General features: G+C 45.2%; 20 protein-coding genes and 2 non-coding genes across 25 annotated transcripts; 13 read left to right on the top strand and 9 right to left on the bottom strand.

Moving 5' to 3' along the window:
• Positions 1–873: 873 nt before the first annotated feature.
• On the top strand, positions 874–1,744 carry LOC100836522 (egg cell-secreted protein 1.1). Its single transcript, XM_003561678.4, has one exon. The coding sequence runs from the start codon at positions 1,046–1,048 to the stop codon at positions 1,565–1,567; it is 522 nt and encodes a 173-aa protein (XP_003561726.2). The 5' UTR covers positions 874–1,045; the 3' UTR covers positions 1,568–1,744.
• Positions 1,745–1,938: 194 nt separating this feature from the next.
• On the top strand, positions 1,939–8,037 carry LOC100823098. The gene is made up of 11 exons (XM_003558082.4): positions 1,939–2,336; positions 2,909–2,951; positions 3,159–3,212; positions 4,771–4,834; positions 5,161–5,217; positions 5,292–5,386; positions 5,492–5,530; positions 5,615–5,703; positions 5,851–5,929; positions 7,119–7,166; positions 7,631–8,037. Exons 1-11 carry the CDS (start codon positions 2,140–2,142, stop codon positions 7,712–7,714), a joined length of 849 nt encoding a protein of 282 aa, XP_003558130.1. The 5' UTR covers positions 1,939–2,139; the 3' UTR covers positions 7,715–8,037.
• A 1,879-nt stretch (positions 8,038–9,916) lies between these two features.
• On the top strand, positions 9,917–13,380 carry LOC100822786 (mitoferrin). 2 transcript variants are annotated; one of them, XM_024456981.1, is made up of 3 exons: positions 9,917–11,375; positions 11,514–11,605; positions 12,842–12,987. In XM_024456981.1, the coding sequence occupies exons 1-3, from the start codon at positions 10,404–10,406 to the stop codon at positions 12,879–12,881; spliced, it is 1,104 nt and encodes a 367-aa protein (XP_024312749.1). In that variant the 5' UTR covers positions 9,917–10,403; the 3' UTR covers positions 12,882–12,987. The 2 variants fall into 2 exon arrangements, with proteins under 2 accessions (XP_024312749.1, XP_003558129.1); XM_003558081.4 differs by lacking the exon at positions 11,514–11,605 and having other exon boundaries at positions 10,207–11,375; positions 12,842–13,380.
• Positions 13,381–13,518: 138 nt separating this feature from the next.
• Positions 13,519–13,589, top strand: TRNAG-GCC. Its single transcript has one exon. It is a non-coding gene; the product is annotated as a tRNA-Gly (tRNA).
• A 93-nt stretch (positions 13,590–13,682) lies between these two features.
• On the bottom strand, positions 13,683–14,887 carry LOC100822475 (uncharacterized protein At5g01610). Its single transcript, XM_003558080.4, has 2 exons — positions 14,505–14,887; positions 13,683–14,285 (listed from the first exon to the last, which is right to left on the bottom strand). The coding sequence occupies exons 1-2, from the start codon at positions 14,589–14,591 to the stop codon at positions 13,860–13,862; spliced, it is 513 nt and encodes a 170-aa protein (XP_003558128.1). The 5' UTR covers positions 14,592–14,887; the 3' UTR covers positions 13,683–13,859.
• A 1,716-nt stretch (positions 14,888–16,603) lies between these two features.
• LOC100822161 (40S ribosomal protein S7) lies at positions 16,604–18,690 on the top strand. 2 transcript variants are annotated; one of them, XM_003558079.3, is made up of 6 exons: positions 16,604–16,744; positions 16,843–16,939; positions 17,074–17,147; positions 17,276–17,399; positions 17,957–18,139; positions 18,347–18,690. In XM_003558079.3, the coding sequence occupies exons 2-6, from the start codon at positions 16,865–16,867 to the stop codon at positions 18,467–18,469; spliced, it is 579 nt and encodes a 192-aa protein (XP_003558127.1). In that variant the 5' UTR covers positions 16,604–16,744; positions 16,843–16,864; the 3' UTR covers positions 18,470–18,690. The 2 variants fall into 2 exon arrangements, with proteins under 2 accessions (XP_003558127.1, XP_010228731.1); XM_010230429.3 differs by having other exon boundaries at positions 16,609–16,744; positions 16,840–16,939.
• Positions 18,691–19,646: 956 nt separating this feature from the next.
• On the bottom strand, positions 19,647–23,751 carry LOC100821853 (malonyl CoA-acyl carrier protein transacylase). The gene is made up of 10 exons (XM_003558078.4): positions 23,376–23,751; positions 22,713–22,798; positions 22,527–22,593; positions 21,693–21,835; positions 21,411–21,459; positions 21,195–21,332; positions 21,039–21,119; positions 20,300–20,476; positions 20,130–20,216; positions 19,647–20,011 (listed from the first exon to the last, which is right to left on the bottom strand). Exons 1-10 carry the CDS (start codon positions 23,640–23,642, stop codon positions 19,949–19,951), a joined length of 1,158 nt encoding a protein of 385 aa, XP_003558126.1. The 5' UTR covers positions 23,643–23,751; the 3' UTR covers positions 19,647–19,948.
• Positions 23,752–33,083: 9,332 nt separating this feature from the next.
• On the bottom strand, positions 33,084–34,253 carry LOC100821542 (abscisic acid receptor PYL4). Its single transcript, XM_003558077.4, has one exon. The coding sequence runs from the start codon at positions 34,107–34,109 to the stop codon at positions 33,426–33,428; it is 684 nt and encodes a 227-aa protein (XP_003558125.1). The 5' UTR covers positions 34,110–34,253; the 3' UTR covers positions 33,084–33,425.
• A 3,404-nt stretch (positions 34,254–37,657) lies between these two features.
• On the top strand, positions 37,658–40,189 carry LOC100821240 (pentatricopeptide repeat-containing protein At1g62350). Its single transcript, XM_003558076.4, has 2 exons — positions 37,658–38,039; positions 39,711–40,189. The coding sequence occupies exons 1-2, from the start codon at positions 37,698–37,700 to the stop codon at positions 40,113–40,115; spliced, it is 747 nt and encodes a 248-aa protein (XP_003558124.1). The 5' UTR covers positions 37,658–37,697; the 3' UTR covers positions 40,116–40,189.
• A 1,363-nt stretch (positions 40,190–41,552) lies between these two features.
• Positions 41,553–44,752, top strand: LOC100836218 (probably inactive leucine-rich repeat receptor-like protein kinase IMK2). Its single transcript, XM_003561677.4, has 2 exons — positions 41,553–43,691; positions 43,795–44,752. Exons 1-2 carry the CDS (start codon positions 41,903–41,905, stop codon positions 44,466–44,468), a joined length of 2,463 nt encoding a protein of 820 aa, XP_003561725.1. The 5' UTR covers positions 41,553–41,902; the 3' UTR covers positions 44,469–44,752.
• A 2,699-nt stretch (positions 44,753–47,451) lies between these two features.
• On the top strand, positions 47,452–50,455 carry LOC100820945 (laccase-3). The gene is made up of 4 exons (XM_003558075.4): positions 47,452–47,779; positions 47,898–48,294; positions 48,402–48,530; positions 49,074–50,455. The coding sequence occupies exons 1-4, from the start codon at positions 47,669–47,671 to the stop codon at positions 50,234–50,236; spliced, it is 1,800 nt and encodes a 599-aa protein (XP_003558123.1). The 5' UTR covers positions 47,452–47,668; the 3' UTR covers positions 50,237–50,455.
• A 5,421-nt stretch (positions 50,456–55,876) lies between these two features.
• Positions 55,877–57,061, top strand: LOC100835910. The gene has a single exon (XM_003561676.3). The coding sequence runs from the start codon at positions 56,061–56,063 to the stop codon at positions 56,580–56,582; it is 522 nt and encodes a 173-aa protein (XP_003561724.1). The 5' UTR covers positions 55,877–56,060; the 3' UTR covers positions 56,583–57,061.
• Positions 57,062–60,009: 2,948 nt separating this feature from the next.
• On the top strand, positions 60,010–62,590 carry LOC100846445 (CASP-like protein 4B2). Its single transcript, XM_003558073.4, has 3 exons — positions 60,010–60,427; positions 60,533–60,668; positions 61,994–62,590. Exons 1-3 carry the CDS (start codon positions 60,111–60,113, stop codon positions 62,183–62,185), a joined length of 645 nt encoding a protein of 214 aa, XP_003558121.1. The 5' UTR covers positions 60,010–60,110; the 3' UTR covers positions 62,186–62,590.
• A 2,248-nt stretch (positions 62,591–64,838) lies between these two features.
• Positions 64,839–68,272, top strand: LOC100846138 (26S proteasome regulatory subunit 4 homolog). The gene is made up of 6 exons (XM_003558072.4): positions 64,839–65,455; positions 66,482–66,727; positions 66,933–67,102; positions 67,234–67,450; positions 67,541–67,681; positions 67,925–68,272. The coding sequence occupies exons 1-6, from the start codon at positions 64,961–64,963 to the stop codon at positions 68,006–68,008; spliced, it is 1,353 nt and encodes a 450-aa protein (XP_003558120.1). The 5' UTR covers positions 64,839–64,960; the 3' UTR covers positions 68,009–68,272.
• A 725-nt stretch (positions 68,273–68,997) lies between these two features.
• On the bottom strand, positions 68,998–69,078 carry TRNAL-AAG. The gene has a single exon. It is a non-coding gene; the product is annotated as a tRNA-Leu (tRNA).
• Positions 69,079–70,332: 1,254 nt separating this feature from the next.
• Positions 70,333–73,355, bottom strand: LOC100845835. Its single transcript, XM_003558071.4, has 4 exons — positions 72,929–73,355; positions 71,287–71,356; positions 71,109–71,194; positions 70,333–70,592 (listed from the first exon to the last, which is right to left on the bottom strand). The coding sequence occupies exons 1-3, from the start codon at positions 73,277–73,279 to the stop codon at positions 71,142–71,144; spliced, it is 474 nt and encodes a 157-aa protein (XP_003558119.1). The 5' UTR covers positions 73,280–73,355; the 3' UTR covers positions 70,333–70,592; positions 71,109–71,141.
• Positions 73,356–73,762: 407 nt separating this feature from the next.
• On the top strand, positions 73,763–74,269 carry LOC100835603. The gene has a single exon (XM_003561675.1). The coding sequence runs from the start codon at positions 73,763–73,765 to the stop codon at positions 74,267–74,269; it is 507 nt and encodes a 168-aa protein (XP_003561723.1).
• A 1,635-nt stretch (positions 74,270–75,904) lies between these two features.
• Positions 75,905–76,727, bottom strand: LOC112270208. Its single transcript, XM_024458082.1, has one exon. The coding sequence runs from the start codon at positions 76,724–76,726 to the stop codon at positions 76,106–76,108; it is 621 nt and encodes a 206-aa protein (XP_024313850.1). The 5' UTR covers position 76,727; the 3' UTR covers positions 75,905–76,105.
• A 5,959-nt stretch (positions 76,728–82,686) lies between these two features.
• LOC100845625 lies at positions 82,687–88,016 on the bottom strand. Its single transcript, XM_024458973.1, has 8 exons — positions 87,999–88,016; positions 87,671–87,944; positions 87,452–87,526; positions 86,508–86,553; positions 86,072–86,122; positions 84,848–84,989; positions 84,588–84,698; positions 82,687–82,990 (listed from the first exon to the last, which is right to left on the bottom strand). Exons 1-8 carry the CDS (start codon positions 88,014–88,016, stop codon positions 82,841–82,843), a joined length of 867 nt encoding a protein of 288 aa, XP_024314741.1. The 3' UTR covers positions 82,687–82,840.
• A 485-nt stretch (positions 88,017–88,501) lies between these two features.
• Positions 88,502–94,824, bottom strand: LOC100835294 (SCAR-like protein 1). Of its 2 annotated transcripts, none has more exons than XM_003561674.4 (8): positions 94,363–94,824; positions 93,279–93,439; positions 92,936–93,189; positions 92,591–92,658; positions 89,453–92,504; positions 89,274–89,357; positions 89,086–89,193; positions 88,502–88,984 (listed from the first exon to the last, which is right to left on the bottom strand). In XM_003561674.4, exons 1-8 carry the CDS (start codon positions 94,515–94,517, stop codon positions 88,943–88,945), a joined length of 3,924 nt encoding a protein of 1,307 aa, XP_003561722.1. In that variant the 5' UTR covers positions 94,518–94,824; the 3' UTR covers positions 88,502–88,942. The 2 variants fall into 2 exon arrangements, with proteins under 2 accessions (XP_003561722.1, XP_024313687.1); XM_024457919.1 differs by lacking the exon at positions 94,363–94,824 and adding an exon at positions 93,573–94,024.
• A 1,229-nt stretch (positions 94,825–96,053) lies between these two features.
• On the bottom strand, positions 96,054–101,264 carry LOC100845326 (U2 small nuclear ribonucleoprotein B''). Its single transcript, XM_003558070.3, has 5 exons — positions 101,101–101,264; positions 100,419–100,591; positions 99,626–99,719; positions 98,312–98,388; positions 96,054–96,532 (listed from the first exon to the last, which is right to left on the bottom strand). The coding sequence occupies exons 1-5, from the start codon at positions 101,171–101,173 to the stop codon at positions 96,248–96,250; spliced, it is 702 nt and encodes a 233-aa protein (XP_003558118.1). The 5' UTR covers positions 101,174–101,264; the 3' UTR covers positions 96,054–96,247.
• Positions 101,265–108,253: 6,989 nt separating this feature from the next.
• Positions 108,254–109,730, top strand: LOC100845016 (sex determination protein tasselseed-2). The gene is made up of 2 exons (XM_003558069.3): positions 108,254–108,530; positions 108,670–109,730. The coding sequence occupies exons 1-2, from the start codon at positions 108,370–108,372 to the stop codon at positions 109,526–109,528; spliced, it is 1,020 nt and encodes a 339-aa protein (XP_003558117.1). The 5' UTR covers positions 108,254–108,369; the 3' UTR covers positions 109,529–109,730.
• The last annotated feature ends 7,495 nt before the right edge of the window (positions 109,731–117,225 follow it).

Below are 117,225 nucleotides of genomic sequence, written 5' to 3'. Positions count from 1 at the left end.
CTTGCCCCAATTTTTTTGAAACTTTTCCTGTAGGTGGGAAACACCATCTTAAACAAATTCTCAAAATTTTCATCAAATTTTGAATTCGTTTGGACCATCATATAATTTTTACAACTATCAAAACGCGCTAGTGTCGTACTAGTTCGGCAGAGATCGGCAAGATTTTGAAATTGTTCGAATTTTTTTAAACTTTTTCAGTAGGTGGGAAACGCCATCTTAAACAAACCTTGAAATTTTTATCAAATTCTGAATTCATTTGGACTATCAAAACATGTTAGTGTAGTACTATACCAGACCAATCCCAACTAGCGACCATTCCTTAAAAAAAGCAACCATCTGGGCTCCATGTCCTGCCAAAGCGTGTGAGACTCTCCGTGACTTCACAGAACCCATAAAGAACTAGCACGACCCATATCAACCGGCGATTAAACTCCGGTAGGTACCGACTAGTGTAAAAAAATCGCTTTAACTCCTCAGATGACTACCCTGAATCAGATTTCAGAGCAAGTCCAAACCTTATTCGGTGGGTTGCAGGCAAGTCAGTGAGCACACGATGACCTAAGTAAAAAAAACTAAACGTTAGCATGTGTATAAGGATCACAGATTAATTGAACTACTAATATAGGTTCTCTTCTAAAATATTCAGATGGCATGATAATAAAGTAAGTTGGAACTTGGAATGGTATATCACGTATGAGTAAAAAGTTATGATATACGTAACCGACTGGTTTTTGGGGCTTTAAAAGCCTTAAAGGTAAAAAATGAGGACCAAAAATTATGATACGCACGGGTCCAACTTTGGGTCGTTCGGCCGTGGGTCGTATAGGATTTTCTTCCCTGCTCGCCTGCCTCGCTCGCTTGCGCAGCGCCGGTAACGCACGCCGTCTCCTCTCCTGTAATAGTGGCCGGCCAAATTTCCGGGGGAACGAAACGTCGTGCCGCTGCCTATAAAAGTCGCCCCGCCTCCTCCCTTCCTTCCATTCTGCCCCGTCGTCGCTCCCCGCTCCCCTCTGCCCTAGCAGGAATCGAGTTTCTCATCAGGAGCATGGCATCATCGCCGTCGTCCATGGCTTCTCCCCGCGCTTTCCTCGCAGTGGCGCTCATGGCGGTGCTTCTCGCCGTCTCCACCGCTTCGGCGGCAGGCGCACAGCCACCAACGGCTACGATGATGATGGCGGCGGCGGCGGCGGCGGAGGGACCGGGCCTGGCGGAGCGGCTGATCGGCGAGGGGCCGCAGCAGTGCTGGGAGTCGCTGATGGAGATCAAGTCGTGCACGGGGGAGATCATCCTCTTCTTCCTCAACGGCGAGGCGTACCTGGGGCCGGGATGCTGCCGCGCCATCCGCGTCATCGAGCAGCTTTGCTGGGCCGCCGACGCCATGCTGTCCGTCATCGGCTTCACCCCGGAGGAAGGGGACATGCTCAAGGGCTACTGCGACGACGGCGAGGCGCACCGCCAGCACCCGGCGCCGCCGCCTCACCCTGCTCTTGACGGCGTCCTCCCCACTGGCGCCGTGGCTGCTTCCGTGGCGGGAAGGAAGGGGCTCGGTGCGCCATTAGATGGTTAGACTTTACGTACGTTGTTGCAGTGTTTGTCGGCGTCTGTTCTGTGTCCACGTCCAGCTGAGGTGCTTAACTAGTGATTCCTGGTGTGGTTCTTATATGAGCCGCCGGGTTAGCAAATGGTCTTTTCTCGGTTTCGTGTAATCCGAGGTCCTAGAAATAAAATAAAAGGCATACTCTTATGAACGTTCTTTCCTGCACATCCAATTTTGATTTGAAAGCTGAAGCAGAGATCAGAAAGCAACGGGCAAAACAGGTAGAAAAATGAAAACGACAATGCCTGTCATTGTCTAATTAAACTATTAACCAGACCACGGGCACGGGAGAGCGGGCCAGTACTGTCAAAAACAGCCGCGGAACCGGGGCCAGCACGTGACGGTGCAGGCCGCGCGGCACAGAGGCGGAGGCCACAACGGCCGCGGCCAAGAGAGACAGAAGGAAGGCGACACGTGAGCTCTCTCTCACGACTCTGCGGAGTGGTCGAGCTAGTCCAACTTGGGGTTGCCTTGCCTGATTGCCTCGCCGGTCGCCGCTCGCCTAGCCCTGCCGCGCTCTGTTCTCGGCGCCACAGCGGCAAATGCTGGCTCCCAGACAGCACCTGTTGCTGCTGCTGCTCCTCGCGGCGGCCTGGAGCGCAGGTCTGATCTGCATCGCCGCGGGGGAAAGCGGAGGTGGCTCCTGCGAGCTCTCGGTCGCACGCGGTGGCGCGCTCTACAACTTCAGTCTCGCGGCGCCGACGCCGGCGCACCGCCACGGCGTGCTCAGCGAGGATGGGTAACTTCTAAATGTCCACTCCCCGCTGGAAACCACCTTGATGGCTTGATCCTATAGGTGGCTACTACTTTTGCCTCCATCGACGTAGGGCTGTAGCTTTTTATTTTCTTTTTTGAGCAAGCATAGTAGCTTGGTGCTGGAACGTGAGACAATAACAACATGCGGAATGAATCAAGGATATGAGTGCAATTAGTTTGGCTCCTCGTGGAGACGCACTCCTCGTGTTTGACGAAATGCTAGTCATGTGTTTAGTTAAATTGGCTCAGTTGTGAAATGGTGATTCCGTCTCCTGGACTAGGTAAAGTACTAATTGCCAAGTTTGTGCATTTGTGTGAAACTTGCCTTGGTAGCAACTAGCATAGCAAGATTTCTCAGCATGTTTGTGCATTTGTGCCCTGCTTGGTTTTATTCTTGAAAGTTAAAGCCATGATGAATATTCTTCTGCGGCTGGGATAGGACTTATTAATCTGTCGAAGTATGCAGCTACAGATTACTTGTGTAACACTGCCGTGTGTTCTGATAGCTATCCGTGCTCCACTTTGTCCCGTAATAATGGGCGTCTTGTTTTTCAGGTTTTACAGGGTGGCGATGAATGATTCAATAATCTGGTTCCAGGTTAGTTAGTTTTTAAGATAATGGTTCCAGGTTACTTTTGCCAGGATACTCTTTTTGTGTGATTGCTTTGCATCTGTAGTTCCTACATTTAGGAAAAATGTATTAGAATCAGGTAACAGTAGCTGCAAACTGGATTTTTTGAATTTTCTGTACACAAGTTGGAGCTTTTCTGTATCAACAGCTTCATCCATTCGTTGTTGTGTGCAGCTGTGTGACCAGATGATATTCAACTTTGACCCACCTGTGTGTCATCTCTGTGAGGTACTACTGAGTCCTGATCGATCATCCCATAATTCTTGAACTTCCTTTGCTGGGTTAGCTTGCGTGTTAGTGCTTCGTGTTTTCCTGCTGCAACAGCTTTTTCTGTTCTTTTTTTGACACAAGTGCATCTGTTTCTGCTCTATCTCGTACTCTACCTCTGTGTTGAGATTCCTCAGTTGCTCTGCATTTCTTACTATCTCACTTCTTTTACTAATTCAGGAAATGCTGCTTAAAAGCATAACCACAATTTCTATTCTATTGGCAAATCACATCTACTAATGCAGAGAATGATCTTATCATATCGATATTTTTGTCATCCTATCACAATGTTTAATTTTGTGTTTTGGACCAGGTTTTCTCATTTCCTATTACAAAACCCATAAACAAAGAATTACATAAGTAGCAGTTGATGCAGTAGAGATAATGGTTTGGAACCCCGATATGTGCCAGAGAAAACCTACTGTCAGTATTGAGCTGTATGGCAAAAGAATTGGTAGTCCTAAGCTGTATTACATAACAGAGGCAACCATGAACCATTATATTTGTATCAAGCAAAAGCCCAGCCACATCATAACACAGATAAGGCCCCTGGCACAGATGGTCCAAATGAACAGCAGCTTGACCTTCAATCCTTCCTTGGCGGTGGCAAAAAAAACCACCTACGGCAGTTGGTCTGAACCTACCAAAAAGGTCTCTTGAAGACACCCTCCTTATTTTTGGTGTTTGGAAGGAGAGAAACTGCCTCAGTTTCCAGGAAGAGATCTCACAGTGGAGGGTGACTTTTGCCAACAATCGGTTTAGTGCTGTATCTGGGGGTAGCCTAGATCCACCTAATGGTGTATTCACTATTGAGATACTATCACCATGAAGCAAAATTAGCCCTTAAATATTTGTGCTTATATGAATGAGCAGCGGCTCCACCTTTTCTCAACAGAAAAGAGATTTTTCATTGACCTGCCCAATGTCATAGGAAAGATAAAGCTATACAACTTCCACATACGAATGAATGATGCAATGATCAAAGTGATGCTCCCTTCCAACTTTTCAAGTGCACGTAAAATTGCTTAATTCCAATGGGCGTAAAGTGGTGAACCCAAACAAAATATCTCCACAAGGACATGATACGATCATGATTTGTGCATGGAAAAGTTGATCGATAAACTCTGTTTCAGTAAGGATTACATTCACATTCAACCATACAGTTGACTCCTAGAAGAACATTTCCTGTCAGAAATTCATACTTTACTGCTTGTTTGAATCAATTGAATACCCAGTCAGCATTAAGAAGTAGCTTGTTCTGTGTGGGATATAGATCTTTGAATGTGCGGGAGAATGCTCTTGTATCTGTTCACGAACTATGATAAACTCTATGCAAGGACTAACCAGATTAGTGGCGTTGGTAGTGTGCATAATTGTTACTGCTGGGACAATGCCATTTTGCGAATGCATTTAGGTTTGTCTAAGCCTGCATTTTTAGTGACAAATTTTGTTTGTTCCTTCTTTTTTTTTGCACTAATTGCTTCCTTTTCTCTCCTATCCGTTTTGTTTACCAAATTAGGACTGTGGTGGTCCATTGAGGTGCGGCACCCAATGCAGTGCACTTGTGTCAAATAATGTTGGAGGTAGCTTCTTTCTCCTGATTGGATATATTTTCACCAGTTTTTTTTTGCCTTCAGTCGTGCATCAGGAACAATACTAGTGGAGTGGTGGAACAATTAAGTACTTTCTTCTTACTAATGACAACGAAGTATTTTTCACTATGCATTTTCTAATAATATTATACTTCCTGTTAAAAAAAATTAAAGTTGCAATAATTGGTAAGTAGTGCCCAATTCCCACTATTCCAAAGTGATGCTATTTTTTTAATTTAAATTAAGTTGCAATATTTTCTTTCTGTCTGCCAATATTGGTGACTTAGTGCTTGGCATCTACACTTTGCTGTCTGCAGGGTATGATGTTTGCACAACCATTGGAAGGGCGTTTGGATCCCATATATCTCTAATAGGTAAGAAGCATGGTATACATCATCCTCAAATACTTGGTATGTAAAACTAACATAGTTTGCTGTGGGTGAAACAGACCAGGGTAATCCTCAAAAGGGTGTCGTTGTCAAGATGTTCTCATCAAAGTGCTCTATTTCTGTTCTCGTCTTTTGTGATTCAGCTGTAGCCGAAGTGAGTATATTCTTTCACGTCTCTTGAAATTAACTTCCGTTTCTTTTCTTTTCTGTACTGTTGCATTCTTATTTACTATGCTGCTTTCTTCCCTGTTTATTGCAGCTATCGGATAAATTTAGCCAATCTGGAAATTGTGATTACGTGGGTACATAACATTTCTGTTTCAACGGTGCAATTGATCTGGCAGATTTCCTCTTAAGCAATTAACAAAATTATATCTCACAGGTTACAATACTTAGGCACCCTTCTGGTTGTGCAAGATCAGTTTCTGCTTCTGGAAATGGCTGGGGATGGTTAGGCACTTCGTTCATAACGTATGTTATTTTGAGCTGCACATATTTACTAACCCTGAACTAGTTGTTACTAGTTAGACAATTGATCTATGATCCTCATGATTTCTCACTGCCAGCAAATCACTGCTTTTTGAGGTCTGGCTTGATTAATATTTAAATATTTTGCAGAATTTTGTGCCTTCTTGGAGGGTACATTTTGATCGGTGCAATTTATAGATATTATTTCCTTGGCATTCATTCTATAGAGGTAAAGTTATTCTTGCACAAACTCTTTGGTCTTAATTTTATAGAATAAATACCACATCTATTCCATATTGAACTATTTTGGAGTAGGCCCAGCTGTTCTCGTGTTATCTAAACTGTGAAACATTTGAGGGTATTTTTGGTCTGTCAGCTTTGTGGACAGGTTCAACAAATCTTCTGTTAAAAACTGTGAAGTTCTATTAGTCCTTGACCAAGAAGATTTAGTCTGACCCAGTACCAAATTTGAGACACCATAATAGATCTAAAATTGCACCCAAGCCCAATGTTGAGACTTGGAAGAGCAAAATAGTTAACTCAAATGGTTAATGTCCAAAGCATACCCAAATCTAAGTTGGGGACCAAAAGTTTTAATTCATTTTCAGGTGATTTCATGTTGGATACGTAGCTCGAAAGATACTTAGCATAGTGACAATATGGTTTCATCTGAAAAACTCACTTTCAGTCATTTTGTCTTCTGTTAGAGTAAAGAATATAAAACTACTTTTTTATTGAAGTTCAAAGAACTACCAATCTTTAAGGAATCAATTCACAAAGCCAGACATCTTTCATATCACACTGTTTCAAGGAACCATGTCACCCCGTCAGCCACGCAGCCGTGAACAGTGACCAGTGCAACTTCATAACGAGCACTTCAGGTATGATGCTGATGGATGGGCCACCTGTGACTTCTGTGGAAACCGACTTTTTTTTTGGAAAAGGTTGAAACCGACTTCAGGGTACCATAAAAGAGCTCTTTGTGAAACTACTCAAAAGTGTAGAATTCGTATGGTTTGTCTAGAAAAAGAGAAAAATGAAGTTCTAAATGTTAGTCATGTCCTTAATAGTCTCTTGAGCTTCGTTTCTTTTAATTACTGTAGAACTACATAAAAGTTACGGGGTAGTTGCCAGAGTATAACAGACTAATAAAACTTAAAGGCTACAAAACGTATAAGGTGCCTAAATTAATTTCACATCAAAAGATAACTAACTCATGGTGTGCCCTGTGAAATTGCACCATAAGTGGACCGTCACCTGGTGATATATGAACTGTTTATTTTATCTAAACAACAAATTTATAAATTGGTGTCATGCATTACAATTTGTTAACTATCTCAATACTTCATCACACATTATTCTAATCAATTTAATGCTTTCAAGCCACATTCTGGTCTTACTTTCATTCTGTATTCTAGGCCATTCCGAACCTGGAGTTTTGGATCAGTTTACCACAAAAAGTTAAGGTAAGTTTAAATAATTTCTATTCTAAACAGAAAATGCATCTGTATAAGTAATTCCACCGCACTTGGTTCCTTTCTTTAGTTTACATAGTACTCCCTCCGTCCCATATTAAGTGACTTAAATTTGCCCAAATATGAATGTATCTTTGCCCAAAAAACGTCTAGATACATGTCATATTTCGTCACTTAATATGGGACGTTGGGAGTATATATGTTCATTCTGTGTTTCTGCTTATCTCCAGTACAACCAGCATTGATGATACATTGTTAAAATCGTTTCAAGATGAGTAATTTGCAGTTACTGATGAATGTAAACAAGTTTCATTGCTAAACAAATATCTAAGATAGATCTTCATTATTTTAAACTAGTTATTTGTGATTCTCAATATGAACCACGATCTTGTTTTTTGCCAAAGGGAAGGTGTTTATAGTAGATATAAAATGTGACTGTCTTGTTATGTGTCCAGAGCATGTTTGTCTCTTCAACAAGAAATCCAAGAAGTCGCAGCAGAGATAGCAGAGGTCCATATGCCACCCCTGTAAACCATTGAAAAGTAGGAACCCAAGAACAGTATTGGCAGCCATACAGTTAACAAGTATGTGGTGGCTTAACCTTTTTATTTGTGCCATTATGTTAGGTACCATCGATGAATCATGTATCTTACTCCTTGTATATTGGTGATTGAATATCTTATTGTGCTATTCATGGGGAGAAGTGAGCCAGTGATTATAATTAAGTCCAGTAGGTCCTTACACTACCTGCCATGAGTTTCCTTTCGCTCATTTTCACTTTCATTTCTGGGGTAAGGCGTAATCTTCTCAAATGTATGATAGTTGATACTCCGCTATTTATTCACATGAACCTATTCAGTTTGGTTCAGTGGCAAGTTTTATTACTCCCTCCGATCCATATTACTTGTCCCAGATTTAGTATAATGTTGTACTAAATCAGTGACAAGTAATTCCGGTCGGAGGGAGTATCATTTTATGACCGCACTGGTCTCCCTCTTATTCCCTTTATGGAGGCCCTTAAAATCATAATTCGTTTCTCTAAGTCATTGTTTTGTCTCCAGTTACTCTTTCTGGCTTTAAGTTCACAGCAATTTTGTTATTCAGAATTGACACCTGGATGTGATTACTGCAAATACGTAATATCTCACCATGCAAGAAATACCTAAATCAAATATGTTGAGCTGTAATTCTTGTTTCCTTTTAGCACTATACTAACTCGTGAAACTATGTCTGTGCCAACTCATATGACATGCAACAACAATTCTGGCTAATGTTGGCTTATACACAGACCAAATAGTAGTGCAAATGATCGGGTGAATTTTAAAAACATGAAAAACAATGCTTAAATATGTTTTGTCATGAAATTTTCTCAGCTTGCTACATGAAACTCTTCTGTATGAGATTGACCTCAAAATCTGCATCATACGATTTACCTGTTCAAAGCATCTTTAGAGCACTGATACACCAGGATGCTTGTGTTCAATGTGCGACAAGAGAAAATATCAGACTGGGACCCCCATGGTGCTATTTACTTTGTTCTGTTATAACGTATGGAGGCCATGCCGTCATGGGACCTCGGGCACTGGCCACAACTTTTGGCAGATAAAAATTCTGAAGGATAGAAATCGGTGCAGAAGACGGGTGAATCACTCTAGTGTGATGTGAGGAGAGGAGATGGTGAAGTAATGTGGTGTGACTTTATTCTGAGTAGATAAAGATTCTTGTTCATACTCTAGTGTGATCTTTGTGCATTGGTCCTTGTCAGAATATGAGCCTGCCAGGGGTAGCTTCACTGGGCTGAACTGCCGATGTGCAACTGTGCCATTTTTTTTTTCAGACTCTGCTACAAATGCACCATTCTGATGTGATGCCTATTGTAAAATGATATTTTTCTTGGTTACAAACTTACAATTGAACAGATTCCCCTTCAATGGTTTCACAGAATTTCCATGATCACCTTTTCTTATCTGTTGTGCTGTGCTTTGTCCTTAGCAGATCAAATTCTGCGGACTTCTAAACCTTCTGGGTATCTGAGGGCTTCATTTACAAAGAACTGATCTTATATGATCTATGATGTTGTTGATCTACGCTAAAACTTATCTGTTGGCGCAAAGATTCTGGTTCCTGTTGAAGTGTTGATGTTTGATTCTGTTGAACCTAGAGGCTTTCGATGACAGTACACAGTAGTTGTGCTGCCGAAATTTCTGTTCATGATGCTGCAGGCTGGACAAGTATCAGCATGTATGAAGAGTTGCAGACTCGGAACTGGGAGTATCTGCTTCATGTGTTCTGTGAGTAGCATCTACATTATTTTCGGGAACTCTGGCTCCTAATAGATGATATCGCGAAAACCTTTCACTTTGCTATTTCTCTCTGGACCTTAGCTTACCGCTCTCTTTTCTTTCTTTCCTTCTTCTTTTTTTCTTTTTTTGCAGAATGACTATTGTGTGTGCTACCAGCAACTGTGGAGTATCACCCAAAAAAAACTGTGTGTGCTACAAACAACTGGATCTGGGTTGTGTGTGGTTATATGCAAGTTGCTACCCTGCTCACTCCGTCAGCCCCGGTTTGTGTTTTCTAACAGGTTTTATGACGAACTAATCCCTGGAAATCTTGCATCGGTATTGCTACCTGGTTAACTTTTCTCAAATCTAAATCAACTATATGCATATGATGGAAAAAAATATAAAGTTATGCGCAAGGAAGTTTCGGTTGCCTTGCACATAGATAACTCATTTCTTTTGTGTTTTTGACGTGCAGATCCTTCTGTTGGACTTGTCCTCCTATTTCCAAGCTTCGGAGTTCGGACAGGTATATACCACGGACGCGCTGTCATGCAGACAGCCAGGCAATTCAACTTCCACTAGAAAACGTGGATTACCAGGTCAAAGCTCCCTAAACAATTAGTCACCGTGCACAATCACGATTAGATCTCAGATTGATCTCCAGAATATCCCTTATTGGAAATAAAAGCCAAATTTTCTTGCTCCTACATATAATGGTCAAGTAATTAAGGAAGTTCAGAAAAATCAAGTAAGGTGCAAAAATCAAATACTAATTGCTACTGCTAGTAGCACGAAAACACAATAAAGAAAGAAGGAGAATGCAAAAAACAGGACAAGAATTGCTTCTTCAAAACTGAAAACAAAAGGTAGAGAAAAAGAAGAAGACGAGTAGAGGAGAACTTGGGGAAGAAACTGCTGCGACAGGACAGGAGCGAGGAGGAGGATGCCTCAAGATCGATTTGACCACCGGGGCACCAACTCCTCCTTCCCCTCCCCTCCTCCTAAATGGCGACATCTTCTCCAAATCTCGCATCCTCCTCTTCCGCTTCTTTATTCCACCCCCGAGTCCTCCTCCCCGTCCCCGACCCCGCTCAAAACCCTAACCCTACCGGGGCCACTAGCCATGGCCGCCGACTACCGCACCCCGGACAGGCTCCTGCCGGCCGCCGCCGAGGAGCCGTCCCAGGACCCACCCAAGCCCGTCCTTAGCGTTGCGGGCCCCGCCGCCGCCGCCACCCACGACGGCCTCCGGTTCTGGCAGTACATGCTCGCCGGCTCCGTCGCCGGTCTCGTCGAGCACACGGCGATGTTCCCGGTGGACACCCTCAAGACGCACATGCAGGCCGGTGCGCCGCCGTGCCGCCCGACCCTGTCGCTGGGGGCCGCGCTGCGCGCCGCGGTGTCCGGGGAGGGCGGCGCGCTCGCATTATACCGCGGCCTCCCCGCGATGGCGCTCGGCGCCGGACCCGCCCACGCCGTGTACTTCTCGGTCTACGAGTTCGCCAAGTCGCGGCTCTCGGACCGCCTCGGACCCAATAACCCCGTGGCTCACGCGTCCTCGGGGGTGCTCGCCACTGTCGCCAGCGACGCGGTGTTCACCCCGATGGACACCGTCAAGCAGCGGCTGCAGCTCACGAGCAGCCCCTACACAGGCGTCTCGCACTGCGTCCGCACAGTGTTCCGCGACGAGGGCCTCAGGGCGTTCTTCGTATCCTACCGGACTACAGTGTTGATGAACGCTCCATACACCGCTGTCCACTTCTCCACCTATGAGGCCGCGAAGCGGATGCTCGGGGACTTGGCCGCCGATGAGGAGTCGCTCGCTGTCCATGCCACTGCTGGTGCTGCAGCTGGTGCGCTCGCGGCCGCGATAACCACACCGCTCGACGTTGTCAAGACGCAGCTGCAGTGCCAGGTGAGGATCTTATGCATTTGGTTTGTGCATTGTCCAAAGGTGTGATCTTGAAAGACGTCTGATACATAAAATTGGAGCTGATTTTAGTGGATTGGTCTTGCTTGCTGATCATAAGAAATAATTTTTATGCCTATGCAGTTGTTTCAGCTCATCTCCAAGATTATTGGAGTCACTGTGTGCAGTAAACATTCTAGTTTCATGCGTTCCTTCGATCTGTTGGTCACACAGTGGTGATCACTCTTCTTATCGGATGCTCTTACCATTAATGTTGGAAGGTCTATCTATAGAAGGAAGTACCTTTTCTCTTGCTAATGGGCCACTTAGATTGTAGAGAACTCTGAGCTCAGGACATTGAGATCACTAGTGCACTCCTACTCCATCTTGGCTGCTAGATACATACTAGTATATGCTGAACTTAGCCACGTCTAAAGCTGCAGTCTTTTCACCAATAAACTTTCTCTTGTGAACTTTTGGATCTTAATTAATTGTTTTGTGGCATGTTTTGCTAGGTGAAATCAAAATAAATTAGTGTAAACTCAAGGTGTAATTTATTTTGCAACTTTCCCTAGTTGAAACAACATAGCAGTAGCCAATAGCTGATTTGCACAAGGTTTACGTGGGCAATTTAAGTATAAGTTCATAAAGCTGATAATATCTGAATATCCTCTTCATCACTATAATTTGCACGTTAGCACTATTTTTTTTATGGCAACCCATTTGTCTTCTGCATATTTATGGCTTGTATACTGTCTGTCATATCGATCCATCGATCCATCTTCAGGGATAGTTCAGATTATTATTTTTTTATCTTATTTATAATCATATGAGTTACGACTATCCACACTTTGATTAAATGGGAATGTGTGATGTGCTAATAGTCGGTACTCAATCCAACTGGAAACCCCCAGCAACTTAAGATGACCTTTCAACCCTTGGTCATTGGCTATGCTTCAAAGTTATGATTAGTAATCTCTTGATTTTCAAAGGGAAAGACTTGTATGTTTCCTCTAATTTCTATGTGCCTTTCTATGATCCCTTCTATATCAAATGCGAACCTCATTGATCTACACTGATTCCATGAGCCCACATGCTACAGAGAGAAACGCTGACAAATACGCGAGGGAGACCTTCAAAACTTACCTAAACCTAAAACCTACATTGCAGCCGAGCACTGTGAAAATCTGTTGTGTGCTGCATGTTTTCTGTTGACTTATGTACTATAGCCCATTTGATAAATCATACAATAGCAATTTACAGATCACATTGCATATACCTTTTAACTAAATCGCAAGTTGTAGTGCCCTTGAACCCTCTTCCGGTCTTCCCATTAGTGGTCCAGTTGGCAGTTGGTTCTTTCTGTACTACAGATATATATAGTATTATTCTATAAGCTTTGTTTGTTGCTATCCTTCTGTTTTCTCCACATACTGTGAAATTTAATGTGGATATTTTCTTTCCTTTATCAGGGTGTATGCGGTTGTGAACGCTTCTCTAGTAGCTCTATAGGAGATGTGTTTAGAACAATCATAAAACGTGATGGATACATTGGGCTCATGAGAGGATGGAAGCCAAGAATGCTATTCCATGCACCAGCAGCTGCCATCTGCTGGTCCACATATGAAGCCTCGAAGTCATTCTTCGAAAGATTCAACGAGAAGAGGAGAAAATAGTTTGAACGTTCCTTTGAAGTGCGTGTATTTTTCTTGAAGTCAAGAACTTCTATACTGCGCCTCGCAAACAGAAAGAGGCAGCACCTGGATGCAGTTGTTGTGCAGCAGAGGATCCATTTGAAATGATGCATTGTGCATCGAAATCTGTCTAACAGATGAGCTGTCTCTGTACCTTGTACCTTTTTTTCTCCCTAAGATGATGTATTATTTTTCCCAGCTCGGGTCGGGATAGCAAGTACCAGAATAATTTTGCACTAGTTTGCTCAGGAACACGCTGCATTTGTACGGCCTTCTGTGAGCCAGATTCTTGATAAAATGAAATGATTTTTGTCACAGATTCCATTTCCATAGTACATTTATATCTTGTATAAACTCTGATGCACGTTTCATTTGGCAGAGATGGGTTTTCATATAAGTAAAGTGAGCTGGTAATACTGGTCTAGAAGTAATTGCTCAGCCTCGTTTTCATATCAGCACCAGTGGTCTAGTGGTAGAATAGTACCCTGCCACGGTACAGACCCGGGTTCGATTCCCGGCTGGTGCATTTCTTTTCCTCCACGTCGATGTCATTCTTTTCCACTTGCACAGTTGTTCTTTTTTGTGCGTGAAACGAGTAACCGCATTGAGCGTAAACACAAAAGCATATGAATTTTGAATCCCCATTTGCAAGCACCTGGACATACAAAGTTGCTCATGGCAAATATAGAAGTACTGCGTAAGTGCGTAGTACATACAAGCATAGTGAGCCATGTAATTTTTTCCGGTGAGTAGTAAATTAATCGTCTCAACAAAGTTGCAAAAAGCCTGCGCGACTTTAGAACTCGTCGACGGTGATGGCGCCCCTGACGACCTCGTAGGCCTCGCGGCTGCGGGACTTCCTGATGCCGGCGGTGAAGTAGACCTTGGCGGCGTCGGCCTTGACGGCGGTGACCCTGGCCCATACGAGTACCTTGGCCTTGAGGCCCTCCACGGCCGCCAGGCTGCCCTTGTCCAGCGTGCCGGACACCGTGGTGTCGAAGCGCAGCTCGGAGCCGTCCCTGTAGCCGACCTCGCAGGCGGCCGGGATGTGCACCGTCAGCCGCCGCGTCTCCGGGTCGAACTCGTAGTTCGTCGCCTCCCGCGGGAACAGCCCCGCCGGCAGGTCGTGCTCCTTCAGCAGCTCCGGCAGCGGCTTCTGCATCTTGCCTTTGAGCTTGTTCACCAGCCATTTAGCTCCGTCCCCGACGCTGGTTGAGAGCGACTGAAGCAAAACGACCGATGGAAGTAATTAACGCGTTATCAGCACGAGGAATTAATCGAATAGCTCTAATTTAAATCTTGATTATCAGAGCTGAATTTTCAAAAAAAAACAGGGAATTAACCTGGACGGTGGACTAATTAAGAAGACACCGGATCGAAGTATCAGATGGTCCGCAAGAACAGAGCAGAGATGAGATGTTTGTATCGCGTACGTACGTACCTCGATGTCGTCGCCGGCGGAAGACATCTCCTTGTTGGCCCTCTGGCCGAGCCAGTAGGAGCCCATCTTGTTCATGATCTGATCCATGTCGCCTCTGGTCGCTCCTACGATCTTGTTTCCTCTGTTTCTTGGTTTCTTGGCTAAGATGCAGTGGCCGATGGAGGAGGGAGTTGTGAGGGCAGAGCCTCGTCGTTGGCTGCGACCAGGATCAAAGCAAGCGGAAGGGAAAGAAGTGGCGATCCATTACCTAGCGAAGGCGAAAGAGACGGGTCTCGTACGGTTGCGCGTGTTGAAAACCGCCGGCGGGTGATGGCATGACTTGGGAGGTTGGGTCACCTCGCCTCGCCTCGCCTTCCAGAAACCTCCCGGATGGTGCCAAGGAATACTCGGTGCCATGCTGCCAACGCGGTGTTTCTAAAATACTTCCTTCGTTCCGAACCGAAATAAGAGACAGAAATGGATTTCGCGTATAACAAATTGGTATGAATGTATCCATATACTTCTTCCTTTTCCAATTGATTGGCGTCAGAAATTTTGCAAAAATCCCTTGTTAATTTCCGAACTCAACTCGCGGTACACATTTTCAATAGAACATAGACTGCAGGTTGATTCCGAAAAACAACAAAGGCGTTTTCATAAAAGTTTCGATAAAACTTAAACTGCATGTTCATAGAAATAGCAAGTTTTTTTTTGCAAAAGTGAAGGTGCCAAACAAATAGGTAAAGGAGTACAATGTAGAAATGCATAATTTTGCACAACAGACTTACCAACAACGTTCACTTTGGTCCAAACAATGGATTTATGTGCATTGTTAAGGGTGAGGACTATTTGTCCATTTTCAGGTTGCCTGGACAAACGAAGGTTGACAAAATAACATGGTGTCCAATGAGAGTCCATATTTGTCCTCCTCATAGGTCTTTGACGTGCGGGCCAGGCGAACAATAGATAGCCCCTACCCTCTCTCCAAATTTGGGAAAAAATGGGGAGGTGAACACATCTTGAACAAATGGAGACCCCATTGTGTTGTCTTTTTGTGCATTAACCCACATATATATGGACAAGATTGGACAAATGTAGAAGATTTTGGTGTTCCTTTCAAGATGCCCTAACACTCGTCTGGCATGCGTGGCATGCCAGTGTGGCCTAGGAGGGAGACGAAGCGTATCAGCTCCCCTTTGCATACCTCCTCGTTTGCAGACCCTTCTCCCTCCCCCCACGTGGATATCCTGACTCGCCAAACAGTAGTACATGTATATGGTCCCGTCCCCCTCATCAACCGTGACGATGAGGCACTTTGATGGCGGCGGCATTGTGTATCAAAATGATCTGTTATATGTGCCATATCATTTCCTCGACAATGATCTGTTGTATTTAACAATAAAGATTATCGCCGTAGCCAAATCTACATCAGTTTTCTTCAAAGTCAAGTCAAAATTGTTAGAGGTACCAAAACTGCTAGATATTGCATAAGTTGATTTAACCTTGTATCATATAGAAAAGCCACATTAACCACCTATATCAGAAAAGTGAAAACACATAAGATCATCAAACCTGTTGTGGCTAGGCAGGAGTGTCTTGCAAGGTGGGATATTAAACTGCTCTTTCATGGTTGAACTGAAGAGAGACCAAAGTAAAAAAAAAAAGTTGAAAATCAGCGCGAATCACAAAATTCATGAAGTGGTAAACCACAACGACCACAAAAAAAAATGAACAGTAGAGATAGAAAGGTTCACACAATACCGTCTCTGCATAAAAAGTATGGTGTAACTTTTTTAAACTATGACCCGGACTTATTGATTTATAAAATAAAATACAATAAATTGATACAACTGAAACGACATAAAAACGGTGTAACTATTTCTGCAAAAAACAATTACATATGTAACGATTTCTATTTTTTTAGGGGATGCAACCATTACTATTGGAAAGCCCATGTATTAAATCTTTGCTTTTTTTTTTGAGGGGATGTATTAACTCTTTGCTTTGACGAAGCTGAACCCACTAGCCCTCGTACGTCCCCCTCAAAAAAAAAAAAACTAGCCCTCGTACGTCTGGGCCAAGGGCCATGCCGATAGACCCAGTGTATCTGCCGGCCCGGCCATTACACCACATCTCCTCGGCCCACTCTCCAGGACTAGGGTTTTATAAGAGCGCAGTCCGCTTCCGACCCTCGACTCCTCCTCCCAAACCCTAGCGCCGGCGCCTCCACTTCCTTTCTCCCTCGTCTCCTCGCGTTTCAGGTATATTTTCTCCCTCCCTTCCGCCGTCGCAAATCCTCCTCCGTGCGTGCTCGTTACTGATCTGTGTGTGTTCTACGGATCGAACCTTGTGGCAGCAGGGCCCGGCCAAAGGGAAGCAAGATGTATACCGCCAGGAAGAAGATCCAGAAGGACAAGGGTGTCGAGCCCTCCGAGTTTGAGGATTCCGTCGCACAGGTGAGTGCTTAGGCCGCATCCTTTTGTATCCCGTCGCCGCGTTGAGCTGCTCTTGTGTTTGTCTTTTAATTCAACTGCTTTGCGTTTGGATGTGTCGAGGACTTAAGGTCTGACATAATTGTGTCTTGTGATAGGCTTTCTTCGATCTGGAGAACAACAACCAGGACCTCAAGAGTGAACTCAAGGACCTCTACATCAATACTGCTATGTAAGTCTCCATTTGCTACAGCCAGTATCTCTTGATTTTCAGTTGAGGTGTGTGCGGTTTGCTATTTGTGCATCAGGCTATTGTCAGTGAAAACGCGTAATGACGTGGCTGTGTTCTTGTGTTTGCAGCCAGATGGATGTTGTCGGCAACAGGAAGGCCGTGGTGATCCATGTGCCGTACCGCCTGCGCAAGGCCTTCAGGAAGAGCCATGTCAAGCTCGTCAGGGAGCTGGAGAAGAAGTTCAGCGGCAAGGTGAACTGAACACACTTTCTTGATCTTTCCTGCTTAGTTCATGATTGCTAGAATCTATTAGTACTTTGCAGATGCAACTGCGAACAATTCATGGGTTGTTTTGAGATGCATGCAGTTGCTAGAATCTATTAATGCATCTTAGAAATCGTATTGCATAATTTCCCACCACATTACTGAGCTTCTTATCTAGCACTTGAATCAAGTCAGCATTGTTGTTCAACATGATAGTTCTGCTGTTTAGTATATGATGCTGTTTGAGTATATCAATACTTGTTGAATCATGTTTGTGCGGTTGGTCTACCTGCGAGACATCGTAATGTTTAACAGAACAATGAGGGTGAAAACAAAAGGATCTTTTTACTTGATTATGAGCTTTGTTCTTCTGAAACCTGTTGATATTCTGTAAAATTCGTGTCCTTGATTCGTTTGCTGCAGATACATTTGGACTGGTTATTATGTTTTTTTGTAGTGCAAACAGTGTCTCTAAATTGTGAAAAGAGTGTTTGATGCAGATCATAATAATCACTTGATTATGTGTTCTACTTCACTAAATACAGGATGTAGTTTTTATTGCAACAAGGAGGATTGTGAGGCCACCCAAGAAGGGTTCAGCTGTTCAGCGCCCTCGCACCAGAACTCTCACTGCTGTTCATGATGGTATCTTGGAGGATGTTGTATACCCAGCTGAGATCGTTGGGAAGCGTGTCAGATACCGTTTGGATGGTTCCAAGATCATCAAGGTAGATTTTTCAACTTTTCAGTGTTTGTATTTAATGTCTGACCATATCATGAGCATATATGCTGATATACACATCCATTACTGCATTGGTAGTTCTATACTTTCTATTGGTTTATATGATCTTAGCTGGCAAGTGCAAACATTGGTTAGATTATAGCTTTTTCCGTGGCACATGATCTCACTGACCCTTGTATATATTTTCTACCAGATCTTCCTGGACCCCAAGGAGCGCAACAACACTGAATACAAGCTGGAGACTTTCACCGCAGTCTACCGCAGGCTTTGTGGCAAGGAAGTCGTCTTTGAGTACCCTGTGACCGAAACTGCTTGAAGATGCATGCTTTGGATATCTCCATTTTCATTCCGTTCGTATCCAGACGTTTTGGTTGAGGTCTCAATTAGTTCTCCCCATGTATTCCAGAAACCATAGTTTTGGTGACAACTTGGCGTTTAGGTGTTTGCAACCTGGAGATGGCAATGGACGTGAACAATGTTAAGTTTTGAGCATTTAAATTATTCTCTTGCTCGGTTAACTCGTTGCAATTTATCTTCTATTGTGGTATGGTTAACGTTTATCCTAGTAAAAGTAGAAATCCTTTTTTTACCGTGTTGAACTTCTAGTTAGCGTTCTTACTGCTTGAACCATTTGCTTTTGTTAGTTTTTCTATTCTAGCTTAGTGTCTTGAAGGATTATCTCATGTTGGAAAACCTGTCATATTTGCTTTGGAGTCTATCGTTTTGAACTCTCTCTGGTCCATAAAACTTTGTACCACGTTGGTACAAATTTTGTAGTAAGTGGGCCACATTTTTTATGGGGAAGTAGTCAATATCTCTTGGAAAATCAAGTCATTGCTATCGTTTGGGAAACTCATTTTCCATTCCATTGTAGTCAATATCGCTTGGAAAATCACGCTAGTCATTCCTTCTTGGTCTTCGCTATTGTTTGGAAACCTCATTTTCTATTGTCGCTTACATGGTCTCAGAGTGTTAGGCATTTTAAATGGGAAGTATTGTGTACTGTCAGCGTTTTGGACGGATGTGCTCCACCAGTTTGATCGTTTGCCCATTGCGCAAACCCGAAGACCTCTAATTCTCTCCCGTTCTGCGGGCCCACGTCACTCCGAACCAAGGCGGCTGTCCCGCTCTCCTGCTTTTCCTAGAGACACTCCGAATCGCTGATGCAGTGAGCCCCGTCGCTTCCGCAAAGCCTGTACTGCTACTTGGCCAGATCGCCTCTCCATCGATCGTTCCTGTGCAGACGTGAAGCCCGCGAGCCAAGCCAGCAAGCTCCCCGCTCTCCTGCCCTTCACAGCGCCACCGCAAGCCTCGTTGCCTCGATCCAAGCCGTTCGTGCGTACGCCAACGAGCGACTCCCGTAGGGACCCGATGAGCGTGTTGCAGAGGTACAGCAACCGGAGCTGCAGCATGGCGCCAGCGTGTGTTGCAGTACGTCAATGAGGCAGCTCTGTCACGTTATGACGTGAACAGCGCCATCGAAACATGAATCATTGAGTAAACTGTAGGCACTGAAACTTCATTGTACAACATCCGGTATATGTTCCTCGCAAATTTGAGGGCAGACTGAACGACTCAACAGAAGTAAATATACGGATGAAAAAAAATCTAACTCTAGACACCGAAAAATACATTCTATAACATTCATACATGTTCCTCACAAATCGCAGGGAATCTCCCCAAAGGTGCAAACCTTTCATGCTCTAAAATTTGGTACCTCCACCAGGAGCATGCTCAGACCCAAGCAGCCCTCTAACCTTATTATCTGATCCTACAGTCTTGAAAACTCTAGGTCTCAAGCACCAATGTTCTCGATGCTGGCACCTTTGTTGATCCTTTTAATGATTCCTGCTATAACCTGGTTGTGCCAGAAGGACAAGACAATAGATGAACACCATTAATAATGTTTTCTGTGTCAAGAATAGTTACCGCTTCTAAAGATTAGCGGAGTCAGTAATTATCAATAAACATTTTACCTTTCCAGGTCCGAGTTCATAGCTTTTCTCAAGGCCTTTACCCAAGAGATTATTCACAGTAGTTTCCCATTGTACAGGAGAAGTTACCTGTTTCTCCAATAGGTCAGACACACAGTAATCTTCATAATAAAGCTGCGACACAGATTCAAAGTTTGGTGTAGAGCTAATACCTGTTGTGCTAAAATCTTCTTGATTGTGCCAGGATCTGAGTGGGGCTGTGCGTCGACATTGGAGATGACTGGGATCCTTGGTGATCTAATCTCTGTAGCTGCCAATGCAGATTCCAATCTTGAAACAGCAGGTTGCATGAAGCTTGTATGGAAAGCACCAGCAACAGCAAGGCGAACCTGGTAAGATAGTGCCATAGTGATCAACTTCATATGTAAAAACTATTATGACTAGGGCAGTCAAAGAAAATGCCTTTTCTAAGAAGCCTTTTAGGTAAAATAGCAACATGGCAATCAGTTTTCCACAGCTCCCGAGATAAAGGCACAGCATTAGAACCCATCAAATTACGTATTTGTATGGAAGTACACCCTCCGTTAAAAAAACATGTATTTTGCATGTACTTAAACTTCCTTACTAGCCTTCACCACTAATACAAACAGAAATTATTTATATCATCAAATGTACTAATATTATTTTCATGGTCTTTTGCTAATAGTATACCACAACGAAAAATTATGGTCAAAGTTGCATATCAGAGACCATGTAAAATTGTAAACGTACAAAATAGGATATGCTTTTGAACAAAGGGAACAAGTATTCAGTAGAATGACCTTGTGAAGTTTCATACATAACCATTTTAAATCATGATAATCAATACGGAGTATCACATTTCATCGTAGGCATCACAAATATTTACATACATAAGCCTGTGCTGAAAATTAGATACATGGGAATACTAACCGTCATTCTGGCCTTAAAAGACTTCGCTTTGGCTTCAACTGCTTCGATACCCTTCACACCACCAGAAACTGCATAGTTACCCTGCAAGAAAGTGTTATTATGGTGAAACCTAGCAAGCCCCACCATAGAACTAATAGCATCAGATGGAAGACTTACAGGACACAGAAAATTTGCTATTTGAACTTTTTCCTTTTCATCTACGTCCTCGTTAGCAGCATCGCATAATTGTTGCACCTTTTCTGAATCTAGACCAATCACACTAACCATTGCACTATTGGCAGCATCTGAAGCATCCTACACAGATAATGAACATTAACAATCAATTTTGGAAGTAAAAAGACTGAAAGTACACACATCTAATTGGACACTAACCTGCATGGCCTCTCCTCTAAGCTTAACGAGCTTCAGGCCATCCTCAAAGCTGCACATTAAAAGCTTTTAAGTATACAAATATGATGCGCTGATACAACACAAAGCGATAATGCTACAAATTTGATTATCTTGTTACAGGTATAGAAGATTTAAGATGATGTTCACCAGGATTGAGTTTCATGTGAACTGTGTTAGCTACTTAGCTTCATTATGATCATGAATTTGTGCCTCATGTGTAAAATAAGAACTGCATAATTTTATTTAACAGAACAGGGGGAATACCTAAAAGCACCAGCAAATGCAAGCGCGGTATATTCTCCCAAGCTGAGACCACATGTGACATCTACAGAGTTTATTACGGACTGGCCATCTTCACGTGCACGCAACACCTCTACAGCTGCAAGGCTGGTAACATATATAGCTGGCTGCAAAACGGTTTCATATGGGTAATGAGAATAACTCTTTTAGCTGACAAGAACTGGAACTGCATCTGAACATTTTCATCCTTGGTACTCAGATAGATATGTAGCATAGCTGAGAAAAACAAAATGCAAAACAGATTCGTGAACAGCATTTAGTGGCAAGTACTAGATCCGTCGAAACATATTTTTGTTTAATTTGACCACAGCTTTGACCAAGAATTACTTCATTAACATGTGATTTGTGTGATGCAATCATAACCATAAGCAAGTACTTTCGAAAAGGGATACAGTATCAATTTTATGTCACATAATTATATATTAATGAAGTATATCTTAGTCAAAGTCTTGGTCAAAGGAAACGAAATATGCCTTCTATTTTAGGACGGAGGTAGTAGTTGAAAAATTTACTTTCCTGCTTTGCTGGTCTTTCTAGCATCATAGCAAGCTACAAAACATCAACATTGGTCCAAACACAACTTAGCTAGCACTGGAATTGATTAGCTAGATTAAGGACTTAAATGTTTCATGGTTCATGACTTCATGTTACACCCTAAATCATATGACTAAGGAAACATGTTTCAACATCACAACATTAAGAAGCAGTGAAGGGCAGACAACTAAAATAGAATGCTTGCATGGATATGAAAACGAATAAATACAGTGAGGGATGAAGACTCTGAATAAATCCACAAACCTGACTGATTACTGTTGAGTTCAACTTTTCTTTTGGTCCATCGATGCAAAGATTCAACAAGTCATAGCTACATTCAAAACAAAATTAGCATGAGCAATCGCTTTTTCAAATACTCATGAGGTAATTTAAAGAACAAGTTTGCTAATGGGAGCAAACAGGTAAATAGTATCAGAGGTTTGTAGATACCCAAGTATATCATTTGCCTTATCAAATAGTTCCGCGGCTGCTTGAACATTAAGAGCATCTTTACCCATTCCAACAGCCTGAGCACCCTGAAAAATGCAGAAAGAATACACACATAAAATAATGCAGTAGACACGCTGCAAATGTATCTAGCCTCAGATTATGCATGCGGCGCGTGAAAATTTCACCACAAGGGACTAATTATAAATAAAATATCCTCCTAAGAGACCCTAAAAATATAATACCCCCTCCGATCCATATTACTTGTCTCAAATTTGCCCAAATATAAATGTATCTATGTTTAAAAAGCATCTAGATACATGTAATATTTCGACAAGTAATTCTGGTCGGAGGGAGTACTAATCTCTTGATCCACTTCAACTGATGCAGTGCAGAAAAAAAAAATCCATTTGTTCAGCCAACCCAGTTAAAACAGCACCAACCGAATAAACACTTTCCGTTGCCTGACATTCCTTTATTTTTGCCATCTTTGCTAGTACTACTCAGCTGGATACATAACGATCAACAATTCCAGAGCTTAGTTACAATTCTGGTCATGGTGCCATACGTGTATCAGATACGTCCTAGGACAATCCTCACGTGTCCAATTCAGACTGGTATAGTGCCGTACATGTATCACACAGCCAAGGTCGCCTTGACCCGTACCTGCCCGGGGAAGAGGAATGCGGTGGTGGGTTTGTAGTCAGCGAAGAGCGTGTCGGGGCCTGCCGCAACTTCCGATCCGAGGGACACCCTGAGAGAAACCCGAGATCTGGACGGCACCCTGACGGCGGCCGCCGAGCTCCGCGCGCTCGTGGCGGCGAGAGGGCTCGGCGCGGAGGGCCTGAGCAAGGCGAGAGTAGAGGCCATCGGGGAGACCGAGCGGAGGCAGCGAGGCGGGAGGCGTGGGAGGCGAGAAGGGCGAAGGAGCATGCGGGTGCGGCCGCGAACCTTGTAGTAGGCTAGCAGCTGAGGTGGATGGCTGGCTGGCGAGTAGCGAGGCGGAGGCGGAGCTCACGAGGAGGAAGGGGGAGAACGACACGCCAGTGCGCCGTTCGGGCTCTTAGAAAGGCCGAGCATGTGTTAGCTGGAATTAATGGGCTGTCAGATGATAGCAGTTTTCTTCACCGTTGGGCTGCCCCCGAGGTGGCAAGTAAATTTCTAACTGGGCGGCGACGCAGCCAGAGCCCAGAGACGCCACGGAGGACGGGAGGAGCCAACGTTGGGCGAGCGCCGCCACCCAAGTCCCAACTACCGGAAGAAAAAAAAAAGCAAGTAGAGGTTACATAACTTTTTTCTACGTGACTTTCTTGGATGACTCAAATGCGCAACTAAGGACAAGAATATATGGCACAACTATTTGTAAATGTCAAGAATATTTATTTTTTGAAGAAATACGTTGCAAAAAAAAAATTGCTAAGAAACGGTGAGAACTTTATGTTGGTTGATATAGTTATGAAGTATTAACAAATAATATTGATATTAAGTGGTGTGATAGAAATAGTTTGATTGACATGAAACTTTATTGATACGGGGATTTTTATGCTCCAGCACCTACCGATCCGGTCTGAAAAAAACTTATTTAGTATGTTGTTGGTCAGTGGTGTCGACTAACTTTTTTTTAGGATAGGCTATGTTGAGTAACGAGTATATTAGTAGTGCCAAGTTTGTTTTGGTTTATGGTTCCCTCCTCTAGTCATTTCAAGCTTTTTTTAATGGCAAGAGAAAAACGTGTTGTTTACAGGGGGTTGTCTCTTGCCAAGTTTGGCATTAAGTTACCATCTACTTCCTAAATACTCCCTCAGTCCCCTATTAAGTGACTCAAATTTGTTCAAATATGGATGTAGCCTGCACCCAAAAAACGTCTAGATACATGTATCGTTACTTAATACGGGACGGAGGGAGCATAAGAAGCCCTACTTTTGTATCAAATCTAACTTTTTAAAATTTGATCAAGTTTGCATAAAAATCTACCAACGTCTAGAACTTGAACTAAGTTTTGTTATATATGTCATTATACATATATTCATAGTATACTCACTTGATCAAACTTGAGTAAGTTTGACTTAGGACAAATCCGGGGGGGGGGGGGGGGGAGTATCCCCACCTGAATATATTACTTCAAGGGTTATGAATTACAAGAGTGAGAGGAGGTAGTCATGCCACAAGCCGACGGCTACCTTTAGATCAACGTTCTTCAATCTAAAAGTCCATAGAGAAATATCACCGGCAATGAGCCGGATAGAGCGCTCGATGGGCACATGTTCATTGTCAAATAACATCGAGTTCCTTGTCTTCCAAAGACGCCAGAGAATAGCAAGTAGCACCGAAGGCCAGGCGATCTGTGGCAGTGCCGCCGGTGTAGGCAACGTCCAAAGGCGAAAGAAGACTGGACCGTTGATGGTCAGGCCTAGTGAATGCCAAAGAAGCACCGAGCCCGGGCAGCGGAGGAACAGGTGGACTCTGTTTTCGACGGGGCCGTGACATCGCGAGCAAGACGCGGACTGCAGCAGGGTCTTGTGGAGGAGGTTTTGTGCAGTGTTGAGCTTGTTCTTGAAGAGCAGCCAGGCGAACACCTTCACGCGAGTGAGAACGAAAGTGTCCCAGATCCAGGGAGCGTTGGCATCCGGAGTATTGCGAACAGCAGCGAGGTAGGCGCCATGCACGATAAGCGGCCTGCCATACCGGCATGACGCGCAGGTCCGGGGCGTCCGAGAGGTGCACATCCTGCAACAAAACCAAGAGAAGGGGAAGCTCGGGAGCAGCCACCGAGGCTAGTCTATTCCGCAGATCAAGTTCCACTCCAGCATTAACAACATCGGCCATGAAGGCATTTGGTTTTTTGTGGTGTGAAAATAGAGCTGGAAAGGAGGAAGCAAGGGTTTGTGGGAGTAGCCAAATGTCTAGCCAAAAGAAGGTGGAAGTACCTGAGCCTACAGAGCAAGAAGTTAGTGATCTAAGCAGCTCAATATGAGAGACAATAATTTTAGCAAGGTGGGAGGAGGGTGCCGAACAGGAGAACAAGTCCGGCCATTGTTGTTGGACCCAAAATTTCCAAGGCAAGTTGTTTGAGTGCAAGAATATATACGCAAATTTTAAAAGCAAACTTACATTCTGCACTGCGATGTTTTTTATACCAAGACCACCAAATTCTTTAGGAAGGCAAACATTTTCCCAAGCAACTAGACAATTAGCCCCGGAGCAAGAATCTTTTGAGCCCAAAAAAACGACCGTCTGATTTTGTCTAGCTTTTCAATAATGGAAACCGGTAATTGAAAAGAAGACATGAAGTAATTAGGGAGAGCGTCTAGAACAGCGGAGACCAGGACGAGGCGGCCACCTTTGGATAGCAAGGAGGCTTTCCAACCTGCTAGGTACTTATCACAGTTGGAGATAATGGGCTGGAAGGAGGAGGCTGGGAGCTTGTAGGGAGAGAGGCAAGCCTAGGTAAGTTTGAGGGAAGGAGTGGATGTTCGTCCCCAAGGTGTCCGCGAGGGAGATAGCAAGGGAAGGGTCAATATGGAGAGGGGCAAAAGTAGTTTTTTGGAAGTTAATCGACATGCCTGAGAAGGAAGCAAAGTCATCTAGGATTTTTTTTTTTTGGGCAGCCGATAAAGAGGCATGTGCAAGGATGACAGTGTCGTCAGCATACTGTAGGATGGTGCAGGGATGGTTTGGGAGGTTGGGGTGAAGGACCGAGTTGTCTTCCGCGGCATGGAGCAGCATCCGTTGAAGGACATCCGCAATGATTAAGAAGAGGTACGGCGACAGTGGGTCCCCCTGTCTCAATCCTGATTGGCACTGAATCCAAATCCCGGGGACCCCATTTAGAAGGACGGCAGCTTTCCCCGTGGACAAGATGGATGTCAGCCAGTCGGACCAGATATCGGGAAAGCCGCATAGACGTAGGACCCACAGAAGGCCCCCCCCAGTCGACAGAGTCGAAAGCTTTTTGGAAATCAATTTTTATTACCATTGTGGGTAATTTTCCTGTATGACAAGCCGAAAGAAGGTCCGCAGCGTAAACGAAGTTCTCAGAAATTGTTCGTCCAGAGATGAAGCTCGTTTGGTCGGGATGGACAAGTAGAGGGATGAGAGGTTTAAGGCGATTAGTGAGCAGTTTTGCAATTGCCTTTGTCGGACAGTTTTGCAGAGACACTGGTCTAAAGTTGTCGGGAGAGGAGGGGTCATCTTTTTTGGGGATAAGGACAATGAAAGCGCGGTTGAAACATTCTAAGCTTACGGACCGAGAGTGGAAGTCATGAAAGAAGGGTAATATTTTATTTATAATCTGATGCCAATATTTTCTATAAAACCCCGGACCAAAGCCGTCCGATCCAAGGACATTAGGGTTCATTTTTAGGGAGGCATTTGCAATTTCAGCATTGGAGAAGGGAGAGGCTAGAGAAAGTAGCTGAGGAAGAGGAGTAGGGTAAAGGGCTACAATCTGGGAGGGGGGGGGGCAGTTTTGGAAAAAAGAACGTAGGATTTCGGCCTTTTGGTCATGTTAACGGTATTCAGTCCCCGCATGTTGAAGCATGACAATTTTATTCTTTCTAAGTCTGGAAGAGGCAAAAGCGTGGAAATATTTTGTGTTTTCGTCGCCTAGGGAATTAAATTTGACTTTTGCCTGTTGGCGCCAACGCAAGATTTTTTTCTCGAATTGCCCGGCGAAGGGCAAGGATGACTACTTTGCGTAGAGGCATTTCAAGTGGGGAGAGGCCAAAGAATTCCCCCCTCAGGTCAAGGACGTTGATGACCAGTTTGCAGTTAGCTTCTCGTATGATCGGCGAAGCAACGGACTTCCGCCAAGTTTTTAATCCAGTACTTCTTACATTTAGGGACGGGAGGATTCTAGTGACGTTTCATATGGGTTTTTAAAACTTTCGAGGTGGTTTTAGTAGTCTGTGATTGGTCTTTATTTCAATGACCGAGGCATTGCATGAATGAAACCAAAATATAAATATGGAAAGAAGCGATTACTTTGAGAAGGCATCGTCGCCGGCGGCATCATTGAACATCGAGGTAACTTCCAATTTTATGCGTTGTCACTTTGTTCACCTGATCATTTCCTGTCTCGATCGAGCCGCACGCGCTCGACCGACCGACCAAATGCATACGCATCGGTCGTCCGCAGGCGCGGTCACCCGACAGCACACATGTCGATCGACGTCGGCGCCTGCCTAGCTTGCTGCGCAGCCTGCGCGCACCAACCAACGGCATGTCGACCGCGAGCCTGGCGGCCGGCCGGGCCATGTGATCCGTCGATATCTGCTTTATCCAGTAACCAATATGGTCAGAGCTAGCAGCCGAGAAACAAGCAAAGGCTTTTCGCGTTCGCAAATATATCTCAAGTCCTGAACACGTAGTTCCAGACGGGAAACTTTTGGCGTGATCGAACCGATATTATTTTGGCCCATGCATATGGCCATATGCATCCACAGATTAGAGAACAGGCATATATATATATATATATATATATATATATATATATATATATATATATATATATATATATATATATATATATATATATATGCCGACCGAACGAGCACCACACAGGCACGCGCCGTTTTTTTTTTTTGCATGTACGTGTACGAGGCCTCTCCACAGACAGGAGTTGCCGACGCCAAGTAAAGATAGTACAGTACGTACGTGCATGCACAGATAGACTGAGCTATCCATCAAAGAGATTGAGCTAGTGCTAGCGCACGTGCCGCGCACGCACACCAGCTGCGACTACTGTTTGCATCCAGTTTACGAGAAAGGAAGAAAGATCTGGGGTCGCGACGACTACTATCCCCGTTTTGAAAAGTTCCTACGAAAAATCATGTCTATATGTTGTGAAGTGGATTAAATAAATTACGGTTTTGCTTGGGGAAATCGTTTGTTTTTTATTTAGAGATAAGTCGTCGTGTTTGTCCGCTAGATTTTAATTCAATGGCAGCACATGGAAGATGAGGGAGCGGAATGACATATAGATTTTAATTCAACGGTTCTGATTCGTTGACTGAGATTTAAGATTTTTGCTTAAAAATAAGACGCGCGAGATATAACACACCCAATAGATTTTACACTTAAAGTTTAATTAACTGATGTTCCTGATCCCATGTCAAAGAAGTAAGTTGTCTCGATGAAAACGTAATGTCTCTAAGGCGATGTACAATAATCTCTCCTTTCAGCTTCCCGTATGTTGGATTTGATGCCTAACACCAAAGTACGTATTTGACGATGGTGCTGCCAACATGCATCCACTTTAACCTCTCTTTTCCGTGTTCTCCATCGGGACATGCATGCTCGGTATCTAGTTACATCACGCAGAGGAGCTAGCTAGCTGGTTCTGAACTTCTTCTGCAGATGATCTGAAAGGGAGAGTCATCATACGTCGTATGCGTGATTCAGTCGACGACAGTCACGGTCACCGCGTCATGTCATTGCAAAAGATCTTATATATATGCCCATCGATCGACCTATATCTTTCCATCCATCTATCCATCCACAGGCGAGCGACGACGTCAGGAAGAGGAAGAAAACGATCCCATCCATGGCCATGTGACATGCGCGCTGGAGGCTTACAAGGCGGTGCCCGGTGCGCGTACCAACAGCTTATCTAACAGTGGATACAATTTGCCAGCTCTGCTCCCAGGAAAGAAAAATGGAGTACTAGTGGAGTCTAGGGACAAGCTAAGCTAGAGGAAGGATCGATGCGCATGCAAGTCTTATCTGGTTTCTGGGGGGTATGAATCGAACTTTCTATGAACTGGACACGCGCCATCGACTAATAATAAACTCAAATGCCATCTGTCAAAGTCATCTGATCGAGCGGGGCGACCGAGTCCATGGGCGCGCGCCTCTATCTCTAGCTCATTTGCTTGACTGTACACGGTATGGATCGTAGTATCGGCTCCGCCCCTGGCTCTGCATGCACTGAGTCGACTTGGGGGGGAAAAGCGCAGGGGTCTGCAGATCGATCGTGTGCAATACTCTTGCACGCTCGTAGAAACACGACTGAAACCTTGCGTGCGTGTATTCGATACCGGTAGTTAGCATCAATCTTCTGCTTAATTAGGATTGTATCGATCAATGAGTAAGAGCCTAATAGGCTCGTAAGTCGTGACACTGATTGGTCTGTTCTGAACTGATAGACCCAGCAGGTCCCATGCTTGTCGACAGACACACCGATATTATTTACTTCGAGAACTTCTTTGTTTTTGGTTTGCCATATTGAGGGACTATTATTCTACTCCCTCCATTTCAAAACACAGGACATATGACTTCTCTGTTGAATGCAAACTTTAAAATTTGATTGATTGAACTTGTGTGTGTGTGTGTGTGTAAAAAATCAACATCTACGAGGTTCCAAATCACAATCATTGTATCCATCGTTAAATAAATTTTTATAATATCTTGATTTGACACTATATATGTTGATATTTTTGCCATAAACTTAAACTTTATAAAATTTGACAGTAACAAAAGTTATGTTCCCTATATTTTATATTTTACTCTCTCCGATAAATAAAAAGTGTCGTCCACTTGGTATAAAATTCGTACTAACTTAGTATAAAAGGGGAGACATTTTTTTATGAATTGGAGGGAGTAGAACGGGAAGAGTGGTACACATACTTCAGATTCATTCCACTGGTTTTTGTCTCTTTTATTATTTTGCTAATAACCAACTTATTCTGATTTCATATGCATTTCTATTACAATATATTAAATTGGAATCGGTGGTGATTGGTGGGCGCCGTTGGTCGGTGTTGGTCGGTCAACTTCGTTAAAATTACAATTAATATGCCACTGCCCCTTATTTCCTTTCCCTCCCGCCTTATTCACGATTTCAGTAGCAGAAATTCTACTGTTTAGATTTACCGAAAGTTATCGTACGGTCCAAATTTGTCACAACATAATACGAACAGTCCTAAAATAAATCAATCTCCTTAGCATGAAATCCAAAATTCTTCGTATCCATCTCAGTATGGAAATCAATCCGAACCCAAACAAAAAATCTCGGTATCAATCTCAGTATGGAAATCAATCCAATCAAAAAATTAATATCTAGACTTCGCCTCCACCGGCTCGTGCTTGATACACTTTCCGTTGTTCCGTAGCATCGTACGGGTTTTTTTGCTAGTTTCTCTTAATGACATATTATAAAATATGTTTAGCATAGTTCGTCGACCATAAACTAAGTCTAGTTGCTCCACAACTCACTGAAGCAAGTCGATATAGGTTTTATGAAAGGATATAGCACTACACCAGTACCAATAAGTTTAATGACATACATGCATGTACATTGATACACATAGACATAGGCCTTTTTTTCTTCTTCCTCTTTCCGGAAACGAACGAAACGAAGCCCCCGTGAAAAACAGAACATAACGGGTCCGGCAATTCCCGCATAACCCGTGTGGTTGGACCGTTCCGACAGCAAGTGGACTAAGGATCCAGTAAAAGATTCCAACTTGGAATTAAGCTACTGGTACTGTCGTACTACTAGTCGATGGAAAGCAAAGGTGAGAAAAACCCAACCAGCATATGCACGTAATTAAAGTGACCTGGCAGCAGCCACGCAAGTTGATCCACTTGTGTTAGTTAATTAATCATCCACGTCAAATATGCCCCCCTTCTTCGCCGTTGCTTCTCCATTTCTTTATATCGCAACTTGCCGACGCCAACGCTCGGTCGAGAGGAAGCGAGCGCAACTTGGGCGGGCATAACGACGTCGCACGGCACGCGCGGTAGCGAGGAGGCATCCATCATTCCACCGGGCCTCCAATTATCCACACTCTTAATCACAGGATCAAATGGAAACTGATAGAATTGTGTACGGAATAGGACCAGATTACTGGAATCAAGTGAAATCTTAATAGATTTTTTTAGATATTCCAAAAATTATTCATGTTTCTTTGTGGTTTCACTGAAATTTCAGTTTGGATTCACTAAGTTGTTTACTTTAGTATTATTTAGTGAAATGGGAAAAAAATATCGATAAAATTTGAATAATTTGTTACTCGATCCGATCCATATTAATTGTCAAATATTACATGTACCTAGACGCCTTATAGATATAGATACATCCATAGTTGGACAAACTTGAAACAGTTAATATAGATATGATCGAGTAACATTTTATTTTGAAGTGACGAAACTTTTTGCTTTAGTTTTACTTTTTTTGATTCATAATAAATGTCTCTGACTTAATACAGCTTTGTACTAATTTAGTATAAAATCTGAAAGACTTACCGTGAATCGGAAGGAGTATCATATTTCTAACATTAAGGAAGGGTGTTGGTGAGACTCTGTCCTGTCCATAGGATTACAAGAGCATCGAAACGGGAATCGGAGAGGGACGTACGTGATGGATTGAAGCGTGCACAACGCAAGTTGGCCCTCTCTCTCCCGACCCGAGCCGTCGTCATGGCGCACGCAAGTGGGGTCGGGCTAGCCGGCTGGCTGCACGTACCTTCTCCGTCTCTGAGTCGCGGTCATACAAGTGGTGGTAAAATCGCAGGAAGTACTGCAGCATCTGCGGACTGCGGAACAAGGACAGGCGAGTGCGGGGCCCAGTTGTCAATGGCACGGCCCTCGTCACCTTTGAGGCTTTGATAACCCGTGTGTATGTGTGTCTTTGCTTTGCTAGAAGGGTCTCGGCGCGTGATTCCCCGATTATGTTACCCTACCCATGTGCAAATATATAGTCGCCGACGAGTCTATGGAGCTGGTAGGGTAGCTACTCGAAAGTGGTTGCACTCCGTATGCAGTACTCCGTCGTCCCATATCTAAATGCCGAATATTACATGTATTTAAACACATTTTTATATAGATACGAATATATTTGGACAAATTTGAGTCGTTTAACTTGGGACGGAGGGAGTATAGAAAATGGGAAGTCTAGAATAATAGTATTTCGTTTGAAAAAAAAATTAGTAATGCTACAAACAATTATTCACAGATTTCTTCGTGGATTTGTTCCAGATCGATGATAGGTAGATCGATAATTACATCGACCTCTTCAGAGTGTTTTACCAAAGCCCTGTATATTGTCGTGTACAGGGGATCATGGGTTAATTAGTTTCATAGTTTGTGTGTACAAGGCAAAATGTTCGTTGTAACCGATTAAGTATTTTTTTTTTCTTAGCAGCATCTGCCGGGCGCATGACAGCTCTATGGCAGGTCATGAGATCGAAGCACGAGCAAAGTAATCGATCGATTGGTTGGCCATTGCATTTTAATAGTCGCCTGAAAGGCTGTATTGTTCATTCCTTATTTTGCTCCTCCTTTGCTTATGTGCTCATCAACAGACAACAGTAGCTTGGGTTTATATATCGAGCGAAAATCACAAATGGGACTTTGACGCACATACTCCGTATCGACACACGAACGATGAATCAACAGATTATAACATATATTTACAGAGAGTAACTCAACCACATAGCGAATTTGTTTGAAATCTATCAAGGCCGATCTATCAATTATACTTGTCATCCTTCAATCTTTGGACAAGGGGAGGAAGGGGGGGGGGGGGGGGGGGGGGCATGCATCTCACAACAACGAGAGAAAAAAAGAGAAAAAGAAAAATGAGGAGTCAATGAATGTGGAGGACAAAACCAGGAGATCAGGGGGAAAACGCTCACGCGCCGAAGAAACACACATCCACCCCGCCCGGAAAAAGGACCGATCGCATCGCATCCAGGAACGAACGAACGAAGGCTCTCACGACACGGCCCTCCCGCCGGCGGCGAGCTTCTCGGCGGTCTTGGCGAGCGACTGGAGGTTGCACTTGACGATGGTGTCGATGAAGACGCGGGTGTCCTCGACGGTGTTCCCGGGGGGCACGTCCACGACGTAGGACTCCACGACGACGGTGGCGCTGGACGGCGCGGCCGGCGAAGGGTGGACGGTGGTCACGGACAGGTAGTCCTTGAGCCGGTGCTCCCCGCCGACGACGCGGAAGCTGAGCACGTGGCTCTCGTCGTCCAGCACCTCGAGCCGCTCCCGGCTGGACGCGGCGGGCAGGCCCGACACGACGCGCACCTCCCGCAGCGTGCCCACGCCGCCGTCCCCCGCCACCAGCGCGCAGCTGCGCACGAACCGCTTGTACGCCTGCGGCTGGTCGAACCGCCGCACCACCGACCACACATCCGCCGCCGGCGCCGCCACGTGCTGCACCACCGCCGAGCAGCACCGCATCCCGGACCCCGCCGGATCCGCCGCCGCGTGCTCGTGGTGCCGCGACACCTCCGCAGGCACCTCCCCGTCGTGCGCCCCGCACCTCGCCATCCCTGACGCGCCCTGAACGGCCGCAAGCTCCGCCCCGCACCCCATGGCGAGGACCCGGTGGCGTTGGTGGTGGTGGTGGTGGATGCTGCTGGGGCTGGACGCCGGGATGCACGGCATGTTGGTTCTAGCTTGGTCTTCTCTTCCCCCCGATCGATCGCTTTCGCCCGTCTCTCCTCTTCTTCTTCTTCTTCTTCTTGAGTCCGGACGGTGGAATTTCTTTCGGATGTGGGGCGTTGGAGAAGACGCCGATGTGGTAGGAGCGTGTATATATACGCGCACCGAGGGGGGCGCAACTTGTTCTTTTTTTAGAACGTGAAGCCACTTGCTGCGCTACTTGCGTTTCTTAATCTGTACACTTGCGCTCGCGCTTTGGATTTGTTAATCGGTCGGTGTACTCTAAAGTGGGTTTTAATTTCGGCGCAAATTGGCCAACTTGCGCGGAGGGGGCGGAGAGGGTTGTTGCTCGATCCGTTCAACTGTGCTCCCAATTTGCTTGGTTTTCTCTAGAAGGGTTTAATTTCGAGCAAATTGGACAACTTGCATGAACGGACCTGTTGCTTGTTTGATCCGGACTAATCTGCACAATAATGGTTGGATTGTACTATATACGTTGAACGTCACGTTTTACCCCCCCCCCCCCCTATTTGAATGTGTGATGCACTGTACTAAAAAAAATCTTGTCGCATTCTACTATTCAACCGTGACATTATTCAGCTCTTTTAAAAATGGGTAAAATGTCAATTATTTGGACCCATAGGTAGCTAAGTGCACGGCCAGGCCGCATAATCGTTGTCTCGTTGAGGTGTATTGAATTATGTTGAGCTCTATCGAAATATTTTAAATTCTATCATATTATTCAAATTATGATAACAACTAGGCATAAAATGTAGAAAAACTATGTGTATCTCACCTTGTTGGAGTGGTTATATATTTCCAAGAACCGAGCCAACATAATGACATCTCAACTTCCGAAGACACTTAATTACACTGTGAAATTAAGATATTAATACACTCATCAGTTAGTCATTCGCTTTGTAAACCATCACGGTGATCTAGACGCGTTTCGTTATGTAGGTATATGTGTATCTAGATAAAGTTGCAACAGATAACGTAGATAGGAGGAAATACTATTTTTCACTTTTACGAACGACGTGAAGAGCACGGTGCGATGAAGGCCGCTATTCTTAGTGAGTACGGGACTACTGCAGTACCACATTCTTATACCAAGAGGGACGACATACCATGATACCAGTTGATCTGATCGATCAATTAAATCGAAGGATTTTTAATGATAGAGTGGCAGGGCATATAATAGGGGCAATGCAAAGGCAAGTAAAGCAAGTTGGTTGCCATGAGATTATCCCCACTTTGCTTGCCCTGGATGCCCATATTTCTCCATCGCCCTCTTGCCCAATCCTGTTGCTTTCCGTCGTTGTGACCGCTCTCCGCTTTATCATTACTAGTTTTATTATTATTAGCATATAATAGTATAGTTAATGCTACATGGGGGAGCATGCTGATGCTGTTGATCAACTTGGCACGGTCGTCGACTCGTGCCCCCCGCCCCGCCCTTTTCTTCAGATGAAAGGACCACCGTATCAGTTGTACTTCACACATATTCTGCTATAGTTTTTTTCTCGGAAAAACAATATTCTACTAAGTATGCCCTCCTATGAGCAACCGAGGTATTTTAATTACGAGTACGTATTTTCTTAGTGAGATTGTGTGAATTAGCAACGGAGAAAAAGAAACGGTTTTGCTATTTGTTAGACGACTGAAAAATAACTATTTGTTAGTCAATGATAAAAACCTTTTGATTCAATTATTTAAATTCGTGTAAGATTAATGTAAATTCAATGGATAATTTTCATTGGATGACTATGATTGTAGAATGAGAAATAATTATTTCTTAGATGACTCAACAATAAACACTCACAAAAAATAAATCCGATCTCCATGTGTGTGTATGTGTGTGTGTTTTCCTACTCCCTTTGCAGAGTGCTAGCTTTGGTACTACACATGTGTTTCTTGACGTCTAAAACGCGTTCTAATGCGATAAAGATCGCGCCTTCAAGTATCACATGACGGGGTACGAGGTATTACGGTACGCACTGTTGCACGCGAAACAGATTTGGTACATGTATATGACAATCTCCCCGGCGCACCTCCTAAGACCCGGCGACGGAAACGGAGACAGGGCATGACTTTCGATTGGTGGCTGCGAAACTACTAGTACTGCCCTTGAAGCATTTCAGAAAGAAGAAAAAACAGTACAGTATTACTCAGTCGTATATGTATGCATACATGAGAATATGCTCGACGGATGCCTCAATTTTGTCACGGTCGACCAGATTTTAAAAAGCTGACACTTGCATGCATGGACCATGGTTAGCTATATAGACATAAAGGAAGGTCCAAGTTTAATTTGACCTTTCCAGCAGAAAATTAACCACGCGGTCCCTTTCCAGCCACCCGCTCGTTACATGACAACATCTTTGCAAGATAACACTATATTATCATTTTCCTTATTATTTCGGTTTTTTTTCCGAGACGCACGGTCGTGCACATAATTTTCTCTTTTACTATGTTCCAACAAGTCTTGAATACTTAGCTGTTTTTTCAGCTCCGAATAAATATCGTAGGATGCGTCGGGGAAGGGCTCGTGATAATAGACCAGCGAAGTTTTGCAAACTGAGAATCCACTTGCGCGGGCAGCAGCTGGTGTGGGCAGAGGATAATCGTGGGGACGGGAAGCAAGTGGATGCGCGAGTCGACAGTGGAGCCGTGCATGGCCTTCCCAAAAGTAGTCCGTGTAGTAAGTAGTACGACCAGTTGCCGCTGCGTCCGGCTGGTCACGAGTTCACGGATGGCCGACCCTGTTTCCCGGGATGTACTCCTTGGACCAGAATAATCACCAGATGAAAAATTTCTCGGCCTAGATAGCTAGTGTGCCTAGTGGCGGCGACAACAAGGGGATGCAATGCAGGTGGGGATTACGAGGCTGGACCGAGGGAAAGTAGCCCGATGGCTGGACCGTTGCTGCATTTATTTGGATTATTCGCTCGAAAAAATTATTTGGGTTGTGCTACGGATTAGTATTTTTGTTCTCGAAAATGAGAAAACCATGGATGATGAAACATAGTACTACGAATTGGTATTAACGGGCATATAAAATTCAATATCCACCTAATGTCTACCTTACTAGAGGCATGCCTTACTACTAACAAATTAACTTCATTCAAATTTAAATTTCATCCTTTTATTTGTGATTTATGACAAATTAACTTCATTCAAATTTAAATTTCATGCTTTGTATTTCTGATTTATGATACTCATTCTGTTCCAAAATAACTGACGTGCATTTGAATTTATACAAATCCACGTCGCTTATTTTGAAACCAAGGAGGTATTTCCGTTCTTTCTGTGAACCGACAAGCATGCCATCGCAATCTAGAAGTGAAATGCAAGCAAAGTACTCCAGTCCTAGATCACAGCTCAAGACGGAGTAGTACATTTCGCCTTGTTCTGTTCATGGGCCCTGCTCCCAAGCTGCCGCAAGCCTGTAGTAGGTCTACAGTCCCGTATTACGTTTGTTGGGTTGGGCCGTTGGGCCAAACCGTTGTAAATAGAAAGGTTGACGTCACTTTTACTTGCGCGCCCTCAACTTCCCTCGAAAAGTCGAAATGACTCCCAAGTCCCACCCAAATGCTCTCCCGTCTCCTCCCGCGCCGCCACCACCGTCACCTCCTCCAAACCCTACAACCGGCAGCCGCCTCTGCCGCAGCGCACGAAATTCACCAGAGGCTGTGCTCTACCGCGGCGGCTTCCAGCCCGAGCCTATCGATATGGCGGCGGAAGAAGGAGATGGGGAAGGAGGGCCTCATGGCCGTGGCGCAGCTCAAGCGGCTCGCGGCGCTGCCCCCAGCCGGAGGCCACCAGCGGCTGGATCAGTACATGAGGTTGCACGTGTCTCGGCTCCTACGCACTGACCTCCTCGCCGTTCTTGCTGAGTTGCTCCGCCAGGACCACGTGCTCCTCTCCATGAAGGTCCTCTCCCAACCCCGATAAGTCTGCGCTGTTTCGTTTTCGAGTTCATATGGTGTCGTTATCGACCTAACTGAAACTTAAAATTATGTTTCCGATGCTGTCCATGCGGAAATTAGGGTGCAATTTGAGCTGCAAAGTTGTTCGATTGCCAAGTTATGTGCATATTGCTGTAGAAATTTAGTGGTCCTAATGGTTATTTACACTGAAATGGCTTCTGATTAAAAAAAAACACATGAGCTGAAATGGCTTCCAGTGTACAATACTACACAATTCATGGCTGCATGGGTGTGAAATAGATGGTCTGGCTCTTTGATTGCATAGAAGGAACACACATTATTCATTTATTTGAATTTTAGACCAGAGAATTATAACGTGTATATGTTTTATTTAGAATTCCTGCCCAGTTCGAATCACCAAGTACTAGACTGCTAGCGCCTTTGAAGTAGAATTGGCCGCCAATTGGATTGGGGAGTGCTGCGGCGGGGCTTTATTTACTGCGAAGCAGCATATGCAGAATCTTTACAGAAATGAAATAACAGAAAATGGACACGCTTTGAGCTATTGGATTGGGGAGTGCTTCCCTGCAAGCTAGTAACTCAACGGTTTCAGGGTCATGGACACACTTCACCTGTTGGGGAGTGGGGGGCAAATCCGGAGAATGCGTCAACTCCAAAACCATTTTCTTTGCATCCCATCCGTCAACACTGAAAGCCTACCACCACCCTTTTCCTGGACCAACCTGGTTATGGCTAATGTGACTTCTAAATGTAGACATTTACATTCTGGTGGCATCCAAACATCAGAAGAGAATTTTAAAGTATATTTTTTTGCGGGAAAATTTTAAAGTATATAACATATATGCCCTAAGGTCCCACATGTCATACACATCCGAGTGTCCTCAATGCAAACTTGTCGACATAGAAGCTGCTCTGCTTAAGCCAGGTTTAGAACAAGTGTGTGGCTTTCATGTGTTCTGATAGTTTTAGGGTGTTGGCTTTTGTCACCCCAAACCCCTGAATTCATAGCCTTTAAGTGATTACTCCCTAAATCTGTGCCAACTAATATGGAACGGAGGGAGTACATATTTGCAGTCCCATAATTCCTTTCCTGGTGAGTTATTCACATTCTGTGGTTACTGAAGGGATGCAGCAGTTTAATTTGCCAAAGTAGTTTTCTTCTGGTGTTCGTATCTTAGACTAGGAAGTTAAACTTTACTTTACTCTCTAATAAATTTGAAGTACTCCCTCTGTCCCGAAATAAGTGACTTGGATTTGTATAAGAATCTATACAAATCCAAGTCACTTATTTCCGGACGGGGCGAGTACCATTTTTTTAATTGAAGGCGGATGCACAATGGTGCTCAGTGTTGCTCATAGATGTTGGAAATGCATATTTAATGCCGTGCTGATAGATCTGTTATGTTATCACTCATATTCCGGTTCCTGCATATCAGAGAAGCTTTAGTTTCCTTTCATTTCGTTTTGGGCGATGTGGTATGCTATGTTGACTGTGCAATGTCTCCTTTTGGAACATGCACTTGTTTGTCTCGGATAGGTGGATGTTTCCAAAACTCGGTGTATCTTCAATCGAGAGTGTATTAGTGAACAACAAACACTTTATATTAAAGTGCCCTAGGCTTCCGTAAGTTTAAGCCTTTATGTGTTGTTACAGATATATGGTGTTGTGCGGAAAGAGATCTGGTATCGACCTGATATGTACTTCTATCGAGACATGCTACATATGCTAGCTAGGAACAAGAAGATTGATGAGACAAGGCAGGTCTGGGCAGATCTGAAGTCTGAAGACGTGCTATTTGATCAGCACACTTATGGTGATATCGTGAGAGTCTTCTGCGATGCTGGCTTGATTGATCTGGCAATGGAATTTTACGAAGACATGAGGAGCTCCCCAGAGCCACCTCTCTCCTTGCCATTCCGGGTTATACTGAAAGGCCTGATTCCATATCCTGAACTGAGAGAGAAGATAAAGCATGATTTTCTGGAACTTTTCCCTGATATGATTGTGTATGATCCTCCAGATAGCTTATCAGATATAGATGAGGAATTCAGATTTTGATCCAATATACACACATAGTATCCATTTATGCTTGAGGTCTTCCTGAAGTTATTATCGATGATCTAAATTGCTCACCTAGTGGTTGTTGTCTACGTTATAGTCGAACCTCCATTACTCTTGGTTCTGTTGACAGATCATATCATCCGTAAATTCAGCCCTTTTTAGTTTCTCGTTTGACCCAAGAACCGTGCGAATATCAGTTTTCCTCACCTGGGGCTTTTCTTGGGTAGGAATAGACTAGATAGGGAGTTTAGTTTCTCAATTTTCCTCAATCCCTTCTGATAAGAGTGATAGGTAGGGAGTTTACTTCAATTCCACTGCCTATCAGAAGGTATCGAGCCAAACAACGGGCCACTGGTTAATCATGTTTGTCGATCTCTCTTTGAGAAATACTCCACTGACTATTAACGATGGTGACTGACATCCTAGAAATAGAATGACATCCTGGTTAAACAATGAGTACGTAGTAGTGGTTTGAACCTAAGAACAATGAAGTTCTAATATTGGCTAACGGCCATGGCCATTTCAGATCAGATGGTGACTGACATCCTAGAAATAGAATGATTCTGTCCAGCTCCGTCCTCTCTCTCCGGTGTTTGCATCAGAACCAGACGATGTGACTCGCCGTCCTATCATTCTCCCATTTCCCGTTTCTGTTCATTTCCCCCGGAGCCAGATCTAGACTCTCTGACAGTGAGCCGCCGCTTTCAGTTTCCCTTTCTACACACTTCTTTTGAACCCATATGGATCGGCTCGCTGCATTGGCATCTGCACCTAAACTGGGCTACTGGCCGTTGCCAAGCACCGACAGGGTCAAAGGCGCACAGTGACCGGAAGGGCGGGTGGCATCACAGTGGAACCCCGGGCGGGGCACGAAGCCCGCCACACCCGCGTCCATTCCTCCAGTAGTAGTACTAGTACTGGTGCATGCTGATTCGTCGTGCAGTTGACAATGCCTGAGCCTGGGCACACAGCGATCCAGCAAAATCTCTCGTCCTTTGCGGGCACGAAATGAACGGCAGAGCCTCTCCGCGCGCCGATGCCGGCCTGTCGCTGACGCGCCGGGCCATGCCGGCCGTGGGGATCCACGTCCAGCGGCACGTCGTCGGCCGGGCCGACACCTCCCTTTCTCCCATGTTAACGTTTCCTGTCTGCCGCCTTCTTTACTGCCCAATTAATTCACCCCGCTCGCTGCTCCCTCGACGCCAGGGGCAAAGGAGTGTTTTAAAAACCCCGGCGCACGTGCTCGCTGCCCCGTGGCCCCCCCTTGCTGCCGGGAACGAAGAGATACCGAGATAGCCGTTGGCGTCGCAGGATCACGCAGGGCGGCACGGTGTACGGCCATCTCGTCCGTCTGCTGCCGCACTGAATGGGATAAAAGATTGGATTTCTTTCCGGTCAGTCAGTCACGCCGGTCTGCCTCCACCCAGGCCGCAACGTGTAGCGCTGTACTGCTCGCTCGTTTAAAAAAAACAAAACCTTGGGTCTCTCTGCTCCGGCACGGAGGAGCTAGCCGTTGGTTAGCCATCTGGATGGTTGAATTCGCTAACGCCTAGCTTAATTATTCCCTCTTTTCTTTTCCCCTGGCCTGCTCTGCTCTCTTGGTGCTCGCTTATATAGAGTCCGGTACTATTGCTTTTCCCCCACACCAGAAATCCCGACTCGTGAAAAGCAACGCCTAGCTAGGTGTACTAGCTATAGGTGCCTATAGGTACGAGGAGGGAGAGATTGCAAACAATTCCAATACAGCAGTGCCGGGTTTGGATTAGATCCTAGAGAGTGTAGCAATGGGGGTGGTGTGGAACAGCAACCGATGCAGTGTTGGGTCAAGAGGTAGTGGCGGTGGGTTCATCGTGCTTTCGCTCCTTCTCCTGCTTCTGCTGGTGCCGGCGCGGGGGCAGGCGTTGGACGGCGTGGTGATCGCGCAGGCGGACCTGCAGGGGCTCCAGGCGATCCGGCAGGCGCTGGTCGACCCCCGGGGCTTCCTGCGCGGGTGGAACGGGACGGGCCTGGACGCGTGCTCCGGGTCCTGGGCAGGCGTCAAGTGCGCGCGCGGCAAGGTCATCGCGCTCCAGCTGCCCTTCAAGGGCCTCGCCGGCGCGCTCTCCGACAAGCTCGGCCAGCTCACCGCTCTCCGCAAGCTCAGCCTCCACGACAACGCGCTCGGCGGCCAGGTGCCGGCATCCATCGGCTTCCTCCGCGACCTCCGGGGCCTCTACCTCTTCAACAACCGCTTCGCCGGCGCCGTGCCCGCCGCGCTCGGCGGGTGCGCGCTCCTGCAGACGCTCGACCTCAGCGGCAACTCCCTCTCCGGCACCATCCCTTCCTCTCTCGCCAATGCCACTAGGCTCTACCGGCTCAACCTCGCTTACAACAACCTCTCGGGCCCTGTGCCCGCCAGTCTCACCTCTTTCCGTTTCCTCGAATCCCTTCGCCTCAACAATAACAATCTCAGCGGTGAGTTGCCGTCCACCATTGGCGATCTCAGGATGCTCCGTGAACTTTCTCTGAGCAACAATTTGATCAGTGGGAGCATCCCTGATGGAATTGGCAACCTCTCGTCGCTCCAGAGTTTGGACCTTTCTGACAATCTGTTGGGTGGTACCCTCCCTGTCTCGCTCTTCAGCATTGTCTCGTTAGTGGAGATCAAGCTCGATGGCAATGCCATTGGAGGCCACATACCTGAAGCCATTGACGGGCTCAAGAACCTGACCAAGCTGTCCCTGAGGAGAAATGACCTCGACGGGGAGATTCCGGCGACGGTGGGGAACCTCACAAGGCTGTTGTTGCTCGACTTCTCCGAGAACAACCTCACCGGAGGGATTCCAGAGTCCTTGAGCAGCCTTGCCAATCTCAGCTCTTTCAATGTGTCCTACAACCGCCTGTCAGGCCCTGTGCCTGTCGTTCTTTCCAACAAGTTCAGTTCCAACTCGTTCGTCGGGAACCTTCAGCTCTGTGGGTTCAATGGCTCCGACATTTGCACTTCCGCTTCACCTCCGGCGAATATGGCGCCTCCTCCGCTGCCTTTATCGGAACGGCCGACCAGGAGGCTCAACAAAAAAGAGCTTGCCATTGCAGTCGGAGGTATCTCCTTGCTCTTCGCTCTCCTCTTCTGCTGCGTCCTCATCTTCTGGAGGAAAGATAAGAAGGAAAGCGCGTCGTCCAAGAAAGGCGCCAAGGACGCAGCAGCTGCCAAGGATGTTGGCAAGCCGGGTGCCGGCAGCGGCAAGGGAAGCGACGCCGGCGGGGACGGTGGTGGCAAGCTGGTCCACTTCGACGGTCCGCTCTCGTTCACGGCCGACGACCTGCTGTGCGCGACCGCGGAGATCCTGGGGAAGAGCACGTACGGCACGGTGTACAAGGCGACCATGGAGGATGGCAGCTACGTGGCCGTGAAGCGGCTCCGGGAGAAGATCGCCAAGAGCCACAAGGAATTCGAGACGGAGGTGAACGCGCTCGGCAAGCTGCGGCACCCCAACCTCCTCTCCCTCAGGGCGTACTACCATGGACCCAAGGGCGAGAAGCTCCTCGTGTTCGACTTCATGACCAAAGGCAACCTCGCCTCTTTCCTCCATGGTATGTTCAGTTCTACAATACTCGCTGCTCCTTCATCTTTGGCTTGTTTAATTCTTTGCTCTGACCACGACTCTGCATTTTGGCTGTTGCTCTTGCACTACAGCTCGCGCGCCGGACAGCCCACCAGTGAGCTGGCAGACGAGGATGAACATTGCGGTGGGCGTGGCGCGGGGACTGCACCACCTGCACGCCGATGCAAGCATGGTGCACGGTAACCTGACGAGCACCAACATCCTCCTGGACGAGGACAATAACGCCAAGATCGCCGACTGCGGCCTGTCGCGTCTCATGAGCGCAGCGGCCAACTCCAACGTGATTGCCGCGGCAGGCGCACTCGGTTACCGCGCGCCAGAGCTCTCCAAGCTGAAGAAGGCCAACACCAAGACCGATATCTACAGCCTCGGCATGATAATGCTTGAGCTTCTCACTGGCAAATCACCGGGGGACTCGACCAACGGGCTCGACCTGCCGCAGTGGGTGGCCTCGGTCGTTGAGGAGGAGTGGACCAACGAGGTCTTCGACCTCGATCTCATGAAGGACGCGGCCACGGGCTCGGAGACCGGCGAGGAGCTCGTGAAGACACTGAAACTCGCGTTGCATTGCGTCGATCCTTCGCCGGTTGCACGGCCCGAGGCGCAGCAGGTCCTACGGCAGCTTGAGCAGATCAAGCCCTCGATTGCTGTCTCAGCCTCCTCGTCCTTTACCGGTGAGCCGAGCCATACCACTGCCACCGCCACTACCATCACCGACGATACGAAATCTACTGCCACAGAGTAGTCGGCCTCTTGCAGACTGAAAGTTCCAGCTCTTACTTACTTCAGCTTCCTAATAAGTAGACTTCAGATCAGAGTCTATTTTTTCAGTCTGTATATATAGTTTTTAGGGAGTAGGAGAATTTTGGTACCCATGTCATTCTTTCATTCCTGCATTCTTTTGTATCTGCCAGAAGCACTCCTTGTTATCAGAAGATGATTTGGGAGTGCTGGCTTCTGCTATGTTTCAAATGGACCTTTAGTACTTGTCTGAACTCTGAAATGCCATTGTTTTTTTCTCTCTTTGAAGGCTATATATCTTATGATTTGTCATGGAGTCTAATTTATTTAAAAACTTTGCTCTGATCCTGAACAACAAGGTAAACCCCGTACCTCCTCCATTGCAGGATCATAAAATAAGGCCTGATTCTAGAGCAGCTTGTTTCCTATTTCTACAACCAAAGATATGCAAATTTGAACGCGCAACAGGCAAAAGATTCGAAACCCCTTGCAGACTAAGTTACTTGGTGCTTATCATCTACCCAATTCGCAATTGAATGTGGATGCTACTGAAATAAGACTGACTAGGCAAAACTTGTTTGGTGAACTGACAATTTTATGCTCGTGGCAAATTGTACTCTTTGACGGGATTTTGGCAGGTAGTTTTGCTGTCACTGCTTTCTGGTACTTTCCGCTGTAGATATCTCGCTTGTCCACTTTTTGCTGTAGATTTCTTGTCGCCATTCTGTTGGACAGTTGCTGGGTTTGCCAAGTACGCAGCAAGAGCGAGCTAATCCATCTCTAATTACTCGGTAACGTGAATTTCACCCCAAGCATACAGTCATGACTCATTGTTTTGCCCTTGGACTAGGTCAGAATCTTACCTGCATATTTGTAATTTGCTCTGTTGTGTTGCCTCAAGTCTCAACTACTAGTCAAATGAGCTGTACCACATGTTCAATGCTTAGAGATAACTCGTTCGTGCTTATCACTTGCTACTGTAATATTTTTCGCAAACAGAACAACCTATCTGAAGTTGAAGTGTAGAACTTGCCTATTTTTTTTTTCAGACGAAACCTGCTGAATTCATATTCAAGACCACCAAATGTTAGAAAGATCCTTGCAAGACTTAAAAAGTTCTAGACATTTTGTTATAAGTACAAACTTCTGCTGCATCTGACATTGTACATGAATCTATATAATACAGCTGTATAAAACTTGCACCTTGTGCCTCGTGCTGTCATGATGTCTCGCCGTCAGAAAATTGATGAACAGCTTGGACGGCTGAATCCTACTGTTCTGGAGTACATGACTTCGTAGGATCGATCTTTTTTATTTTTCATTTCAATTTATTTTTTGGATTTAGTTGAGCCAAAGTTCAGCCCAACAGTAGTATACATGAGTTGATTCCACTATGCATTTTGGTAAATCAGGTTACCTTACCAAACCAAAGGAAAGAAAAAAAAATTGCATCCTTATATTCCCACGGAAATGTTGAAGAAAATAAGATCTATTTCTCAACAGCGATAACGGTCTCATCAAGATATTTTCATCATTTTACACCAGTTCCAATCTTGATGTCTGAATCCAATAGTTCTTAACGTCAGTTTAGAAATAGTTATTTCTCAACTGCCTTAGAAATAGCTAACCAAAAAAATAAATCGCCAAAGTCTATGGTCAGGCATGCCACTCCGTGTCTATGACATGTGGACCTAGGGGCACAAAAGGGTTTAATTGTTTTAGGGCATGTAAGAATTCTCTTCAATACCCAGTCAATTTGCACCTTGTTTCGTGTAAGCAGCGAGAGCAACTAATTGAATCCTTCATAGTTCAGAGTAAAGGTACTGCCGATACGATTGTCTGAGATACTTGTAAAATTCCTCTATCGAATGGTTCTACATTTTCATTTATCTTTGGTCCGGTGATTACACTGGTAAGAGATTAGTCAACTGTTTCTGAAAGGCAGATTAGTTAAATACTTAAATGGTTATCAGTGAGAAATTAGTACGTAAGCTGTTGAATGACCCTAACTAATCGTATCACGCCTGCGTCTTCTCCTGGCCACCTAATCACTGAATTTTGAGGAATTGTCCAGTTGGAGTGGGGGGAAAGGGCCATTTGACTTCAATTTGTCAAACAACCTACTAGCTCCTACATTCTGGTTCAGGCGTTATAGAGATTCTATACCTCATAGGATCAGAGTCACATGCTTTGCAAATTTGCAGTACACTGTCCAAGGCATCGCGGTTTCCAACTAGATATACCTCATATGACCAGAGTCATATGCTTTGCAAATTTGTACAGTACACTGTCCGAAGCATCGCGCTTTCCAACTGAACTGGTGTCGGAAGCACCCACTTTCTTGATTTCTGCTTTACAGTCTCATTCATATTTTCAGCGTTTCAATCCCAGCCTTCTTTCCGGCGCAAAAATGTCTTGATTCTTTTTACTGGAAAATGTTTAGATCCATAATTTTGCAGGGTCAAATATTCAGTCCAAATTGACACTAGGTAACTATGGTAACTAGTAAGTACGTTTCTCACTGACAGATGAACCAAAAAAACTCCATCTTGACATAGATAGAAGAGAACTCTTACAAATTTTTGTTCGAGCCACTGGCACTAGCTGCCTTTTAGTAAAGAAAAAAAGAGCAAATATTTACATGCTGGTGGAGAACTCTTACTTTTTCGCTGCAGAAAAGGATCATTTTTCAACGTAGATGATCCATCTACCTCCTGGATTTTGACCGAGTTAAATCTGTGACTGTGCCACCAGCCGATCTACTATATTGTAACTCTGCACAAGGCAGTAGGCATGGTGAAACACTTTTATGCAGCTAGCAGGAGATCTAGTAAAACGAAAAGGTCGCGCATGGTGAAACGCATGGCCAGTGGGTGCAACAACTCCCCGTCAGCATTTTGAACCATGGCCATAGCGTCCCCGGGCGCTCGAGCTCTTCACCTTAAAGGAGAAAAGGAGCAGAGGAGTGAGCCCGCAACGAAACCGCAGCACGAAATCTCGAAACCTAATCTTCCAAACCTCAAACAACCGCACTGACCTCCCACCCGCGCTTCAGGCCTTCAAAAGTTCAGCTAGCCGAACCGATCGAGCGACGACCTCTATATATACTTGCCGACCTCGCATTTCATTTTTGTCATCCAAGGCAAGAACAGCTAGCAAACCTGATCAGAGAACCGAGCAGCTATAGCCATTAATTGAGGAGCAATGGAGTCGGCGAGCGGTGTCATGAGGTTCTGCTGCTGCGTGTCGAGCCTTCTTCTCCTCTGCTTCCTGCTCCCCTGCGCCCTCGCCGAGGAGCGGTTCTACGAGTTCGTTGTACGTGTGTCTTGATGCACATTCGATCGACAAACACTTTGCTCCGTCGACTCTTCTTCTGCTTTCCATTTCTCGACACTTTTGCGATGCTTAATCCGGTTGGTGCCATGCCATGCAGGTCCAGGAGACGGTAGTGAAGAGGCTGTGCAAGACGCAGAAGATCATCACGGTGAACGGGCAGTTCCCGGGGCCGACCATCGAGGTGCACGACGGCGACACGCTGGCGATCAGGGCCGTGAACATGGCGCAGTACAACGTGACGCTCCACTGGCACGGGCTCCGGCAGCTGCGGAACGGGTGGGCCGACGGGCCGGAGTTCGTGACGCAGTGCCCCATCCGGCCCGGGTCCAGCTACACGTACCGGTACACCATCCAGGGGCAGGAAGGCACGCTGTGGTGGCACGCGCACAGCTCCTGGCTCCGCGCCACCGTGCACGGCGCGCTCATCATCCACCCCAAGAGGGGCCTCCCTTACCCGTTCCCCAAACCAAACAAGGAGTTCCCTGTCCTCCTCGGTACGTACTTACGAGACATTGTTTGCTTGAGAGTTGAGATCGATTGGTTTTTGATGGTCTGAGGTTTGTTTTCTGACGGGATCGATATCGGTACGTATCGTGTGCAGCGGAGTGGTGGAGGAAGGACCCGATCGCGGTGATCAGGCAGTCCATGGTCACCGGCGCGCCGCCCAACATCTCCGACACGATCCTCATCAATGGACAGCCCGGAGATTTCCTTGAGTGCTCCAGCCAAGGTCAGCGCTGCTTCTGGGTCTCTTTGTGCGTCCTTTCCAGCTTACCGCGGTCGTTAAGAAATCTGCTGTCTTAAAAAAAAAAGTTTTGTTAATACTTGTTGTCGTGTCAGCAGGATACGGCCACGAAATATTAAATCTCAGCCTCTGTATAACAAAATGCCTCGATCAAATTTGCTTTAGTTTGCGTGCACGAACCTATCCCCTCTTTCTTTTCTGAGTTAAAAGTACTGACTAGGAAGAAACATGTTAAAAGAGTGCTCTTCTAGTTTTAGAGACACTAGTCAGAAAAGGTGGATCAAACTCCTCCAAGATTTGGTTAAACCGAGAAAAGGGACTTTCGTTGTGGAAAAAGCACCCCTCGCCTCTCCTGCACACCATAGGTCTCGTCTAACATCACGACCTGCAACGTAATTAAATGGAAAATGAACTCCTTGAACAGTAATTCGTTCATGCGATGTACAACATATATTGATTAGCAAACGATGCATATGTTTTCTTCACTAACCTCGCCAACTAATCACTTGCTTGCCTCACCATGCACAGAGACGAGCATCATTCCGGTGGTCGCCGGCGAGACGAACCTGCTGCGGATCATCAACGCGGCCATGAACTCGGAGCTCTTCGTGTCCCTCGCGGGCCACAAGATGACGGTGGTGGCCGCCGACGCCGTGTACACCAGGCCCTTCGAGACCACCGTGGTGCTCCTCGGCCCCGGCCAGACAACCGACGTGCTCGTCACCGCCGACGCCGCCCCCGCCCGCTACTACCTCGCCGCGCGCGTCTACGCTTCCGCCCAGGGCGTCCCCTTCGACAACACCACGGCCACGGCCATCTTCCAGTACAAGAACGCCGCCGGCTGCCCGACCACCACCAACCCCGCCCTCAACGGCCCAGTGGGCCGTCCTTCCCAACGATCCTCTGCCCATCCGGGCCGCGCAGGGCCGGCACCATTGATGCCGGCCTTGCCGGCCTTCAACGACACGAACACGGCGACGGCGTTCTCGAAGAGCATCCGGAGCCCGAGGCCGGTGAAGGTGCCGGGGCCGGTGACGCAGGAGGTGTTCACCACGGTGGGGTTCGGGCTGTTCAACTGCCGGCCTGGCCCGTTCTGCCAGGGGCCCAACAACACCCGGTTCGCGGCGAGCATGAACAACGTCTCCTTCCAGCTCCCCAACACCGTGTCCCTGCTACAGGCGCACTACCACCACGTCCCGGGCGTCTTCACCGAGGACTTCCCGGCCGTCCCGCCGGTCATCTTCGACTTCACATCGCAGAACGTGCCCCGGTCGCTGTGGCAGCCCGTGAAGGGGACCCGGCTGTACCGGGTGAAGTACGGCGCCGTGGTGCAGATGGTGTTCCAGGACACGGGCATCTTCGCGGCGGAGGAGCACCCCATGCACATCCACGGGTACCACTTCTACGTGCTGGCAACCGGGTTCGGCAACTACGACGCCAGGCGGGACGCCGCCAAGTTCAACATGGTGGATCCGCCTAGCCGGAACACCATCGGCGTGCCCGTCGGCGGGTGGGCCGTGGTGCGGTTCGTGGCGGACAATCCGGGCGTGTGGCTCGTGCACTGCCACATCGACGCGCATCTCACGGGAGGGCTCGGCATGGCGCTGCTGGTGGAGGACGGCAAGGCCGAGCTCCAGGCCACGGTGCCGCCGCCGCTCGACTTGCCCATCTGCGGCGTCGACGGCCTGTAGACAGTTCACTGTAGGCAATTTCCTTGCTTTCTGTACATGGTGGGAAAACGGGAGAGTGTGTGGGAGTCTGGGAGAGGGGGTGCGTGGTAGTACATGTTGGGATGCTAGTATCTGTTTGCGTTTCGTATTTGGCATTTGTAATTTGGATTGTGATTTGAATTTGTAAAGAAAAGGGAAAGGTTACTTTCGTTAAAAGGGCCTCTTTCTGATTTCAAGGCAGACCGTAGACTTTGGGCCTTGGGAATTAGCAATGGCCTTTAAATGGGCCTCTTCTGTCTTCAGTTGTGCCTATGTGTATGCGAAGGGAGACATTATTATCGGCCTGCAAAGACTCTAAATTAATGGGCTGCGATTAACATTAGAAAGAACAGGATGCAAAACTTAAAGCGCAAAGTGGATCCACAGGGGCTAGTCTCGTTGTGAATTCTGTGGATCGACGGAGACCGTAGATCATCTTTCTTTTTTAATGTCCAGTGGATCATTTTTGCTGGTCTGTGATGGGTTGTGCATTTGGTCTTAGCAAAGTGCCACAGAACATGTTAGAGTTAACTGAGTTCATCCTGAAAAGGAATAGGGGATGATTAAGAGTCTTAAAGCATGTGGTGGGGTCGCTATGTGCTGGAGTTTGTGGAAAGCTAGGAATGCTTCTTATTTTGATAAGAAACAATTAAGCAATCCTATTAACGTAGTGTTTTATGTATGTCATTGGATGCTGGCTTGGGCTGGGCTTCAAAAGGGAGGATATAAAGACAAGCTGAAGCAAATGGCGCATATCCTGTCGACGGTAGCTCATGAAGTATACCAGGCGCGATATGGCTGGAGACCAACTGTCAAACATATTGCATCGTGAAGAAAGTAGATGAGATATGAAGACCTTTTTCAACTATTTTTCTGCCTTATGGCATCCATGTAATAGGCCTAGCTTTTGCTTTGGCACTATCCCGTCTTCCATTTTCTGTTGAGACATCTATGTTACAAACACACATGGTTTCCTTAATGAAACCGGTAGCGAGGCTTCTCTTGCTCTAGAAAAAACTTAAAGCGCAAAAGCGAACGATCACGAAGCATTGTGAGTAGGCAGCGATTTCATAATACAATGAAACTGGACAGGGAGCAATATACAGTGGAGGAGAGCCTTGCCCGAGTTCTTAATTCTAATTTCGATCGTCATCAACTTTGCTCCTTTTAACCACACCTAGACCGGCAATGCACGGACCTACGCACTGTCCGAACCACCTAATCATTAGACAATCCGATCTGATTAGGGAAAAGTAGAACCAACACGTACCACTTCATCACCTGCACAAACTAGTATATAAAGCTCGACCCGTTCCAAAAGTTGGATCAAGTTAACCGGCATGATTAAATACCATTATACATGTTGGCGTAGCACATTTTTCACATACTTGCAGTATACTACTGTAGTACTAGCAGTGACAAGCCACTTGGGAGCGCCGGCCGGAGTGGCAAGCAATGAAGTTGCTCGTCGGCAAACAGTGGCAAAGCGCACGCAACTTCCACACGGGGATTAGGTTTTCTAATCGCAATTATGGAGCTCCGCGTTGCTGTGTCCCATACACGGGGACAAAAGAAAGCCCCAAAGGATGGAGGGTTTGTCACCAGCTTGTCTCCGGGCTTGTGAGCCGCCTGATAGAGATCCTACGTTTAGGATCCGTACGTCCGCCCCCCGCCCCCCCTCCCCCCCAGTAATGCGCCGGCGGTTAGGGGCATGTTCGCATGTGGGATCAGTTTGTTGTGGTTAAATCTGCTTGTTGCCTGTGCTGTGGTTTCGCTTTTCTTTTAGGTTGCTTTTCTATTGACATTATTTTAGGTTGCTTAATTAGCTTCACCGTGTTTGTGCGCGCTCGTGCGTGTGTACCTTGAGCGAACTTTACCTTGTGCTAAGCTGACATTTGGAGGGTACATTTACTTGATTGATATGTAAGTCCGTAAGTCCTGAACAACACTACTGTAAGAAAAAAGGTCCTGAACAGCACACCTGCAAAACAAGGGGGGATAAAATTTGGTTTCTCAATTATATTTTTGGTCTCTCAATTGGTACCAAAGTTAAAAAATGGTCCCTTAACTCAAAATGGTATACATTTGTCCTCTTAATCAGCAAAAACTAGATACTTTTAGTCACTCTATTGGTTATCGAAGCTTTTGACTGGTTTTGACTCCACGTAGCGCAGATTTTCTTAAAGATTTTCCATGTCAGATGCCATGAACTATAGTTGAGGGACCAAATGTATACAGTTTTGAGTTTATGGACCATTTCTCGGAAAAACTTAACACCATAGAGTTATGCGACATGGAAAATTCAGGGAAAAACCGCTCCATGTTGATTCAAAACCGTCAAAATCCTGGAGAGATACCAAAAGTGTATGGTTTTTGCCTACCGAGGGACCAAATGTATACAATTTCGAGTTGAGTGGTCATTTCTAATCTTTGTGCCAGTCGAGTGACCAAAAATATACTATTCTCTAAAGCAAATATACAATAGCAAGGGGCAGATCCATTTGGGTACATATAGATGCAGTGTAGGTAGATATTTACAATTATAAGATATACTAACGATTAAGGTATGTTTACTACTCCCTCCGTCCAACAAAGGATGTCTCAACTTTGACCAAATTTGAATGCATCTATACACTAAGTCATGTCTAGATACATCCAAATTTTGACAAACTTGAGACATTTTTTGTTGGACGGAGTGAGTATTACTTTTAAACAGAACATATTACCAACGGAATATATACTCACTTCGAGCCAATGATTTTACAAATTTAGCAAGTTATCTTAATTACATAAACATACTAGGGTCGTGATTTCAAATATGTTTGAATAGTACAAATGTATCAATTCATCATAGTTATGTGTAATACACCAAGGACATTGAACGGAGAAAACAATGTGAATGCTTGTAGAAGGAGATGTGCATGAACATTCAGTCAACACTCTCGTCTAGACGATATCGATCTCCAGGTCTTAGTCTCCAAAAGCCTTTCCTTGTTCATGTTCACTGCGTGCACAGAGTATCAGAGAACTCATCGAAAACTTAAAACAGCTTCCTAAAGAAAGTGTATTGGGAGATGCAAATATTATACGACGAAATAAACGAATATCAAGCAATGTGAACCCCACAATCTTGTGCCACTTGTGTGTACCGCGATAAAATTTATAAGAAGGTTGCAGTCTTTGTAGCTTCGATCATACCAAGTTCAAAGAATGCCTTGAGAGAGTAGCTAGAATTCGTTCTTTTTTATGAGTGGAGAGAGTAGAGTTCAAGTTAAAGCGAGTAACAAAGAAGAACTCCCCGGCCCAGAAAAATTAATCGGATGATAAGGTTGGGGTTCGAAGCTACTGAGCTCTCCTTTTCACACGGATTATGAGATCTCTATGTACACGCACATACCCCAACCCATGGCCATGGGCGCAAGAGCGCTCCTTTTGTACGGACTAAATGAACGTACATTTCCATCACTTACTCGTTAATCATGTCGGAATTCTATGCGACATGCCACTTCTCTACGATCGCTCAATAGGTAGCAAGTGATATAAAACAAACTCGTAATTTACTGACAAGTACGAAAATGCCTTCAAATTGGAAAACCTGCCGGCCAAGCACATTGCCATATACTCCCTCGATCGGTTGTGAACTATAAAATGTTCTACTCCCTCCGATCCTTATTAATTGTCGAAATATTACATGTACTCCCTCCGTCTCATAATATGAGGCATGCACGCATACCTATGTTTTCAATTTAATTAATTAAATATGTATATTTTTTAACAAAAAGTACACCATTAGATTTGTTATCAAAAGAACTTTCTAATGATATAATTTTTTAACTATTTAATTTATATTTAGTTAGGTAAATTGACGATCTAGGAATGCGCGCGTGCCTCATATTATGGGACGGAGGGAGTATCTAGATGCCTTTTAGACATAGATACATCCATATTTGAATAAATATGAGACAATTAATATGGATCGGAGTGAGTACCTTAATTTTTTACTTTTTTTATTTTGATGAAAGTTTTTAACTTTTTTAGGCTGGACCACGGTCTTTACACTTATAAAGATCTGAGTCGGTGGTCGCGAGTTCACTCAACAATACTATCCCTTAATGGTTACAGACTCATCTAATTGCCACTTATTTTATATGTATCATGATCTTTTGACTATTCTTGATTGGTTTGATGACTTTCAAGATAATTGTTTTTCAAAAATAATATATTGAGATATTTATTATTTATCAGAATTTTTTAAAAAAATATGAACCACAGCCGCCGATTCTTAATCTCGTAGCAAAGCGCGGACATTTAGCTAGTTATAGAAAAATGTAATCTTTACTCTTATAAAAGAGCCAATTGGTGGCGGCGGTCCGTCACCGACTTTTGTTGTGAAGAAATAACCTCATCATTTTTTTCTATTGTCAAAAAAACAACTGTCCTCTCTTTCTAATGCAAACAATTAAACCTATTTGTTCCATTATCAGTGATTGCGGAACCGATCATATTTTGGTCGAATGGGAAAAAAAAGAAAAAACTAAACCTCTTGCAAAAGATTGACATGTGTGGATAATTTTTGTCATCAAAATTGGAATAAGATGGGCAGTGCCCCTAACATGTAATAGTTATTTTAATCTAATTTAGCGAGTAGTCTAATTTTTTTATCCATAGCAACGCATGGGTATTTAAGCTAGTATTATATACAATATCAAGTAAGTATACCGTGAAGATATATATCATGATTAGCTTAATGTTAATAAAGTAATATTTTGATCCTGAAAAAACCTTAAGAGCATGTGTGCTATTCTAACTGTTATAGCAAACTGTTATAACTACATTTTCGATTATCTCTGTTGGTCGTATTTTTGGTTTCCTAATCAAATTTTCTTATCTCTCATCCATCTCAGTTTTCACAATAAAAATTTAGTCAGAAATTATAGCTCGTAGTCAAACTTAAGCGGGACTTCACTACGGAGTAGCATTTTTAACCCAAATTATAATTCATTGTTTTTGTATTTTCTTTGTGTTCTTTTGTGACATTTGTGCGTGTATCTCAAAATAATTTTCTAGTTTATGTTCTACAAAACTAAGCTCCTCCCCTGGTTGGCTTTGCAAAACCGGCTTTGGACCGCTGACAGGTGGGAGGCTAGGGGGTAGCCCCATGGTCCGGTTTTGCAAGATGTGCAGTCAGTTCGCAACCCCGAGCCAGTGGCCCACCTACATTTTTAGTGCCGCTTCTGTAGGCGCGTTCTGGAATGATGCTAGATGCCCCCCCGGCTGCCTCCTCTTCAGGCAATTGCTCGTTATTTGTCCTTTGAGACTCCATGTTGTACGTAGTCTTCGGGTAGGACTTCTAAAGGTGCCCGTTCTCTCGCCATTTTTGTTGCCTAGGGGATCTGGAAGGAGCGCAACTCCTGTCTTTTTCGAAATGTCTCGTCACCCCGGAACGTGGTCATTTCCCACATCAAAGATGAGATTACTGCCTAGATCGGCACTGGGGCAAAGTCTCTATGTCATCCCCTCCACCAATGTACATAATTCCTGCTTTATTACTATAACGGCAAAGCTTTTGCCACTTAATTTTTTTTTCGTTTGCACTAGCTTTAATTTATTCACTTGTTTTTTTACAAGTATTCCACTTGTTTCAGTAATCAGTACTCCAACAAGTGGAAGTCCCCTCCCCTATATAAAGCCGAGTGCTACAAGAACGTCCCCAAGAGCCAAACTAAGAGGCAAGCAACAATTCCAGGCGTCCAGAAAGCAGGGAGAGTTTTTCCATTGCTAATTAAGCAACGGTTAGTAGGAGAGCATGGGCAACAGCCTGCGGTGCTGCCTGGCCTGCGTCCTCCCCTGCGGCTCCTTCGACGTGATCCGCATCGTCCACCTCAACGGCCACATCGAGGAGTACTCCCGCCCGCTCACCGCCGGCGACGTGATGGCGGCGCACCCCAGCCACGTCGTCAGCCGGCCGTGCCCCCAGGGCGGCGCGCGGCGGATCCTCGTCGTCGTCGCCCCCGGCTCGGAGCTCGAGCGCGGCTGCTTCTATTTCCTCGTGCCGGCGTCGTCGGTGCCGGAGAAGAAGAAGAAGAGGAAGCCGTCGCAGCAGCCACAGTCCAAGAAGGGGCCGTCGTCGTTGAAGCCGACGAGCGTGCCGAGCGCTAGCGCTAATAATAAGGTGGCGCAGAAAGACGGCGCCGCCGGAGACAGCTACCTCGCGGAGGTGCTGTCGGAAGGCAAGGCCCGGTGCGTCAAGCGCGGCCGGAGCGTCCGCGCGACGGTGTGGCGGCCGCATCTCCAGATCATCCCGGAAGAATTAGCTCACTCAGCATGACTCGATTCATGGAGAGGGGAAACGGCATCTGCTACCGTTTCTAGTTTGCTTCCGATCGAGTTGTACATATACGGGGGATGCAGTAGGATCTGGTACTGTGCACGGTGTACCGTGTGCACGCAAGGATGATCGAACGGCGTCGCGTGGCCGTATGCCATGTGCTGGGCGCTTATGGCCGTTCGATCGTTGAGTTTTAGCTTTTAGGTGAGGAGGGCCGGCCAGCGATCACTTTCGGCTGGTTGCCTCTCGCTTGTAATTTTTCTCACTCTCTCGGTGGTTTTTCCACTCTCATCACTGCCAAGATTGAAGGCAGTGAGAGTTGTTGGGTTTGGGTGCCTGTCATGGCAAGGAGAGAACATGAGAAGATCCGGAAGTTTTTTATATAAGAGATCCCGGAAGTTTGTTTTATGGAGTATGTAATGGCATGGGTTATGCATGCTTGCTTGTAATTTGAAATCACAAAATTTCCAGAAAAACTATTGAAGTCCCGTGCACACATGACACATCTTCTCGTGATTACGTTATGCGTTTTCATGATGCCCGACTATTCCTATGTGAAAGGGAGTGCTGCTGGTGCCAATAACCAAACCGTACATACATTTCACTCACAATAATGGAGCTCTTCTAAAATACTCTAGAATTAATTTGAACCGTCTATTTTTTAGATCCACCGGCTCAAATTAGATGATACTACTCCTTAATGCTCCAGTTTAGATGTGTGGAGTATCAGGATGGAGTATCCGGAAACAGGGGCAAAATCGTAATCCAACTACAGTCGAAGAAAAATAAAATCCCGGACCTTCTCCCTCGTTCCCCGTCGATGCGGATGCCTGGAGAGAGGATTGCGGTGGCCTGGAAAGATGAGGACGGCGACGGCGATGGCGTGTTGTTAGCAGGGAGGAATGTGTCGGCGCACTGGGCGTCGAAGTCGGCGGCGCAGGCTGGGGGGAGGGAGGCGGTGGTACGCTAGATGAGGGAGAGTACGGCGGTGGCGCGCTAGAGGAAGGCGGCGGCGACGCGGGCTAGGTCGAGGGCGCCGGCACGGAGAGAGAGGGTGGAGGGTGACGGCGCTCTGTGATGAGGCGGCGACGTTGTTATGCGTTTAGGAAGGATATGGTGGGGAGTTGGGGGGGGGGGGAGGAGCCCAACTTTATTTTTTAACTTTTCACTAGCGCTAAAATGAAAAGTCAGATACGCCCTTCCCATACTTCATATTGAGGGTGGTGGAGTATTAGGTACAGGAAAATTTACCTAATACAGTCACTAGTCAGCTGACCAGTAGGTTGAATTCGCCGACAAGAGTTTCCAGTGGTGCCGCTAATTACCGGTCAACATTTTTGTCTTTGAGGATGCTAGCATCCCCCAAACCGTGAACAAAAAGAAGTCATAAATTGCGCCGTACAAAAGCAAATAAGTAGCAAATTGCATTATTCTACTGTATATGATACTCCATTCTTGCATGGAAGGGGATGAAACCTTTCTGTCCGATGCATGCATGAAACAAGGGAAACTTTTTCTCCGTCACATCTGGTAGTATGAGTTGTAGCGTCGGTTAAACAACGGTGAAGCAGCTCTCGCCCCAAGTGAGCACGAGAAGGCACACCCTTCAGCACCAAGCAAAGCACAGTATTAGCAAACAAAACCCTTTACCAGCACAGCTCGCGGCTATTGTCTTTAGCTCTTAATTTTCACTTTGCGAAACAAATAACTACCTCGGACTACTTCACAAATAGGGTGGATCATGTACTCCACCCTATTTCTGGATGATTGGGTTATCAGTAGTTACAACTCCTGGTGAATTCAAAAGTGTAAACAGCTCAACAGTGAAATGTTTGAATATTTTTTTTGAGAGTTAGTGAAATGTTTGATTGCGCAGCAACAAATTATTGGCAGTCGCCTGCAACAAGGACTTTCTCTCAACAAAAGAAAAAAACGAAAGAACGGATAACCGCCCAACCCGAGTTGGCATGACTCCATGGAAGCAGCCCAATCCGCGTGGCCTGTGGGCCGTGGCGGCCTTAACACAACCACGTTATCTCTCAATAGGGAGCAGGCTTTTTTCTATGAGTGAACTCGATAGCACTGCGATTTTGACCACCCTGGGCTGAATTTTGGAGCCATGATGCACCCAGTTAAATACTCCGGCCTTGAGCAAGTCATGATCTTCGGCCTTATGCCGTTACATTCCGCTCCGTTTCCATATTTTTCTCCTTTTATTTTTCCCGCAGAACAAACGTAAAGTTTCTCCTCTGTTAAAAACCCCCCCGTAAAGTCTCTCCTTTATTTCCATCTCTATTCAAGGATGCACCTCCCTTGCCACGTGATGCCCATACAGGGACAATAAGGTGGCCATGATTTTCCGCACGAAAGGATGTTTGGTGATCTTCTTTTCTTCTTTTAGAACGAAATACAGAATGCACTATCTTTTGACCCGAGCATCGAAATTATCAACCAGTTTCACCATTCTACTTCACATGGCCAGATTTTAGAGCTAGAGTTTTTTTTCTGAAGTAAAAAAAAAACAATTTGACGCAATTTTTGTAGTGTACATCCTTTACCCAAGGCATTGTAACTCAGCGAACACAGTATCAAAGAGCTACGCCATATGTCACTCTTGACGCATCGCTTTGTTTTCAATATGATAAAGTTCAAGTTTATTTTGTTTAGTCAATAGTCTCAAATTTGTGCAAAATTACAAGGATAGAAAAAAAACCCATATCAAAAGGCCCATCTATTCGTAGACTTGTCTCTGAGTCCGCGCTGCTCGAATGCTCGATACCCCTTTTCAACGAGAAATATATGAACCCAAACATTTCAGACCTGAACAATCTATTCTGCGCCGTTAAATCATTCTACAGAATATTTGACAATGTCAACCTAGCCATTTTAGCGATTAAAGCGCATATTGCTGATCCGCTGCAGGTATGGAGCATAAGAGTGAATAAAGAGGATATCAGGCTTCAGGTTATACAGTGAGCACGTGATATTTCCTGAGACATCGCCCTACAGTTTTATGACCCTCTTTTTCAGGTTTGTCTTCTTTGTCTTCCTTCCTGCCTTGATCAGGTTCCTTCCTGCTTTGTGCAAAAACAAAAATGATCAAGTTTCTCGTGAACTTCAGACGAGATACTTTGCGCAAAAAAAAAAAGAAGAAAACGACGCGGCAGCCTCTATTGGACCATCTGGCTGGCAGCCTGGCAGTCGCTCGGAAAAGATAAACACCTGGTGGTCAAGATGGAGGCCCACAATTCGTCACACAAAAGTTAACGAGACCAATCAACGGTCCCCACTTGTCAACGAAGTATGACCTCATTATCTAGGTACCGGAAAGAACGCACGCATCAGAAGCTCACTGACAAATGGGCCCGAGAGCTACCGAGCCGTGACCCGTGAAGATTCTTGAGAAAATGAGAGGAGGTTTGCTTTCGCCTCAAGTGCATTTTCCGGCTTCCCACACAAAGCAGAGCACTTCAGTTTTACAGGCTTCCCCCATTCAGCATCGAGGGACTGCTGTGCCACTGGTGAGCGATGGCGATGGTCACGGCCGACGCCTCCCCGCCCCCGGCCATCGAGGCCTCCACGAAGCCCCCGGAGGCTGAAAATAACTACAGCTCCTACAACGGCGCCTCCACCGCGGGCGCGGGAGCGGGACGGTCCCGAGCCCGTGGCGGCGGCGGAGGCGTGGTGGATTCGGTGTTGGCGCGGGGGCGGCGGGAAGAAATGCTCGACAAGTGCCCGCTCGCGCTGCACGCCGCCGCCGCGGCCTTCGCCTTCGTCGCGCTCGTGCTCGTCGCGTCCAACCAGCACGGCGACTGGATGCAGTTCGACCGCTACCAGGAGTACAGGTGCGCGATTCAGGTCTAGCTTGCCTTGGGCCGCTCTTCGATTCGGGCTTATTGCAAGCGGCTTCACATGTGCTGCGTTGTTTACTTGTTGTTTCTGCTGACCAGGTATCTGCTTGCTATCGTGGCCCTGGCCTTACTCTACTCGCTGGCGCAGGCGCTGCGGCATGCTCACCGGATGCGCGGCGGCGCCGATCCCGTCTCGGCCGCGTCGGGGAGGCTTTTCGATTTCGTCGGTGATCAGGTCACTTGCTCTGAGCTGTTAGTCTGCAGATATACTATTGTTTGCTACTTAGTTAAAGAAATTATTTCACCCGATCCGGTAGGAGTTCATGAAATTTCGATCCCATACGACTGGATTGCTGCTCAGACAGAGAAGGGAAAGGGGGCCGTATAAAGAAATACTCCGTAATAAAGTGTGGGAGAAATTTAACCTGTTAAAGTAAGAGTAGCGACAGGCGAGTAGAGATGCCAAATCCATGATAAAGAGGCATCAACCCACTACAAGTTTTTTTTTCTTTTCTTTTCCCACCATCCATGTAACGTGCAATCCATACTAGCGTGCAATACGCTGATATCCTGATAAGTATTGTTCTTGTATCCGAGTGGAGGCGTCTTTGACTGTTGGAGTTGCTAGATTGGTCTAAGAAGTGTCACGCTCAGATGTTCTCCCAGACATAGCTTTACAAACTAGACAACCCATTACCTCTTCTCGTTTCTTTTGTTTCTGGAAGAGACTAAGAAAATGACAAGAGGCTAGTAGCTCTCAATAATGCTCCAATAATTTGGTAAATCTGTGAGCCAACCCACCATGCTGCATGTGTAGTGTAGTGTAGTAGTATTGGAATGGGTAGATTTGAGTGGTTGGGACCAGCGAGAAGCCATTAGAAGTTGATACATGTTCCATTCCATGTACGTTCCAAATGATTGGTTTCCTTGGAGCCTTGGAGCAGTATAGTACTGCATCTTAAAAAGATGTTCATTTTGTCCATTGAATGATGCTTAAGACTCTCAAATGCTTGTGGTGTGCATTTACTTAGGAGTTAGGATGCCCTGGAGGGCATGAATATTTTGGACCCGTGCTGCTTCTACATGAGGGCTGGCTTTTTTGGTTAGCTACTGCCTCCTCCAAATAATTGCTGTTTACCAGCTTGCTACAATCACGCTTCTGTTTTGTTTTTCATGGCTTTGGATCTCATGGAAACAAACTATGGAATTTGTATGCTAACTGTACTCAAAAGTAGTTTTTCTGGAACTTAACCTTGATAAATTTACTTTCCTAGTACACATTGCTAAATTTTCTTAATTATGAAAGTAGGACTGACAATGTAAAGTCAGTTCTTCCAAAAAAGAAAAAGTAACGAGTCAGGAATTCTACATCCCATAAAATTCTTACTTGTGCCTGCTTAAAGCAGACTAGCAAGTTTTGAACCTTTCATGTTTCATAACCATCCAAATATGAACTCCTTGACTTGCCTGTCACTTGCATTCTTTCTGAGAATATGTCAGGTGCAAAATTTCATAACCATATGTATAGGAGTTAACAGAAACTCGTAATCATATCTGCAGGTAGTCGCATACTTGCTGATGTCTGCTCTTTCTGCCGCTATCCCCATCACGAACCGCATGAGAACAGCAGTGATCAATAACTTCACCGATGCTACCGCTGCCGCGATCAGCATGGCCTTCCTTGCATTTGTTTCCCTCGCACTGTCAGCTATAGTTTCCGGTTACAAGCTCTCCAAACAAACGTACATGTGATGATGTGAATCGTCATGCAGAAGAGTAAAGCTGTTACATGAATCATTCATTCTGGAGAAGCAAAGCGTGAGATGTCCCTCTTGCACGCGAAGATGCTATGCCTTATGTGATTGCTGTCGATTGTTAGTAGCTAGCACATTTGTACATACATGGAGCATACCTTGATACATGCTTATTCTTCATGTTCTGTGCTATATTCAAGACTCCAAGAACATATCGCTGCTATCTCATGATTGAGAACTCCTTGTTCTCAAGATATCTAGATGTAGAACCGTGTGTTTGTTGTTCAAGGTGGAGAAAAGAATGCATGTTCTTTCATTTTATTGTAGCGTGTATCTGAAACTCTGTAGTACAAAGTTTTTTTGGTGGTCTAATTTTATGGGGGCAAGTTTGTCGTTCTGTCTACCTTCCTTATTTCTATTTGGTGATAGTTTGAACCTCTGTCTGATTCGGTGATATAATGAGCAAAGCAACCTAGTATTTTCCTTTTATTTTCTTTCAAAAGATTGGTCCATTTGATGGTCTTGTCTATGGTTGTGTGCATCGATCGATGCTGATGCCGAGTTTTTTTTCCCTCTTTCTCGAAAACAAAAATCTGATGGTTTTAAGATATATTTACCAAGGTCTGCACCAATCGGATCACGGCCATGGCCCACAAGATGATTTATCGAGGTTTTTATTTTTATTGAAAAACACAGTAACTCATAAACACACGTGAACGTGAACACTCACCCTATGAACGCACACACGCACAGCTGTTGACGGGTACGTCACTTACCAATAAAAGCAAAGCGCCGGTTAAATCCAAGAAATGTGAGCATCCATGCCAAGTTTAGGACTTGAACCTGGGTGGGTTGGTTCCACCACAAAAAACCACACCACCTGAGCCAGGCTCAATTCACATATCTATCCAGCTCTTTCATGCTAGGAAGACACATTTTGGAGGGTGTGGCCGTACGTCATGAGATTGCGAATGAGATGGATGGTGTTTATTTTCAAAGTAAATTTCAAAAAGATATACGATACGACAACATTAAGTGGCATTTTCTTTAAGAAAACGGTGTATGAGAGGATTTTTGTCCTTGTGGCGAAATTGGATTGCGAGTTTTGTACAAAGGATTAGCATGGGGGTCAAAGTGAATAATGATATTGGTCATTTCCTACACCTTGAAAACAATAAATTGGATGTTGCGGTGGCAGCCACCATCCATGTGTTTTCTCCTGCAAAAACCATTAGAACATAAGCATTTATTGTTTCTTACATCACTAACAAAAAGTTCACGCAATTTTTTTCATCTTTTATGTACTTAGATATTGTTGTTCTTTCTATCATTGTATTATTGAAACCAACGGGCACGGCAACGCGACTTCGTGATATGATGGTAGTAGGTTAGTACAAAAGTGATGGTGTCAAAGTAAGTTGATTCCATTTAGAACTGTTTATGATTTTTTTTTGCCCCCAAATTGAGAGCATTGAAAATAGATGCTTGCTTCGGTACACCCCTCCCTTCAAACTCAAAAGCTAATGTCTTTTTGGTTCAGTCAACAGCTTTCTCCACTTAGTCCGCACGTTAACTTTCTCCAGACCCGCATCTCCTGCTCTTCATGCTCAAGTCATGCCCTGCCATGGTTTCCGTCCTCTTGGAGGATCTAGGCCGTCTGCAGAAATTGGGGGCCCGGAGCAAAATTCAAAAATTGGAGACATACTATGAACTTGATCTAGATCAGAAATTGGAATCAATTAATTTGATCGGCTCGACGGCGCAACTCCGCACAAGACTAAATGAAGATCGACACTTCATCAACAGTTGAATAGTCGAAGTGACGAAGTTGTCAAGTCACCGCCTGTGCAAGTTGGAGAGATGTAGGAGCCAAGCAGTCGCCTCGATCAAAGTTGAACATACGGATTTGATTCTTTTTTACTCCATGTGTGGTGTGTCCGTGAGTGCCCTGTTGCGATTGTTGGATTTTTTTGGTGCTAATCCTAACTTCCTAATAGCGATTTAGGGCCCGAGCGATCGCTCAGCTCGCTCCTGGCCATCGAAGGGTTTGGAAAAATCCATTCGTTGTCTGTGAGAAGGGGCGCCATGGCCGCTGAGAATAGACGCGGAAGAGAGAGGGAGGGAAAGAGCAGGCGTTGGAGAGGAAGAAACATTTTTTTTTGGAAAAAAGGTTGATCCCCATCATTAAAGAAAGAGCACTGTACAAAGAGAAACAAAAAGTCAGGAGGAAGAAAGAGAGGCTTATAAATTTTAAATCAATCATCATGCCCTTCTTAGCGATCCGAACAATCCGTATTTTTGAGTCTTTTTTAAATGTACATAAGCATAAACCTTAAAAATATGTTGGATGTTTCTGAACTGCTTATAATGATAATTAGTCGTGCGACGTATCTAGACGAAAAAGCAACGTCTAATGGTTATCTGTATTTTCGTAACAATTTTATTTTAGCCAAACACTATTTTACTGTTTCAGAATTAAGAGGTTGAGTGGAAAAGGGACCCGGGTGTTATCGAGCGAGAAAATAAGAATGTGAGACTTGAGAAAGAGACATAAATATACACAGCATAACAGTCATTTTGTTTTGTTTTGACCACGTACTAACATAACAGTGTTTATTTATCTCTAGAGAAAAGAAGGAAATCTAACCTCCAGAGAAAAAGAAAGTGCCCTCTTTATTTCGACTCGATCTCCCTCTCCGCAACTCCACCTTCTCCCAGACCCAGACCCAGACCCAAACCCTAACCCTTGAATCGAAGCAACCGGCCGGCGGCGATGGGACAGGGCACTCCGGGCGGCATGGGCAAGCAGGGAGGTCTCCCCGGAGACCGCAAGCCGGGCGATGGCAACGCCGGTGATAAGAAGGACAAGAAGTTCGAGCCCCCCGCCGCACCGTCCCGCGTGGGGCGCAAGCAGCGGAGACAGAAGGGGCCGGACGTCGCGGCACGTCTGCCCCCAGTGGCGCCGCTCTCCAAGTGCCGCCTCCGCCTGCTCAAGCTGGACCGCGTGAAGGACTATCTCCTCATGGAGGAAGAGTTCGTCGTGAGCCAGGAGCGGCTGCGCCCCAGCGAAGACAAGACGGAGGAGGACCGATCTAAGGTCGATGACCTCCGCGGGACCCCTATGAGCGTGGGCTCGCTCGAGGAGATCATCGACGAGAGCCACGCGATTGTCTCGTCGTCTGTTGGGCCCGAGTATTATGTCAGCATACTGTCGTTCGTCGACAAGGACCAGTTGGAGCCCGGATGCTCTATACTGATGCATAATAAGGTACATCTGTAAATTTTACATTGATCTGGATTTCTGATGGATTAGAAGAGGTGCGGGCAGTAGATTTGGTGACAAATCCTAATGCAAATTCAAATTATAGTAATAATGCTGGTGACTCCCTTGGATCCGAAATGGTTAAAGCAAACTAGTGGAAGATGCCGGTGAATTTCTGGAGTCAAAAGGTTTAAAAAAATAGTGGAAAGATCAAATTCGTTAAGGGAGACAAAAAACATGAGAGTGAATTAATATAGATCGAATTTGGTGAACTTGGGGAATATATTAGGTCATCTAGACATGGTGGGATGGGGTGAAACCTATGAATAGTGATGACCACGGTCGTTGCATGTGATGTAGGTAGACAACTGTGACACATATATATGGTGTTTGATAAGGTAAAGTTGTTTGTACTGTAGGCGGACGTTATTTACAGACAACGTTGAAATGAAACCATGCATGTACTACAATCGATTAAAGTGAAGATATGTTTGCATGAACTGTGCTGTAACTTTTAAGATGATGTTTATGGTGTATTTGCAGAGGTTTATTTAATCGCTAATTGACTGTTTCCTTGTTGTCCAAGGAAATTTTTTGCGGAAATTAAATATTTGGATAAATAGTTAAATACCATCTTTTTCATATGATGCTGATCACTTTCAGACATGAGCATTATCATCAACCATTTTCAACAATTGATAGTTTTGAAAACAACATCTGTTCACTCGAACTCCGTAATTAAAGTGTAAACCACAGTTTGTGTCATTGCTTCCATAAGATCAAGATTGCTGTTAGATGCATTGCTTCTCTTTAAGTATTTCACTCTGCAGTACATGTTTTCTTCAGTCTGCATCTAACTTCAACTCTTGAATTCTCTGTATTTTGTTTCCACTGAGTGCATATCTAGATCTTTAGTTTCATTTCACTTTGGAAATTGTAGCACTATTTGATGTGACGAACTTGAAACTTTATGCGCCTATTTACTTGTCAGAAGTTTGATGAGAATTAAGCTTGATATATCATTTCTGTCAGGTTCTCTCAGTGGTCGGAATTTTGCAAGATGAAGTTGATCCCATGGTTTCCGTTATGAAAGTTGAAAAGGCACCGTTGGAGTCTTATGCTGACATTGGTGGTTTGGACGCCCAAATTCAGGAGATCAAGGAGGCAGTCGAACTTCCTTTGACACATCCTGAGCTATACGAGGACATTGGAATCAGGCCTCCGAAGGGAGTCATATTATATGGGGAACCTGGAACAGGGAAAACTCTACTTGCAAAGGTTTAATTCTTTTGTTGTTTTCCCTTGGGCACTGATGTCTTCGACATCCATGTTTTTCTTCATTCATACATCTCTTCTCTATTGAATTGGTGAACCCCATAAATGCGTGTTATTCTTGTTCCAGTACTGGTTGTAGGATAACTATATATCTTCTCCTATAAAAAAGGGTGTAACTTTTTTCATTGTTCCAAATTGTGAATGGCAGGCTGTTGCTAATTCTACATCAGCAACATTCTTGCGTGTTGTTGGCAGTGAGTTGATCCAAAAGTACCTTGGTGATGGCCCCAAGCTTGTAAGAGAGCTGTTTAGGGTGGCTGATGATCTTTCTCCTTCAATTGTCTTTATTGATGAGATTGATGCAGTTGGAACAAAGAGGTAATGTATTCCACATATTGGGAGTTCACTATAGTATGGATATTCTTTGTATACGAGGAAAAATTGTTGGAGTTTCCCATGACTAATCAGTTAAATTGAGTCCTGATTACTTTTTTTTCTCTTTATTATAGGTATGATGCTCATTCAGGAGGTGAGCGTGAGATTCAGAGAACCATGTTGGAGTTGTTAAATCAGTTGGATGGTTTTGATTCAAGAGGAGATGTAAAAGTTATTCTAGCGACGAATCGCATTGAGAGCCTGGACCCAGCCTTGCTCCGACCAGGTCGAATAGACAGAAAGATTGAATTTCCTCTCCCAGATATTAAAACAAGGCGGCGTATCTTCCAGGTGCATTTCTGCTTAATATGTAGCTCTATGTATTCGATTGAAAACCTTTTATTTTCCCCTTATCAAGAGTTCTGTTTGGGCCTTTGGCAGATACACACAGCTAAGATGACACTAGCAGAAGATGTGAACCTGGAAGAGTTTGTGATGACCAAGGATGAGTTTTCTGGTGCTGATATCAAAGCAATATGCACTGAAGCTGGATTGCTTGCCTTAAGAGAGCGCAGGATGAAGGTAAGACATCATTGCTCTGTAGTCAGAATCCTTCTTAATACTAATAGTGAAGTCATGATAAAATAACCTTCTGAGCTAACTATGAACTTGAACGTATAACTACCCAAGACACAGTTGAACTTCCTAGACAGTTTGTTTCACCAGGGCAGTCTTTCTATTTTTCTTAAGTTATTATGTAACTGGACGATAGTTTTGATTCTGAATGTTTTACATCTCCTGCTCTTTTCTACTTTCTGTTTACAGGTGACACATGCTGACTTCAAGAAGGCCAAAGAGAAGGTCATGTTCAAGAAGAAGGAAGGTGTACCGGAGGGACTCTACATGTGAAACTGTTTACCCCATCAGCACATGAATTACCTCTGTCGCAGTTTAGCGAAATGGGGAAGACCGGTGTTTGTGTTTGGTTAAATCATCGGAGTTTGATTACTTACATACGTTTTTATTCAGCTACCCCAGACTTGACACCACTCCGTTTACAATCTACTGTATCAGGATTAGTGGTTAAATGCTGGTTGCTCCGAGTTTTGATTGGAAGTTGCATCCTTTTATGATTGGTAGAAATGATGATTCTGATGCTTATCATTGAACTAAGATAAGTGTCGTCAAATTGCATGAGTGAGCTCGACTGTGTAGAAAATTAATGGTTCAGCTACGGGAATTGGTCGTGCTTGAACATCACTCAAGTTACAACAGGACTACACAGCACACAGGAAAAGAGAAGGCCAGCGTAATGGGAGGACCAAAATAAGGCAGCATTAGCCACAGCCCACAGATATCTTTAACATATCGTGTTGTTTGCATGTACACTTTCCTGAATCGTTGGGGGGCGCATAGAACTTTTATATCATACTTTGATTATCAGTTAGTCTAAACTCACAATTTCATGCAAATAACGCTAGTTTCATAATATAAGACATTAGTATTGTCAAGACAAGTCTTTGGCCAATAATTAGTTTGTAGATGTCTGGTTTATGACATGAAATCATTATCACTAGAATATTTTTCGAAAATACTTAATGATAATTATGATATCATATATATAAATCATATTTCAGGAACTGAGGGAGTAAAAAAAAAATACTGCAAGAAGTGCACTGTTATCGTACACGGCAAAATTGAAACCTATAAGTTGGTAGTGTGATTTGAACCCTTGTGTGATTGATACATGAAAATTATACTTCCCCCCATCCTAAATTATTGTTGTTTGTTTTAGTTCATGAACTAGGAAGGGAGTACGTGTGTAAACCTAGGGGGTTAAGAAAGAAACCATACTGCAAAAACTGCAGTTATTTTACTCCTCGAAAAAGAAAACTAATTGTTGAGAGTGGGATTTGAACCCACGCCCTTTCGGACCAGAGCCTTAATCTGGCGCCTTAGACCAACTCGGCCATCTCAACTTTTTGTCCAGATCGAACGTTCTAGTTTGTAAATCATCTAGTATTCCTACTCGGAATGAATTTTTAGCAGGCAGAGCAACGTGAAATTGCCCTGGAATTGTCAAATCCTTGAACGACCAAAATCCTGGAGTGGGCGTCAGTAGAGAGGCAAGCATACCGAATTTTACTTTCGTTCTTTCACAGCGACCGAATTTACTACTGGTACTCCTCCGTAGTTCAATTCTGCTTTATAGAAGTGATAAAGCAAATAACTAGATGATGGGCGTTGTAATTGTGGAACTGTCGCGCCAAAATACAGAGGAACTTTTGCGCAAAGCCAAAATACAGAGGAACTGGTCGTCGTGCTGCAGCTTGCCCGCCGTGCATTGCCGACGGTCTGGAGCGCCAGTGTAAGTCATTTCAGATCACAATTGTGCTTCTAAGTGGTGTAAATATCAATGAATACACACCTACGTGAGGTTTAGGACCAGACATGAACGAAGTGCTTGAGCAATAAATCTGATATCGGTCTTCTGAGGCCAATTTGTGCCATCGACTCGACACCCTCAACAGTTACGGGCAATATCAATCTTCTGAGATCAAAGGATTTAAACTCGACATCTTCTAAGCTTGCTGTGGATTGAACAATTAAATCCTTTTTTTGAAATTAACTGGAAGTCATATGGTTGAAAATATATTAAACGGAAGGCTACAGAGACCTACTTGTAGCATCACTTCCTCACAATTCATCCATACTTGCACATGCAGAGTACTATATTTTTGTGTACTTGGTTGGGTATGTAAAAAGATACACGTTATTGAAGTTTTACGGTCTCGCAAAGAAAAAAAATGAATCAAGCTTTCATGTTTGTAAATAAACTGTATGGACAATTAGCTTGAAAACCATTTGGAGATATCCATCCAAATTACGTATGTACTATGCTATGTTTCTTAGTACAATCCAGGCGGTACACGTTATTCAATGAATCAGCTTGAATGGCACTCAGCAAGACAGCTGTGGGACAGGGAGATTCGACTATCTCGGCCAGACCCGGACCTTTCGAAAAATGAAATGAATTGTAGTATAGAGGCAGGCAAAATTACCAACAGCACACTCAAATCATACCTGACCTTCTCATGTTGCGTAAACAACAACAATAAAGCCTGAGCCCTCCATCTCCATGAATTGAACAAAATCTAGCGCGCATGTTCTGAAGGGCCTAGCCTCATACAATCGATGGATTAGTGAGGCAACATACAGACTTTCTGTGAGGATGCAGAAAACACAACATTGCCAGAATGGGAATGCGAGAATAATACCAGTATAATCGAATACAGTGATGATATTTTTTACATGTCCAGTGAAAACACAACCAGAGAGAAATTTTACATTTGTGATGATAAGAGGATTTAACACAAGAGAAAAAAAACAGAACCCCTTGCATGCTAACCAATGAGGTTGCGGATAATTTTCTTGATACAACTGCCTATTTGAATATTTTGTGTTGTCTGCTTGTTTTATAGTGCTTGAAGACCTGCAGAGTAAAGAGCTTCTTAAACAAATATCAAATGGTTTGAATCTATTCGAATGAAACTAAAAGCACAAATGGGGATAAAAGTACACGATACTAAGAAATATAAAAACCCACTACAACGTTGTCCATTTTCGTGCGAGTTCAAAAGAATGGTCAAGTTCCTGGGATAAGGGTGGAAAGATAAAAATATCGCTTCCATGTCTTTGTAAGAATGTTATTTAACGTATATAATTATGATCATTGATAAAACATATTCCCAGATATTTTAAACCATATTTCCATAATGAGGAAAAGAATCAAACTGTCAACAATAAACATGACTTACTCCTATGGGATACATAAAAAGTGATTAGACCAAGCAAAGTGCTAACCAAACTAAAGTATTATGGATTATGGATATACAGATAGTGAGAACTGATAGAAAGGATTCTTTTTTCCCCCATTGACTCAAACTATCGCACTGCCATAGAAAGGGAAGTTTTGGATTACAATAGCTCACGTGAACATGGAACTTACACTGCAGTAATCTCATCAACCGAGAATTTTTCATTATTTGCTTGTTTCCTGAATATCATCCGTGTCTGAGTCACTAGCATTGTATCCTACAACAAAACTACCTGTTAGGCCCAGCAAACAGACCTAAAGCAAGTCAAAGATACGGAAGGAACTCTGAATGTAGGCAGGGACAGCTAACCTGGGCGTTTATTGCTGACTTTCCAGACTGTAGATCGATATCTTGATGCTTTCTCCATCCAAATTCTAGCCTATATTATACAATGAAAAATGTTCTTAGCTAATCAATCAGAAATTTGTAGCAATACTACACCAAGAAAGAGTACATGACTTCAATAGAAATAGGGAACTGAGACTTCAGCTAGAACACTAAATGACTGGCTTTTCACTAACAACTTTCTTTTCAGAACAGAAGAAGACACCTATATTTTCATATTACTGTCAGGCTAAATTTTGTAGCACAAGTTCATCTCAAAAAAAGCGTGTGACATAAATTTGGCACATTCATAGATATCTTTAAGATTCAGTTTAACCTAACATTTGTGCTATAGAATTCACAATACATCTCTGTTGCAGTGCCTTGAGTTATCATAGAAGTATTTCCATTTACTAGTAATACAATCCGTCTTTGCTTTGTACTTCCATAACCTTAGTGTAAATGAAAATCAATGAAGTGGGCTTATAAACAGGACCAGAACAAATAGTTGTACAGTGTTTCTTTCAGTAACCATGAGAACACACTTGCGCAAGTTTTAAGAACAAATGATCAACAACATAAGCAGCATAGACTTGTAGGATGAATCTGGCTCCTACTGGCCTACGTCTTTCATGCCCTCCTATAACAAGAATCATGAAAATCCAATGTTCTTTAATCATGTCTACTGAGCAAATACTGATAAAAGGTCCCCTCTTAGATTACAAGGATGCACAACCAATTAGACCAATTAGTTAAACAAGTTTAAGAGGGTTAATCTGGTGCTTATTCATGTAATTATCTTTTTACAAGGTGGTTACTTGGTTGTGGGCGGACATACAGCACGATTGTACTCACTAATCAGTACCCACTACTCAGTTCGGCCCACAGCCCACCACCAAGCCCATTACGTGCTCTCGTAAAGCTAACAAAAACAATTAGGATAATTTAAGTGGCATAACAGGCTAAGTTGCAAACAGAAGTTGAGAGTGGAAGTTAAACCAGGGCAAGTGTTGAGGGTGTGTGTAAATTAAAACATCCAAATTTAAATAGGAAAAACAGTTACAAAGCTAAGCACCCAGCTACAAGGTGAGGAGATCCAGCAAGTAGCAAGCTTTAGAACCTTGTGATTACCCACAGCATTCTGATTTTGCTTCTATTTTCATTTGGCTATTAATGATGTTACATGCTTGGTGTGATCAAACAGGTTATTGTTCGATTTGCATGGATCTAATTTCATGTAACGTGAAGTATCGGTGAACAGCCTCACCAGTTCAATTAAACAGCTTTCTTCATTGACAAGCAATGTAAGTTTGTAACGGCAGTACAGCAAGTAGCCAAGGACCCAGCTAAATACATACAGGTTCACTTAAGAAGTTCTGACAATAATTACATAAGAATTATGATGGAGAATATGTAAGATTTAGCACAACAGTAACAGCGTCACATGCAATTCTAGCCCAGAAATCTAAATATACTGATCCAAATCGAAACCACTCAAGACTAATGAAATCAAGATTTGTGTCATATTCCAAGGCCAAGTATCCAGAACCAAATCCCTTATAAAGGCGGGTCCTTTTACTCCATATATTCCACAAAAAGTCGGAGCGAAAGCGACGGAAGGGCTAACCTTGTGCTCGTTCTTGTTGACGCCGTAGCCGCTGCGGTACATCTGGCCGACAAGCACCTGCATGGCGGCGTCGCCGGCGCGCGCCTCCTTGAGGGAGTCCTGGAACCACCGCTTTGTGCAGTCCAAAACCACCTCCCCCAGCGGCACCCGCTCGTGCTCTTGCATCCCGCACGCCGCCGCCAAATCCCGTACCTCGGCCCGTCCGGAGCTGGCCCCGGCGCCGGCTCCGGCGTTCCTGGGCGTATCCAGCGGGGCGGTCGGTGGCTTCGCTGCCTTACTGGCGATGGGGGAAGAGCGGGCGTAGGGACGGAACGCGGCGGCTAGGGCGGCGGCCGGGAGGCGCTTGCCCATACAAAGGTGGGGTTTCAGGGGAGAGGGGAAGGGAACTAGGGAAGGGAGCGGAGGCGGACGTTGGAGTAAAAAGCAAGGGCTTTTGCGCGAAAGGGACTCCGTTGCGACTTTGGACTCGCGAGAGGTGGAAAAGTTGGTGGCGCAGAGTGGGCAACAGAGGATTTTCGTAGGAATCTAAATTCCAAAGGGATATCGTAGATGCATTCGTTTGTAAAGAAGATCAAGTTGTAAGCTGTTACGAACTTGTATTGTGTACTCCACCCTACCAACGTCCGATTTACGTGCATGAACGAAACAGAATTCGTTTTGGCTGCAAGTTATTAACCGCGCCGCCGCTCTCCCCTGTGTCTTCTTCCTTACGGACACCTTGGCCGTGCCCGATCGCGCGCGATGGATAAAAAACGCGACGGCGAGTCCGCCATCCAGAGCTGCTGCTGCGCTTGGGTAATAGCGCCGCTTCTCTACGCGTGCTTCTGTCTCGCAATGGCCTCCATACTGCGCTCGCCGCCGAGTCCCCAGCAAAACTCCTGCGCCTCCGGCTGGGACGACGACGACCCGCGCTACCTCGGCGACAGGCCGGCCATGTGCTCCCTGGAGCTGGTCGCCTTCAGGGGGCTCCAGCCGGCCACAGATCCTGCAGGCGCGGCCTCGCCGGCCTTCGACCTCACGCTGTACGTCGACAACGGCCACGTCTGCTCGCTGCGGCACTGCGGCGGCGACGTGGAGGTCTCCTACGCGGGCGTGCCCCTCGCGCGCGGGCGCACGCCGAGGTTCCGGGTGATGGGCGAGGAGGCCGTCGCGGTGGCGGTGAACGTGACGGGCGCCGGCGCCGTGGGGTTGCCGCAGGACCTGTTCCGCCTCTTCACGGCGGAGCGCAGATGGGGTGTGGCGATGCTCCAGGTTGACTTGGTCATTGCCTCGCAGCCCTTCACCCGCGACGTGCAGCTAGATGCTGGGCAGCGCTCTGGGTGTATGCGCAGGCTAGCTTAATCAGTAACTAGCCGTTTACAAGTGTATCTAAATCGCTTCCTAAGATTTGTGTGATTTTTCGGAACTTTGTACTCCCTCCGTCGTTCCGTCTCGAAATAAATGACGTGGATTTATATAGGTTGTCACTTATTTTGGAAAGGAGAGTAGAAAATATTCATGAATATGTGGAGCAGTGATTTTAATCGTCAAACTAATTTAATCGTGGAATATTAATGCAGAAATACCTCTCAGGATCAAGTGCTAGCTAATTAACACGACGAACTATAATTTTGGAATGCACAAACTTCTAAAATAATTATGTTACCGATAGGTCCAGTAAAATCTGAAGAAGTTCTACGCCTTCTCTCTTGGTCATGGATGCCATGATGAATCGTCGTTGGGTGTCCGCGAGCCGAGTGCTCGTCTGCTTTTCGAGTTTGTCAATCTTTGGAATTGCTTGAAGGATGTCTACCCGTCGTCAGATGAGCAAGATGTGATAACCTGGAAATTCAGTGAGTACGTCTGAATTTCCAGTTGTGGAGGAAACAACTGCTCACATCTTTCGTCGACTGCCGGTTCTCTAGAACCATATGGACTTTGATTGCCAATCGCTTCAATTCACCCTTGCTTCATCCTTCATCCTGGTGGGATATATCTTCGATCAATTCTCGGTGGACGGGGCATACCTCATATGCTTATGTGCTGGGCAAGCCGCGTGCTAAGGCCACGGCATCGTTAATTCTTCTTACCATGTGGGAAACTTGGAAGGAACGGAACCGACGAATCTTCCAGCACAAACTTCTCCGACTCTCTGCCACGTGCATCCTCATCAAGGAGGAGGCTGCCCTTTGGACCCAGGCCGGCGCCGGTCTAGGCGAACTGGTTTCGGGACTAGACGATGTACCTTGATTTTTCTGATTTTCTTTCTTCCTAGTGGACTAAATTCTCCCTTATTCTCGTTCACTTTCTTTGTATTTTCTTGTGTATTTTCTCCTGGGGTCGATTCTCTCAACCCCCTATTGGCAATAAATAGCTCACTGCAACTGTTTCGTCAAAAACAAAAGTGAGTATGTCTGGTATCTACTAAGCGTCCTCTGCTTACAAAATCCAACTCCATGGCCACGCCACCCCTCTGATGGCTACTATATATATGATATGGCCAATGTGGATCTCACTGAAGATCCGGACTATATGTGCATAGTTCACTTTCAGTTTCACAATTCAAAATCTGCTCTTTTAGACAAGAAAACATCCCCATACAAAATCTGCTCATTTTCAGCCTTGACAAAATTTGGTCGCATACAGTGGTGGAGGCAGGACTTGGGCCAGCAGGGGCATTGGCCCTCCCTATGATTTGGAATTTTTACTTATACCCCTGCATAACTTTTGCAATTTTATCCTATAAGCTTTACTTTTTATTATGACCCTCCCTATCTTCTCCCGCCTCCGTCCCTGTTCACATACAAATATCTGAAAGTGCAATAAAAGTATACAGTGCATCTTAATTTAATTGTTTCACACAAAAAAAACTTCCATCATATATCAACAAGTGCAAGAAGCAACCAAGTGCATACATATGTGTCTAAATACCTAGTAGTTCATCTAGAAATCCAAAATGATAATTTTACAGAAATTGCTAGCTCCTATGCACGCATGTAGAGGAACATAATAAAAGATCAGATGCACGGGCGACATACAAAATTATCCTGTCAGTTGTGCCAGTTAAAAGGAACCGCTATTAATTACTCCTTCCGTTCCTAAATAGCGACATGTGGTGCAAGTTTGTACTAAAATTGTGACAAGTATTTAGGAACGGATTGAGCGGTAATCTTGGATAATTCGCTGAAGAAGCCTGTACTACTGCATCAGATGCATCATAGCCCTAGGCCAGTCCGACAACCAATTCTGCAAACCGAACACCGAGCAGGGGCTGTCTCGCGCTCCCGCCGTACCCATCGTCACCTTGCACCACATCCACACTGGCTTGTCGTCTCCCTGGACCAGTCTCAGCTGGACCTCGAGTTCCACGGCGCCGACTTTCTCGGCCGCGGCGAAGCGGTCACGCAGGTGCTCCGGGCCGACGCCGTCGACCCAATCCCACGCCACACGGAACGGAACCTCCCGCGCTTGTTTCCGTGGCACGCAGAAGTCCGGCGTGCGGGTCGACGCGCCGACGGTGAAGCCGGCGTAGGTTACCACCGCCTCGCCTTCGCGGTAGCACCTTTCTGTAGCACGCCGGTTGTCGGCGCGCAGGGTGACGTTGAAGGCGTTTTCGCTTGAGATGGAGGCGGCGGCCGGGCCGTTTGGGCCGATGCCATCGGGCCGGAGCTGGACGGAGAACTCGGGAGGGAAGTCGTACCACATGTAGTAGCACGGGATCACGACCGCGAAGGCGATCGTCACAGCGAATTCGCATGTCACGGTGATGATGGAGGTGGGATAGCTGAAGCCGGCGTCGTGGTCTCCATGGACGGTCATGGCTGGCGCGGTTGGCTTGATTAGAATCGATTAATAATCAGATTATTTGTTCTCACGGTTGAGATGCATATATGGCTCAGATGCTGTCGTCAGTTGGGATCCCGTTACATCTCTTTCAGAGATTGATGAAGTTACGATCGAGCACGACGCGACGAGACAAATTAATTAATAATCCGAGCTCATGTGGGATATATCTGATCGAACAACCGCGTAGCCGCACTACTAGTAAGATCATATATATATTGAGAACATATCGAAACAAGACTTCAAATCAAACGACGCCGACCTTGAAAAAAAGGAGATCGAGCTCACCGTCACCGGCCGGCATGGCGCCTTCAACGAGGCCTCGGCGTCGCGATTCCTTCCGCGAGGACTTGAAAGGTGGAGCATTTTCACTCTACACAAACCTTTGGATCTGGGGCATATTTTTCTATGTCACCTACTTCTACAAGAACCTGCCTCCCAAATTCTCCCTCGAGCTCACCGAAGAAGCCAGCAGCAGGAGCCTCCAAACGGCAGCACCGGCGGCTTTCAACGTCACCTTGCACGCCGCCAACCGCAAACGCGCCGACAGATGCTACCGCCACGGCGAGGCGGCCGTGCTCTACTCCGGCTTCACCGTCGCCTGGGGCCGGACGCCGCGCTTCTGCGTGGACGCCAGGGGTGTGCGGGCCGTGACGTTCGTGGCGTGGGCCGACGACGAGCTGCCCAGGTTGCTCCGAGACCGCATGGCGGCGGACCGGCGTAGCGAAGGCTCGGTGGAGCTCGATGTCGACGTCAGGCTGTTCCGGGGTGACGACCGATCGTCCACGCCGACGTGGATGCGGTGCAAGGTGATGATGACGGGTGCCGGAGCGGAGTGCACGGTGTTCGCGTTGCAGAATTGGGCCTCAGATGTGGCCCCTTTTTGGATGGAGATGTAATTCCTGACGAGTGACGTCCACGTGCCTGTGTTTATTGCCTATACCGATATATACAATTAATACATACTTTTTGACAACTTGAGACAATCCGACACAAAATGTGTGGTTTTAGAACAAATTAGCAAAATCTTTGCCAAGAACAAGACCACTCTCCATCTCTAACTGGACTCAAATACAAGCTGATCGAGTTAAGCAGACTGCATATATAGCTTGCACGAAATCAATTCGTTTGCATTACGTACTCTCTCCGTCCAACAAAAGATGTTTCAAGTTTGTCAAAATTTGAATGTATGTAAAAATGACTTAGTGTAAAGATGCATTCAAATTTACTCAAAGTTGAGAAGCCAATTGCCATTTAGCTAGCAAGCCCGTGGATATTGAAGTTCCCCAAGCTGTGCTTCCCGATACTGTATTTGAAGCAGTTCTCTGAATTCCTTATGATATGCAACTGAAACAAGTTCTTGCTAATGGGAAAAAGGGAGGGTTAAATGTGGGTGCTGTTCTTATTTTGCCCGAGGGATTCGAATTAGCGCCGCCCGACCGTATTTCCCCTGAGTTGAAAGAAAAGATAGGAAATCTCTCTTTTCAGAGTTATCGTCCCGATAAAAAAAATATTCTTGTGATAGGCCCTGTTCCCGGTAAGAAATATAGTGAAATTGTCTTTCCCATTCTTTCCCCTGATCCTGCTACGAAGAAAGATTTTTTGTTGGACAGAGAAAGTACTACTCCCTCCGAGTTCCGATACATGTTAATTGTCTCAAATTTGCCAAAATATGGATGCACCTATGTTTAAAAAGCGTCTAGATACATGTAATATTTTGACAAGTAATTCTGGTCGGAGGGAGTAGTATTCTTTATCATGAATATTGCATACTGCATTGCTTGTCAACACAAACAAGCTAGCAATCAGCACAAGAAAGAGAGTAAATTTCGGAAAACCACAGGTTTTGGGGCTAGGGTTTCACGGGGACACAAGTTTTGGGGTTTGCAACAGAAAACCACAGGTTTTGGCCTAATTGTTTCAGAAAACCTAATGACCCGGATTAGGTTATTTCATAGCGAAACCGACAGGTAGGGCCCACAGTTAAGTCGCCACGTTAGACGAACTCTTTTTTCTCCAGCCCCTCATCTTAGTCTATATTTGCACTTTGCACCCAACTCCAAATCAAATCTAAAAAAGGAAAAGAAAATTAGCACATCTTTTGACCGGTCGTGCCTTGCAGCAAGCCGCCGGAGATGGGCTCCGACGACCGCCGTGACCTCACCGTCGAATCCTAACCAAGCCCACGGCTCCTTCGCGGCAGCAGAGGGCGGTGCAGAGCCACGCGACGCCGCACGGTGGAGATGAGGCACGCACAGGGAGCGGCCCAGGTTGCTCCGAGACCGCATGGCGGCGGACCGGCGTAGTGAAGGCTCGGTGGAGCTCGATGTCGACGTCAGGCTGTTCCGGAGTGACGACCGACCGTCCACGCCGACGTGGATGAGGTGCAAGGTGACGATGATGGGTGCCGGAGCGGAGGGAACTCCATGCACGGTGTTCGCGTTGCAGAATTGGGCCTCAGATGTGGCCCCTTTTTGGATGGAGATGTAATTCCTGACGAGTGACGTCGACGTGTGTTTATTGCCTATACTACATACAATTAATACATATTTTTTGGGCAACTGGAGACAATTAGACACAGAATGTGTGATTTTCGAACAAATTAGCAAAATATTTGGCTCGTGAGAAGGACACCCAAAAAATTGTGGTTCCGTGAAACTGGGCAATTGTTTTGTTTAGGTACAAGAAAGAGACAAAACCAAAAAACTCTTAATGCCTAGCTACTAACTTCGTTCCAAAATATAACGCCGCTTATAACTTTTGTGAACTGACAAATTACTCAAACTAGCAGGTGTGCCCGTGCGTTGCTACGGAACCCGTACAAACAAAACCACGAGCTGTTTTTTTTAGTAAGCCTGCCCATGGATACCCGACCTGGATAGTTAGGTTATGTGTCAACGTTTATGCCTATCAGCCTATGGATATACCCGATGGGTCGTCCCGTTATTCATGTGTAGGTTATGGATATACTCCCTCCGTTCTTTGAAATATGTCATATTAGCTTTCGTTAAGACAAGGCTTTGACCAAAAATTACTATGTTAAGGTGTGGTTTGTATGACATGAAACCACAAGTATTATGAAATGAAATACTTTTGATAACGAATGTAGTGATACAAGTATTATGTCATAATTTATTTTGAGAAGGCCGGCGGGTGGCGGCCAGATGAAGGAGGAGGCCGTCGGGCGACTGGTAGATCCGATGCTTAGCCTTGGTGCCAGCGCAACCTTCCTCTACATCCGCGGCGGAGGGAGCAGCTTCCTCCGATGGCTGGAATTGGCTGCAAGGGGGTGCGCAGGTGGTTGGTGGAGGCCGGGAAGGGGTCTGACGGCTGGCGGCGGCAGTGGTGGTGGAGAGTAGGGGAAACGAGCGGCGGCTTGGCGGCTTTGCTCGGAGGCGGGCACGCCCCACGCATCGGGCTTGGGGGGCTTGGGCTTGCTTGTTTGACAAAGGAATCGTGAATAAGACGGGAGGAAGAGAAAATAACGGGCAATGGCATATTGGTTGTAATTTTAACGAAGTTGACTTACGGAGCACAACCATCACCAACAACTCCAATTTAATAGATAGTAATAGATTTTAACGAAGTTGACTTACGGAACCCAACCATCACCACCGACTCCAAATTAATAGATAGTAATAGATACAAACAACATTTGAAGTCCCAAATCATGATCACTAGATCTAGCGCAAAATATATTTTTATTCTTTGAAATAGTAGATGTTGATATTTTTGGTGGTAAGTTTGGTCAAACTTTAAAAAATATGACAGTGAACAAATGTTATACGCCCTAGGGAGTAGTAAATTAAATGTCATGATCATATAATTTTCAAAGTAATTTATCAAGAAAGATCATTATGTTTGTCCCTTTTTTGTGTGTGTTTCACATTTGCGTCTCCTTTTGGCACATGATCTAATAGACAGATGGGCTATTTTCGTTCATTGATGCAGTGAACGCAAGTAATCTATAACTATCTATTAAATTGGAGTTGGTGGTGATGGTACGGTCGTCGTCACCGTAGGTTAATTTCGTTAAAATTACAACCAATATGCCATTGTCCGTTTTTTTTTCATGCAGTTTTTTTTCACGATTTCTCCTACTCCGTCTTACAACCGACGCCACCACACCCGCATGCCGACCTCGACGGCGCCATAAATTGCCCACATAGAAAATAGAAATAAATAGTTTGTAATTTTGTTGACCCGTAGCAACGCGCGGACACACCTGCTAGTTAATACTATATCTTCAACTCTGAAAAAGAAAAACATTGTGCAGGCGTACACCAATTTTTTGTCTATAGTTTGTGGACTTGGCAAGCGGTTGAGTTCAAATCAGCTAGATCCGTTCAACGGTTCAAACCAAGAACAAGACCACTCTCCATCTCTAACTGGACTCAAATACAAGCAGACTGCATAGCTTGCACGAAATCAATCGTTTGAATCACATACAGATGTACTCCCTCCGTCCAACAAAAGATGTCTCAGATTTGTCAAAATTTGGATGTTTCTAGACATGACTTTAGTGTATATATAGATGCATTCAAATTTAGTTAAATTTGTTGGACAGAGTAAGTAATAGTATTCTTCATCATGAATACTGCAGACTGCATCAACAGAAACAAGCTAGCAGTCAGCGAAAATAAATAAATAACAGAAATCGATACTAACTGCTCCTAGTCTTAGCGAAAGAGAGGCACTACTTCAAATCACACCTAACAAGACTCCGGCCGGCTGCAAACAAGGTTACGTGAGAGACGAGGCCGGGGTACGTAAAAACGTACGTACGGGGACGGCAAGAGAACTCCGAGCCTCTGGAGTCTCAAGTGAACCCGCTCCCACGTCTCCCCACCAAACCTAGATCTCTTTCGGTCCGCCGCGGCAGCGATGACGATCAACAACGACGCCGGTGAGCCGTGCACTTCCGGTTATACGGAATTAGCTCCCACGCGCTGGGATAGGTTCCTGCTAAGAGCCCAACTGAGCCTCTCCACGATCCTCATCTGGGGCGTATTCCTGTCCATGGGCGTCTTCATGTTTTCCACGGATCCCAACGAGCTGGCCGAGTTCTCCGTGGATCTCGCCGACGTAGAGGGGCTCGTTAACGCCCGCACGGTCTCTCCCTCGTTCAATCTCACCGTGCGCGTCGCCAACCCCTCCGCCGTGCACACGCTGTGCCTGAATGGCGGGGAGGCGCTGGTCTCCTACGCCGGCGTCGGCATCGCGCGGAGCCATGTCGTGCCGGCCTTGTGCGTCCCAAGGGGCGCGGCGGCGGAGCTGACGGTGGTGCCGTGGGGGTGGGACGTCGGCTTGACCGAGGATGTGCGCCGGCGGCTCGTGTCGGAGTGGCGCGTGGGCGCCGCGGAGGTGTCGGTGGAGATGAAGATCTTCCACGCGATTTATTGGATGCCCAGAGGCCGCACATACTCCGGTACGTCGTCGCATAGCTTCAAGTTTATGCTTGGAGACAGCTGCAAACGCCCAGATAACTTGTTTTCTTGTTTGAGGGAAGATAACTTGTTTTCTTTATGATACTAAGTAGTTTAATTCTCATTGTTCACTTCAAGAGGATATATATTATATCAACCATGCAAACTTCACCTCCAGCCAGAATTGTAAACTATTGCGGCATGATACCTCTGTGTTCCTTTATCGGGTGATAGTTTAATTCTCATTGTTCACTTCAAGAGGACACCTATTTTATCCATCACGAATAAGTCAAAAACACCGAGGGCGGTGGCTGATAGGAATATCTTGTTAGCAAAAACGAATACTGCTAGGTTGAAGCACATATATTAATTATAGCTTATCACACGTAGGTGCTACATATTCATTGTTGTACTGCTAAAACTTCGCCACTGTCATGCTCTTCACTGGTATCACGTGAGGCAAGTCTACTCTGGAATCTGATAGCGCTAGGCGGCGATGAGGCAATTGCAAAGCTGCCCCGCTGAGAAAGGGAATGAAACAGCCGCTTTCAAGCTTCTTTTCTCTCCAACCGGCAATGTGGAAATTAGAACGTTACACTATTTGAGGACCACAAGTAATTTCTCTAGTTTGCATCATCTCTACATCAGACTCGACTGCCAACAGTCACCACACATGCACCTTATATTTAGGCTTATCAGGCTGAGGCGGCGCAATAGTTGTACGCTCCATCTTCGACAACATAGGAGCAATAAGGCGAGACAGCCATAGGAATGCTTCCAGCCCTCGCAGACAGCCAATGATGTAAGACCCGATCTGGAGGAGGAAAAAAAAACACGATGTAATGAATACAAGCGTTATTATTGTTTTTTCCAACTTATTCAATCATCCTATTAAATAAGAGCATGAGTAGCAAACTAAAATATAGTAGACACTTGAAGTAGCTATAGTGCTAGACACTCGATTATAAGTCGAAAGATCCATTAGGTAATGTTCAGATTATTCTCATGTGAATGTCACCAATGCTCCAACAAATTCAATAATTTGGTCCACCCATCAAAAAGTGAGACGATTCTTACCAATAATGCATAGAACTTCATAGTTATTGTTTCTTCCACATCGGTCCAATTCAATAAAACTTAAGTGGTTAATGTGTTTCAATCCAATTGACCACATTAATCACTAAGGAGTTCATATTAATATGCCACGAAGTTGAAGCCACGGATTACCTGTCCAAGAATCAAGGGACGTAATTCTGTGTACATAGTATGTTAAATAATAAAAACATACAAAATAGTATAAAGAAATCAACTACTCCCTCCGATCCATAATACTTGGAGTGTATCATTCATAATATAGGAGAAATATGAATCTTGTAAGGGCCAAAAAAGTGGAGCTATGAATAAACAGCTCCACCAAATATGGATTTCTCCCTCCGATCCATAATACCAAAGATTTGGTGGACCTGCTTATTCATAGCTCTACTTTTTTTATGGAGCTAGAGCTGTGAGTACTGGGGAAATGTTTTGTAGTCTTATCTTTCTCCATTTTTGAATTAATCACAACTCCTGCTCCACAATAAAATGAAGTTATGAATGACCCGTTCCACCAACTCTAGGTCTGGACATTTTTACTCGGTACTCGACGAGTAGCTCTGGTCATTTGGTGATCAGCTGGTTTAGAGCTTGGTTCATTAGACTAACAAACAGAGTAGAGCAACTCATGAAACACATTAACACTAAAAAGCCTAACGAGCCGAGCCGGCGAGACTCACGAGTATGCTTGTTTGCTCGTTAAGTCTGTCTCTTGTCGATCGATCGAACCATGGTTTGTGGATTGAGAGCTTCAGGCTGCTGGCTGCTACTTGAACTTGAGTGCATGGGTATGTCTGGTGTGTCACTTGTCAGCATGTGCATGTTAATTGTAGTGTTGCCTAACTGGCCTTGTTGAATCTTTCATTTACTGCTTCTATTTGAGGAACTGGAAATTTAGAAGTATTCATGTAATGGTTATTACTATTGCTATCCTGCTATAGCATGTATGTTATATGCACTATTTGTCTACGTACTGTCATGATTTATGGTTATTAACTTATTGTGGTATTACTTGCATCATTCACTGTAATTTTGTCATATTTAGTAACTTATTGTGGACTACTTTTTTTCGCTGTTAACGAGCGCCCGACGAGCGCTCGCGAGTATTAAACGAACCGAGCCGAGCAGGCTTCAGTGTTCGTTAAGGTTATCGAGCTTGGTCATGAGCAAGCCCTAACCAACTCCGTGGAGCTGAATTTGTCCCAAACACATCCCAAGTGTCAGAGATTTAGTACAAAGTTAGTACCTTGTATGGATCGGAGGGAGTATATAGTTCCTTGTTACTTACCTTTACTATCCTATAATTAATTAACCCATACCTTGTATTCGAAAGAAATACACAGCCGAGGATGATACAGCCATAAGAAACCGTTACAACAACCAAGCACGGAGGAAGAAAACAAGATAACGTTGAAGCTGTCATAGTAGGCCTAAACGAAAACAACAAATAATGTGATTAGTTCAGAGTAGAAGAATTGTTTAACACAACAAAGACAGAAAATGAAAAAATAAATTACAAAAACCATAGTCAAGTACAAATCAATTGGTAAATTTGAATATGCTAAATTATAACACATACGGTGGATGCAATACGAAAGTAATGAAGTACTCCAAGTGCCACAGCTATCCATCCGATGATCTTAGTGTCTTCACATATCATTCCACACATTAAAAAAAAAGAGGGTCGGTGATACTCCACGTACAAATCGTAGGTCTCGGTCCTACAATATGAATATCACACATAAACAAAAAAAACTGTGATATATCAAAATTAAATATGTTGTATAACATACAAAAAATTACAAATTTAAGACTGCAAGTTATATATTAACCCATCCAGAACTGTAGCCCTGCCAATAATAACAACAACAAGAAAACCAAAACATGTAACTGCCCCAAGTAGGCATGTCAAGAAAATAGGAAGTGCAAATGGAAGATGTGATTTCCACAAATAAATGCACCAATAACTGTATGCTAGAAATCCAAGAAAGAAAGACCACCAGAAAAGCGGCTCTGCAGCGTTGCTATCTTGATTACTGAACTCCAACTTAGTGACAAGTTTGATGAAAATAAGAGATAACATTTAATAACAGCTTTTATTATTTTATATTATTGAAGATTATTAACATAACTTACAATGGCACTATGAATATGAAGCATGACAGGATGAAAGATATCCAGGGCAATATCGTGTCGTTGGGTGATAAATAAGTAGAGACGGTTACTGTGCTGTTTCCACTGAAAATATTCATTCAATATAAAAAATGTTAGGATACTAAAAAGAAAAAATTAAAATTATGCCAACATAGCCAAAGACATACCAAGGGTCCTCCGACAGATCTGAAGAATGATCACGGCAAGAGTCAAAACTAGGACAATGCACATACTGAATATGAGACGCCAGTAAAACAAATATGAACCATGCAAACAGTTGAACCCCCATACTGAACTGAAAATAAAAATATAAACAAGAGAAAAAAAAAGTCAGGATCAGCTAGAGATAAAACGCAATAGGAATCTGTCGAAACTAAAGAGTAAAGAGAAACAAGTTAAAGAAGTGCAACAAAACTAAATTATGGTTCTAGCACACGGAATCATGATTTCCACGCCGTCCTTTCAAAAGCCAAAACTCTAGGTACACACTATCACCAAATTAAATAAAGACTGGACATTTTAATCATGAACAACGACAAAAAAAAAATGAAAACTAGAAAGTAAAAAGAGGAGCAATGGATCAATAATTGATTGGGCAGCTACAGAGAAGAATGCATCGCAGTGAGAGAACGTACATGCAAAAACATACCTTAGACCACAGAAGTTTAACCTTGAATGGTCACAGCTTTTCACACTACTTCTGCAATATAATAGAACAGATCTCAATCATCCATTAATATGAGAACATCCACTCAGAGAGATAGTTGTGGATGTTCAGTGATGTACAATAAGGGTATGAGAGTGAACAACCAAAACACAGACTTTAAGCTGAAAAGCACAAATATATGCCAATGGACATTCTAAGATAGCGAGTGGTGAATAGAAAAAAAGAAGCAGAGCAAGGATATGTCTAATACATCAAATTAATTCAATGTTTCGTAACGGCAAATAAATGGAACAAAGATATGTGTGTCAATAGTTATAGTTAAGAGAATAAAGCTCAGTTTAACAAAGTTCTACAGTGAAATTAAGCAAACTGAAGTTGGAGACGAAATAAAAATAGCATGTTAAGAAGATGTAGCTACATCACTTTGCAGTGCAGGGGTATTGCATCCTTGGTTCGCTTTGCTACTGCAACCAATGTAAGTAGTAAGAAATCAGTGTAATTCAACATAATCTAGGAAGCAGAATCAATTGGGCCCATTAAACTACATAAAACAGGCAATGAAGCCACAAGTATACTAAAATCCACCAAGCAGTTCTCTTCAGCTACAACTACTGCATGGAGCTAAATAAATGACGCCTTCAACTCTCAAGGTTTGCTTCATTGTCTTGCTTGGGTGGAAGTTTTAGTCATTCAAGTACACAGCAACTGATACAGCCAAATAACTAAATTTTGTGTGAATATGATTTCAATGGACCAAAAGAACACTTGGAAACCAAAATGTTACTAACATAAGACAAAGGGCTACAGGTGTACTGGCTCTAGTCAGAAACAGTAAAAGGGTATCCAAATTTTAACAGAAGTTATATTAGAAAAGCTTTCCTTATAAAAAATAATTGTAAGAAAAACATTGCAATCAAGTTCTAGATAGGTTAGGATGGATTGGTGGAGTTCAGGCAACGACAAAAAGGATTATGACTGATAATGACACACGCATGTTGAACTAATCTATTCGCTAAACCGTATGTAAGATAAGGTTAAGTGATACGAAGTTCCCATCACGTATAACAGCAATAAATTGCAAAGGGGAGCAATGATATTGTCGCAGAACAGTTGCCATGAAAATTCACTAATACATAGGGTGGGTACATAGCATGTATCAATACATATAGAGAACAAGCTGGCAAACACAGCAGTACATGCATCAAAACCCTACAAAACCCCCAATTTCTATCATATCTCGCTCGAGCGGCTGATGGTTAGCTCAATGAACATGTATGACGAGTTAACATGGACAAATTGTACCAGTCATCGTCATCGTTTCCGCTTTAATTTCGTTCGAACAGAGAGAGATTCTTACAATACCTGAACGTTTGAAGTGTTCCGATCGACAGTGAACTCTAATGTTTGACAGGCAGAGAGAGAGAGAGCATCTGAGATCTGAAACGAAGAACAGCACAGCATCGATTAGACTAAAAACATAGGCAAGGGCCTCAGGGCAAGGAGGTCGCAGGGGACTACAGACGGAGGGGAAGGGACGGCGAGCAGGGATTCCTGGGGAGGGGACGCTCGAGCAGGGCTTACTGGGGAGGGGACGGCGAGCTGGGGTTCTGGGCGTCGACGGCGAACTGGGTCTCCTCGGCTCGAACTGGGAGAGCCGCCACAACCCCTCCCGCGAGCAACGCTGTGCGCTGCTCCGCCACAAACACCCGCTCCGCCCCGCGCGATGAAGGACGGCAGAGCGAGCGCTGGAGGAGGAGCAGGAGGACGGCGGCGCGAGGAGGAGAAGGCCCGGTGCTACCTGGGCTGTAACACCGGTCCAGCAAAGTTCTAGTAGAAAGTCCAGAGCAGAAATATACTAGTAAAAGATAAGCCCACAATCAATATAGCTAGCCCATTAGGATCACCTCACCCATATGATATGGGCCATATCAGCACCACCCAGCCCACTCCAGCCTCAGCTTGCTGGAACGCCGAGCCCGAGCCGGACGGAGCAGTCGATAAATGCAAGGGATCACATTGTTTTTGCTAGAAATAATAAATGCAAGGGATCACATCGTTTTCTCTTCCTCGTATGGGCCTGGAAGGAAGGCTATAGCCTATAGGGCCAGGTAGCCTTGGGCGACCCGTAGGCGGCAACAACGGCCGGGCCTGTCAACACGAAGTGCAGGACGCCGGCGAGGTTTGTGGGCGCCACGGCGAGTTGCGCGCACCGAGGGCCGTGGTGTGCAGGCAAAGTCAGCGGCGTACAAGCGAGGTCCGTGGACGCCCCAGGAAGGCAGTACGGACTTGGGGCAAACTAATTATTATTCGCAAAATAATAATAATTAGAAATTAGGGATTATTGTATCATTGCGAAACAGTGTGCAAACTTTGTTCCTAAGGAATTGGGGCAGCGCAGCAGGCTCAGGCAACTTCACAAAAATGGCCGTGCTGGATTTCCCTCCATACGAAATCTATACTTTTCTTTGCATAATCCTACAGATTTCTTAACTGATGCTTCCAAACACTCAAGTCAGTTTTGACCAGGGAAAAAATCGACAGCATTTATCTTCTTTCTATATACACTCAGGTTACAAAAATGCACACTAGTACCACAACGCCGTACACATACACTCCCCGTCAAGCATCAAACTTCAGGAGGCACAACAAAGGAGGTGGAATACAGTCTCTGCTTCTCATATACAAGGGGGAAAGGAAGACCTTCACTGGGACAGATCAATTGTCTTGGCATGGTGTTCTCGACATGAAGAAAAACTGCCGATATGTTCCATCATTCTCTTCATGCAAGAACATGAGCACAAGACATGGATCGTTGCATAAAACATAGGCGCCAAAATTACTCTGAGGAATCAACTACTCACTCCAGCTATCCTCGTCATCGTCATCGGCAACAGCCTGTTTTCACAAGAAAAGAACATGTCACGTCGTACCCCCAACAAAGTTATGATGAGCTGAATTTTGCAGTGAGATCATGATGGCTTGACAACAAGGCTAACCTGGCGAATTAAGTTGGCCCTCTCCAAGATAGCCACCACTTGTAAGTTCGTTCTCGGACCACCTATCACGTTTGGTCTCTTCACGATGACTGGCTTCAAGTTGAAAGACTGAAAAGAAGGCATGATTCTATTCAGGGTACAGTCTAGCTGAATGACGATGCTGCTAAGGTACTGCCGTGGAGGCTTACCTTGTTCTTTATCTGTTCTAGCACTGTGTTCTTCTCATCTGAAAGCTTACTTGAAGGCTGAACCAAAGTTGGAGCCTTTCTTAGCTAAAAACATGAAACGGAAAAAAAGATGTTAATATGATCAGGTAAGACCTTATATTAGTTTCAAAAAGAAAAGGCAGAACGGGGAAGTAGTTTACCATGCTTCTATCATGAGAAGTAACTTGAAGCAGAGGACATCTAGGTGGTTCCGGCTCTGGATGAGGAGGTAACTTTGCTAGTTCCTCTTCTAATGCTATAGAGAACTCCCTAGCCTTGTCAACGGAACTACCATGCTCTCCATCTTCCCGTTGCACCGAGAAATCAGGATTTTGCGTATCATCCTGACAAGGAAGCCCCTCTGGTTTGTTTTCTTCTGAATCTGCAATTGTGTTTCTATCTGCAGCTGGCAATTCTTTCTCCTTGTGATCAGATTCCTTCACCTTTTGATCAGATATTTCATACTCCAGATTAGTCTTTTCGATTGGCAAACCAGCAGTATGCATGTCACTGAAATCACAATATCTGTTTCTGAGCTCTTCCTTTCGCTTTTCCTCCGGTTGCAGAATTGGTTCTATATCTACAAGCTCAGACCAAGCCTCCTCCGGAATTCTTATAAGCTCGGGTAAAGTGTGCAGATTAACTCCTTCTACTGAAACAAGGCATGCCGTGCTCTTGACTTCTGATTCGGAAAATAGATTGGGAGCCTGCACATCATAATCTTTGTATTTTTCTTGGAGATGATTTTCTTGAGAATCCCTGTCAAGTAATGGATTTGTCTGAACCTCTTCAGAAACTGTTGTCGGTGTCATTTCCTTCTGCAGCAAAGTAAAGCCGTTCTGCAGGATTGTTTCCTGAAGGTTTTGATCCTCTTGATTCATTTCATCAAATGAAGAGTTCCTCTCATTCTCATTTTGTTTCACTGCAGGCTTTGGCCTCGGTGGTTTCCCAATCTTTGCAAATAAAGCTGTGGATCCTGTCTGGAGCTTGGTCGCTCGCCACTGCATTGGCGGAAGAGGTGGAAGTGGCGGTGCATCTTCAGTATCTTCAGAAGAAGGAATTTCATGTAGAAATCCATTAGTTGATGGAGCAGGAAGCACATTTAAAGACTGCTGCATTGCCCCATTAAGCATCCAATCAAAACTTGAGATGTTCGGTAGCGGCACATATCTGGCGTCAGGAGCCATTTGATCTGCAAAAATTTCAGTGCTGCTGATGAATGGATTAGGTTGTTCCTGATGTAATTCATGTACAGTTGGATCTGGAGTCTCGGCCATCATGGATGAGATGCACTGCTGCAGTTGATCATTTGGGCCTGTAACTTCACAGCTTCTGAGAACAGTATCCTGTGCAAAAGTTGTTTCTGGATGTAAATAGCACTGTTCATCATCTGGCACGGAAGCCTCACTGCTGATTACTGACTCGGGTACAAGTTTAGGTACTTCAGTTTCTGTGATAGTTTCCAGCAATGTGGTATGCTCCATTTCAGGGATGTAGTTGTTTGCACCTTCACTTGCCATCGCGCCATCTGCATCTGTGAGACCGAATGGAGTTGCTTGGGAAAGATCATCAGATAGCTTGGATGAAGTCGGCGAGGAGATCACACCATCTGGAACCACGTGATCTTCTATGTACTCTGTGATTTCATCATCCTCCGATTTATATTCATCGGATTCAGCACATTCATTGGTGTCTTCCACATTTACCTGCTCTTCACAAATGCAGACTTCTTTCAACTCTTCACCCACATCTGATGCATTTTCAGAAACATCTTCGGTACGTATATCCTCAATATTCTCTTGCATAAGCTCCAATGCGAGATTGAGCATGCCAGCAGACAAATGCTCATCAGATGTAGCACCTGCACATCCTTCTTCTTGAGGACTCGGTGATGTGATGTCTGTCAAGTAGATACTGGTATGCTGGAAACCATTTTCATCAAAGACTGAATCTTGTGGACTGTCAGTAGGTGGAACATCATGGTCAGACTCTTTGTTTACTTCTGACTGGCATTCCCTTGGACTAACATGATTTTGTGGGGACTCAGAAGAAATGCTTTGCCTGACACTTTCCTCTATTTCAACAGGATGGTGAGACATTTCTGGACATTTAACATCGAATTCCTCACCATTTGCTTCAAAGTCATGCAAGTCGGTATCTTGAGTGCCATCACACTTTAGCTCAAGCAGCTCCTTCGCCATGTTCCGGAGGGAATCGGAGAACGGATCATGCTTCTTGGAGAGTTTCCTGGGCAAAATGCCAACTTTTGAAGCAAAAATCTCCATGCTTTCGACACACTTCAACCTCTTGCTAGCTGTCTTCTTGAAGGAAATGGTCAAAATATTATTCTCCTTGGCCTTTTTAGTAGGGTCAACTGCACTATCAGATGTAGCATTACTGACAAGGCCGTTAGTATTTGATTCAGTAGCTAGTTCCTTCATGTCAGGCTCTGAAACAAGGACATCGCTGGTGAGCAATTCCTCCAAGGAAGAAGTTCTCTCATGCTCGCAAGAAACAGGCTTCTCTTGCTCAAACAATTCCTCCAATGAGCTAGTCCTCTCATGTTCACCCATAACAGGTTTGGCCTGCGGTACATGGACAGTGTCTTCATCTTCAGGGTTACCACCGTTTGCTGAGGTAACATCTGAAGAGCAAGACGTCGGCGAGTCCTCCTCCTTACTGAAGCTACTAGAGTTGGACAGCACGGCACCGTGAGCATCGGAGCACGCCTTGCCTGAAAGTGCTGGTGAAGAGGCCCGTTTTCCATGGTCCCTGTGCTCCGTGTCTGTCTCCACTTCAGACACCATTGTTGTGAGTGCATCCACGAAAATGTCAATTTCAGAGTTGTACCCCTTGCTGCTGCTTCCTGCTGACCGGGCATCTGAAGAACGGGACAAGGCTTCTTCACACATGGACCTGTTCTTGTGCACCAAGGTGTGGTGGCCTTTCTTGCCTCTGTCCATGCTGCTGGAAGTGTCCACCATTATGTCCCTCTCTTCAGCGTTTGTATCTGGTGAATCGGTGAAAGATATCTGCGCCTCTGATTGATCCATGGAGAAAGTTTTCTCCTGTGGTGAAGAAGCCTTTTCATAAAGATCCTGCATCTGCGGTCTGAAGCTTTGGAACACAGAGCCGTTTAGCTGCCTGTTCTTCAGTCGTTGGCGCCTTGTTGGGGCTTCATCCAAAGCTTCAACGGATAAATCAGTCTCCGATCTGTTGAGGAACATATTGACTTTGCTTCAGAAGAAATTAACAGCGAAATAACTAATCAACACTTGAGGATGTAAGGGGGTGTGTACTTGGAGTCACTGTTGGGTGCGTTAGGAGGTCTGAAAATCTCAGAATTCTGCAGGTTCGGCCTGATCTCCTGCAGAAGGAATTAAATGTTCTCAATATTCCATCTACAATAATTTCAGTCAAATAGAGTCATCCTCTAGAGAAGCGGATTGGATCAGAATTCACAATTGGAGAGAAGAAAGAAATGTAAGCAATTAGGAGAAGAAGCTCCCAGTCTGGAGGTTATCTGATTGGCACTAAGATGTGTCAACATTCCTAAAAATTAGAAGGATAATAATGCGCACATGTCCAAGTGCCTGAACTTGGTGCAGTAACAGCAGTAGAGGTAGAGGAGTACGTCTGATTACCATGGCTCTAAGAGGTCTTCTTTCCCTTCTGATTCCTTCCTGCAGCATTCTTGAACAGGCAGAATCCGTCTTGAAGAAGGCCGGGTCCGAGTATCTCTTCATGCACGTCCCCGCGCCACCGATATCATACTTGTCAAGCATGAACAATCTGGGAGGCCCATGACACCGCTTGATGGAATCCATGATGAAGCGAGGCGTGTCGCCTCTCGTCACAAGCCCATGGTCCACCCTCAGATTAGCATGCCAATCAACTCCTGTGAAGGGAAGAGGAAGAGATGATCAGCCAAATACAGCATATAAAAGAGAATCGACCAATAGCATATCGACTCTGTGCTGAACCTACCCCTGTCGGAAGCAACGTACAGGTAATCTCTCTGACAGGAGTCTTTCTCCAGGAGTGGCAGCTCTGCCTCCAGCTGCTGCACCCGGAGCACCAGCCCGTGCCCTCGAGCCGACGTGGTCATCGCCTCATCATACAGCCCGTGGAAGACCTGTGCAGCAAACCTACAAGTACACGGACGTCAAGTTATAAATTTGCGACGGCGAATCTGTCAATTTTTTACAGTTAGTTATGCTGTGAAATTATTCTAGTTGAGGGAATTTTCACCGGTTACAATCCAAAACCGCAAGTGCTTACAAAATTTTCTTTCAAAAGAAAGAAGTGCTTCTTAAATGCCACTGGCAACCAAAAGGAACCTAAGAATAGGAACATTGAAGATTGAACCAGTATGTCCTAACATGGCTTAAGTGCAATTCAAGAACATCTGAAACTTTTGAGGCCAGAATAATTGTTATTATAGCTTATGCCGTACGGGACCCCCACAGCAGAAAGCAAAAAAAGAGAAGAATACTCCTATCTGAAGGTGATGGATAACAGAAATGACAATGGTCATCGATTTCAATAACACAAATAAACGGGGGAAATTAATGTAACAAGCCTGTCTTTTGCTTCAACCTTCAGGCTCCATGTAATGGGAAAAGTTTTTTTTCTATTACAGGAAAATGCCAAGAGAAGATTAAAAAAAAACAGAAGTTAATTAATTATATGATGACAAGAAAGTGCTTGATCACAATCAGAAACAGAGAAATTGTCCTCTGTTGCTGAGCTAGGACAAGACCTTCAACAAGAGCTAACCACCATGAAGTCAAAGGGGATGTTAATACGTACATCAATCACCTACCCTTGTCCTAAAACCTCCGAATTTGTTCATAACCAAAGGCATTAGGTGATCTACTGCTAGTCTGCTATCAACATCCAGCACTACTAACCCCAAAACCATGAAAGCAACAACTCCGAAACATTTCCAGCAGTCCAATCCATCCAGGAGAAGAAAAGAAAAACTAAGAAATGCGAAGGCTTGAGAAGCGGCATGTCAGACAATTAAGGAAAGGCAAAGATGGATGGAGGGAGGGATGGACGGACGTACTCTGCGAGGTCGCCGAGCTGGCGGAGGACGCCGACGAGGCCGGCCATGGCGACGCCATCGAGGACGGCCTCGGGGTCGTGCTGGTCCGCCCGCTTGTAGAGGTCGCGGCCCCCGAGGGAGTACTCGTTGGCGACCGTGTGCCTCGACAGAGGCATTGCCCTCGACAGAGGTTCCTCCTCTGCTCCTGCTGCAGCGGCAGCTTTTCTGTCTGATGGCGCGCGCGCCGGCGCGCTGTGCAGCTCCCAGTTTCCGGTGGCTCAGGTCTGGCAGGAACGCGGCAGAGCTCAATGAAGATCCTGGCTTTTTTACTCTTGGGATTTGGATTGTGGATTTGTCCTTCTAATCAAGTCTCGGGAGAGCTTGGTGCGGCGGTTGCTCCTGGCTCGGGAAGGCCTTTTTGTTCCTTCGCTCGGCGTCTTTCTCGTACTGCTTCCGGGTGGTTTGTCTTCCGCGCACAACACAACAACACATAAGCAGAGAGAGAAAGAGAGGGAGGGGAGGGGAGGGAGAAGGGGCAATTACTTAATTAATTAAAGAGGACTTAATACTCCAGTAATTATTCTCTCTCTTCTAGTGCAAGAGGGGGGCCCTCGAGCTCCGGCGGAGTGCATGTGAAAATTTTAATGAGCAATGCGTGTTAATTTGCTTGGTACTCCCACGGCGAAACTTGTGATTCTGCCCCGTTATTGCCGTGCGTCGCCAACGAACCTAGAATAGTTATTTTTCTTTTTCAAGAACGCTTAAATTCGTGGATCGTGTGATTGATTCCAGTTGTGGTTTCTGAATGGCCCGGTTCGGGTGAGATAGAGTACCACCAAATTCGAACGGTTCTTTAAATTTTCATTACACTAAGCGTGTGACAAGGTCAGGAATTACTGCGAGAATGAAGCCATCTGGTTCCGAAACATCCAGCCCAGCTACGGTGACACGACTAGTGGGTCGAAAATGCCTTTTACATTTCCCGTGACCGTCGTTCCACGACAAAAACACTGTTCACAAGGCAGTACGATACAAGATTCCGTTGCGAATTTGGCACAGCAAACCGGTGCCCAACGACAATACAACGCCCTACAAACTCCCCAACCCTACAGCCTATCATCAGTAGCCCAGCAGCACCAACTAGAAAAGAGCGGGACCAGCATAGGTTGCACGAGCAAACACAACGAAGAGATAATACGGAGTACAATTTTTTGAGCAACAGAACTAGCAGCAACAGCAGGCTTGCCTGCCTTTCCCAGCCGACCACCTCCACTAGAAAAATAGCAGAGAGCGGCAAGCATGCACACATACGTTCTTGGACTTCAAAGTCACTCATTGGGAGGAGAAGATACGCACCAAATTTGAGGGCCACGAATGCAACAACAATCCCATAATTGCCAAATAGTAGTAGTACAAGGCTGCACACCTTTCATTTTAGTTATTATTATAACAAACAGAAAAATAGACCACGAAACCTACCATCCCACCACTAAAATACGTGTTCAACAATCAGGCATCATGCCGGCAACTACTGAGGTGACACTTCGGGTGTCTGGCAATATGATATAGCATATACACCTCATTCGCCCCTGACCAAAGGATTAGAGGGGGTGGGAATATAGACCTGATGATTTTCTCTTGGCTTTCAAGCTAGGGATACCACCATCTCTTCTACTATCAAAAGATAATGCAGCCTCCATAGAGTCTGACAAGAACAAAAGGCAGGGTTCGCATAAAGACCAAGGGCCAAACCTGATTTAAAGTAGCAAAAACTTTGACTTCTTAAATAAGCAAGTTACTTCCCACAAACACAGGGTTAGAAAGCTAATACAGGAGCTTGAAAGCTTAGGGCCGAAAATCTTGTGGTTACATTGTTTTTGGCCGGTTTGGGAATCCCATGGATAGTTCACTTTTTCGCGTATGATATAGCCATTGGGTTCTCTGGGCTGATCTTGAAACCCTGTAGGGCTTGCATTGCAACCATGGACTGGCTCTCGTCCTCGAACTCCACAAAGGCAATGCCTGGCTTGGCTTCGATCATCCGGACTTCCCAGAAACCAGGGTACTGCCGGAACAGGAGCTGGAGCATCATGCTTGTGGTCTGGTCTGGCAAGTTCTGGATGAAAAGGATTTTGTTCGGTGGAGCAGGTGGCTCTTGTGGAGCCTTGCCAAAACGAGAAGCTTGATAACCCTGCCCAGGAGTAAACAGAGGAACTATATTACTTGAAAAACAGATTCAAAGTTGCATAGTAGTTGAGCATATCAAATTCCGTGCACTCTAAATTATAATCTAAAACTAGTAAGTACACTAGAAGGTGACATTGCATTCAGGACAGATTAGTTAGGCAATAGCAAGATAAGATATCTTACTAACTACTCCCCAGTTTAACCCACGTCATGGAAGGATGATATGAACTTGTCATGACTGGGAAAGTTTATTGTCTTTTGGGTGATTGGTAAAGCAGAGTTCTTGGAACATTATTTAGCCAATATACATAAATAAACATAAATTAAATACAGTGAACAGAAGGTATCATAAGACTACGTTCCAAGTTTGTATCCATCATCCATGACTTCTGTTGCTGTGGGCACTTCAAACCCGAAAACCGAACCAAACCCATATAGACCGAATTGTGGGTCTATTTGCTCATTGGGTTTCGGGTTTGACAAAAAGACGAATATACCATATAGACCGAAATTTCTGAAAATCCTCAAGCCCATGAACCATTGAGCTTAATTCAATATTATGTGTTGTTGCATGCATTCTCAACTAGTTGTGACTGACTGATTGTGAACTTATTACGAAATGTTGCTACAGTGTTTGCTGATAACTTCATTGGTTTGTTATGTTTGATTTACTATTCATGTAAAAAATTCCAAGGGGCAACACGTGTCTCCATATTTTCGCTTTATTCAGGAGACCGAATAGACCAAACTGTTAAATGGTCTAATTGGGTTCACTTCTTGTTTTTTCTTCAGGATGTCGGTTCTCATTTTTAGTCTTTAGGAACCTGCAAATGCAATACCCAAACTCCGAATAGACCAAATGCCCAGGCCTAGACTTATGTAGACCAACCAGCGCAGTTATAACTGCTGATATAACGTTTGAGTATGTAAACATATAATGAGTAAACTTCCCAAGATTCTTTTAACAAGTCTTTTTTACAGTGCTGGACGGAACGGAACAACCTACGAAAAGGTGCTGCTGCATTGCCGAGCTCCAGATGGTAATTGATAAGAATATCATTATTATTTTTTACCGAAGAAAGACTGTCATATTCAATGGAGGTATATGAGAGTATTGTTACACTTTGAAAACTAAAAATATGGAGGCAGAAGGCCAGAATAGCTGAGTGTGAACAATAACAGTGGCAAGAATCTAAATTTCAGCAGTGTGTGAATAGGTACTTTTGGAGCAGGGCCTAGTGAGAGAGAACAGATAAAATATCAGCACTGCTGGGGCCATTTATTTTTGAACCATGTTATAGGGCTATAATATTATTAAAGGAACATTCTGGCAAAGGCCAGAACTCCAGAATACTGCAGAGTTGAAGTGATATAATTCAGAATACTTGTGCATAGTTGAATGCATACATGTAAACTTCAGGTATACAGTTGCCATACAAGTGAGCTTTACAATCTACCAAACCAATAAAGGTAAGTTGGAAGCTTAATGGAGGATTAAGTGATTAGATCATTCAGATGTCACTGAAAGTTCAATAGAGAAAAAAAAACAAGAGAGCAACATGCTCTCGAGTCTAGACAGCATGCATATAGTCCCTCTAATTCTTAGTATAATAAAATTTAAACTGACATAAGGACAGGCTCTGTAGCGGGGGTAAAGAATAGATGAACGTGATGGGCAAAATTTTGCCATATAAAGCTGACTGTCACACAGACTAATGCACGGCATGGTTAAATAACAACTAACAAGAAAAACAAGGTGTGCCTTATAAACCAAAGAACTTACGGTTACATTGCTTGGGGCAACAGGAGCATTTGGGCCGGGTTGTTGTGCATCTTCAGTTCGTCGTTTTTTCTCAGCAGCTAAAGGGGCAATAAGAGGTAAGTGTATTAAATACACACTTTTGAACACTTCAAACAGTAAATAGAAGAAGAAAATGCATATTACACCCCTTGAACTACTGAAGCCATCTCATTTCAAGCTTTCAACCCTGAACTAGGAAACTGTCTATTTTGTAGCACGACGGTAACAAGAATGCATAACCCCCTAGGTCTAAATCTACACAGTATTACCTGACATTAGTGCTTTCGACTACAGTGGTATCCTGATAGATGGACATATGCTTACAATGCATGCATGTCAGTGAGAAATGTCTTAAATCAGAAAATGATGTGAACGAATAGCTGCACCCAACAATCATCGCTACCTCTACCTCGGGCCCTCTTCTATCCATAAATCATTATCCTGCACAAGAGATCTGCTCTTGAAGTCACGACGAGTCTAAATTAACGAAGGCAAGTAAGATGAGCTAGGGTCTCTAGGACTTACATGCTCTGGGCATGTCATGAAGGAGCAAAAGCTGTTGACACCCCAAGACCCATCGCTATTGAGGAACACGTGGATCTCACCATCACTTAGAATCAGATCCATCTACCTCCCTCTGGTGTCTACTAAAAAAATATGTTGAAACTCTTTCTTTGCCTATTTTTTAACTGATCCTACAGTCACGGGAAAGACGTGTGTCCGTGCATGGATTTCATGCCTCGCACTCTTGAAAGATCTAAAAGAGGTAATTTCTTACTCTTGTACGAACCAAGGTGACAGGATGCTGTGGCGGCCTCACAGCACAACAAGGCCACGGCTGAGGCAAGTGAGTGGACATGGCCTTCTCCTATGATGCCATCAGCAAGTACCCACAGCAGAAGCAAGGTTTAAAAAAGCAGGTGGTGACCCTAGTTATGTGGAAAGCCACATGATGAGGTGGATGTTCTTTTGCCTTTTCTAATAACTCAGGGTTGTAAGTGGATGGTTTCATACTTCATATTTGGAAATGGAACATTTGGAGATAATAGTGCTTAATAGTTTTTTCCCAACCCCATAGTCCCTGGTAGTTACATGTTTGGTTGGTACAGGCTCTTGTTTCGAAAACAAAAATGTGTGCCAATATGCACACTGGTGAATCAGTTATTACCATTTTTGCCACACTCTTATACAAACTCAACATATCCCCTATGACTGCAAATAAGTTATAATCTCCACGCACTTGCAGTATAGACTAAAAGAGAAAAACTCTAAGGTTGAAATTGGAATTAGAATTACCTTTCTCCTCTTGTTTCTTCCTTTTCTCCTTAGGAGCATAAGAACCGTCTGCTTTTGCAAAACAGTCAGACATTGTTTTTGCATATTGTACTCGCTGCACAAGGGAAGGAAAAGAAGTTATACTTTTAATATGGTCCATAATAGGAGCATTGGTAAGACTGGTCTCTTGTTAATGTTGCAATGGCTATTTAAGAGAAAAAGGCTCATTTCACTTAGACAGTGAACAAAGAATAGATTGAACGAGGAGTAACAGATTAGTCATTAGACACAGGCAATGTGCTTCAGCATCTAACAGAGACCATCTGGACATATGATTCTTGAAAGAGTATGTTCACAGTATAACCCAAGCAAAAAGTATATGTTAGCACCATCATATGAAGAACATGTGCCTATCCTCTATCCACAGCATCCATTAAATTAAACATTTCACTCAAAACACTGTAAATGACCGCTACATGCTTCACACTTGCCAGGCAGATCAGCATATTAGTAATATAAGAAGCATATGCTCCATATGGCCATACTTTTTGTGGCAACCTAAATCGCCACAAGTGTGCCAGTGTATAACTATTGTTGAAAAGTTATAGGGGGATACTTTGAATTGGAACATTGTGTGCTAATGCAAATCTAAACATAAGGGGGGCACTTAATAGTCCACTTAATAATCAGAAATACATAGATTCCATGTTAAAGACAAAACATATCCACCATGTTACCTATAAACACAAGGCAAAAAGGAGAATAAAAGAACGAAAACAGTTGAAAATCATCAGCTAAAGTGAAGATGACTCACCATTCTTTTGCCGTAAAAATCGAAGTCCTGCAGGCCCCGGAAAGCATTGGTAGCAGCTGTAATTTCGCTGAATGCTACCCATGCTTGCCCCCTCAATTTAGGAGTTTTTAAGGCCACAACATCAAGTATCCTTCCATACTGAGAGCACAACGCATAGAGTGACCTCTTCAACTCTGCAGGAAAGATCAATACGCATTACAGAATGAAGAGACCAAAATGAGTATAGTACAATCAATGTAGCAACATAGAACTATAATTTGCGCAGATTAGATTTGGATAAATATGAGCGTGCTCGCTTGGAGTGACAACGATGTTTGGCCAAAGGGGGCAATACTTCTGCAAACTGCTAGAATTTCTGAAAATAAAATGTTCTCACTTCAAAGCTCTCTGAAAACAACTTGTACAGAGAACGACTTTTCCTAATGAATCGAGCCCAGCACAACTTCTAGCCAAAGCATGAACTGAAACTAAAATCTGGGACTTCGGTGAGCTCCTACGGTCAAAATTTGAGATACCTACCAACTTTTCGTCTCTCGAGAAACCACAATGGAGACCCGAGTCCCAGACGAACCCAGCATCGAGGCTGAAACAAGCAACAACCCGGATCGAGAGTCTAGGGTTTTAGGAGGGATTTGGCCAGCGGCTGCGGCGGCGCGCTAAGCAGACGGGAGAAGAGCCTTACCTTCTTTCTTGATCTTCTCGTTGAGGTTCCTGAGATAAATGGTCTGGTTCGGGGGGACGTCGCCGGAGAGCATCGCCGCCGCCGAAGACGAGGAGGAGAGAGGCAAGCAGGAGACCTCGCTGTTTCGGGCCGAGAAATTCTTGTCGGCGTTGCACGACGTTTGGATATCTAATTTCTCCCTCCCCCGCTTATCGCTTCCGGGCTTCTGGCGGCCTCGAGGTCGTATTAAGGCCAATAGATGGGCCGTGGGGAGGGCTGGTCCGTGGGCCGTACACTGTACTAGGCCTATTTGCGCTTGAATCAAAGGCCGGTTAGTTTGTTCTGCTCTTTTTATGTGTTCCTTGCCCTAAAAAAAAAATGTGTTCCTTTGCAGCTGTTTTTTTCTCTTTTTCTAGAAACGAACTTACTAGACCTTAGCTTCTTATTTATTTTTTTAGGCTTACTAGAGCTTAGCTTTGCTACACAGGAGTTATTGGATGGTAAACCTGGTCGCTGGTCGATCAATTACTTTTATCTCAGCCTTATCTTAGCTCCTTCCTTTAACTTTCGAGAAGTCCAACAGGGCCACAGGGGAGGTCCTTGTACTCGTAAGATCAGGTAAAACTACTCCGCTCTAAGCAATCTCATGGCCATGAAATGGTCACTCTCCAAGGATGACAGGATTAATAAGGTTTTACTTTGTCAGAAGACTTGTTGATCGCAACCCGGGCAGCTGAATTTTGAAGAGCTTCGTCAGCACACAGTCAAACGGTACTTGGAATAGCACCTCAGCACTCGGTAAAGCATAGCCAGTGAATCCAGAAATGGGAACTTGGCATCCAAAATCGTGTTCCTGGAACCTGTTTGTTCCATCCTGGATCGTCGCTTTCGGTTGGAATCACACAACGTAATTGATTTGATCCCGCCCGTCCTGAAGCTCTAAAACTTCGTCGCTTCTCCAAGTTAAGCCTACGTACATTATACAAACAAACAGTCGATCTACGCATTTCCAGGTGCAAACGCTCGTGCGGACCCCCTTTCCATCGCACGATTCCGTGCCCAAGTTGCCGCTTAAACCTGTTGCCTTTGGCTGTCGAGGCAATTTGGAACCCATGATCTCGGGCGGGCTACTTCCAGTCGCAGCAAAACGACAGCCAGTTCGAGTCGCAAGTTGCTCAAGTGGGACGCAGTTTTAATCCAGAACTACGCGGACGATTATATTTATTTTTCATGTGGAGTTGCCTGTTTAATTGGAACAGACTAGCCAACTAGCTAGGAGCGTTTAAGTTCACGGTGGTGCTGGACAAAACATCTGAACACTCTGGCGACGGGATAGATTCTCTCGGATGCGGGTGCATGGGAGTGTTGTGTGGCGAAGAGAGATTAGCGGATGGGACTATGTGACGAACTCTGTTTATTTACAAAAATGGACTACAACTGCAGGCTAATTTTTAGTTTGATCTTTACATTAAGTCACAAAAAATTGACCTTTAACGTTTACATTTTTTCTACTTCCAAGGCGACTGAAAAAAAACTATATGTAAGTCGACTTGTGCAAGATTAATCCAAGTGCAAGGGGTGAGAAAAATTTTGATCTGATGGCTATGATTGTTGTCTGGAAAATAACTATTTTTGAGTCGATCGGGGAATAGACACTCCCTAATTTCCTAGAGGGCTTCCTTTTGCGAGGGGTTGCAATTTGTTTCTGATAATTTGTATTGCAACTACGATTTTGCTATGGAAAAGTCGTTTGTTTTTACTTACAGATCGGCTGACGCACTGGCTGTTTAGATCTTAATCCAACATAAGCATGTGGGAAAAAATAATTGGAATGACATATAGATCTTAATTTAACGGTTCTGATTCTCGACTGTTTTTTTTTTCAAAACTCGATGAATTCAAGCCATTTGCTTAGAAATCAAGCACACGAGACATAGCCACGCCATTACAATTCCATCGCTCCTTTATTTTACGGGAGACTCTTTCGTGGACAAAACGAGTCGTGTCGACTGTAGACCACGAAAACAACACGGATATGTTGTCAAGATTAAAATCAAGTGGTATAGCAGAGCGGCTAATTAATTTGTCCAATCGACCGACGTACCAAACACATGACGCAGAACCGGACATGACTGATGTGACTGACATCCTTTTCAGCGGGAAAGCGAGCGCGGGGATGGTGAGTGCGCGCAGCGGGCAGCGTTGCACACGGTTGCACTACGCCGTTGCACACCGGCTGGGGGTCAACTTGCTTACCAAGGTAGCTAGGTCGGGTCAAACAATCTGTCCATGTTCTAGAGTGGGATGAGGATTAATTCTGACCTTTGACCGGCAGATCAGTTGGCGGTCAACCTCTCGCACAAACCAAAGCAAATCCGAAACGTACAGCCCAAGCCATCCATCCATCGGAGAAGTCCTTGCAGAAGCTTGTGGCCTTCGTCCAGGGCATCCGAAACCGTACGTCCCTCAGCTGTTGCTGGTTTGGAACTTTCGATGCCTGGATGAGTTGGACCGATCCACGCATAGCATACGCAGATTGTATATGCTCCTAGCTCGTTCAATGCTTGCCATGTCTTTGTTTTCTTTCTGAAAGATCCAAAGGCTTTAGGATGTAATGTGATCAAGGGAAATGTTTTGATTCAGTCGAAGGGACTAAAGGACTTGCAATGTGAAAAGGCAAAAATGTTTTGTACTCCGTAGATGTTTCGCAGTCTATGCGATCAAAGATCTTTTTGCGCGCAGGATTAAGAAACTTTGGGATGCAGTCGTACTATAGTACTCAAGTACATTTGAAATGTCCGCACCGCATCTTCTTTCTCGTTTTGTTTTTTCGTTTTCCAAAAAACATCTCTTTCGCACCATGCATCTACGCTGCCGCGGGATTAGCAATGGGAGACCCTCCATGGTCGGAAGATGACATCGGAACCTGTACGAGCTCGTTTTACTTTTGCCTCGACACGGAAAAAAAATCGTGCATATAGAATGCTAGGAAACAGGAAAAATGAACTCGAGTATTATCGTAATCATAGGCTGCACTCAAAGTGTCTGGTGTATTTGTTTGTGTGCAACAGAGATTGATTGTTCAGATGTCTTATTTTCTTGACATATCTTGATATATATTATGCTCCTATTATTTGTCTGCAGAGTTCATAGAGTTTTAGGTTGGATGCAGTGCTATACAAAAGAGAACGAAATCTTGACGTGCAATAATTTAGTACTAACTTGGGGATACCGATCCTCAAAAGATCGACTTGTTAATCAGGTCCTGACTCAAGAAGTTGTGATAGTATATATCTACATATATTGCGTAATCGATCGTGCACCAGTGCACCTAATGTTGCAGGTAGTACTAGCTAGCGAGGTTCTTTAATTAGCAAGGTTGATCGCAAGATCCTCCATCGATGCGAGTTCTTAGATGATTCCATCGTCGACTATGGAGTAGGAGTACACAATGTCCAAATGCATAATCAACTGCTAAGCATCACTGGCTCCGAACAGAGATAATACAATACTTAGTATAGTTTTATCCTAATTGCGACAGAACAATAAAGGATTTCTTTTGCACCGGAGACATGCCCATGCTAACAGAGTCTTTTTGTCCATTCCGGCAATCCGGCGTCAATAATTCAGGTCTCTGGGCCTCTGGCCTTGACCGTCTGTCGATCGAGCGCGCACCCACCCGTGTCGTGCTGCAGCTAGCTAGCCTGCATCGGCGACATTGCCTAGCTAGCTAAGCCACTCCGGCCTACACCTAAGCTCCAACTTGCCTTGTTTGTTGCATCCCTAACATGGCTATGCTTATGGCTAGCTCCGGCGATGCTGACTGCGCGCTGCGGCCATTAGTTTAAGCTGAAAAGGCAGCGAAGAATAATTAAACAGATTCGCCCAGCATCCACACGTAACTAACTAACTTCCATTTCCTAGTCTCCTTTCCTTCCACGAGAGAATATACTACTGTACTCAAATTGGAAAAGTCTGCTCAAACTGATCATCGCCACGTCTCTACGCCATCGATGTGTACCAAATTAACGGCCCATGTATACTCTGTGCATACGTGTTCTTCATGTATTGGTACTACATACGTATTTGCATAAGCATCACGTCATTGGTATGTATAGAGTACCACGGCGCCGTGCATAATACTGATGTATGTACGTGCGTAAGGGAGAGGAACACGTTAACACGTACGTATATATGTTTGGAGTTATATAGCTGGTTGTTCGGTCGCTAGCTTGCATAAGTGCTTAGGTGGTGAAGCCAAGATTTGGTCAATTTGTTTAGGTCTTCTGCAACGGGGACCCGACAAAAGACTAAGCCAGTTTCAGATAGGGGTAGAGTAGCTAGCTCCCCTGGAGATTAGATGGAGGACAGGGAGGAGGCTTCCTGGCTGCCGCGTTAGTGGAGGCCTTTCGCGCTTGACTTTCCGAGAAGTTAACATTGGGATTGCTGTTGGTATGAGGTGGACTAAAATCTATAGGATTTTTCTCCTTCAACGGAGACTATTCATGAACAGCGCAATCTTTGTCTTGGTATAGTACACTTAAGTTCCCACTTAAGTTCCCAATTTGGGCGTAATTTGGTGATCATGTTCTCATGTGCGCATGTATGAAAGTTTGATGGAACTGTTAGGTCGTGGTATTGAAATTGGGCGCCATTCTTTTTTTTCCCGCAAAAAAGAAAGAAATTGGGCGGCCAAAGTCAATAAAGTGTCATACTTGGATGGGATCAATTCAATCACTTGGGGGCACATTACAGAAAAGGTTGTTAGGAACACAAGTTGGGCAAAATTCTAAGCCCAAACGGAATGAAAAGCCTTTAGTAACAGTCGTAAAAGAATCGATCTTTGTAAATTAGCCATGATCGACCACACGACACTACACCACGTTCTAGATTAGGAGGCATCTTAAAAAGCCTCAAAAGGATGATAAAATGCCTTTAAATTTATTTTGAGGCTTTTTAAAAAATGACAATAAAGTTGGGGAAGGGAAATGTAATTCCAGGCATTTTAGAAAAAAGCCTCCATAGGTAACAAAACGAGGCATTCTTTAAAAAGCCTTCAACTATTATTGGTGGCATTTCTTTAAAAAGCCTTCAACTATTATTGGTGGCATTTTCTAATAAAAATGACTAGAAGATCAATTATATTAGGTCTATTGGACACGTCTGTCTGTTGCCACCTCCCCAATTCCAGTTATCATTTGTCATTATTTTCTCTTTGTTTTTTACGGGATGTGTTTCAATTCATTAATGGGCTTTGCATGGGCTTTTAGGTTGTCTTCGGGTTTTTGCTCTTGCCACTTTGTCCTGCTCGTAGAGTTATAAAGCGGTAGAATTTTGTGTCAATCGGCGATGTGGGACTATCCAATATCTTTCTCAATCCCCTTCGCACTGCTTCATCCTCAACGACGAGGGCTCTGACGGCTCGGCAGGACTGATGAGAAGGACTTGATGGGCGGCGCCGTCAGCTCGACCATGTCCGGTGAAGAACGGACCACGTCCGCCTCCCGCCTTCCTCGTCAAGCCGGCCACAGCCGCGCCGCCGCGGACTTAAAGCTTGGGGCCATGATGAACTCATGAACTTGACAGCCGCGAGCGTCCTCAGCGGAGACGGCACATCTGGGCTGCAGAATCACTGCGGATCAGGGCAGAGACGGGGCAGATCGAGCCTGCCCGAGAGAGGGAGAGAGGGAGGGAGGGAGCCGGCAGGGGGCCGGCGGGCTGCCAGAGGGAGGGAGGGAGCCACTAGGGGGCCGGCGGGCGGCGGCAGCAGGGACGGGCTGGGCCTTGGAAGCCATGGGTGGTGTGCGTGGTTTCCTTAGAAGGGGAAAAGAGCCAGCGGATGTGAATACAATGAAGTGGGAGGACTCATTTGCATATTCTTCAGTTTTTTAGGCATTCTCACTAAAAAAGCCGCCTCGGATGTTGAAACTTTTTGAGTTTTTTTTTTCAAAAAGCATTGGATGTCAATAGTTTTTTAGGCTTTTTTTTTCAAAAATGCCTTTAGTGATAATTTTTTGAAGGCATTTCTATTAAAATTGCCTTCATAATATTCTTTTCGAAGGCATTTCATGAAATTGCCTTATATATATAAGTAACTGAGGCAATTTTAAAAAATGCCTCCACCAAAATGCCACCAAATCCTGTAGGTGGTATAGTGCGACCGGACTATGACAGTCTTGATTGGAAAAGGAACAGTGTACTCCAACCGGGGAAGAGGTAAAAAAGCTGATCTTAACTTAACCATTTTCTCAAAAGAGTACAAAAGGTTACTACAGCGATTAGGTAATGCTTAGGAGATGGTCTTGCGTACGAACAATTCTTACACGCACTATAGATAGTACCATTGTCACGTTGAACCGGGCTCCGGTCGGCAGCTACCCAGCCAGAAAACTCCGAGAGCCGAAAGTCGAAACACCGCATAAATCAACGCCCTCCTCTTACCAGGAGTTGACCCAGCAACCCTCTCGCAAAGTACGTACGTACCGCAAAACTAAATAAAAGGGCCTCGGTTTCGTCCACCCCAATCTTCCGCGTCCACACTGGTCCAACGAGAGATCCCAGTTGTTGAGTTAGTCACGCTCACGCATCCATCAGCCGGAAACCGACCTACCCCACGCCGCCGTCGGTCGTCGTCGGGAAGGGAACCATAATTCCTCCGGCGCCGATCCTCCCACCGACCCAGCCCCCCCAAAACCCGAAGGCCTCTGCGGTCAAACCCCAGCCATGTGCGGCGCTAGCCAGCTCGGCTGTGCCCCGTCCGTCCGTCCGTCCGTCGTCACGGAACCAAACACCTCCGTCCCGTTCCACGAATGTGCTGGCGTACGTCGTAGGGCGATTCGAAAGGAAACATCTCCGATTTTTTTTCTTCCTCGTGGACAGGGATCCTGGTGTCAGAGAGAGACAGCGAACAGCGTCGCTCTCCGCACGGATCCGCGTGTCCACCGAATAATAATAGGGGGAGTTTGGCCACATCGGATGGAGTTAAACTCGCTGTTTTCGTTCGCTGCAAAGACCGTGACACCGGAGCCAACCGTGTAGAAGTCCTGACAACTGAACTGATCACCATTATAGAAGCATCATACGCTTATACACTTTTGAAAAAGAGAAATTCTTTACGAGTTCCCGGACGGAATACGCGGTGCGTGACGTGCGAACCGACCGTACAGCCCCCGATCGAGAGTCGCACGCACACAGGCTGGGGCGGGCGGCCTATAAGAAGAGCCCGGTGTCAGCTGCAGTCCCCTAACTCAGCAGATAAGAAGCTAGCTAGCCGCGCTTCACACTTCCTGGATGCACACTAGCTTCGCCTCGTACGCCTCGCAAGATCTCACCACGGCGACGACCGCCATGCCTGCCTTGGATATGCTGCCGGAGAAGGCCCACCAGCCCGCCATGTCGCCGTCGCACCACGGATGGGACGCCACCGGCGCCCCCACCCCCATGCACAAGAGGTACTTCTTCAAACATTCCCCTTCGCCTTTAATTTCGTCGGTCTTCGTTGGCTGTTTCCTGGAGCCGTAGCCGCTTGTGCTTGGGGGATTGCCTTGCTAAATGCTAATTAATCAATGCGGTTCCGGTCTTGTCTTGCAGGCTGGACGGGAAGGTGGCCGTGGTGACCGGCGGCGCCCGGGGCATCGGCGAGGCCATCGTGCGGCTCTTCGTGAGGCACGGCGCCAAGGTGGTGATCGCCGACATCGACGAGGCCGCGGGGGAGGCGCTGGCCGCCGCCCTGGGCCCGCACGTCGGCTTCGTGCGGTGCGACGTGTCCGTGGAGGAGGACGTGGAGCGCGCCGTGGAGCGCGCCGTGTCGCGTCACGGCCGGCTCGACGTGTTCTGCAACAACGCCGGGGTGCTGGGCCGGCAGACCCGGGCCGCCAAGAGCATCCTGACCTTCGACGCGGGCGAGTTCGACCGCGTGCTCCGCGTGAACGCGCTGGGCGCCGCGCTCGGCATGAAGCACGCGGCGCGCGCCATGGTGGCCGCCGCGCCCCGCCGCGCCGGGAGCATCGTGTCCGTGGCGAGCGTGGCGGGCGTGCTCGGCGGCCTGGGACCGCACGCGTACACGGCATCCAAGCACGCCATCGTGGGGCTCACCAAGAACGCCGCCTGCGAGCTGGGCGCGCACGGCATCCGCGTCAACTGCGTCTCCCCCTTCGGCGTCGCCACGCCAATGCTCATCAACGCCTGGCGCCAGGGCCACGACGCGTCCGCGGCCGACGACGCCGACGCCGACATCGACCTCGACGTGGCCGTGCCCAGCGACGAGGAGGTCGGCAAGATGGAGGAAGTCGTCAGGGGCCTCGCCACGCTCAAGGGCTCCACGCTCAGGCCCAGGGACATCGCCGAGGCCGTGCTCTTCCTCGCCAGCGACGACTCCAGATACATCTCCGGCCACAACCTTGTCGTGGACGGCGGCGTCACCACCTCGAGAAACTTAATCGGGCTGTGAATTGATTAATTAATAAATGACCTCTCCATCCATTCGTCTAGTTTAGAACAAAAAGATTGTTTAGTCGATGTAACTGCTCAAGTTCTTTCATTTCGTTGATTTGATTCAGCGTGTTTGTCCGGAATTCTCAATCCGAGCCAACGGTTGAGGTTCTTTCGTGTTGCATTTGCTGGCCATTCAGACATTCAGTTTGGTTGGTTAATCTGGTCACTCTGTCCTGGAAGTACTCCAATTCGTTTGGCAACTCCCCTGGTCCAAGCTGCCAAAAGTAATGTTGAAGGACAATAGATGACAAGAAAGGTCGCAGAGGACCAAAATATTGGTGAACACTTGCTCGCAGATACGATCTAAAACAAAAAGGCGGACATAAGTACTGTGAATGATAGATATAGACAGTTACGTCTAAGCCTGGCTTGCAGCTTAGTACATGTACGTTTATGGTCCACTTGTGGGTGCCAAATCTCTGGAAAGTTTTGGCCCACAAGGCACACTTTCTATGGTGTTCACTAGACTTCAAATGGTTGGTTGGCTAGTTTCTACATTTACAGTCAGCAACTAGTCTACGGACTACAGGTAAGCTGGTTCCAAATTCCAATCCAGGGCGCGATCTATCTGTAGATTTGGCACACTTGCTAGTTTATGTATGTACGTTAGCGAGTAGGTTGCCAGTAATCAATGTGGTTACCCGAGCAAATCCATCTGTCCATTTGAAACAAGTTTGTGTTGAGCGCAGCTGAACAAGAAGCAGCGTGCTGGTTTCCGAGCCACAAAAAGACGTGATGCTACAATTTGCAGGACAGATTCCGTTTGCAGTTCAAAAATGAAAAGCCAGATAGAATAGGAACTTTGGACAGAAGGAATGGTTGGCCTGAAAGTAGGGACCTCAACACGCATTCCAGCAGCCACGTAGTAGCCATGTAGGGACCTCAATACGCATTTGTTCTATAGAAAGAAAAATATACGCAATGCTACGTGCTCGCTGCATCGGTCTTGGTAATCTGGGGAATAATAGTATGAGATGAACTATACCGGTCACAATGTGAAAAGTTTTTCCGTCCATACAATGTTTTTGACCAATGACCATTTCAGATAGGCACCAGCTGCTACCTGCAGCACGACACAGGAGCATGCTAACAAGGACCCGTCATTTTTATTTTCTTGTGGCATAGGAAATCTCAAGACTGGTATTTCAGAGATCGTGGATAGATCAGGCTGATCTAAACAAAGATTGGGGGGAAGCGCGCGGGGAGCTGCGTGGTGCCAGTCTGGTCGCAACATCCATTTCTTTTCTCCGTCGTACGAAATCCCCGGTACGGGTTCTCCAGAGATCGTGTAAAGATCAGGCCGGGGCTGCGTGGTGCCAGACTGTTGCAGACCGGCAAAGGCGACCTTCGCCCCGATCCCGAGGAGCAGGAGTCGGAGCCCGGGGCACGGCGTGGCAGACAACTGCATGTAGCGTAAGTACGTACGTACAACGTTGCGTATCAGCGTATGGCGGCCCTTCCCCGAGTCACGCGTTTCCCACTCCCTAGCCTTCCCGGGCTCCTGGCTGGCTGCGGCGCGGATTTCGTCGAGGATTTTTGCTCAAGCTCGCGGCAACTGGGCGTCTGGGCTGAGCGTATGGGGGACATGTGCTTGCCATGTCCGTGCAACCCGGTGTCTTCCATTCATCGTTCTTTGCTGCTTTTGATCTGATGATTGTTGTAAACTACCGGTGAGGTGTGCTGTTCTGCGCGAGCACTCCATCCTGTTCTACCCGTATAGTCTCGGACATCGACGGGGCGCCGTGTTCAGTTTACACATTTGGTCGCTACTCTAATACTCTTAGATCAAGCATGCAAAAACATTCCCCTGTTTTAGTTTTGGACGCTCAAAATCGGGTCCATGTGCATCAGCTCATTCAAAGGTTAGAGTTCTCCTTTTTTTTAAAAATTCTACCACTCCGTATTTACTTGTCAGCCAAATCTGGCAAAAAACATATGAAGAAATAGAAAGGAAAATAAAAATAAAACGTGGAAGAAAATACGACTTACTACACAACTGTTGAAAAAACAGAATTTCATCTCCCAAGTCTAGATGAGCCCAAAATGTCAGAAAAAAGAATACTTGAAAAAAAGGTGAGAAAAAAAGAAAGGACCGTGCGCTAGCTGATTTTTCGCAGAAACAATTGCATGCATCGCTTAGGTATGCAAGCTGAATCTTGCTTTATGTCCTGCTTCTAGATCACTAGAATTTGTTAATTTAAAAAATGACTTGAGATTAGAGGGAGCGGGGCATACGTGAGATCCGGCTTGCATCCCTACCATCACGGCACTGTGACAACTTATGCAGACTCCAATAATATGTCATCATAGGTAACATAAATCGACATATTTAGTCTCAGCAATATACATGTTTGTTTGACTTAAACTTATGTAAGTTTTATTGGAAAATATGATTATTCATGTTATACAAGTATATAAATAAGGATGTGTGTCCACATCTCAAGCGATTTTTAAGCAAAATGTTTAAATCTTAGTTGACACATCAGACTCGTTGGAGTAATATATGAGTGTCGTCTCCACTGCTTCCTCTCTCACGTGCTGTCGTCAGATTAAGAACCAACTACCAATCACGTTGACTTCTCGGTAAAAAGAGGAGGATGCAAATCATATCTAGAAATCATCATATATTTTTCACAGACCAGAAAGTGGTTCAGAATAGTGTTCACAAAGTGGTTTTGTTAACCAAAATTAAAATCTGTATATAACCATAACGTAGCACTGTGATTTTGTATTATTTTGAACCTTCAGGAAGTAAGTGAAATTCCCTTTAACCGACAGAAGTTTTTTTCCGAAGGCTTAAGTGGCAGAAGTTGCATCTGCATGGTCAAGGCATTTCCCTAGCGAAGCAGCGATCACATCCCATAAAAAAATATACGACTGCAACAGAAAGGGGACGAATCGATTCGGTGGATGAATTTTCTCAGGGTGATGACTGTGAGCATGCAAAACTAATGCGCTATTAATAGAGACGATTGAAATAAACTGGGGGACTACATAGGTTCCACTTTTTCTCGAACCCACATATTATGCTTTAATTGGTCACCGAAGGAGCGCAGAAAGCCATGACATGGCACGATCTATGAGTGTACGTGCAGATAAACAACGGGTGTTCCATCTTCGATGACGAGTAGATCGATCTGCACTAGGCGCCGCGTTTGGCGCGGAGACGACAATGATGCTTCGTTTATCTATCGGATATACGTACTCCTCCACTACAAATGTTCGAGGTCAAACTGTGGAAAACCATAGTCGACCACAAGTATTGCACCACTTCGCCTAATATCTTCTATAGCAAAGCCATTGGGGGTTCCGGATTCTAGAAAGGGGTCCTCAGGGCGGCTTCTGCTGTTAAGGTAGGCTGTAGGTGGGCTGTGGGCAATGGTACCAAAATCCAATTCTGGGAGGACAAATGGTTTGGTTCCTCCCCTTTAGCTGTCCAATTTTGGGAGATTTATGTCATTTGCAATGAAAAACTAGTCGGTCTCAGTGATGTCTGGGATGGCTACACTGCCAAGTTTTCTTTCAGGAGAAATTTCTCACCTAGGCTAATAGAACGGTGGTATGAATTAGAACAGATTGTTATGGGTACTGCTCTGTCTGAAGAACAAGATACTCTAGTCTGGCAATACAACAGTTCGGGGGTTTACTCTACTAAATCTCTATACTCCATTATCAACTTTAGGGGGATCATGCCGCTTTACATTCCTGCCCTTTGGTCTTTAGTTGTACCCCCCAGAATCCATATCTTTATTTGGCTGCTATCACATAACAGAATCATGACGCGTGACAACCTCAAAAAAAGACACATTGAAAAACCTGAAGATTGTGTGTTCTGTACTGAAAAAGAATCAGTTAATCATCTGTTCTTTGATTGTGTTGTGGCCAGAGCTCTCTGGCGTGAAGTCTCCATGTTCTTTAATAAAGATTTAGGTTCATCTTATGAATCTATTGCTCGTTACTGGATAGCTAACTCACGGCTTGCAGCTATGAATACTATTTGCATTGCTATTATGTGGTGTCTTTGGACATTTCGTAATGACATGATTTTTAATCACCGTATCTGGCTCGACTTGAAACAGATTTGGTACCTTATTCTGAGCACGCTTCACAAGTGGTCACTCCTATTCAAGGAGTCGATGCTGGTGGAGACGAAGAGGTTCTGCAGTCACCTTTCTGGGCAACTCCGAGAACCAGTCCGGCTGCCGTGGAAATGAACAAGGCTGTTGCTCTGGCCGCCTCGCACTCATTCATCCCTGCTACGGCTGAGCTCAGAGCTTTGCTCGAAGATGCTGTTGCTGACGGGTACTCCTCGCTCTCCATCGCTGATGCTGGTGCCTCCAAGGGTGCGTCTGCTGCTGAAGCTGGCGTGCTCTCTGCCTACCAAATCCAACTGAAGCTGCGCGAGACCCTGTCGCGATTTCTGCCAGCGCCAGCTTCTGGTGGCCACCCCTAACTACATTTGTGTGTAGCTAGGCCCCCTTTGGCTCTGTCTATTACTGTATTTCCCCAACTTTGATGGGGTTTTTTTTGTTTGCGTTGAACTTGGAACTAGACTTTTCTGTACCGAACATCTGGTTTCATTATGCTTAATGGAGCCGGGAGGCCTTGAGCCTCCTATTATTCTAAAAAAAATGTTCGAGGTCCCGACGGAATGCCGCCATTCCATCTTTTCATGTCTACGAATGGGTGATCGGTAGAACCTTTTCGCTTGAAACTTCTTGTTTTTTGCCCTCCTCGTGTTTATCGTTCCGTTTAACAAAAGGGCGTCGATTTCTCTAATGGTTAATCTATCGACATATCTAAGAACATATCCGGCCAGCACTAGCTAGCAACCTAGTATTTTGAACTGTGGAAAAGCCATGCTTTTTCCTTGTCATGGATGCGATAAGACGTGACAAATGCAGTGGTAGTACAAATCTGCTACGTAGGTACTTCGTGGCAAGTTCGTTTTTCGATTCAAAAGTTTGATTCGAATTCGACGTTGCTGATTCCGGAAACCGCTCAAGAACGTCTGCATTCCATTCCACGCAGGAAAATTCAGCCAGGCCAGGAGGAACCATCGGGGAACAGACCTGTCGTCACGAGTTTAAGCACCGCACTCAACGGGCGGACAAGTCCCTGGAGAACCTGATTCGCTGTCGGTGTCGTCTGGCGAGAATAGAAGGCAGCCCGCGCGCGCCTCCGTCCCGGACGGATGACACCGCCGCTTAATTCCTGTTCGGTCATCGCTGGGAATTCGGGTCCCTGTCTCAGATCGATCCGGTTTCCCTCCGCCAACATTCGCGGTCACTTGGAGCCTTGCCGTGTCCGTGATCGATGAACAATATATTCCCGTTGTCATGAGCACTCCACGAGAGTCCATATTTGTCCTTGTGGCAATGACCCAATGTGGCTAGGAAGTGAGCTGCCATTGTCGAGGGGATCTGTTTTGGGCACCGTGATATAACAATTGCTACAAGGCCATACACAGTTCAGAGTGCAGAGCTGGCTTTACAGCTGTTTACTGCGGGGCAGGGGATAGTTTTTTATGCGGGTTCTTTCGTCAAATGGGGTAGTCCTCTGGATGACAGGAGAGGCAAGGTCAGAAAATTTTATGCATGGCTGCCGAAAAGATGGGAGGGCTTGGGCTTGGAGGAGATTATTGCTCTTGTCCGCTTGCAACTTCGGGAATCAAAGCCGCGCAGAGGCTGATTGGCTCGACGGAACCCGTATATGCTGATTTGATGGGCGTACTGCTGCTTCCTCCGTACCGTGAGCTGATCAGCAGACGCATCCAGCGAGGCATGTCTGGGCCTACTTCTGATTTGATGATCTTTACGGCGAGTTGAAATAAAATCGAGTTTTTCTTTTCCCCTTTTAAACAAGTTGTAACACTGGAGTGTTTATCACAGAGTTTGTGGCGGAACTAGACTTTATTCACGAAAGATTTGTTATGTTTTGTTTTGGAAGTAGTAGTAACAGACGAAGCAGGTTGCTCTGCGCTGCAAAAGAGACGAAGAAGAAATCTGAAGTTTTCAGCAACGATGTTCAGCTCGCCCTTTCGAAGCGGCAAAGCTGCCGTACGTACATGTAACGAGATACTCTGTCCGGCGAATAGCGTACAGATAATTTGGCCAATGTAGTAGCAACGGGGAAAGGCGCGTGGACAGGCGGGAAGCCAATCTGCCCGTTGTTTGTTGGTACGTGACGGCCGAGAGCAGACACAGGGTGTGGGCGTTCATGGATGGAGCAGTGCCTGCTTATTATCTTCAGCACTGGGCAGCAGAGCAGCACGCACCATTGTTGCCTGCCTGCTGTGTATGCTCCATGGCATGGTGTGCTTGCATGCTCAGGCCGTCAGGCCTGTATCTGTATGACATGTATGTGCGGTTACTGCTCACGAATTGCGTTTTTCTATTTATTTTTTTTGTACTAGCTGCAGTAGCCTTGATAATTCGTATATGAGCGGTGGATAAGGAGCTGAGCAGAGAACATGTGCCTGTCGTTTGGTTAGCCCAGAGACCGGCTGGGATCAGCAGAAATTATTGTACCTAGCTCTACTCGAGATTCTGGATGCTACATGTCTCCGACGAGCGGTCGACAGTAGGTCTGAGGAGATCCAGTACACCTGCCGTCTTCGTCCACTGTATGTAGTACTGATAGCTGATCGGCCTGAAAAGCGAGTGGGGCCATTAGCAGGATTAGCGACGTAGTGTTGAGCCGAGCTCGCGCTTTATAGAATCTGAACGAATATTTTGATCTCTTTTTTAATAAAAGACTGTAAATGAGACCCGCACGAGGCCACAACATAATTGCGGGATTTGAACCTGAGTGGAGTCATGAGCTCATCACTCGCCACACAGTAAGAGGTGTAATCGAGCTTCTATACGAGCGATCATTAGTTTCACAAGCTCTCTCTCTATATATGACGATTGTCATTGAACTTTCTTGAACCGAGCTTGAGTTTTTGAGAGTATGTCAACATGAAAACAAGCTAGAAGATAAGCTCAAGCTCGCTCTAGCTTGGCTCGAATTTTGGTTGAGTTTGAGCTGAGCCTGACTGTGTTTGCTCGAGTCCGTTTTGGTCCCGAGACAACCACGTGGACATTATTTAGTATTTATAGCCGAAAAGGCAACCCATTTCCATGGCAACTGTCGGGTGAGGAGAGAACATCTTTCATGAGGAACAAAGCTTCCGTGCAAGCCAACATTCGCGGCTCGGGATCACCTGATTAGGCCTGAGAATTCGGTCATCTCGGTTCAATCTATCTGGTGTTCAGGGAGGGTTCAAAAATGACGACATGATTTCAGAAAAAATAAATCAAACACCAAACCCAAATATACCGATTATTTCAGTTCGGTCTATTTGGTCCATCGAACCGACTTAACAAACATCGACCCTCGTGTACAAATAATACAATAGTAATAATGGTTACACACATAGATTGCAAAAGACAACAGCAAAGAATGTAAATGCAATGAATACATGCATCTAAATCATAATCATGGGTGTTTCGCATGATGAGAAAAAAGAATAGAGAGGACAAGAGAGAAGATGACGAAGACTTACGATTGGATTTAGTTTTTTTTTATGGCTTTACATATATTTTATTCCCTCCATTCATAAATATAAAATATTAGTTATGTCCTACTTTAAGCTTTTTATAGTTTGAT

This window comes from Brachypodium distachyon, chromosome 1, assembly GCF_000005505.3.
Source record: "Brachypodium distachyon strain Bd21 chromosome 1, Brachypodium_distachyon_v3.0, whole genome shotgun sequence".
Lineage (NCBI taxonomy): Eukaryota > Viridiplantae > Streptophyta > Magnoliopsida > Poales > Poaceae > Brachypodium > Brachypodium distachyon.
Note: the sequence above shows the minus strand (reverse complement) of the source record. Positions and strands in the feature narration are given on the sequence as shown.

Excerpts from the sequence above, each read along its gene's own strand:
- LOC100836522 (XM_003561678.4), top strand. The coding sequence starts at position 1,046 with ATGGCATCATCGCCGTCGTCCATGGCTTCTCCCCGCGCTTTCCTCGCA.
- LOC100823098 (XM_003558082.4), top strand. The coding sequence starts at position 2,140 with ATGCTGGCTCCCAGACAGCACCTGTTGCTGCTGCTGCTCCTCGCGGCG. Across the intron at positions 5,387-5,491 it reads GTGATTCAGCTGTAGCCGAA|CTATCGGATAAATTTAGCCA; the intron begins GTGAGTATATTC and ends TGTTTATTGCAG. Across the intron at positions 5,704-5,850 it reads TTAGGCACTTCGTTCATAAC|AATTTTGTGCCTTCTTGGAG; the intron begins GTATGTTATTTT and ends AATATTTTGCAG.
- LOC100822786 (XM_003558081.4), top strand. The coding sequence starts at position 10,404 with ATGCCTCAAGATCGATTTGACCACCGGGGCACCAACTCCTCCTTCCCC. Across the intron at positions 11,376-12,841 it reads AGACGCAGCTGCAGTGCCAG|GGTGTATGCGGTTGTGAACG; the intron begins GTGAGGATCTTA and ends TTCCTTTATCAG.
- LOC100822475 (XM_003558080.4), bottom strand. The coding sequence starts at position 14,591 with ATGGATCAGATCATGAACAAGATGGGCTCCTACTGGCTCGGCCAGAGG. Across the intron at positions 14,286-14,504 it reads CCGCCGGCGACGACATCGAG|TCGCTCTCAACCAGCGTCGG; the intron begins GTACGTACGTAC and ends GTTTTGCTTCAG.
- LOC100822161 (XM_003558079.3), top strand. The coding sequence starts at position 16,865 with ATGTATACCGCCAGGAAGAAGATCCAGAAGGACAAGGGTGTCGAGCCC. Across the intron at positions 17,148-17,275 it reads CTCTACATCAATACTGCTAT|CCAGATGGATGTTGTCGGCA; the intron begins GTAAGTCTCCAT and ends TTGTGTTTGCAG. Across the intron at positions 18,140-18,346 it reads ATGGTTCCAAGATCATCAAG|ATCTTCCTGGACCCCAAGGA; the intron begins GTAGATTTTTCA and ends ATTTTCTACCAG.
- LOC100821853 (XM_003558078.4), bottom strand. The coding sequence starts at position 23,642 with ATGCTCCTTCGCCCTTCTCGCCTCCCACGCCTCCCGCCTCGCTGCCTC. Across the intron at positions 22,799-23,375 it reads CATTCCTCTTCCCCGGGCAG|GGTGCTCAGGCTGTTGGAAT; the intron begins GTACGGGTCAAG and ends TGCATTTTTCAG. Across the intron at positions 20,012-20,129 it reads ATGAACTCGGACCTGGAAAG|GTTATAGCAGGAATCATTAA; the intron begins GTAAAATGTTTA and ends TGGCACAACCAG.
- LOC100821542 (XM_003558077.4), bottom strand. The coding sequence starts at position 34,109 with ATGCCGTGCATCCCGGCGTCCAGCCCCAGCAGCATCCACCACCACCAC.
- LOC100821240 (XM_003558076.4), top strand. The coding sequence starts at position 37,698 with ATGCTCTCCCGTCTCCTCCCGCGCCGCCACCACCGTCACCTCCTCCAA. Across the intron at positions 38,040-39,710 it reads ACGTGCTCCTCTCCATGAAG|ATATATGGTGTTGTGCGGAA; the intron begins GTCCTCTCCCAA and ends GTGTTGTTACAG.
- LOC100836218 (XM_003561677.4), top strand. The coding sequence starts at position 41,903 with ATGGGGGTGGTGTGGAACAGCAACCGATGCAGTGTTGGGTCAAGAGGT. Across the intron at positions 43,692-43,794 it reads CCTCGCCTCTTTCCTCCATG|CTCGCGCGCCGGACAGCCCA; the intron begins GTATGTTCAGTT and ends CTTGCACTACAG.
- LOC100820945 (XM_003558075.4), top strand. The coding sequence starts at position 47,669 with ATGGAGTCGGCGAGCGGTGTCATGAGGTTCTGCTGCTGCGTGTCGAGC. Across the intron at positions 47,780-47,897 it reads AGCGGTTCTACGAGTTCGTT|GTCCAGGAGACGGTAGTGAA; the intron begins GTACGTGTGTCT and ends CATGCCATGCAG. Across the intron at positions 48,531-49,073 it reads CCTTGAGTGCTCCAGCCAAG|AGACGAGCATCATTCCGGTG; the intron begins GTCAGCGCTGCT and ends CACCATGCACAG.
- LOC100835910 (XM_003561676.3), top strand. The coding sequence starts at position 56,061 with ATGGGCAACAGCCTGCGGTGCTGCCTGGCCTGCGTCCTCCCCTGCGGC.
- LOC100846445 (XM_003558073.4), top strand. The coding sequence starts at position 60,111 with ATGGCGATGGTCACGGCCGACGCCTCCCCGCCCCCGGCCATCGAGGCC. Across the intron at positions 60,428-60,532 it reads GACCGCTACCAGGAGTACAG|GTATCTGCTTGCTATCGTGG; the intron begins GTGCGCGATTCA and ends TCTGCTGACCAG. Across the intron at positions 60,669-61,993 it reads TCGATTTCGTCGGTGATCAG|GTAGTCGCATACTTGCTGAT; the intron begins GTCACTTGCTCT and ends TCATATCTGCAG.
- LOC100846138 (XM_003558072.4), top strand. The coding sequence starts at position 64,961 with ATGGGACAGGGCACTCCGGGCGGCATGGGCAAGCAGGGAGGTCTCCCC. Across the intron at positions 67,103-67,233 it reads GATGCAGTTGGAACAAAGAG|GTATGATGCTCATTCAGGAG; the intron begins GTAATGTATTCC and ends TCTTTATTATAG. Across the intron at positions 67,682-67,924 it reads TAAGAGAGCGCAGGATGAAG|GTGACACATGCTGACTTCAA; the intron begins GTAAGACATCAT and ends TTCTGTTTACAG.
- LOC100845835 (XM_003558071.4), bottom strand. The coding sequence starts at position 73,279 with ATGGGCAAGCGCCTCCCGGCCGCCGCCCTAGCCGCCGCGTTCCGTCCC. Across the intron at positions 71,357-72,928 it reads TCAACAAGAACGAGCACAAG|GCTAGAATTTGGATGGAGAA; the intron begins GTTAGCCCTTCC and ends TGTATAATATAG. Across the intron at positions 71,195-71,286 it reads AGTCAGCAATAAACGCCCAG|GATACAATGCTAGTGACTCA; the intron begins GTTAGCTGTCCC and ends GTTTTGTTGTAG.
- LOC100835603 (XM_003561675.1), top strand. The coding sequence starts at position 73,763 with ATGGCCTCCATACTGCGCTCGCCGCCGAGTCCCCAGCAAAACTCCTGC.
- LOC112270208 (XM_024458082.1), bottom strand. The coding sequence starts at position 76,726 with ATGACCGTCCATGGAGACCACGACGCCGGCTTCAGCTATCCCACCTCC.
- LOC100845625 (XM_024458973.1), bottom strand. Across the intron at positions 86,123-86,507 it reads CCCCTGCACTGCAAAGTGAT|AAGTAGTGTGAAAAGCTGTG; the intron begins GTAGCTACATCT and ends ATTATATTGCAG. Across the intron at positions 84,699-84,847 it reads ACTTTCGTATTGCATCCACC|GCCTACTATGACAGCTTCAA; the intron begins GTATGTGTTATA and ends GTTTTCGTTTAG.
- LOC100835294 (XM_003561674.4), bottom strand. The coding sequence starts at position 94,517 with ATGCCTCTGTCGAGGCACACGGTCGCCAACGAGTACTCCCTCGGGGGC. Across the intron at positions 92,505-92,590 it reads GCACCCAACAGTGACTCCAA|ATCGGAGACTGATTTATCCG; the intron begins GTACACACCCCC and ends GTTCCTCAACAG. Across the intron at positions 89,358-89,452 it reads CTTCTCATGATAGAAGCATG|CTAAGAAAGGCTCCAACTTT; the intron begins GTAAACTACTTC and ends TCATGTTTTTAG.
- LOC100845326 (XM_003558070.3), bottom strand. The coding sequence starts at position 101,173 with ATGCTCTCCGGCGACGTCCCCCCGAACCAGACCATTTATCTCAGGAAC. Across the intron at positions 99,720-100,418 it reads ATTTTTACGGCAAAAGAATG|CGAGTACAATATGCAAAAAC; the intron begins GTGAGTCATCTT and ends TCCCTTGTGCAG. Across the intron at positions 96,533-98,311 it reads TTGCCCCAAGCAATGTAACC|GGTTATCAAGCTTCTCGTTT; the intron begins GTAAGTTCTTTG and ends ACTCCTGGGCAG.
- LOC100845016 (XM_003558069.3), top strand. The coding sequence starts at position 108,370 with ATGCACACTAGCTTCGCCTCGTACGCCTCGCAAGATCTCACCACGGCG. Across the intron at positions 108,531-108,669 it reads CCCACCCCCATGCACAAGAG|GCTGGACGGGAAGGTGGCCG; the intron begins GTACTTCTTCAA and ends CTTGTCTTGCAG.